This window comes from Molothrus ater, chromosome Z, assembly GCF_012460135.2.
Source record: "Molothrus ater isolate BHLD 08-10-18 breed brown headed cowbird chromosome Z, BPBGC_Mater_1.1, whole genome shotgun sequence".
NCBI classification, from domain to species: domain Eukaryota; kingdom Metazoa; phylum Chordata; class Aves; order Passeriformes; family Icteridae; genus Molothrus; species Molothrus ater.
Window position 1 is genome coordinate 25,347,367 of NC_050511.2, and position 144,179 is coordinate 25,491,545.

General features: G+C 35.7%; 2 protein-coding genes across 9 annotated transcripts in view; both read right to left on the bottom strand.

Annotated features, from left to right (window-relative positions):
* Positions 1-1,075: 1,075 nt before the first annotated feature.
* Positions 1,076-83,451, bottom strand: FCHO2 (FCH and mu domain containing endocytic adaptor 2). 6 transcript variants are annotated; one of them, XM_054517799.1, is made up of 27 exons: positions 83,348-83,451; positions 74,657-74,748; positions 69,037-69,111; positions 67,682-67,823; positions 67,444-67,596; positions 62,774-62,878; positions 60,746-60,844; positions 59,642-59,738; positions 45,684-45,728; positions 43,449-43,521; positions 40,461-40,485; positions 33,055-33,112; positions 30,431-30,606; positions 29,835-29,846; positions 29,400-29,424; positions 28,675-28,717; positions 27,649-27,743; positions 23,864-24,373; positions 23,149-23,252; positions 20,194-20,323; positions 14,777-14,888; positions 14,061-14,216; positions 13,020-13,152; positions 10,020-10,219; positions 7,889-7,953; positions 5,340-5,504; positions 1,076-5,134 (listed from the first exon to the last, which is right to left on the bottom strand). In XM_054517799.1, exons 1-27 carry the CDS (start codon positions 83,372-83,374, stop codon positions 5,112-5,114), a joined length of 2,940 nt encoding a protein of 979 aa, XP_054373774.1. In that variant the 5' UTR covers positions 83,375-83,451; the 3' UTR covers positions 1,076-5,111. The 6 variants fall into 6 exon arrangements, with proteins under 6 accessions (XP_054373774.1, XP_054373773.1, XP_054373775.1 ...); XM_054517798.1 differs by having other exon boundaries at positions 29,835-29,849; XM_054517800.1 differs by lacking the exon at positions 29,835-29,846.
* Positions 83,452-93,793: 10,342 nt separating this feature from the next.
* TNPO1 (transportin 1) overlaps positions 93,794-144,179 on the bottom strand; it is a 73,984-nt gene continuing 23,598 nt past the window's right edge. Inside the window, exons 5-26 of one of the 3 annotated variants that reach the window (XM_036402867.2) lie at positions 130,645-130,794; positions 127,173-127,279; positions 125,936-126,069; positions 123,546-123,627; positions 122,746-122,868; positions 122,155-122,273; positions 119,846-119,906; positions 119,039-119,207; positions 117,367-117,519; positions 115,897-116,122; positions 113,192-113,363; positions 111,863-111,949; positions 110,974-111,081; positions 110,640-110,798; positions 110,460-110,547; positions 109,473-109,571; positions 109,166-109,261; positions 106,315-106,390; positions 105,425-105,524; positions 103,980-104,054; positions 100,927-101,069; positions 93,794-99,425 (exon numbers count right to left, since the gene is read on the bottom strand). In XM_036402867.2, the coding sequence (XP_036258760.1) occupies positions 100,962-101,069; positions 103,980-104,054; positions 105,425-105,524; positions 106,315-106,390; positions 109,166-109,261; positions 109,473-109,571; positions 110,460-110,547; positions 110,640-110,798; positions 110,974-111,081; positions 111,863-111,949; positions 113,192-113,363; positions 115,897-116,122; positions 117,367-117,519; positions 119,039-119,207; positions 119,846-119,906; positions 122,155-122,273; positions 122,746-122,868; positions 123,546-123,627; positions 125,936-126,069; positions 127,173-127,279; positions 130,645-130,794 (2,492 nt within the window). In that variant the 3' untranslated portion in view covers positions 93,794-99,425; positions 100,927-100,961. Of the gene's footprint in view, positions 99,426-100,926; positions 101,070-103,979; positions 104,055-105,424; positions 105,525-106,152; positions 106,226-106,314; positions 106,391-109,165; positions 109,262-109,472; positions 109,572-110,459; positions 110,548-110,639; positions 110,799-110,973; positions 111,082-111,862; positions 111,950-113,191; positions 113,364-115,896; positions 116,123-117,366; positions 117,520-119,038; positions 119,208-119,845; positions 119,907-122,154; positions 122,274-122,745; positions 122,869-123,545; positions 123,628-125,935; positions 126,070-127,172; positions 127,280-130,644; positions 130,795-144,179 lie in introns of those variants that run through there. The other 2 variants (XR_004982034.2, XM_036402868.2) reach the window with 2 other exon arrangements.

A 144,179-nucleotide genomic window follows, 5' to 3' on the forward strand; every position in this document is an offset into this window, starting at 1 on the left:
TTGAGGAATCTTCTGCATTTTAGTACCCAAATAAAACTAAATTTATTCTGTCATCTCACTAGAAGCAGGGATCCAATCTACTGTTTTCAATCAGATGACTCAGAGCATGGAACTGTGATTTCAGCAGGGCAAAAGGCATGGCTGCACTTGGCCCACCCATGGGAACAGACTGGTGAGACTTCAGAGGGATGTCAGCTGCAGAGATGGCAGATCATAGACTGCAACAGTCCTCCTGCATTCACGTACCCGAGTGCTTGCAGTGTGCTGTCAACCTAGTGCTCACAAGTGAGAAGGGACTCATGCACACAGGCCAAGGGATTCTCACCTGAGAAGGAGGAACTTGCATTGAAGAATGCAGTTCAGGTGCTTAGGGGCTTATCATTCTGTCTGTTCTCTGTCTTTGATTCTCTGTCTAAATGCATGGTCCTGTAAGGCGCCAGAGAAAGAGAGTTCAACAGAGATGGAAGGTGAACAACAGTTTTTGAGCTTTTGAGTTGGGCTTTGGTTTTCTTCCACCCCTGCATTAGTGCATCTTACCTGGATGCAATTCTTTGGTACTAACATTGGGGCAGCCTTAACATTTCTGTTATGACTGTTTCATTTCAGTGATGACTGTTCATATAACCTACCAATGACAAGAGTGGGAAACAGAAGGGAAGCCTGTGGATATTATAAAGAGCTTATCAAATAGCAAAGCAGGAAGGGACATCTGGAGGGGAGAATCAACAATTATTATAAAAATGGGCTGCTTCCTTAACCAGGATGGAGTCATTTATTATATAATATTATTTGAGTCATTGCTGAACACATTACCACTGCTAACTTTCTGGAGTAGAAAACATGACTTAAGAGCTGAGAACTTGAAGAAAACAGATTAGGACATGATAAAAGGAAAAGTTGAATAATCAGAGTAGTGAAATTGGCATGATTTACAGCTTATGATTATTAACTTTTTTAAAAAACCTCCTGAATAATAGTAACTAAGTTACAGAACAAGATTGTTAGAAAGAAATTCAGCTGGAACAATGACAAACAAAGATAGTTTAGGTTACACTAATAAAGTAGCCATCGCAGATTGAAAAACAAAAAGAATTTATTCCAAAGGAAGTGAAAAAAAGCAGTTACAGAAAATGCAGAATTAGAGTTCTAAATGTTCAGTAAGTAATCCAGAAGAGGCCTCTTCTTTTAAGACTGTATGCCTTATGTTGGTTATTGAATGAACTAATGAAGAATCCAAAAATCAACATGTCAGTAAACATGGAGGTCAAAGTGAGCTGAGCAGAATACTTACTGGTGTAATAATATGTAGAATCAAAGATAAAAATTATGTTTTCACTTGAGAGACTTTTTAATCAGTCCAATCAATGGCAACTCAACTGTAGATGTGTTATCTGATGCTTTAGTACTTTGAACTGTTTTTAGCTTATGCTATGCTTGGAGGAATTCCTGATTTTTTTTCTTGCACGCTCTTAAGTATAATTTCCCTTTCATAACAACTGAAATGGAAACCAATTATGTATGAATTGCAAAACTTAAGATAGGCATCTTAACATCTGTGTATCTTAAGCTTTGCAAACATACAAGACTTGAAATGTAATACTTTTTGCCATGATGCAAGATCTTGTTTTTATGTTAGATAGCAAAACTTGCCACAGTTGTAACTCTCATGCTGTTCCAGTTCATAATCAAATATCTTAGCTCCTTCATATACCCTACATAAATGTTATTTGGCAGTGCTAGAGATAGGTTTCCCTGAAAAACTACCTGATTGTGTACTTAGATAATCACAAACCTGCTTGGACAGTAGAGATCCAGTTTGCAGCAGTTGTGACCAGTAGGTGGGTACAAGTCAAATGTTAACAGAAGTGCCAGAGCAGCCTCAGTCAGATCTGTTACACTTTTAAGTTCAATGAATAGTAGAAGAACTGAGCAGCACCTTTTTACATTTCTAACCAATAAATGAGGTGCTGGAGGATCAGAAAGCAAATGGCACATTAGCTCTCCAAGGCTTAGCCTGTTGTTTGGCCGGTGAAGACCAGACTAGTGTGTTAGATGGACCAGTCTGACCACTAAGTACTTGTGTTCTTCATTCCTGCCTGCCAGAAGATAAGAATCAAGCCCTTGGACTATTGCTTTCCTGCATGACAAGAATGGTACCTCTATTGCAGTGATATCCAGCTGAGAAAGTGAATTAAATAAGTCATTACTTACTAAGCCTCTGCAGGCCTTGGGATTAGTAGGAACCAAACAGATTCAAAAACATTTGTTCAGTTTCAGCTTCTGTTCTGTGCTCAAAGCTTAGAAGGACTAAATCATACAGACTGCTGGAGAAGTACTAAATTGTCTACTCTTTTTGACTGGTGAACATTAGAAATCAGAAGGAATTACTTTAATCTTGTCACTAATTCTTCTCCTGCACACACAACAAGATATAGGCTCATAAACGAAGACAATGTACAGCATTTGACAGCACTATTTACAGACAGCAGCTCATGTCCACGAGTCAAGATTTTTCTCATAAACATATCCAGTTTTGCCTAATCTAATTTATTAGTGAAGTGAATCAATTTAGTAAAGGCATAGGGCACTACAGACATCTCAGACATTACAGTTTAGTAAAGATGAAATGTTCTAGAGAAGTCATCTTTCCATCCACCTTCTCTGTGATGATTTTAAATATACAAAAGAGTTCATAATGATCTCTACCCTTTATCACTTAAAAATGAATATTTTCAAATGTTCAATGCAGGCATGGTTTTTCTCTATTACCTTATTGCTTAGAAGAACTTTACTGCAAAAGTACAGGCAATATAAATCAGTATTTAAATTATATATTACATGTTTATTATGGGTGCAAATTTTTAAAATTTACATTTTATGAAAATTCAGAGTATTTACAATTTTTGAAAGATAAACTTGTATGTTCTAATTTACAGTCTAATGTAGTAACAATTCATAAAAATTCAGATCCTTTAGAGTTGTGTTCACAAATTAATTTTCTTAGGAGGCAGCTACAAGGGATATTGCTGTATACACAAGCAAGAACCAGCTTGCTACATAAGTTTTTTTTATTTTAAATCAGATAGCTACACATACTTTTTACATTGCTTTTGAGTTTCTTTACAAAATGTCTATATAAACTTGTATGGCTTCAAAATTGTAACCTGCACCCAAAGCAAATGTATGAAAAACACCAGAATGAAGGCTAGCTTAAAAGTGCTGAAACATTAACTACTTCATTTATCTTAGAAATTAATGTAATACTTGATTAAAAATAGCAATAATAGATTTGGGTTTTCATTAATAAAATATTGTTGTGTTAATCAGTTTGATTGTAAAACAGGTTACAATTAAAATTCCAATAAAAAGACCACCATTTTATGAGTTGCAAATTTATCATCAATAAAATTAGCAAAATATAGGAGCCAAATATACTCTTCCAATCAAATCTACAGTACACTATGTTCTTAGCACTAACAATGAAACTCTCACCGGCGAAAGTGTCTAGAGTACACAACAATTTATGCAGCTTCTACAAAGGCATAATTTCTTGTAAAGCTTCAGCAGACCAATTCATTACTGGTTTTGCATGAATTAACTCAAACATGTTTTACTGTTTCAATAGAGAATTTGAAATACATACTGGTATGCTAAATGTTCATTTGAAATTGCCAAATGCAGGTTATTGAATTATTTTGCCCCAATGCTTACCATTTCAACATTACAAAAAAAGCTTGGTAATACAAATACATAGAAAATTTTCTAAATTAGTGACTTGCTTAAAAAATTGTTACTGATGTGTCAATTCCCTGTGCTTAGGCTGTAGCAAGCAGATTAGATTACAATACAAATATTAAAATTGGTAGCTATAAAAAAAAAAATGAACACACAACAGGATTTGTCATCCTGCAGCCATAAAATATTCTTTACAATGTCTCCTGAAGTACTATGTGTACATTCACATCACACATCCCCAAAACCACTCGAAGTCTGAAGACTTATAGGCAAAGCAAAGAGTAATGCTGTTTGCTTTTAGAAGTTTGTTTTTCCTATCCTCACTGATTTTTCAGATTCTCCTCTTTGGTGACATTAAAATTAGTTAATTAAAAAGTTTCCGAGTACTGCATGATGCAGCTCCCTTTACTAAAACCACATTTAATTGCAATTATTCATTGAGGAAATAATTCAGTGTTTTAAATTTCTTTTAAAACAAACTACAGTTTTTGCAAACCTGCCTTCTAAATAAATTGCAGTAAAAGGAATTTTTATAAAGTTCTGTGCATAATACAAACGCCATGCTTTCTTGATGAAGAGCCAAACTTTGAAAAAGGAAGTGAGGCACATGAATATCAAATTGGATAGGCACAGGCATTTTTAAAAGGCACAAAAGTTATGCAATTAATATAAAAATAAATTAAATCTACTGCATTAACTCAAACAATAACAAGGCCCAAAAAATTTTACTAACTGCAGAAGTAAATCTCTGCTGTGTTTTGCAATTTGTAACACATTGCACTTAGTTAAAAAAAACCCTATATGAAACAACTTACATTTTAATAATATATGATACATGGGCATCAAGTTATTTTTATACACCTCTAACTCAGCTGTTCTTGTGGTATGAATGGAAAGAAGAACTACACAAGACATAGCCTCTATCTTTATAAACTGTCAATTAAAAGCTGGTAATTAAAGAATCTGAAAAATGAGTATTACTTCTGAAAAGCTCAAATATTTCTTACTAGATCCCCTATATTTTAGGTTTATTGTTTACAGTACAACATAAAATTTCATACCTCCATTACAACTGTGGATTACTATTTTGACTTCATCTATATAAAGTTACTAATTTTTCAACAAATTTTCCCAACTATTGCAGTTGATCATTTACAGACAGTGTTGAAGTTAACTTCAGTGCTATTGTAAAGTAATAAAAGGTTTTCAAAATGACTCTTAAAAGTGCATTTACTTTCTGTAGTTTAGCCTCAAAGTAAGTCAATATTTTTAAAAATTAATGCATGTTAAAATAGTGTTTGAAAAATGGAGAGGGCAGAGTTCCTATCGTCACAAGTGTTTCTTGCACTCCTGATCAAATGACTTTCACAGGTACATCAACAGTCTGCCATATACCGTCCTGAAAAACAAAGGTAAATTTTTTGCAGTCAATATTTTCCTTGGAGCAGTCTGAATAACTGTGGAAAAACAAACTGACTTGTCCGAAGTGTTTCAATAAAGAGTAACTATTTATACATCACTCATTAAACAGTTTCATATTTTAGAATTTAACACTAGAGAATATATAACATTGATTTGAATATATAAGCATGTCAGTGTCTTACCAGTGGCAAATCTCTTCTTAAGAAGGGAAAGCCGATAGCCAGTGCCTACGAGTTCCACATCTGCTCCTGAAAGGGTGCTTCCTTCACTGATGAATTGCACTGCAAGTGTTGCTGGTTTACTGGGTCCTCCTGAGAGCTCAAATTTTGCCCTGAGGGATCCAGAACCTATAAAAACAACAAAACTGAGAAGCTGATTGTTTTGCAAAAACAAAAGGATCTCTCCAAATTTTTAGTAGTAAGAAGTGAAACTAATATGGTGACCTCTGACATCTATTCCCAGTGGCAGTCCTATATACACTTTCAAAAGAGGTAAGAGTACAAATCTGTTTTATCCAACAGTCTGCAAGATTATCCAAAATGTGGGTATCAGCCTGGTAATCACTTACTAATCTGATTGCTCCCTATAATAATTTATACTTGCTGGTCTCTAAGTACTTACTACCATCTATCTTGTGGTAGATAGTATCTGATTGATAGATAGGAGATACTATATGCCTTTCACTAGCAGAACATTTAAGAGTTGTCTTGATCAATCTGGATGAAAGTACATAAACAAAAACATTGGAAGAAATGCAGTTCTACAGTAATGCACCCAGAGGAAAGAAATTACTACGTTTCCAATAAAGACAAGGTCTGATTAAATACTTCTCACAAATTTCAGTTGATTTTTTCAGAGACAGTGGTGAAGTGGTATCACTTTGATAGTACTATAAAGCAATAATAGATTTAAATACATTTCTGTAGGCAATGAAAGGCATTTTTAAAATCCCCTCATTGCTACTACTTTTTAGTTTTAAACCAGGTCTTTTCTTGCTCTTGCAAAGTGTGCTGGGAAAATGAGATTTAAATAAAATTAATGGAATAATTTTACTTTAAAACAGCTTGCTATTCCTATCAATAAGAACTGCTAAATTACAAGGAAAGTTAGTAACAGAAATGGTACTGAGCTAAAAGCAGGAACTAAAAGATATTGTTTCACACAGTAGCTTGTTCTTCATAAATTTAGCTTAAGATCAATTTAATTTCTTCAGTAGGTCTGCCTTATTCAGAAAACTGGAGATTCTTTCTACTCCAGCTATGGAAACTCATATATTCAAGTGCTTTGACAGCGTGTTCTGTGTTTTATCTCTCTCCAGCTGACAGATCACGTAATGTGTGGGACCATAAAAAGCCTCCTTAAATTTTATCATGCTGTCCACCAGGAGAAAAGACTTGAATACACTTGTCCTGACATTGACAGTGTTTGTCCAACTGCTCCCTTTGCTTCTGTAAGTGCAAGATCAGCACAATATTGCTTCCTCCTGAACTGGGAGTACTATACATGTTTAAACTCAAAGAAAAGGGGAGGAAAAGATGGTGGGAAAAGAAGGAATACAGCAGAAGCAGTGGGATATGTGCAACTCTGCTGTCAACATATAAGATGCAAACTGGATCACTAGCAGTCAATTCTGTGCTGTTCTGCAGGTGTAAAATTCCTCTTCATTGGCTGCATTTGTGTTTCCATATGATTTTTTCCTTTTAAAAGAAGTCACAAAGTTCAGAAAAGAGAAGGGGAAAAGAAAAGGAATAGGGCTAATCCAATGTAGTGAAGACAAATGGCAAAGAACTGTGAGGTTAGTGAAAGACAAAGTACACTAGACTAGAGTAATCACCTGTGTTCAGTAAAATTCTCTCTGATTTTCTTTCAATGATAACCACAACTTTGGAGCCTTTGCAGGAATAGAAGTTGTCTTCTCCTTCCATGCTTGTGGTTTCTATATGAAACCAGTCACATTTACAGGCAAATCTGTGATTTCACAATCCTCTTTACTAAATTCTTAACAGGACTAAAGGCCTTTCCTTTACATTAGCAGTTCATTTCTCCACAGAGGCTTTGAGGACAAGATGTTTTAGCTGTTGTACTACTTCACAAAAATACTGCACCTGCAGAGACTGCAGGGGTTGTGACATCAACTACAGCTCAGAGAATGGCACTGGGCAGAGGACAACTATTGGTACCTTATGCAATATTGTATAAATTACCACTCTGAGCAGATGTGCATAGATTAAGTCTTTTCCTGGAGTCATTATGGTCAAAACCAAGACTCAAAATGTTGGTCAAGAATAATATATCTAAACTCAGGACTTTTGGATTTTTTTTTTTACCCCCAGTTCTTCCACTTACCTCCTTCTAATGTATTTTAATTATCTATGTGTGGAAAGACACAGATATTAAACTTATTTTCATTTGAGTAGCTGCTCACTTCCAAATTGCATGAACGCAAAAATTTCCTATCCTATCTAAACTGTATTTTAGAACTATTAACTGTTTTCAGGGTACTTCATTATTGTCCCTTATATAGCTAATAATTAAATTTATATTTTGACATCTCACTCATAACAGAATCTCTCAGGAGGCAATTAATTGAAAAGAAGGTGAACTAGTAAACAGGTTACAGCATAAGAAAATGTGTAAAAAGGAATGAAGAGAGCATAGAGGCTAAAATAATCACCTGTTTACTGATAAAAATTGTCTGTACAAGAAAGCAAAACAAAAGAGTTCAACTTGCCTCCATTCTCAGACTTCTCTGAAATGCTAGATATTTTCCAACATGCTTTCATCTGGTCTGCATTCCTGTAAGAGAATGGTAGGTTAGTTACAAACTACTGGGTTTAGAACTTTATTTCCCTTGATTTACACTGGTATATTACAAACATCTCTAAATGGAAGCCCATAAAAATATTTGCATATTTTAAGGTAAGTCTGTGGAAAACTACAGGAGGAAAAGAGGAAAAGAGAAGGGTGTATCTGCATCACTCCAGAGCAGTGAGCTCAGAAGAACACACTCCATTACACATTTTACACAGTAATTTTTTACACATTTAACACTGTCCTGTGTCCACACCTATGCCTCCAAAATTCAAACCCCTCTGCAGTCTTAAAGGGTAAGTTACTCTGGAAGCAGTCTGGAAGCTATGCCTTGATGCTTCATGATGAAGATAGAATGGGGAGCAATGTTGACTGTTCTCTCCTAAGTGAGAGTCCTGAGAGCATGAATTTTATTCCATTTCCATTCTAGTAAAACTAACTGGCATCAGTAACATTCTGTTCAAGCTAACTTCAGACACTGTAAAGGGCAGAAAGGGTACCAAGAGCTGACAGGGCATTTTAACTCCTGGAGGAGTTTCTAGCAGTTGCATTAAAGGAAAGTCAACAACTTAAAGCTGTGAGCAGCATGAAGTGCTGATAGGTTTGAAATTCCTCTTGCCACTGATGTAGCAGGACTGAAATGCTCAGATAAGTAGCACATATGGTAGCATTTACTCATAGGAAGTCAAGCTATAGAGACCTTTTTTCCTAAAAAAAAGACCAAAACCCCACCACCCAATCCACTAGATGGAACAAATACTATACCTGCCTGGGCCATAACTGAATTTTTTTCCTTTGGTCAGCTTGCCAGGTTCAAAATTCTGGGTCTTGAAAGTTGCCTACATGAATTTGCTAATGCAACTATCCCTAAGCCTTCCCAGGTAACACTGCGTGTTCTGGATGTGTGTTCCTGCTTTCACTCCAGCTTCATTACAGTGGGTTTGTGGAAGAAGCTTAGGCAGGGCGACTAGCTTCACCACAGTGTATTAGTGTGGTTCAGATAGGATACTAAACATGTTCTTGCTCAAAACAAGCTTACAATTTGGTTAGAAGTACTGTTTCCTTAAAATACCAGGTCAAGAAGGATTCAATCCTGTAAGGAATTTTTTCCACTTAAAACTATACTCTATTACTACATTGTCCAATAAACACCTGTAACTGTATTGCCTCCAGAAACATCAGAATCCACCCAAATAATTGCATCATGTTTATTTTTCTTTTAAACCTTGCTCTGTAAGGTAAACTGATCTATAAGAAATAAGGTTAACAAAGCCTAATGTGCTTTAACTTGGTGTTCTTTGCCCTCTTCACATTAAAAAGACCATTTTGGGAATAAACAGTCCAGGATTTATGTTACAGCTGGACAAGTATGTACATGCTGCACAGGCACAGTGATTAAATTCTGCTCACATTTGCTCCAGGGCTGTACTACTCTGTCTAGTCTCACTACCATCCGATTGTTTCCACAAACTTGTAACATAATTTCCTACTACTTATGTCTCACTTTGAAGTGCTACTGTAAATGCAGGCTCAGAAGGTGGTGGCAGGTAGCTGCTTGTCTAATAATCTGCATGACACTTAAATTGCGAGATAGTGCTACCTGGCTTATGGAGAGCTCCTCAGTTACTCAGATTTGTTTTAAACTTCTATTTCCATTAGAAGTTAATTTTTATGTTAGAACTATCAGGAAAGTTTTAAAAAACCTGTCTTTCTGCTACTTTTTCTATATAATCCCCTTATAAGAATACATCGTTACACACAGAGAGAAAATATTTTTTAACCACTTCGAATTACTGTATTAAAATTGTCTATCAGACAAAAGAAAGCAAACATTGGAAAATTCATAAAGGCTTGTATTATTACACAGTTGGGATGGGTACTCACTCAGTTTATGTGAAATGGAGGCACGTGTTCTCTGTTTTAGACCACAAAATACCTAGACGTTTGATACTACACATTTTGCTATTTCTTCCAGTGAAATTTTTCAGGCTATGACACTAAAGAATGCACTGAAATGTATCTGAAAAAATACTGAAAAGAATTAACATTACCATTTTGCAGGTGGAAGTGACTGCATGTTTATTACTCCTCCATCTACTGGTACCACAACTTGGACATTAGACAGCATACTAGGCACATTCATAGACTCTGGATTGTATTTATAATCCACTCTCACATCAGTAGTGCTAGCATCACATTTCCAGTAAGTTGCAAGATTCAGTGGAGTGGACTGTATGCCATTTGAAGATACCTGTAAAAGAATAAATCATTGAAAACAATTAAGATATCCACCTTTTGGGCAGAATTAGGGGATGATGGTAATTAAGAGAAGTCTCAGTGCTGACAAAATATCAAGAGAACAATTGACCTCTTAATCACAGAATTTGGAAGACTGTTGCCTAAAGGAATTCCTGTTATTTTAATTTTAAATTAAAATACTTGAAGAAAAGGTTTGAACTCCCTCTGGCCTATGTGGCTCCTTCCTGCTCTTTTATAACTTTTTGTAAGGTTTGTTTTTGTTGTGTTCTGCCTTATGCAAGATGCATGCTTACAGCAAAATGACTTCTTCCTTAGCAGTTGTGTGCTGTGCCAATTCAGCTGCCCAACCAGGCAGCACCAGAGAACAATCAATACCTGTCATTGTGGGGCAGGCAGCCAGCAGAATAGTTCTTACCTCTTCAAAGCATTATTTTCCTGCTGCAGGAGGGCTGAATGCTGCTTCTGTAGCTGAGCTCATTCTACTGTGCTGATGCATCTCAACCACCTTCTCAATCTGTTGGAGGAACCTCCTATGTCGTGATGCGCACTCTTGCCTTTTTTTGTCTGCCCAAAACTGTTTTTATTTGTCGGGGTTTCCACGTGCCAATGCCTCATTTTTACAAGAATACACCGTACTCATTTCAGCAAACCAAATGTTTTTTCCTCCCACCTTTCTCAAGAAATTTGTGTGCCTAACATGCTTTTTGCAGGTTCAGTATGTCAGGATTTTAAACCACACTAAGCAGATTTGGAAACAGGTATGAACAGCTGCACTATTTTCAGGGTTTTTTCAGAGTAGTTTTCAGGGTAATTTTCAGGGTTTTTTTGTTGTGCAGACAGTTGTCTCAGATGTTCAAACATTTCAAGGCAGGCCTAGAAAATCTCTGTTCTCCCTTTGAGGTGAATATATCTTGAATATATTTTAATAACATCATCTCACTGATGCACCAAATGGCAGAAGTTGACAGAGACCTCCTGGAGGCTGCCTGGTTCAGTCCTACAGCTCACGTAGGGCCACCTCTAGCAGGCTGCCTAAGCTCCGGACAACTTCTGAACACTTCTAAGAATGGAGACTCCACTACCCCTCAAGGCAACCTGTACCCAGTGCTCAGCCACTGTCACAAGAAAAATAGCGGTGCTGGCTGTTCAGAGGGAATTTCCTGTGATCCAGCATGTATCCATTGTCTCTGATTCTGACACTGGGCACCAGTGAAAACAGCTTAACTCTGTCCTCTCTGTGCCCTCTCTCAGGTATTTATACATAATTGGTGAGATTTCCCTGAATTTTCCCTTTTCCAGGCTCAGGAGTCCCAACACTCTTAGGTTTTCTTCATGGGACAGATACTCCAGTCCCACCATCATCTTAGTTGCCCTTTGCTGAACTCTATCCAGTCTCATTAGCAATGAACCCAGAACTGAACACAGCACCCCAGGTGTGGTGTTTCCAGTGTTGAGTGGAAGGATCCCCTCCCTTCACTCACTAGCAATACCTAGCCTAATGCAGCTCAGGAGACCATCCAGGAGAACATCTGCTGCCTTTGCACATGAGCAGCGAATTGTTTTGGCTCATGTTCAACATGGTCACCCACAGAACCCTCAGGTCCTTTTCTGCCATGATAATTTCCACTTGGTTTCCCCAAGTGTGCTTCTTGTTGAACTTCATGAGGTTCCTCTCAGCGCATTTCTGAAGCCTGTTGAGCCCCCTGAGGAGGGGAAAATAATCCTCTGCTTTATCCCGAGGGCCATCCCCATTTGGTATCATCAGCAAACTTGCCAAGGATTCATACACTCCATCCCATCATTCTGATCATGAATGAAGTTATTAAACTGTAAAATCAATATACCCCCTGGGGGTCAGTTCACCTCAGTGTCAGTTCATCCAGCCTGTTCTTCACCAGCTTCTCTATACGGATTCTGCAGTAGGTGGCGTGGAAGGGCATCCTGAAGGCTGAGCAGACAATATCTATCTACTGCTCTGCCCTCATCCACAGAGGAAGTCATGTCACCACAGCAGTTTGTCAGCTTGGTCAAGCCTGACTCACACTCAGTAAATCTATTCTGACTACTGTTCTATTTCTCATTGTGGGAAATCAGAATGTCATACTTCTCAGATAGAATCACAGAATGGTTTGGGTTGGGAGAGACCTTAAAGATCATACAGTTCCAACCCACCCTCATCATGGGCACAGACAACTTTCACTAGATAAGGCTGCTCATAGCCGTACCCAGTTTGGCCTTGAATACTGCCAGGGATAGATGGGGAATACAAAATGTCTCTGGGCAACTTGTGCCAGTGACTCACCACCCGCTGAGTAAAGACTTTTATCTTAATATCTAATCTAAACTGACTCTCTTACAACTGCAAATCAGAGCCATGCATTAAAATTTATCAGTGACAGCATCCAAAGTGTAGGCAATTGCAAAATCAAAGACAGTACTACAAATGATAAGAAGTTCCCATCAAATTTTTTAAAGGAGAATTTGACTTTGCTGAAAAATATCAAAAAAAGCAGTGTTCGAAGCTTGCTTGTAGGATTGACCTGAAGCATTAGTAAGCTGAAACAAGCCCTGTATCTTAGGGAATGACAAGAAACATAATGTGCTAAGCATGGGCAGAGTCTATGCATTTTAAGTAGAGATGAGGGATGACAGTTCACCTCCATGCTGGCAGACAAATAATAATTCTTTAAATTTCTGAGTATATATATATGAGTATATATATACTATATTTACTATATATGTATATATAAAAATATATATATTAAAATTTTCAAAAGGATAAAAGTGTTTACCTGATACTTTAGAACATCCACATTGTAATAGGATGCAGATGGATTCTGCTCTGATAATTTCTTGAGGTAGACAGTTATAGCTTGCATGTTCATCCAGAAGTCTTTAGTACTGGAGTCACTTTGTGACTGATCACTGCAAAGAAAGATCACTAATTAGGGGTGAAATATTACACCAGTCATTCAAGAATACCAGACATTTTAACCTTTTTTGGCAAAATATGCTTTTTCAGTATAATTCACTTTGTCAGATACATCTCTGATAACATTTCAGTTATAAACTGTCATGTCAAACAGTGATTAAATTTAATTTTGTATGAATTATTCATTACATTAAGTATGAACTAACAAAAGGAAATTAAATACAAAAGAATACGTGCATATGGTTTATTATTTTAGTAATTAAAAAAGTACAGCATTAAAAAACATTTAGCTTAGTGTTGAAGTAATTTCTCCAATAAATGAAACAGCAACTACTCAATTTAAGTGGTTTTCTGCTAAAAAAATTCCAGCTTTTCTATTTTTTAGGAATCAATATCTCCAAGTGCAATTTCAACAATTATTCTACTTTATCAGCAACGTTTTTTTCTACAAATTCTTCCAAGCATGCTGCTACACATCTGAGAGACAGTTAAGAATCTGATTAATTTAATGATTCAGCTTTAAAACACACTAGTAGATGGCAAATGAGATGACATGAATCTCCTACTATTTGTTTTCCATTTAAGCCTACTATTTCATAATTAAGTTTTACCATTATTACTACTGTGTAAAGAAATTATTTATTAAATACATATGAAAACACAGACACATTTACAAATTATTTTTTATGGCTCCTGTTATACTCAGCACAAATTTTAAGTCCAGTAGTCACTGAGATTTTTAATAGTGGCAGTGGAGAGAGAGAGAACTAAGCTGAACAAGATTAATTCAGAAAATTAAATTACATGTAATTCAATCAACCAGACTGCAAAGAATTCTGATTTACATACACAACAATTCTACAAATTATGTAGCTTACAATTATGTTAAAAAATACAAAACCTGTATACAAGTTGTGCATTTGGAAGAATCTGCTCTAGTTTGCTCGTGTTTTTCACCCTGAAGCAGAGCACAGCAGGAGATGGGTTGCTGGTGAATACTTTAATAATCCCACTTGGGAATGATATTGTCATATCACCAGTAATCTTCACAATACATCTAGAAAAGAATAAAAAATCAGCTTCATTGCAACTCATTAACTGCCTAATTTTAAAGCAACCACTGTAATTTCATGATCTTATGAACTGAATTTAAAACAGAAAATCAATCTCAAATGAGGCCAATGTGACTAGTACTGCCACTTTCAGCTTGGAAGTAAGATGAAATAAGAAATAAAAAAATTTAACTGCTTAAGCATACAGTAGTCTTGGATATTTTTCAAGCTTTGAAAACATGGCAATATGGCTCTGCCTAGGCAAGGCCTAAGTAGCACAGCAATGGATGTCACAGGGAAGGAAGTGCTTTCAGCTGCACAAAATTACATGTAATACCTACCTGACAATGATAAAAATCCTTGTCATTCTCTGTGCTGTCACTGAGCACATTTGTGTAAAGCAGGTATATATGAACTCCTGGCAGGATGCAGGCCATTACAGAGCAATAAGCCCCATTCATACCCAGAGAAAAAAAAACCCTTTTAATTCCCCTTCTCATTCCCCTCCCCCAGTCTTTTCTCATTGTAACTCAATACATTCAACACAATTCACTATTTAACTAACTTTGTGGGATCTGCTCCTTTAAAGTAGGCGTTAACAGATTCAGTAAGAGCTACTGCAACAGGCAAGGTGTCCTGGTTTCCAAGGCTGACGGGGCTGGGACCACGTGAAACACCTAGAATACATACAGTGTATAAATTTAATTTTCAAAAAGCTTAGTAGATTTCAGAATGGTTGACTACATCTGTAATTTTCACAAGAATTTACACCAACATCACAGTCTCAACAGAGGTATTACTTGTAAAGTGTGTAGAAATAGATAAACATAGCACAGTACAATAGTACCACCAAAATGCTGCTTAGCAGCATAAGAACATAGGTATGACTATTGGTATGACATTATGTAAACAGACAGAAAGGAGATAGAGGAACACTGCATTAAAATGGCTATTGGTGGGGGTGAAGTCAACAGACCCAAAGCAAACTGAACAGAATGCTTTAAAATAAAGATCCCTACTGTATGCTTTTTTATATGGAAAAATGCATGATAAAATGGTCACAGAAATACCAAGAATTCTCTTACAGTAAAAATGAACTTACATGCAAATTCATCAATATTACCCCACATAAGTGAACAGTTTAACATTCTTTTAACATTTTCAGCCAACAAACACTGCAATTCACAAGCACAAATTGTTGGAGAAGCCTTCACTTGTTGCTTGTGCCAACACAACACAATTCCAATATAGAGCTATATCAACCAAGACCTCATTTGAAGGCTTTTTGAAATGCGCATATACAGTTGATGAAACAGGTTGTCATGGGATTTCATTTTTCACAAATCATCTACATTTGTATGGAATATGAAATACAATACTGGAAGTTTCTTCTTTTTTTCTTAGTGCAGTACTGTAGTAGATAGCATCTTATATTTTTTGTACCATGAAAAAATGGTCTGTATCACATAGTATTACCTATCACAAAGGAGGCACAGTCTTTATCTTTTCATAAGCAAATTGAAAAATTTCTCTTTCATACCACAAAGAAGAGACAAAATGCTTCTATATAATATTGCCCATGGCAAATTAAACCTATTTACTCTAAGTGCCTGTCCTTTCCGAGCTCTTTCAGAAGTAAAAAGAAAGTTGGGGCCTTGCTCTTCACAGAGCACCTAATATCTCATATTAGACCTTAAATTAAGAGATAAGTGAATGAAGCAGTGACAGAAGACAGTCAAAGACAGGAGCTAGTCTAATTCTGCTACCTCAGACCTCTCTCTCCATTACAATTTCTCACATAAGGTAGTAAAATGTTCAGAGTGCTTCTCAGTGCCATAAAAACATTTGTGCAACACTTAGGCCTCGTTAGATCCAAAAGATCTAGTCAAAAGTGTTGAAAATCAAAAATTCTTAAACGAACTAATTAGTATGATTCTGGCTAAAAACCACTGATTTTTTTTTTCAGTAGGTTGTTTTTCTTTATTCTTTCAGACAATACATGGATCAAGATTCTGAAGTTTTTTCTGTCCCTGAAAACTACCAATAAAAAGCTGTGATTCTCAATAGTCTCAGGAATCCAGAAACCATTATTTCAAGAGGAAAATATACAATAAAATTATGAATTGTCAATTACTTGAAATTCTGTTTGGTGAAATATTGAACTCCAGAATTATTCTTCAGTAAAACCAAAGTGTACCTTCAATGAATGTGCCACTAGAGTTGCTGAGCTGTTTTGATGTCTTTTTCTGCCAATTCACTAAGGAACAACAAACAATTGTGGAGCAAAGGGATTACCTTGTATACAGGTATATCAATTATTTTAAATCTTTAACTTAATGGAATGGCCTTATGTACATTTTTATAGCAATATTTCAAAAATTATGCAGACTAATGCAAACGTATTCTTTATATTCATATTGGTAAAAGACAAACACTGTTTGCTTGACTGAAAAGTAAAATGTATTAGAAAAAATAACATGCTTTTAACTTTTTTTCAGGGAACATCAAAGCAAATATGTATGTATATATATTTCTCTGAGACCTATTTGGGGAACAACAAATAAGATCACTTCTCTCTTCTTTACTCTGCTCCCACTGTTCATCACCTTTTGACTCAAAAATCTATGCATTCTCTTAGAAACCAATAAACTGAAAAATAAATAAATTACTATTCGTTCAACAAGGCCCAGCGCTGGGTCCTGCCCTTGGGTCACAGCAAGCCCAGGCAGTGCCACAGGCTGGGGCAGAGTGGCTGCAAAGCTGCCACAGGAAAAGGCCCTGGGGGTGCTGGTGACAGCAGCTGAACATGAGCCAGCAGTGCCCAGGTGGCCAAGAAGGCCAATGGCATCCTGGCCTGTGCCAGCAATGCTGTGGCCAGCAGGAGCAGGGCAGGGATTGTCCCCCTGTACTCAGCACTGGTGAGGCCACACCTTGAGTACTGTGTCCAGTTTTGGGCCCCTCAATTCAAGGAAGACATTTTGGTGCTGGAGCACATCCAGAGAAGGGGAATGGAGCAAGGCAAGTGTCTGGAGAGTAAGTCATATGAGAAATAGCTAAAGGAGCTCAGTACATTTTCCCTGGACAAAAGGAGTGATAAGGGGAGGCCTTACCACTCTCTACAACTGCCTGAAAGAGGGTGTAGCAAGGTAGGGGACAGCCTCTTCTCCCACGTAATCAGCAACAGGAGAAGTCAAAATGGCCTCAAGCTGTGCCAGGGGAGATCCAGGCTGGACAACAGCAAGAATTTATTCATTTAGCATAGGCTACCAGGCAGGTGGTGGAGTCATGATCCCTGGAAGTGTTCAAGAAATGACTGGAGTGCTTAGTGCTTTTGTTTAATTGACAAGGTGGTGATCGTTCAATGACTGGACTTGATGATCTTGGCAGTCTTTTCCCATCCTTCATGATTCTGTCATTTTATCATATGATACAAACATAACTGCTTGTTCTGATGCTGAAGGTCAGCAGTTTTGAAAGTCAACAGTTTTGTTGCCTTGCTGCTGAGAGTATAATTCAATGCAGCAACATTCAGCTTCAGGGTTTTCTACACCTGTTGTGAGGTCTCAGACAGAAGGGAAGTGACAGAGATGCATGAAGGTATCCTAACTTCATCTCAGACTGCAGCCCTAATCAAGGCTCCAGGTCTATCACCTTTGGTATTGATGACAAACCTGGCTTAAATGCCCTGCTACCTGTCTCAGCCTGATCACCACTACTAGCTCCTGAGCTGTGCTGACACAAGAACTAGTAACATAACCATGCAAACGGTTGCATTGACACCTTCAAAGTGCAGACCAAAACTGCAGAACAAAAGACTCCATCATTGGTCATAAAAAGGACAGCTGAATAAGCTGATAAAATGGTTTTAGTTCAGTTTAGGAACAAAGATCCAGACAGTTTTAATACTGGCAAAAGAGCTGTCATGAAAATAAAATTTATTTGAAAAAGTACAGTCTTTATTATGTCTCTTCTAAGATCCATATTGTATGTAAATATAGAAACATTCTCCTAACATGTGTTAGGAGAATTAGGATTGTCAAAGTAAAAATATATTCACTTTACTTGAAAAAAAGTAGTAATGATAAACTGAAGAACCAGGGCCAAGTTTCACCTTGTTTATGGAACAGGAAATTGGATAGACAGAGGACAGCATTATATAAAAGTGTTTACATCACGTTTTGGTCATTTCAGCAACATACAACTTGTTACGTACTTGAGATGTCAAGCAACTTGTATGTGCCAGATACCAGAAATATCTGGAGAAACTTGTTTCAAAAAGAAATACAATTTTATTAGATGTAGTATATTAGGAAGATTAGTTAAGACGTAAATGTGCTTTGAGTACAATACCTGGCAGTGTCTCACAAAGCTTTTCAATTGCAGGAAGATTTCGAATCAAAAGACCATTGTCTATTACAGTTAAATGAAACAAAACATTGCAAGAAAAAAAAAATTCCAGCAAAAATAGATGCTAAAAATTAATATTAAAAATATTTTGCAAATTAAATTTAAGCAAAAGCATAAAAGAAGCACTAAATTACACATGCCTTAAAGTTCAACTTGGAAGAAGATAATCAGAGTCAATTCTCCATTATTCAGAACAAATGGGGTAAGGGGAACACTGGATTGCGCAAAAGTTAAAAGAATACAGAATGTATTGCAAGCTATAGTCTCATGCCCCAAAGTACTTCAGCTTTTTGTACTGCTCTTCCCATTTTCCCAGGACTATTTAATTCATACAGTCAGTGCAGATGGAACTGGCCTTACCTATTTTCCTAGGCCAGAATAATAACCAGATCAAGCTTCACTGTCAGCACACACCTCCTTACCTCCTGCCTCACCTCATGATTTCACTCTGCCACTGTTTCCAACAACACACATATATATCTCCCCAGAGCTGGGGGATATTGATGCTCTTGCCACCAATTTTTGGTTCCTTGACACCAGAGCTCAGACCTGAGAACGTGAGCCTGGATAGACTCTGGCAACCAAAATATTAGTTGTGTTTCTGCGATGCTTCTCAGCATTTGTGAAACTGGTGGATACTGAACTGTAAGAGCTAAGGTTGGGCAGAACTTAGTAGCCTTGCTTCTGCACAGGGTGGAAATGACTCCACTGCAGAACTCCCACTAGGTGCTGCACAGATGCTCTTCAGAGCTGCTGAGCCTGAGTGAGGAATCCTTGGCATCAGTAACATTTGCAGATAACTAAATGATAACCTGACAACTTGATTTAACTTGTGTCTAAAGGTGTAACTGTGTTCAGAAGTTAAATAGTTCAATACTGCTAAATAAATAAGTTAAAATGTCGTAAGCCCTGCCCTTCCCAAACTAACAAAAACCCCCAATTAACTAAAAAAGCCCCAATGTCTCCTTTTGATTTATGATAATCAAATATCAAACTGAAGCACCTTGCTTTAAAAACAAGAGAAAACCTTCTAAATTAGTGACAACACATGAAGACTTTCCTTTCCCTCTTGATCTTTGTTTAATTGTTTGTTTTGCTTTTACTGCTTAGCTTATATTCTTAACTAACTTGCAGAAAAATAAGCATTAGAACATAAAAGAACTCAGTTCTGTGAACATTTGTATTCATTGGAATTTTTAAGTATCCCTAAGTATTTCTGCACCTATACAATAACATCTTCTGAACAAATATATGATAACGTGTTGTACTTGATGGCTATACAAAAATAGCATACCAAATAAGATGCATGGCATACCAAATAAGAATTCATGGAATGTTAATTGTGTATAATATTTCCCTAAAGAACATGCCATAACTGGGTCTATGGTCTAATCTCATTTAATCTACTTTCCTGTGTCTCAGTGTCATTTAGAAGCAGACATTGCAAAGAATGCTTAAGTACCTGGACTTGCATATGAAAGAACTAACTCCAATAAATGTTTCTTGCAGCAGGTGCAGCCTAGTGGCTGAGTTATCCTATTTCTCCAGTAAGATAAAATGGTTAATTAAACTTACCAACTGTAGGTGTGTTTGCTGCACTGAGGGAAGCAGAAGAGGATATAGAAGAAATGCTCTCTGCACGTGCCAAAGGAGCTGCTGGAGGTGGACTTGAGTTAGCAGTCAATGGAGGGCTGAATGGCCTAGGCTGAACAGAAGATATCACAAGAATATAACACAAAGTGGTTTTAAAGACATGAACAAATATTGTAAACAGAAAAGTTCTTATTTCATGCTCCAATCAATTTCATAATGTTTCTCAACATAGTTCTTTAATGTTTTATCTACACTAGTTTTTCATGTAAAACAGAGAACCTGCATTTTCCATTGGAGTAAATACCATTATTTCATAGATTATAGGCTTTTTTTGACAGAGCAGTCAAGTCTAATATATTGGATTATACAACAGCCTGTCAATAATAATAACAGAAAACAGTATCAGAAACCAAGACTACAGGGCTGTGTGTGTGGCAAACATAGATTTGGAGAGCTAAAGCAGAGCTACTAATAAATTGGAAGCGAGAGCGGCAGAGGGTAAGTTAAATAGTTGGGACTGGAGTACAGGACCAAGAGAGGAACAGGCTGTAGGACCAGGGTTTTTCCAGCCCAGAGAACAGAAGCCTAAGAAGAGATTTATTAGCAGGCTCCTACTAGGTAAAAAGGGGCACACAAAGAAGTCAGAGACAGGCTCTTCTAAGAGATGCAAGAGCTACAGCGAAGAAATGCCAGCCAGAATTTGGTAAAAAGTCCTTCTTGCAACCTTTTGGTAAAATCCTGAGACAGGCTGCCAGATTGGCAGATTGTAAAATCTCCCACCCTGGAAATTTTCAAAACTCAGCATGGTTCTGAGCAACCTGATACAATTTTGAAGTCAGCACTTTTTTGAGCAGGCTGGCCTAGAGAACTTAAAAGTCTCTTCCATTCTAAATCTCTAGATGGTTTTAGGATACACTTAACTGTTATTTAACTAGTGATCATACTGGGGTTAACATATCTGAAAGGGACTGAAACCCCTGAAGCATCATTTTACAGGATAACTGTAGAATCACGAATGATAAGGGGCTAATGTGTATGTCTGAAACACTGATAGCTGCATGACTATGGAACCAACAGTTGGTTGTTTGGTAATAACAGACAAACTGTTGATAATGACCAAGGGCTGTTGAAACTGATCAAGGACTGTTGGTAATAACCAAGGATTGTTGGTACTAATAGACAAGGCTGGCTGGTAATAACAACAGAGGATTGTTAATAAGCAAGGACTGTTGGCACCAACTGAAGACATCTGCTGATAATAACCAAGGATTGTTGGTAAAAACAAAGTGAAAAAGAACAAGATGTGGATGAAGAAGGCACTATGCAGCGGTAGGCAGCATTTTTCTGTGACGTCTTGCTCTAGCTCCTGCAGATAAGCACAAGTGCAGGAATGAGGCAGAGAAATGGGTATGGACTGGAGGGGAAAAGACCACCCAGGACCTCCAAAGCCCTCTGACTGAATTTCAGAAAGGTCTGAAACAATTAACTGTGCATGATGACTAAATTGCATAGAAAGCAAGAAACTTAGCTCCAGGGTAGGAAAAACTGGTACTCCCAACAAGCTTAGGTGATACTTCCAGGATACTCCATCAGCTGAACTGACACTGGAACCAGGATTGGTGATCTCTCTTTCTCCCTTTCTCTTCCTGTTTATTTCATATGTTCCTTTTTCTCTTCCTTTTTTATTCTACCTCTTTATCCAGAACCCACTGTCATGCACATATATAGTAGGTCAGGGATTAACATACCAATTTCCATGTCAAGTGCATCATTTAATAATAAAACTTGGTGAGTTTTGTGGACCCTCTGACTTTAGTCATTCCTTTTGATCCCTAGCATTTGTGAATCTTGGGTATTTCCTTTCCCCTAAGGGCAGGATGTCACTGTAACTTTTTTTCCCCCATTTTATTGCACTTCTTGGCTTTGATAGAGACTATGAGAATTGTAAAAGGAGTTAACATATAATGAAGACAACTGACAACCTTCTACTTGTATCCAGATAGTAGTAAATTTCAAAAGCAACAGTATAAAATGAATGTAGCTTTGTTCAGGATCATACTTTATAGTAGAACAGATAAATTACATGAAGAACAGATTTCTTGAGCTAAGAGCAATTACTACAATTCTGCATTGGAAAGAGAAAAGAATTTCAAAATGAACTCTGTTCTGATCCTACAGAAAAGCAAAACAGTTTTAAAATATTCTCTCAGTTTTGTCAAAGCATAAGATGAGAATTTTGTTTGTACCAAGAATATGGTGAAAATATCTTGCTACTTTGAAAGACAATGAGAGGATTTTACCACAGGAGCATTTTTCCAAGTCAGGAAGTCAAGTGAAACCTGCAGAATACTAATATTTACAGAGGAAATTAGGCATGGCCTAGTCTGATAGGCTGTTTGGTTATTTGCATTCTTTAGCACATTCCTTATCAGCAGGCGAACCCACATTGCAGGTACATGCAGACAGTGTGCAAACTCTCACTATCCTTACGGGCAACTGCTGAGATCTACCACCTCCCTTCTCCACAAACCAGCACCAAGTGCAGGGAGAAGTCACAACAGGGCTACTTGTGTCAACATACAATTGAAAAAAACCCCACTCATTTCCCAGAGCTTTGGTGATATCCCTAAATCAAGGGAGGTTTGTTAATAACTTCAATAGTATTTTGTTTTTCATTATCAAATTACTGATTTGCTCAATTAAAAACATTCAGCTGATGCAAAAATTTTGGTTTGGACCTTAGGACTTGTGTTAATAATTATCTGTTGTAATGAGATATCATAAACTATTACCACGCCTATTTGGCAATGTTGAAAACCTGCTTATGTGATTCCTTGAACATTGGCTATAAAGTAACTCCACTGTAACAGAGTAAATGAATGGTGTATCTGAAATCAAGTCAAAATGGCAAATAAAAAAATAATAATCAATACGTACTATTTCATTAATCCCACTAAGTTTCCCGGTAGACAGCTTTGGTCTTGAAGCAGGCCTTGGCGGGGGTACAATGGTGCCCACAGAAAGAGGAGTGGTGGGCCTTGCTGAAATAAAGCAAAGTTAGGAAAATATTAGAAATATCACACTGAACATAAATAGTTATTTACTTGAGTAGAATATTAGAAGTGATGTTTCTACTAGAGGTTCCTATTGTACAAGTGCCATGTGTAAAGAGTTACCACAAATCGTAAGTGCTTTTAAAATAGCGCCATGTGATACCCTGAAAAGTGCATCTAAAAAACAGCATCATGGGCTTTCTCATTGCTCTCAAGTGATTTTATACCAACCACTCTTGGAAGCTTGTATGTAAAAAGAATTGTTTTTGCAAATGCAATTAATCTTAATCTTTGAGATCTCGTTACTGTCTGACATCCCACAAAAATACATTCCCATTTCTAGAAAAGCAACACTGCATAGTTAAGAAAAAGCAATGCCTTTAAATGAATAATTTGAATTTTCTTCTGATTTCAAGCTGAATATTTACTTCACTGTCCCAACTGGTATTAACAAGCAGTTTAGTACATTCTAAGTAAGAAGATTGAGTTAATTTTAGCATCAGTTGAGCAATAATAACAAAAAGAAAAAATGAATCCAAAGCTTGCTTTTTGGAGTCAGTTATTAGCAAAGAGCAGTACAGAATGCATGCTTCGCATACCCTTATTTGTATGAGCACAAGAAGACACTAAACTATAGTCCAGTAGTGCTGAAGATGATGCAGAAGATATTTCAGCAGCAGTGCCAGTTTCTTCAATGAATAATTGTTCATGGCATATAGAGTTATTGAAAAGGTCACTTTGATCCTCAGAAGCACAGCTGTTGGAAGAATTCCCAAGCAAAGCAGAAGAGGCAAGGCAGGCATTTTCAGTTTTAAAATGCAATCTTTGGGGCTCCTTCTTGTCTGTGCTTGTGTGTCTAATTGTAAGAAGTTCATCAGCAAAGGAAATCCACTGACTCTGAGACCGTGAAAAACAGGATAAAGTACTGGTACTCCCTGATGGCGCTGCTGTAACACCAGATTTGCACAAAGTGCTAATGGTAAAGCCTGGTGAGGATGGGCTTGTAGACCCAGAATCTGTCTGGTGTCCAAGCAAAGACTGAGATATTCTACACCCAGGCAAATCAGTGGTAGATGATGAGGAGCTCCTATTGTGCTCTGTTAGGGTAGCTGAAGGAAAAGGGAAGAATTGAAACTAGGACCAACAATGAAAAGATAAAATTTTCAATATTCAAAAAAGTATTCAATATCCACTGCACAAGACTACTAGCCAGCATGAAAAATAACTGCTCTACTAAAGTAACAGCTCACAAATAGAAGAAGGAAAAAAAGCCAGTCACATATCATATGTACTTCATTCATACTGCCAACCATGTCCCTCCCTTTCCATTTTTTAGTACATTAAAAAAAATTATTGTGTATGTCTCCACTTTAGGCTCTATTTCTCACAACTTTCCTTATTCCTTTGACTTCCTACCTGTTGTGATTTAATTTTTCTCATCTTTGTCTTTTCTTTCTTGCATCCTACTCCACCTTTGGTTCCTCTCCACAGCTTTCTGTTTTTAATTTCCTTCCTTATTTAATCAAACCTATCCTGCTCCTTCCAAAGACTTTGATCCTCTTAGTCCTACTATTTGTAATAGGAAGGTCCAACGGATTTGGCTTTCAGGTGAATGAATTAAGACAATGGAGCCACAAGATTCAGTCTGATAGTTATTCTGTCTGTATCAATCTGTGAGTAACAATATGGATGAGGCCTCATCCACCTCAGTTTTTTTCCCCTGTCTCATCCTATAATCTTCTGATTGCTGAAAAATGGAGTTTTCCACAAGTATTCCCTGCACTTGCTGTTGCCTGTTGCTCTAGATGACAATAGAAGCAGAAAATGCAAAGTTAGTCAATTCTCAACATCTTGCACATTGGCAGAGCTAGGAGCAACAGAAGTGACAACCGAAATAAAAAAAGGAAACATATTTAAAAGTTCAGATCAAAAGTACAGTTGTCCTTACTACAGTGGTCCTTTTGCCTTAAAAAAATACATTCTGTAAGTCCACCTAAAATTAAGAATTTTAACACACCTTTCCCTTTCAAGCAGATATTTTAACTATCATGCAAAAGCTTTAAAATACTACTATAAATCCTATTTAAAAACAATGTGGACATGTTAGGAACTATTTAAAAAATACATATGGATGAAAATAAGGAAGATAACTAATAGAAGCATTTTTTTAAATATCAAGAACTAGCTAAAAAATGTCTGTTGTGTTTGTTCAAGATAACAAAGTTAGCTTAAACTTATAATAAAATGGGATTATTCATGGATGACCAAAGATTACTTCTGCGCTGCATAAACCACTGTCTGCTCAAATACCAAGGTAGTTAAGGAGTTCAATGATTAACATGGTTATAAAACAATAGTTAAACAAATGTTTAAACCATAAGAGACATATACTGTATTCCACACAACTAATGTATGTAATTTAAATTTGGGATTGAGATTTTCAAAAATTTAAAGCACCAGCGTACTACTAACCTTCAAGTTGAAGATAAAACATTGATTTTGAGGAAAATACCATCTGATAAATATTTTTTAAAAACTTTAAAAACTTACTTGCAAGTTAGCAAGCATTAGAACTCAATTTAAACAACATGACTTACATTGATCCAATTTTTTTTTACCCCAAATGTATTAGAAATTTGTTATACTTTGACACACTTACTTTCTATTTAATTCTACAGATTATTTCACAAATGTAAATATCTTAGTTAACTTCTAGAACAACAGTCCTTGAAAGAATTATCAGATAAAGTTTGCCAAGGCACAGATGTATCTAAACTTGATTTATGCCCACAAGACCCTCCATTGCACCAATTTCAATGAACTGCAGGGCTTTATGTATAAGCCTAATGGGTATGACTAGAGTAGATGACTCCCTGCCAGATAGAGCTCCAGAGGATATTATGGATCTCTGTCATTACCCATCAGCGAGAGACTACTTTCTCCACAATTCTGCTGCCAGGAGGAACTGTATGATGACTTCCTAACCTGTTTTCACTTCTCATCCAGGCACAACAATAAACACCTGAATACAGCTACAACCACCAGCAAAACAAGTTCAGTATCTTCTGCCTTTCTCTGCAGACTCCAACACAAGACCAAAGTTATCAAAACAGAGTATCTTAAGAAAGCACCAATTTTTTCAGAGTATTCCAGTAATGTATCTCTCTAGAATTTATTCTTAAATGTGAATCCACCACACACATGGTGGATTCACTTGCCAATACTACTGACTGATTATGTAAGTCAGGATGAGAGAGTTATAATGAATTCTGTAAGCCAGATTTATTAAAACTGTAACCTTTAAGGAACATCAACTTGTTGTGAAAGACTAAGTTCTTAATATCTGAAGTGTTACAAAGCAGTGCTGATTGCTGCTAAAAGAACATTACTTAAGCCAAAAAATAACACCAGTTTTTCAGAATTCTCCTACTGATACATGTAAATCTTCCTTATTGTTCTTCAATCTGCATGATTATGCACAGAAGAAAACCACTAGAAAGCCATAACGAACAAGGAAATGAGGACTATTTTTGGAATACAAGTACTTAGTTAAAAAAATCAGCAAACACACTTCCTTTCTCAGGTGTGTGGGAGGAGGAAAGTGTCTACATTAAGAAAAAATTAAGATGTTGGAGTAAAGATACACAGTAGGTAGACTGAAAAGAAGTATGGAACTATTTTTTGCAAAGACCAGGTTTCAGAAAGCTTGCCAACTTGTCCTACCAACGCTAATATCCTGCAACCCAAAATTCCCAAGCAACATGTGCTCTCTCCCTCCACCTCCCATATGCCACACACCATCATTTTCCTTGCAATATCCCTGCTTTCAGGATCTCAGCTTAACTCATCTCTCAGTCCTGTCATTTTTATCCATCTCCCCTTGGATTATGCCTTCACAACTCCTGACAGAATCATGCCTTCCTACAGGAAACAAGTTCCTCAGAGCAAAGCTCTGCAATGCCTTTGTACTACATAGCCCAGCCGACTTTCCTGGAAAGAAGAAATCCATCCTGATTCATTGTGCAAGCTCAGTTTGTCTCACAGTTGCTGCAACAACCTCCTTTTAATCTCCCAGCCTTACTAGCTGAAAAAAAATTGATTGCATGCTAGATGGTGAGCAATTATTCAGTAAGTATGAGAAGGCAATAAAAAAGGCAGGAGCAAAACGGAATTTTCTTGGAAGTGTCTAGCACTCCCTCTTCCTTCTTGCTCTCTAGTTTGAAAGCCTTATATGCTGCCTTCTCAGTCATGTAATACTTGTAAGACAGAATACTACTTTATAAAATTCTATAATTTATGCATCAAAGCACACCCCTTTGCAATAACTGAAAAACCACAACATCCAGAAATATAGTGAACACCATCTCTACCATTAATATTTTACCTGAGGAAGATGAGGATGCCAAAGAAGCTGAAGAGGAAGATTCAAGAGAAGTGCTGAAGAGTGGATCCCATGCCAGGAAGTCACTGTTCCCCTTTCTATATTAAGAGTTAAAATTGGAATAGAAATGAAAGATTTATGCATTCATAAAAATGACAAACTTCAGTAGTAGTTTGATAATATAATAATTACAATAATTACAGAACACTTTGGCTTCAAAGGGATCTTTAAAAATTCTGTTCCAACCATGCTGACATCCACTAGACCAGGTTGTTTAAAGCCCCTTCCATACTGGCCTTGAACATTTCCAGAGACAGGGCATCCAGAACTTCTTTGGGCAGCCTGTTTCCACATATCACCAGATCTCACAGTAAAGAACTTCCTCCATATATTTAATATAAAACTACTCTCAGTTTAAAGCTACTCCTCCTAGTCCTATCACTACATAATTATTGTAAAAAGTCCCTCAATAATATGATAAAAACTTTTGACAAATTAGTCTATATTAGTCTTTGCATCTAAAAAGAAAAGAATTAGTCAAAATTTGGAGGTCAAAGAACTGATTTACACATAAGGAGACTGTCTTAGCCAAAACTTTGGTGAAAAAGTTTTGGAGTATGTGAACATACTCCATAATGTCAGTTAAATAACTGCAATATTTGAGACCTACATCTTCAAATTAATTCATTTCAGCATATATACACATAAGCAATGTATGCAGATCAGTGTAAATTTGGGTTTTGCAATCTTAAACACTGTACCATGGAACACTAAGTCTGTCTTATTTAAAAACATTGTGTAGCTATGTAATTATAAATACCAATTGAGATTGATCACAATAAATCAAATGTATTAGAAGGGGTAAACAAATGAATGGAAATACCCATTGATACACATAGGCTTATAATGCAATAGATGTACAACTTAAGATAGGACTCAGCTGTCATTTCCAATGAGTTTCTGAGTTTAGAAAAATAAGAACAAATTCCTGCAAAACAGCATTTGATAGAATTTTAAATTTTAACTTACTCAGTAGTTGGAGCAGAAAGTTTTGATTTTGTTAACTCTTCACCTAAGAAAAAGATACCATATTATAACTAAAAGTGTGAAATATAAAATAAAAAATTCATTTTCATTATAAAAAGATATTTAACATTCATGTAGGCAGTTCAAACAAATTACTATTAAAATGGAAAAAAGAAAATGTATGATTTCTGATAACTTAAGTTTCCTTAACTCTGAGAAGACTATATAGACCACTGCACTGCCTAAGGAAGTGTTGTTTGCTTGAAACTTCCTCCTTGAATTATACAGTTTACAACACTGTTCTTCAGCAAATCTGGTCTGGTTTCCCATTGGCCAAAAAAAACCCAAAAACCCCAACCCTCAGTAATAAGAGATAATGCTCTATCCTCTATGTCAGTATTTTATATCATAAACATGGTGTGCTTTGCTGGTTTGTGGATCATCCTAAACTTGAACTGGTGGAAGGGTTTCAGGAACTTGCACAGGAGTTTTTCTTATGGGGCAACCCCTTTGGCATCGGGATGTGCTCCTCATTACTGTCAGAGAGGTCCCCACAACAGGAACAGCCACGTACATAGATAAGGAACAGTTATATAAAACTAACAAGAGAAGCATTTTGTTCAATTTAAAATACAGATATTTAAGAAGTTTATGTCTCCAACAATTAAAAAAAGTTTTGTTTTCACTCTATGTTAAAAAAACTAACAGACTAAAAGATTCACACTTACTGGATGAATTTTGATTCATTTGTGCCTGAAACAGGAAAAAAAATAGGAATAAGTTCTTCTACTGTGAAATAAACCACTTAACAGTTCCAGAGTTCTTATTTCCACTCAACTTCCTATGTGATATTTTGTTTTCAGTGCCAGGTAAAAACATCATGAGCTAGCGGAAGACCATGGAACATGAGCCTGGACAGAGCAACCAGTGCACATCTGCCATACCAGTTTGAAAATGCAGGAATAAATATTGTAGAGCTGACAAAGGGAGCAGCATTTTTAAATCTCTTTACTGTCTGGGACAGAGAATTAAACAGCCAGTGTATCTATCACATGGTACAGATGAAACAAAACATTCCTCATGTTTTCCCAACAAGTCCCCTAACACACTACACTTACTTAGTTTTAATTACAAATGCAAATAAAAAGCCATTCTCTACTTACAGGACTGTGCCTCTGCTTTCAAAATGTGGTGAGAGAAAAAAGAGAAAAATTATTATTTTAATATGTTATGCACACTATTTTCCTTAAAATCAGAACCAGTCTCGCTCTGATCTGAGTACTGTCCTAGCATACCCTAATATTATTTATCATTTGGTGGTATAAAGGATTATTCCATGAACTGGCAGGATAAATCAATAAAGCTGCACTGCAAATGTTACATGTATCCTCATTATATGACCTGTTTTAAAAAACTTGTATGTTATTGAAAACTAATTTTCAAATTACATTAAAAGCCATGCTCAGTGACACTAAGATGTAATTGAATGTCTCATGGTGGCACAAGCACAAACACAAGAACTGAGCACTCTAAAGTCTAAAAGGAGACTTTAAATATGAGAAAAGTACTTAATGTTATATTGCAATATAAAAGTGCAATCTATATATATTGGAAAATGAAATGTACCAAAAATGACCTAGTGCACAAGAAAAAAGAATTACTGAACCTAGAAAAATTCTGAACATTATAATATATGTTTACACTACTGTTTCTTTACTGCTTTTCTACACATCAAAAATACAAGCAACAAAAGACTTACAGATATTGCTGGAGAAAGAGTGATGTTCCCTATGGATACTTTTAATTCATCCAAAGAAGGCATAGTGTACTGAGAGCTGTTATTTGGCTGGACAGGTTTTATTTCCACATGGAACCTCCTAGGTTCATCATCTTCAGAGTCAGACTCACTGGATGAATAGAAATGGTTCTCTTTGGTATGTTTGTCTCAGTTAAGGTGGAAATACCTCAAAGTCATCTGCTTACTCTACTTTATAATTTTGATCCACAAAATGCTCATATTAAGTGACCTCTTAGTGCATTTACATATATCCACAGTCCAAAATGCACAATTCAGAGTTAAAATTTAGGGGTTTATTCCATTTAACTTCAGAATGATGATTCTATTCAAAAAACATGATGTCATATAACTGAAGAATGGCAGTATCTGTCATAGAAATGAATAACTGCATATTTGAAGGCGTAAGTTTAATTTAAGATTCTAAAGCAGCAACACTTCTACATGTAAAATTATAATTTGCAAGACTCCAACAGGGATTCTAAGGGATGTATGAAAAATCTAGAAGTCTTTTAAATCAAATGAAGAAAAGCCTAGGTTTTTTAATGAGCAGTGAAATGCCCATGGTACCTGTACCTAACATAAACAGTGAAGGAAAGAGCAGGAGCCACCGTTACTTGTTCCTCTTACAGTGTGGCACTAAAATTTTTTTTAGTAAGGATGCCAGTTAAATAGAAGGCTGCACAGCAAACTGAACAATGTCAGCTGCTTAAAGTACTGTCATCTTTGGATAGAAAGAAATCACATGACATCTCAGACCTCAAAATAAGGAAAATAAACAGCACTTTATATGCACAGGAGCTGCACTGAAGAAAAACTCTGAAAGGCCCAAGCTAAGTCTTAAAACCTGCATTTGTTTTGACAAGAAAAATTTGAAAATTTCCCTCTACAGAAACACAAAGTTTTGTACCACCTGGAAGAAGTGTACATATTATCTAAGTCACTTCTGTTATTTTCACCTGAAAATATGACAGACTTTTGCATTAAATTCCTTCAAACTATCCCCTAACAAAGTTTTCAACCTGACATTCCAAATTCCTTTCAGCTGAAAGGATCTTAAAGTTGTGGTGAGGGAAAAGCCAAGTATCTTCATTTTACACCTCTCTTCCTTCAAAATGAAGCATTTAAAGAAAAGGTTTCAAAGAAAAGTAATTCTAATTTCATCAACATATTTCTTGTCTTGAACATTATCACTGACCTTCAAGATTCATTTCCTACAAATAAGACGGTTCTCGTAAAATGTTTGGCCAATACAGATTTAAGTCAGACTTATTACGATTGACTGTCATTATAACAAAACAATGTTCTCCAACAAATTATCTCATGAGATCCCAGTAACAAAATAAATTTCTAGAGGCTAAGGGAGGAAAAGAGAAAGTGAGCTGATAAATTCCTGAAGCTGGTCAAGATTTTCAGCAGCTGAAGTACTACCTTATGAGAGATTGCAAATCATGGATATTTTTCATTGAAAAGAGATAGTAAAAAATAAGATGTCCAAATGAATAAGCGAATAAGCATGAATTTTGTTCACTTATCATCATAAGCCTGAATGCTGTTAACTTATCTCTCACTTTCAGAAATACATGCAAAACATGAAACAATACTCCTCTTAGAACTGTATAAAAGTCTGTCACTTGTATATCAATTTTTTAAACAGAAGATTACATCAACTGCTTTTATTGTTACAGAACTCTTCCATGTGGATATAAGAGGAATATTCTGCAAGGCTGATGAAAACAAAGAAGTTATGATGATAACCTAGCCACTGCAATGAGCTGTTAACTGCAATTTAAGGTAATGGTACAGCCCAAATTCACCTTTTATCTGAAGTACCCAGAAAATTCAGTGAATACATTTCCAAAAATTAACTATCTTGCCAATATACTAATCTTGCTTAGATCTATTGTAACTATTCCCAGCTCTTAAGTAGAACTTTCCTCTGTGGTGGTAGGAAAAAAAGCAGACAAGAATTTTTCTCCAAAGCAACAGGGGAATGGCAGAGAAAAACCTTCAGCCTCAATAAAGGTGACAAAGAACAAAATCTGCTCTGTATATGAAAGCAATAAAGCTTTCAATATGAAGTTATTAAAAGACAGTAAAAGCTAAAAGCACCAATTGGAAACAGCATGTGGTATAATGACTTCATTAAGTAACAGAAATTCTATTTCTACACTGCTCTAGTGCTACAAAAAAAAAGTGAGGGTGCAAGTATAGAACAGATAACCATTCAATTCGCTTTAAAAAATTTGCAAACTTTATAAACTCTCTCAGAGCTTTTCATGGAGAGAGATCTGCGTGGAATTTTGGATCTGCAATGGATCTGGCAATTTTTTTGCTTTTTTACTGTCCTTTTAAAGTTCCCAAGAGATCTAATCAAACCTAATCTAACCTAATCTAATCTTTAACATTTGCATACACACATCCAAGAAAAAATTTGGTTCATTTTACAGAAACTATGAGTGTAAGAATACAAGGTTGCAACATAGACATAAATGTCATTCATCTTCCTTAACTTTTTAGTCAGTACTGCCTCTTTCCGAAGAATTATAGTAGCATCAAATAACTTGGCGCAATAATAGTAAAAAGGATATCCTGTGTTGCTTCTGGTTTAATGCTGTATCCTTCATCATCTACATCAGGAAAGTTCTAAAAACAACAACAAAAATTATGCTATTGATAAATAACTAAAAAAAACCAAGTCATTCTTACATCAGACCGAATTTTACATCATTGACATATTAAAATTGCAACAACTCATGCAAGTGATTTTTATTCAACATTATCACAATTATCTGAAGTTATGATCTGTCATTCAGAAGTTGTGTGACAAGGTATCTCACCACAAAATGTAACAAAACAAGCTCTAAATTTTCTGTGAAAACTGGCAAGTTTGAAATGCATCTGCTTTAAATAATCAATCACTACTTAATTACTAATTGTAATTACTAATTACTGATTAATTATTAATTACTTTATCAAAAAGCACAGAAATCAACATTATTTTAGCTTTAGTATTGAGTTAAATTAGGTTATAATTCTCTTGGCTCCAGAAAAATTTTCCAATTTTTACTGCTTTCAGCTAAGACACAAGGTGTTCTGATGGTGCAGAGGAAAAACCTTTCCTAAGCGCTAGTCAATATTTAAGTATGCTAGTCAAAGCGCTGCTTTGCAAATTCCACTTCCCCAAGCAAGGGCAGCATGCCTGCACTGTTACTTCAGAAAAGAATATCCACATCATAGGTGCTCAAAATTTTATTCCCAAGTTTTCCTTTACAAATCTCCAACACTATCCTGAATCTTCAAAGCCAATAAGCATCTGGGAACTTAAGTTCTGTTTGTCTGTTCTTGTGGGCAATTAAACAGAAATTGACAAGAATGATGTTAAAGTAACTTAGAATGCTCAGCTAAGCATATAGTTTCATTAAAATAACTTTGGGGCAGAGAGAAACAAGTCTCCAAGTTAATCTAAATTTTAAAAATGCACAAAACCCCTGCATCATGTGTTACATATACAGGAAAAACATGGATATGTAGATACTTTCCCCACTCAGAACCAAAATAATCCACTCACAACTTTGTATGCATAGACAGTGTATGTGAACTACTTAATGTCTCAGTAAGTTTATCACAAAAAACCACAACCAAGGTGTCTTCAAAATGCAGTGATTTCAGTAGTTACTAAAATGCTATAAAAATTAGAATATGTATACATATAAAAGTAATTTATTCTAGTGTACCATCAGTATATTCTATAAGAAAACAGGTACTGGGAACCAATTTGACCAACAGATATGTATACACAGTATGGCCAAAACATAATCTGTTAGAAGTCAAGAGATACAACAAAATGACTTATGCTGATGATTTCAAGTGGACAAGAAAAGAACCTCATGACTTCAGATAAAAGTTGAAGCCAAGTTTAAAGAGAATATCTCTGAATAGCTTTGCAAGTACAGAACATAAACATTAAAATTATTCAAATGTAGTTATTCTTCTGTATTTTTTACAGATACCACAAATGGGATGTCTGATAATTCACTAAGAGAGTCTCTTCTGTACAGTTCCCTAAATTTAGGACTTCTGAAATAAATGAAATTTACACATAGCTCAAACTTTCTGCTAAGAAAAGTATAAGAAATGCAGCCCTGTACAGATGTCAGACACACCAAATTAAATACTGCATCTAAATAAATAAATAAATAAATACAACAACAAAAAAGTAATAACAGTACAATCACATGGTCCAATACTTTAGCTCTACTTGCTCAAATCAAAGTTCTTAGCTACGCTTGACCTCAAGCTGACCTTGTTTATATACCAAAAACCACTAATGAAACTTGACATCAAAGTAAACAGAACAAAAACATACAGCTACAGAGTAAGTTTATTTTCTTGTAATACTATAAATTCTGAATTCTGAAATAATTTAGTTGTCACACCAGGTGATTTTCCATAGATCAGGGACATTCATGGTTAAGATGAATTGAAAATCAATAAAAATCTTTAAATATACAATATTTAATTTTTCTTAAAACTGGGCTATATATGTACAGGATATGATTACTGGGCTGACACAGCATGCACAATGTAGCTGGCAAAAACTCACTATTTTGATATAAAACTATGAGAGAACTTAAGTTTGTAGAAGTTATTTTCATTGTATTATTTTTAATTTACTGAATAATCTCTAGGATTAAGAAAGAACCAAAATCTTAAAATATTTAACTTTCTTTCTTAATACCTTCATGACAATTATTTCTGATCTTGATAATATACTTGAATCATCTATTCCTCAGAAACAGCCCTTCAGCATGCAGTCTGTTTGCACAACTTCATGTATATAACAGAGATGAATACTGTACATCTTAAATTCTGAACACAGGAGAAGAAAATTCCTTCCTTCCCTTTTAGCTAGTCTATGCTACCACTTCTTTTCAAACTCTGTGTAGAAAACTTAATTTGCAGTTTTTTCCTATATCTGGAATTTAAATTCATGGATTTAAATAATTTCAAACATTGGACATGAAACAGCATACACACACATAAATAATATGCCCTGTATTTCCAGCCTTGTCAGCAATTCAGATTGATTGGATCTTGTGCCAATTTATGATCATTAACACTTGCTATAATTAACTAGATACTGACTTTATATTTTTGTATAAACCAACGTAAAAAATGGGTGGAATAGATACTTGATATACTTTTGCATAGACAAAGGCAGATTGTGTCTGATTATAGATTACACAAGTAAAATGATACTTCACAATCTTACAAGCTGAGTAGTATTTCAAAATACTGTTCTCCATATTTTGAATGGTTGAACCAATGAATGTGCTTTCTGAAATACCAACATTTCATTTGCAAATCTACATTTAATAACAGTAGTAGATAACACAGCAACCTGAGAGAGACCCATACTCATGAATCTGATGTTAATGAAGGCATTTATATTTATTTGCCTAATGTTTACTCCCTTTTCCACACTCCTACAATTACAGAACTACATATTATGTCATGAATAACAGTGTATCTTAAATATCAGGCACACAACACAGGTAAAACCTGATTTGCCTACCATGCTGATCAGAGTTTAAGTTCACAACCTACATGTATAATTTTTGAACTTCAACACACAAAGATGATGATCTTTGCAAATTTCAGCCTTTGGTAAAAGTTATTATTAATAAAATGGGGATGGAGGTCTGCTTTAGCCCCCTACACAAATATGTGCAGTGTTCTTTGCAGTCAAAAAGCTCCCAACTACCTCATTATGCATGTGAACTGAACTCCGCCAAGCAACTAGAAAGAAAGCAACTGCAAAAGCAACTGGAACTGGTGGACTTCCAGGAAGCCTTTCAGAGGTTCTGTTAAGCAACTAAACATGTAGCTATAAAAGCCAGTTTCCCTGTGTTTGCAGATGTAATGCATTAATTGAGATCTTATATAGCTTTAAACATACGCCAGAAACTTAGGTCATATACCTTTGTCTTTGCTGTGGCATATGCTACAAGCTTTCTGGGGTTAATAAATTTTCAAAGAAATAAAACATCAGGCCTTGATAAATAAAATTAAATTTCCTGTATAAGAAGCTTGAGGACCAAGAATTCTATTAACAAAACACATTTTTTAGCTTTGGTGAATAATTTATTTCAGTTTGCTCTGTCCCATCTGTCATCTAAAAGTGATTGAAGAAGCCACACCATTACCATGTCATTAGTGTCTCTGGGCTACATACAGAGGACAAGGAAGGACCATACAGAGCATTGTAGTCTAGCTACTTCATTTGGCCCTTCCTCTGCAACACTAGCGCTGCTGACAGGCTGGTCATCAGTCCAGAAGCAAAGAACCCTCACCATGCCCCAGTTTGATTTCTTTATATTTTCTCTTCTCCTGGGATAACTACAGTGGTTATGAGAACTCTTTATCAAGTTTTCCTGAGGGTATGCTTCAAGATGCAATGCAGCTGAACAGCTCACTCTATTTTTTTCTGCCAGAACTCAATGGGCTTCCTGTAATCCAGATGAGGACTCAAAATAAGCAGCTGAAGCACATAGGCTTGAACAAGAGAACAAAAAGACTCCACTTTTGACGTATTTGAGGTGTAAATTTGATTCTGACATATACTTAGGATAAAACAGAGGCATAATATTGGCCTCCTCTCCTTAGGGTGCCTATTAACCCAAAAGACACAGAAGAAGAGAGCAGTCAGTTTCTCCTAGTCTTAGAAATGCAGAAAAAAAGAAAAATGGGAATTCAAAGTGCCCCTTTCTTGTGCTGTGACAGAAAGCCTTGTCCTCAATAGCAACTATTTGAAAAATGTCAGAACAAAATGCTGTAAAATGCAAATAAAGAAAAATACTTGAATTTCAATATTAGATTACACTTTTGTTCCCCTTTTAAGAAATTGATGGTTCCAAATTCAACTAGTCCCCAACAATAAAAAAATGGTCTATAATTCTATATAATCTCACACATGAAGAGGTTAATGAAAAGTTTTGGATGCCTTGATATGTGTTTGCATTTCAGTTTCCCATGAAAAAAAAAACTTCCAGCATTATGTTCTGTACATCCATGACTCCCTTCTTAATTACTTTTGAACTTACTGGGCAATTTCAAATGGATTTGACAGAAAGAACAGAGAACTCAAAGATAATTACATTACTACAGTCTTCATGAAAATAGGCAGTGAAGTAGAAGAAGGAGATCAGCAAGCATCCTAACCAAGGGAAGGATTGAAATCCCAATTCAGATATTACTGGACACAAGTGGAACCTTGTAAATGTTTCCCTGACACAAAAGCTTTTTTAGAGCTCATATCTCCCTAGAGAACATCTCTAGAGACATGGCAAACAAGACATTTCAGCCTTTAGAAAAATGTTCTAAGGCAAAACCCCCATACAAAGTCAGTCTTCTATCTCTTTCAAGTGATACTTTCTACTACAGGCTTTCCACTTTTCTTAATTATCAAGGTTTAGCTTAATGGAAGTTACACTATAAACTGACATATAAAAAACTCAGGAATTTTACATCTCATGAGATACTGTCACCTCTATTTAAACAGAGACTGCTTATTGAAGTGGTCAACTTTTTCAACAAATACCAGTTCTCAGTCCACAGCTGCCTACCAATGAGCACATGAAAACCTCTTACAGCCATTAAGAAAAAAAAATACTTACTGGAATTAATGTCTAATTAATTTATTTTCCAGTATATATAATCTGGCAGCTACAAAAAGGATGAGCATAAGCATATCTGTCTCACCACATATAAATGTGACAGGATTTTGGGAAAAAAGACATTTTTGACCCATCTCACCATTTTGCTTTTGGAAATAGAATAAAAGCTTGATAGACTGTGTTGCACATTTTGCACTAGTGAGAAGGCCTTCATGGTATTGACTACACAGTATGTTCAAAGATCCACAGTAGCACACAGAACTGGTAGATAATATACAGAAATCAGTTCTTGCTACATCCTTAACCTGAAAATTTGCAGTATTTTACCTTGGTCTTTATATATAATTGAAGACTGGTTATCTCTTCCATTCCTTTCACACAATTACAATTCTTGACAAATAAACAAAAGCCACCTTTTAAAAAATGATCAAGTTAATCGTATATATGCCAGACAGGCTTTCTGTGAGTGACCAAAATTGACAAAATAATAACTGGGACATCTAAAGTTGAATTTTCTGAGGTCTATTCCTCAGTATTTCTTAGCAATCAAACACTAATTAATATTGTTTTAATATTTTTTGTTTAATAATAGTTTTCCAAGTTCAATTTCTTGAAATGCATAATTTGTTGCAAATATCCATACAAAACAAATCTTTCTAGAGATGATAGAGACTGTTTAAAGTATTTAGATTAGGTTTGAAAAATTAAACAGAAAGGAAACCCATAAGTAAAAGCCAAGAAAAATTAAAAGCATTTGAAATGAGACCTTTCAGAAGAGGACTCCAACCTTAAAACATAAAAGCACTTTGGATTGCTTGTTTGTTAGGGGTGAAATGAATCTCTATAATTTTTTCACTACAATTACAGCAATGACTTCTGCTTTTAACATTCAGTCACTATACAGAATACTACTGTGGCTTGAAAAAAGCAAGCAGAAATCACAGACCAAATTTTAAATTCCAAATGCAGTCATAAAATGTTGAGCAGGCAAAAAAAACCAAACCAAACCAAAAATATCAACAATTAACCTTGATGATCATATGGTGTGCCTCATGTAGCCAGATAGAATGTCAAAACAATTTATACTTGAATTTTTTGAAATAATTGTTTTCCAAAAACGTGGAGACAAAATAAGCATAGAAAATAAACATTGCAAGTCAAATCCAGTTGTCGTTCACTCCAATGACTCAACCTGAACTGTCAAATGATTTTATTTCCATGAGAAGCCTGATAATTATAAGGATACTTCTATTGTTACTTTCTTTTAAATGCACCCAAGGAAAGAAACTTACTGTAAATCAAGATGACTGCACAATATAAAGTAACTGTCTTAGCAAGAACTACACATCTGTTCTTACACATATAGTTCTGTTATGTGGCAAAATTTAATTTTTTCCATTTAGAAGGATAGTTTTACTAGATGTTTTAAATCAAGTTTCTCAAAACAAATTTTAATATTAGGTACTAAAACCTCCTAGTTACCAAATAAAAATCAGAAAATTCACAAAATAAGTGGACTTGAAAACTTAAATTGTGTAATATAATTTGCACCTAAATGAATGCATGAAAAATAAATAAGCCTACAGAAAATCACTTAGATTACTCTGTAAATTTTTCCCAAACATAGCTACAGGGAGTTACAATCTTTGTTATATGTTAATTCAAGAGAACATACATGTTTGCATAAAAAGAAAAGACTAAATTAAGGAAATTAAAATCATTAATATATTTAATTTATTTGAAATGGTCACTTACCTGAATTGGCTAAAAAAAATTGTAAGACATACCACAGATCTAACAGTAATGAAAACCAGACCATTAATAAAGTGCATCTAGAAATGCTGCATTTAAGGCCATATTTTAAACAGTATATTCCTATACTCTATCGCCAGTGGTAAAGCAGAACCCAGTCAATATTAGAAGGACTTCTCAGAAGAAACAGCAGTAAGCAGAGGAATATGACAACACAAAGTTGAGTCCACAATAAAGTACATCTTTTTTCTTTCTTAGAATCTTTTAGCCAAGGAATTCAAACTATTAGCTGAAAAACAAAGTAACATATACTTGCAGTGAAAACCCCTTACTTAAAACATAATATTATTAGGAAACAAAAATGTATTACTGACACTTGTTTGTACATACCGCTGAAGATCATGTACTGCACAAAATTAACACTTTGAGTATGCAATGAAAATACTAAATCTTTTACCAGATAAATTATGTATTGCAGGGACTGTATGTAAGTTGAGTTTCATCAGATTGTAGGGCTTGGTAGTATAAGCATATGTATTTATTTTGGAAATAAGTCTACTTACGACTGAGTCTGCATCTGGACACTCCCTATTTAAAAAAAAAAAGAAAATTTAGAATTATAGAATGCACAGCTTATTTTATTCACACAAAATCTCCTTCAATATTTTCAATTAACTTAAAACAGTTCATTTGACCCTTTTGCCTCTCAGACTCTTGAAATTTTTACTTTAAATATTCCACATTCAACTGAATAAGATTTAAATAACAGCTGACAGTTTATGCTCAAAACACTGCAGAAAAAAAATCAGAAGAAATTATGAAAAATCAAACTCACATATTACTGGAAAGAATTAGAAATAATAACAAAAAAATCAAGGAAAGTGAGGACTACCACACTGTGTTCTGGATGAATGTACTTTAAGTTTCAGGTCTTCATGGGTGATGGGTGCAATAAGCAGAAGTCACCAATCCTAATAAAATAGTCTACCTGCAAGTGCAAAATGTGTTGGACAAAACCCAGTTCACAAAGAAATTAAGATTTTCTTCAGAGGAATTCAGAGCTTACTCTTTTAGAGTTTCATTCTTAGTTCGTGTTTGTCAAGCACAGTTGCAGTCAAGTACTAGAAGATGCTGAACAAAATAACTGAGTACCCTCCTAAAAAGCACTTAAAAAAAAAAAAAGTAAGTTGTCTGCAGGAAGGCAGTGGTTGCAAGCACATTATTCACAAGTGTTACACTTTTCCACTGCAACTTCAATTTGAGTAGTAGTACTTAAAATAATCAATGACACTGATTCTCTCTGATGTCTTCAAAAAGTAGAAGCAATTACATTTACAGAACGTGGGAATACTTGAGTAGCATACAAGTCCTCTCTAATTTGCACCCTGACAAATCATGATGGTGCAACTGAACAATAGTGGTTTTTTATCATTAGTCTGAATATCCTACACATGCATGTATAGAGAAAAGAACGTGGAAAAAATAAAATGCATTGTAATCTAAAACATCTTCTCTGAAAAAACAAATGAGTTAAAAGCAAAAAACGTAGCTTTTACTACAGTGTGTTAAAAAAAGGTGCAAAAAACTTGCTAACATGGAAGCATTAATACAAAATTCAGTACAGCTTGTTAAGGAAATGACAGTGAGATGAAGCACTCCATCTTCTCTGAAAGGCCTGACACAAAAGAAGACATATGTGATCAAATTTCTACTTGGTTTACATCTTTCATAGCAATAGAGCTGTTCTGAAAGATATTTTACTGCTTGAAAAGACAAAGCATATTCTTCTCTTGAGAGACATGGTTTCAAAAAGTGTCTTTATGCAAGCAAGATAGCCTGAGGTACATAACAGTTGAGAAATGTGAAATATGAGGCAAATGAATTAATATATTTCAGCCCACAATGAAGGTTTCCTAAATTAGTGACCTAAGAGATCTTAAACAGAAATGGCAGATCTAGACTCAGAGGAGTACTACCGACATCTCTCAGGATCTGTTCTATAGATGCAAGGAAAACAGCAGTTTACAAATGCTGATGAGGTGGAGAACAAGGACATCAAGCTGTAGATAAAAGTACTTTTAAATCACTAGATTTACTAGATCATTCTTTTTAAATTAAAGAACTGGGTCATGCTTCTGCTGTAAGGTAGCGTTTCAGAAAACAGATTTTATAAGGGAACTTAAGGATTGTAGATAAAAACTGAAACAACCAAATCATGCAAAGCAGTGGTTAGAAGTGTAATCCCTTGCTAAACTACAGCAATATATATGAGAATGCACCCTGTGTGGTATTTCCCTGAATTAAAACCATTACTAGACACACTGGTTCAGGCATCAACAGTTTAAAAACTATCTTGACAAACTGAAAAGCCTACTAACCATGAGAGTTTTTCTAGATTTAGAAAGCTTGCCCTATAGAAACGAAACAAGCTCACAGACTAATATACACAAGACCAAGGGAGGACTTGATTTCTCTGTGCAGAGAAGTTTCTGATGACAGTTTCATCATTTCCAGTCTGTAAGAGGATCATCAGCTGAAGATTAAATCAGACAAAATACAGACTAGCAATCTATATCTCTAAAGAGATCACAAAAGAAGTATTAAAATATATTATGTAAACACATAATGAAGCCTCTGTCATTTATTTGTGATGTTCTAGTTCATTTAGTAGTTATGGTTTAATGCAAGAATCTCTGTAAATGCCTATGGCACTTTTCTAGTGCATGTGAATATAGAAACAAAATACTATTAGCACCTGCTGTCCTCAGGCCATGAATTTTTCAGCAGTATGTTAAAAAAACTAACACTGGTAAAATACTTTAAAAATAAATTTTAAAAAGTATATATGCAGATGTTGCCTCTGGGAATATTTCTATATTTTCAAAGTTATCAAATTGTAAGCTGTCTTCTTGAGAAAATACATGTAGAAATATTAAAAAAATACACTGACCATAAATACTAATATAGATGCTGTGAATAATTCCTCTCAGAACTGTTATTCAAACTCACTTTTTGCACAGATTAACTCCTCAGAGACTGAGTACATGCAAAGAATATGGCATAGAGTATATCTGGGACGTCAGTCCTCATCTAGAATGATGGTGTTTGAGAAGGGAGTGTGCTCATGATATACTGCATTTTTCTGTCCTTCGACAGTATATGTAGAAGTTCCTCTAACAGAAGAATACCTGAAGTTTCAATTCTGCAAACACAGCCATCAAGTACTTTTACCACATACAGATATATTTTATTAGGATTAATGTGAATTACATTATCTACAAAGCTGACACGTAGAAGAATGGAAAACTACTTACCTATGCACAGGAAAGAATGAAACATGAGCTGACTACTATGAATACACTTGTTATTTGTTGTTATTTATGTTAAAATCCTTGGTCACAAAAATTGTAAATAACTGTGATGTTTTTGTATTCATTGTGTTCCTTCAAATGGCTGTTATAAACCAGTTTTTTTTGTTAAATATTGGCTATTTTTTATCCCCATTACTAGTTTTCATACAAAACAAGGCTTCAGGGTGGCAATATACTTACACAGATTCAGTATCTTTTTCTTTTTTCATTATTCCTGATAAACCAAAAGGCTTCCTTTTCCGTGGTTTTATTCCTACGGAACAAACACTTTTCATTCATAGATCAAAGAGATAAAGGCATATTTAGCAATGTCAAACATAGATGCATATGAATCCAATGTTTTAAATGCTGCCACAGGTATGCAGTGGAGATAGGTATGGAGCCAAACTAAGGGAACATTATTCCAATTTGCTTTAAGCGAAATACCAATTTTAAAAAAATCAAAATAGGGTTCAATGCATTAGTTACAAAATTCTTAAAAAACTGACTTGGATCTCCAAGTTGGGTATAAAGACTCTGTTTTCTTTAATAAACAGTTTTGAGGAAGAAGATTCTGCTCACAGAAACTCAACAGGAGCTGCTGCTCCTGGTGATCCTGAATAGTCATGGATGAGAAACTGAACATTGCCTTCCCCAACTATGGCAGTTCAACAGCTACCCTGCTGTTATTTCTTTTGCCCTGTGTGCTCTCAGGAGCTGCAAGCTCCTGTCTTTCCTCAAAAGTAGGATTTTGGTCCCATTAAAAATAAGAGTGTTTCTTGGCTTTCCAGCTGATGTGAGTTCATGACTTCCCAGTGCTGTATCCAGCTCCAATACAGCTTCTCACCGAGTTTGGAATTACACTTCTCCCCTTTTGTTTCTTCCCTGCTTTTTGCACTAGATACATATAGCTACGGTACTGAAAAAAGTACTTTCATTGCTTTCATATTGCTTTCATTCCCACTTAATGTACTAAAACTAAAATACACTTAAATATTCCCTCAGACTTACTGCCACATCTGCTTCTTCACAATGTTTGCTGAGGCAAAGCAGACTGCCAAACAAAATGACTAAGTGCAAGCATCTGATCCAACTAGTCTACAATTTGGTTTTGATGCATGATACTACTGGCAGCATGCTTTTGAGCAGAGTGGTAGAAATAATTTGGTTTCCAAAGTTAAACCACTGTTAATTCAAGCACTTTATTATATTTACCTTTACAAAAATATATTACACAGCGCATAAGAAACCTCTCCACTCCTAGAAATTTTCAGTAACTCCAAACTTCTCAAATCAGGGTAGCTATAGTCAGTAATATATACTGAGGAACATAATTTTCTCCAAGATTATTTTTAAATGTCTGGGCTTTGTTTTTCTTCTGTGTCTTATGCAGACCAAATAATGGCAAATGGAGTATGAGACTAATTTCTGAACATAGATTTTCTCTGCTTCAGTTAGAAGAGATTTTAAGTCTCAGCCAAAATCTTGGCAACTTAAAAAAGCTTTTGGATGCTATAAGTTATACTGCTGACTCCTCTGTCCCACAAGTAAAGACATAGCTTATGGACAGCTTAACCACTTTAAACAATCCCCTAAGTAAAAAAGGCTGCACCAACAAAGAAAGAATTTGCAACCATAACACTACATTAGGCTTAGTTTAACTGACATAGTAACAATGGGAAGAGCCCATTGTTTTGACACTTGCAAATGAAGCTACAACACATTCATAACTGAATCAAATCCAAACCTCTGCAAAGACCAAGTGTTAGCCAAAGTACACATGTAAGAAACACTCAAATTATCTGACCTTTACGCATTAGTCTTATAAAGGTTTTATAGGCCTTTTATAGGCCTTGATGCCTAGAAAGGCTGATCTGGAACAGAGACTAGACATAGCTAAATGAACGAAATAGGTATTTATTGAAAGCCCTTAAAAGGATACACCTTGGACACTGCAAGAGCCTGGTCAGGGCTACACCAAGGATGAATCCAAGATGGATTCTGGTCATGAGTTTTATACTTTTATAAGTTTTAGTTCAACTATATATGGGTTCAATTGTGCAATTACAGCTCCAAGTCATGAAGTCTCATGGCTTGCCCCCTTCTCTTTGCCGCTGTTTATGCATTTTGGGTAATGGTTGTCCATGATTCTCTACTTGGGAAGGGATTGTTTTGTCTAACTACCCTGTGAAGAGAACCTACTAATACCTAATATGAAGTTTCAGAGTTGCATACCAGGCAGCAGAGAATCCGAAAAATTCAAAAGCTAAAACCCGAGGCATCAGTCTTTTGTTTCTCAAAAGAAAAACTGCATTTTAGTCTACTGGAGGACTTTAAATTTATACAGACTCACCCATTGATGAGTACCCTTTGCTTCACAGTTCAAGTACTAATCCACAGAATTCTTGTGTAAATAACTATGTTATGGCAACTCACCTTCGGCTACACTGGATGTGTTACATTCTTCAAACTCAATAGGGCCTTAAAGAAATGACAATGAAGATAAACATTAGGTCAAATTTAATCTTTTCTAATGACAACTAATATTTCCTGAAAATATGAGATAATTGAATTAGAAATGTTGGTAGTAAATGAAAGGCACAATTACTCTGCCAATGGCCAAAGATACTGCAAAATCACACATGTGAAGCAGTTTTTTCACTCCTTCATATTGAAAAATTAAAATACTAGTCATCATCTAACTACAATTCAATTGCCTATATCTAATTGGTGTCTTCATTCAAAACTGCATTTATAATATCGCATCAGTGTAAGGTTTTAAATTTACCTTCTTTTAATGAACAAGAACTGTATAAGTAAAAATGAAAAAGGAGAAGTTTTAGCCCTAATTTTGAAAGTTACACTTTTTCTAACCCCGCATTGCTAGTTCTAGTGTTTCCTCTCCATAGCCAATTGCCTACACAATTAGAAGTCCCTTGTAAAATCTTAAACACAGAAATAAGTATTTTTTTTTCTAAAAAACCATTAAGACCCAACAGGACCAAACCAAAAGAGAGCACTAGCTAAGTTCTAGATCTAAAGAAATTCCTCACATTATATTTGCCACAAATTAACAGTCCAACAGCAGTCACTTGCCACTAACAACAGTCAGTTGCCATTGCAAATTGATGTCCTAAGCCTTATTTACTCATATATATTCCTAAACCTAGAATTTATTTAATCCCACTCTGAGACATTTCAGGAAGCATGTGTACAGAAAACAGCATGAGTTTCTGTAGGATCTTGTTCAGGGAATGATAGAATCATACCAGCACTTGTAGAAGTGCAATGAAAGCAAAGTGCACATGCAGGCAGGCACCTTTTCTTCCAGCCCATGTTGGATTACCTTGTATCTGTATCCACAGAAGAAAAAGTTTAGCATGCTATCACTGTGCCACAGGGGTTATTACTTACCTTTCTACAAATATTTTGATAGCATGCACACAAGTTTATGTACAGATATGTTACAGATAAGAGAGAGGGGAAAAAATACCTCTAATGACTTATTTTCTTTTTTAATTATGGCATGGTCAAGGTATTAATTTATATTTACTGTAATTAAGACTGAGTTTGCAAAATTTTTCTAATCAGTAAAAACAAATTTAAGTGTTTGTAAACAGCAGGATCAGAATTTTGCACTATCAATAGTGCACCATCAATATCTCACTTATCATAATGTAATTGTTTGGCCTCCAAATGATGCTCTGGCAAGCAGAATATTAAAAGACAAGTCTCAAATAGCAGTCTTAACAGACTTTAAATTTCAATTATCAAATTACTTCAAATGCAAGTCTAATTATTCAATACAGAAAGACAAGATGCAAATTCCTTACAGCTCTCTCATAAATATATGCGTATTTTACATTGGTCTTCCAATACTTTTTCCTTTGCTCTTCACTAAATCTACAGTAAAACAAAGTCAGCATGCTCCAAAATGAAGCAAACTTGGGTATCTTGTAAAACAAAAGAACAGAAAAAAAAAGACCAGGAAAACTGATTTTTAGAATAGTACATGTCTACATCTCCATAATGATTTAATCAACATTTTATTTTACAAAATTAAACTATTGTTCACAGGATATTAAGCAAGACATTCATAAAAATGCCATAAAATATAGAAGCTGAAGAACTCAACTGTTACTTCTTCAGAACTACACTTCAGACCGCATATTTTTCATCACTTTGCTAATGATTCAACTACTTCTATTTCTTGCTTCTATACATACTCTCATTTTGCTAGGAAAAATTTTTAAAAAGCCAAAACAACGACAAATACTCACCCCTAAAGCAAAAGAAAGGAACCTGTAAACACTGAGACTTAAATATATTTTCAGAGGAATAAAATACTCAGGCTTTTTCAGAATTCCACCATTTCTTTACCCTTTCTACTAAGAGTGATCCCCTTAATTTTAAAACTTTTACAGTAATGATTAAAATAAATAATGAAGGCTTAAATACAGTTTATCCATATTTCAGATCAGTATCTTAACTTCCACTTCTAAAATAAGCAGAAAGGAAAGATTTTCTTCAACAACACATCCAAGTTAGTCTATTTTTTTTCCATTATGCTTGCTTAAACAGTTGTCTTTAAAGGTAAGGTTTTTACACCTAATAAGAGTTTATATTTGAAGACATGTTCTTCCTTACTACAGAAACACACAGATATAATGTGAACCAGTTACAATTCAAAAACCTATTTTGGTAGAAACTTACCTTTCCTACTCAAATTTGTATAGGGCCCTTCTTCCTTCAGAATTTCAGAAATTCATGTCAGTGGCTGTCTCTAATTAGCTCAGTTGGTTAGGGCATGGTGCTATTAACACCAAGGTTGTGGGTTCAATCCCTATATGGGCTATTCACTTAAAGAGTTGGACTTGATGATCCTTGTGGACTCTTCCAACTAAGAATATTCTGTGCATCCAGCTTGCCCTTTTGAATAAAGGGAAATTTTTAACAGTTTTAAATTTTCTCACAAGTTTTGTTCTGTAACTTCAGACCTCCAACAGTTCTGCTTCCTATATGTCTGCCGAAAGAGTACCATATTTTGACTTGGGCATGGTATTTTTAATCAAAGTAACATTTCAGAAATAGACATTTCCTGTCTATTGTGGCACTCTATAGTGTACTAACTTAGAAAACAGGATAGCTGTGAGAAGCTTTCAACAGCCTGTATAACACCTGGAGTCTCCTTAGGACAGATGCCTTTGAGTCCAAAGAGCTGATAATACTGCTGTCCAGCCAGAACTGTGTGTTGTCACCACACTGTCCTCTGCTAGAACTAGCTGCAGTCTCCTAGTCAGCCAGAAGGCCTTAGGCACACATGCTGTTATAAGAGCATAGCATCAACAAGGAATTCAGACAGTTTCTTAAAAAGTTTTCCAGCATTGCCCACTGACTGTGTAGAACATGGAAATAAAAGCAGCTGCACTAGCACAGAAAAAAAAAATCCCCCAAACCTCTAAAAAAAGTCCCAATTCAGAAAGCTTTCTCCTCTGTGACACCATAATGCATATCTTTCTGATTCCTTAATCAGAAGTCAAGAAGTCAGAAGTTGCTATAGTCAAGAACTACCAGTGGTTTGGCATTAATGGAGATTGCCAGATAGATATAATATACAAAGGGAAGTCAAAGCATGCAAACTGATGTCCTGGTATCTCAATAACTCCTGTAACAACTACATTAAGTTTTTAAGGTGGATGCATTACCTCTAGGAGGCAAAAAGTTTTCAGAACAGGCTTGTGCCCAATGATTGTACTGTAGACAAAGACTTAACACCAACAAGTTGTCAGCTCAAAATGTGGATGATTACAATGGCTACAATTTTTGATGCAAGTAAACAGATTCACTGTCCATTGCAGCATTAAAAGAAAGAAAAGCAGTTGCTTCACATTTAAGAAGAAGTATTGATGTTGGGGACTGAAGTCGTTCCGGGAAGCAGTCACTAGAGTTCATGCCACATAGATAGCCTAAGGCACTGAAAGAACAATCTAAATGGTGCCATACTGCAGTGCAGGTGATAGTACTGGTAACACTGCAATTTGGCAGTACTGCAACCAAAGCACTAAAATTTCCTTTGTTCTTTTTCTTGAAACAAGACAATAATGTGAATTGAGAAGGAAGCCCATTCTCAACCATTCATATGAACACAAAACCAAATTCTAAAACTATGGCAGTAGTGTAAAAAACAAAAGAACATTTCAAGACTTTTTCCAGACTAAATAAAAAGTTATAGCTGAGATCTAGTTCAATCCTTGCAAAGGTCTCTGATTTAATGTTCTGTTGCAAGGAGACCACAACTTTCAAAAGTCTACTCTCCCTGCTGCTATATTAATCCAAACTTTGCTAACTCTGGTTTTAACACCTCAAATACCTCTATATACACTTGCATGTATTTGATACTGTAGACAGACAGAATAGAAAAAAATGAATAAATACAGTGCATAAATGAAGGTTAGTCTTTGTAATAGAAAGAGACACGAGTATCTAGTGGGATTTCTGTCACTTAAGTATATATACCTAGCTATCTGGATGCTAATGAGAAATAGTAGTATTCTACAAAGGAAGCAGACATTAAAAATCAGTAAGGTCCTCTAATTGTACATACAAATTCCTAGCAAGCATCACTGCAAGCTGCACTGAGTTTTTGAATGCTCACAGTATTCTACCAGTAGGGACAGAATAAGGACAAGAAGAGAAAACAAATGGAGTATGCTTTCACAAACACATGGAGGCAGACAGCTGCTAATTGACAAGAGACTAAAGCAAATACACCAGGATTGGATCAGTTCTTAGGCTCTTGCAAATAACGCAGCTTTTGTTTGCTGGAACAAAAAAAAGTAACTTGTATAAATATAATTTTTACAATAATATAATACAGTGTAATTTAAATTTTACCTAATTTCATAATTTACTGAATTCATAATTTAAGTTTATTAATTCATAATTTAAATTTACTAATTTCATAATTTAAGAAGTAACACTTGCATAAATTAAGCACCAGCAAGTAAGGGTGCATCTCAGGATGCATCTCCTAAACTGTTCAGTAACTACATGAAATGTTTCTCTTGTTAAAAGTGGCATGTGAGTATGTGAACTTTCATGCCCCTAAAGGTACAGTATATAGCTAGCAATAAGGAAATAATATTCTTGTTGACAGACAAATGAAGAATATATAATTGCACTGTACATTATCTAAGAGAATCTCCTATGTATTTAGCTCACATCTATGGCAGCAGTACTTTCAGAGTATATTCAAGGTAACTAAACAGAAACTATCTTTATAACCACTATCTTATACCTGCTACTTAAAAAAAAAAAGACAAAACCTCTCTCCACAAAATCTTAGATACAGATTTTCTAGCCTGTCTGTATAACTTTTACATAAAACCTCTATGAGGGAGAATGTTTTGCTAACGTCAAAACAATAAAATAACTTCCGCTTTCCTCAATTGAGAGGAAAAAAATATTTTACTGTTTGGATTCTTAAATAAACAAGTCAAATGCAAAAGTCAACCAATATTATTAGTAAGGAAAACATAATATTATGTCATACCCTGAAAAAGTGCCCCCAGTAAGTATATCAATGAACTGGAAAATCCCACAGAGCTAAAAAGTTAAACAAATCAAGAAGTCAACAAATCAAATAAGAACTGCCTTACATTTGCATCTGCTTTTGAAAACTGTGTCCTTTCCATCTTAAGGGGAGCATGTATGACAGAAAGAAACATTATACTGGTATTAACTTCACATAAATTCTCAGTAACTAGAAACAATCAGACCCTCAGAACACCCCCCAAAACTGCCTTTCCCTGCAGCCTGAGGATTCAGTTTACACACATGCATGCACACACATAAACATTAACATATCTGTTTCAAGCAAAATCTTCTAAAAATACTCCATATAAATCTGTATCTGTAGTTACAAATGCAGTAACAAACCATATTCTTGTTTTCAACAAAAACAAAAGTTTGTCTCTGAGTGTAAATCATGCATGAAAGGAGGACAATTTTTTTAAACTGCATATGCTTCACATGCTGCTTCAAATGGCAAAGCTTTGCGTGCCTGGCTCAGTGCCAGTTGACAGCTCAGCTGGATATCAATGCACATTCTGACCCCCCTTGCAGCGTGTCACTTCTGAATTGTTTCCGCAGTAGAAAGTTTATTCAACCTCTCTCTCAAATTCAGTGGACCGACCATCATTCTGCTATTTAATCATACCAGAACAGGTTATTTTTCTGACAGCACTAAAGCCAGACAGCAGTTCCTAATGAACAGCTTGATACAAGTGGAATTTCGACTGTTTTAGCCTCAATTAATTCTGCTGTCAAAACAAATGACTGTTTTTAGTGTTTAGATGTCAAGCTGCATCACAAAGGTCAATTTTGTACATACACAAACATATAAGCAATCTTTTTCTTGCTATCATCTGATCCTGTGACATGTTTAGCAAAAAATTTCAAATTCAGATGCCAGGAAGCCTAAATATATTCTGTCAACATCAGTGTTTCTAACACTAACTTCCCATTTTTATTGCCTGTCCATACATAAGAAATGATTTTATAAAATAATAAGAATGCTTTTTTCCTAGGAAAGGACCTTTTATTCTACATTAAAAAAAAGAAGGAAAAAACCAAATAAAAACATATCTTCTTTGGAGGAATGCAGAGTAAAGATGAGCAGCTGTTTTCTTTGAGCTAAATTTCATACATGTGATACAGTTATCATGCTAATACCAAACTGCAACAAGTAAATCTTTATTTATGGATTTGGACAGCTCTTCTTTGCTAAAAAAGAGCATAAGGGACAAACAAATAAAACTGGCCTGCTAACAGGTCAGTCTGAGGGAAAACACTGAAATAGTACTGGCAAAACCTTATCCTTTAATCTAATTCGATAAATACAGTCCCATCACACCAATCATTGAATTTCTGACTACTCGTTGTTATATCCTCAGAATGATATATCAGCCTAGCTGATACATAGCCTCTAGAGATGTTGAATGCCTCACCAAATCTTCCTTTAAAAAAAAAATTAAAAAAAGAAAACTATAGCACAGTAATAGTATTCAATTAAAGAAAAAAAAAGTGAAAGGCAGAGGTGATACTGGCACCAGAAATAATGACAATTATCAGTATCAACATGTAGCACTTCCTTGGGAAGAATTTTTTCAGATGAAAAATTTTAACTCTGATTCTGTTATTAGGCTTCCAGCCCTGCACTCAGTTACCAAATCAAAGGCAACATTATCCAGCTCAGGCTTTTCTGGTCCTCTGGCTGCAAACTACGTGAATACAGCAAGTACTCAAGGGGACACCTATATATTATTATTATTATTATTATTATACTCAAGAGACTATTTCTATGTGGCTTACAGACCAAAAACAAAGCAGAAAAGGATCATAATCTGAGTAGCCTTAAAATAATCATTATCAATTAAGATGTTTATCATCAGAAGGAAAGACCAGATTTTTTTTTCTCCAAAATAAAAAGATGGCAAACATCAGTTAAAAAGTATTTTTCCCTGTTCTGATAACACAAGAATTTTCAAAAGAGACAGGAAATGTACCAAAAGCAATGATTCAAGGTAGAAATCTGTCTAGGCTGCAACACCTGAGTATGACAACAAACACTGCTATGATCTGTGAAAGAAATGATCTATGAAAGTGTGAGGTCTGTTAGCAGCAAAATAATGTCAGCTTATACACCAATCTGCAGGGCATTACCACCCCTTTTCTCATCCTTTTCTACTCCTGCTTTTGCTTCAGCTTCACTCCATATTTTCTCTCTGCATAAACAACAGGATGTGAAATATGGCTGGTTTTAAGTACTCATAAGCTAAGTGGCAGGCCAACATACACTATATGTACAAATACATACTTAGCTATCTGCTGACTCTCTAAATGAGTAGTGGTTTGGAAGCTTCTTCTTCCTCTAGCAACCTCCTCATTTCTACACTCTCCTTTTCCATCAGATTGTGTAGAAAGTAGCAGTCTTGTGAAAATTGAAGGAGGTTTGTGGAAAAAGTACTAAACAACAGCATAACTCTAGTCTATAAGTATCCATAAGAAATGGCTCTGCCTGTCTACATGGTACATGATGCACCTGCTGTAGACGACCATGCAAGTATGTAGTGATGAAAGAATTGCACAGATACTTTTACTTTTAAGGAGATTCAGCTAAGATTCTGGAACACTAGACACTGTAAATACGTCAAATTATAGCCTACATATTCAAAGACAGTTTCAAAGAATCACATCTTTTTTAGAAGTCACACATTCTGTAAATGAAGAGAGGTATGGTTCCTTACTGAAGTTCTGAACTTAAGTTTATGAAATCATCAAAAGTTAAGATGTTTAATATGACTCTATGGAGAAAAAATAGGGTAATGTATTTTATATCATTCAGAACTTTCAGGCAAAAAGATCTTTTTTCCATTAGAAAACAAAGAACATTTCCTACCTTAAAAGAAAAATATACCCCAAATAAATAAGTTCAAAATATCAAACCTTTCCTAAATGTTAATTTATATATCAAGTTATGTTTTTATACAAGTAAAGTCCAGGTCTTATTTACTTTATCAACATAAAATACATCTCTGTGTTTTTTTTGTTTTCAGTTGTTTTCAAGCTATTTAACTTTTCTGGTCATAGGAGAATCCATCATATATCCTATTGCATTTTGAGATGACTATCACCTACTTAAAATATTCCTCCTATTTAAATTACTGAAATGGATGTTGCTTTGTTCCTGCAATCCCAAAAAACTCTTTTAAATGGCAGGCTGCAATTGAATTGTTTGCCTGTAGGAAAAAAAAATTGAGTGTGCCCAACAGTACTTTATCTTACTGCGTGTTCCCAGATCATTCACAATCTAGCTCTTGCCCTATTATGTCTACTGATGTTGTCCAAGATATTTTTATCAATGCTATGATTCTTCCACTTGAATTCAAATATTTCTTTCAATAAAACTTCCTCCTTTACAACTCTCCAGAACATTAAAAATCAATAAATTGCATTCTAAAACAAGTTTACAACTTAGATATGTGTAATTATTAAAAATCTATGCTGGCAGATCTTCAGACTAGAAGCCCACAGACACTTTGGCAGTTTCTTGAAAGGACAGAATCTTTTAGACAAAATAAAACAGACATCTAGGACAGCAGTTAAGATACATTTGTTGGTACAGCTTTTCAGCTTGTATCTCCTTCTCGAAATCAGTTCTACAGCATAAGACCCTTAAAGACGTTTCAACCTGCCTCAAGCCCAGCTTCTCGTCAATTACTCAAAAATATTCATACTTAATTTCTTTAATTAACTTCTGAAATAAAGCAGTAGTCTGCCCTCTTTTACAAAGAATACTTTGCTGAATCCCATGGACACTGTCAGTGTTGATAAACTAGGCTCATTCGTCAGTCAGTCTTCTGTGTAGACCTATATGTGGGCACAATCTTTGAGAAATTGTGACATTCCAAGCTATTTGTGCGTTTAACCACAAGCATCAGCAGCACTGAAGCATTCACAGTATTTAAAGAAAATACAAAGAAAATAATTTATAAGAACATAAAATAAATACTTGCTTTGTTACCCTTCCCTGTGGAAAAGAAGCTCAAAGATGTCCTGCAGAGCTGTTCAAAAGTCAGTATTAACCATTTGTAGTGTTTATTTACATCTACTTTGTAACTTATTTAGTGTCCTAGAACAGTATTTTTATATGTGCTGTAAACTACGTTATCAAACGAACCCACGGAAAAAAATAAATGCCACACCCAGCACTGTTTAAAGTCTGTCTTTCAAAACAGAGTTCATTATTTATCCACATAAAATGCTAGTAAGCTCTAATCAAAGCAAACTTCAGTATTCAGTGGCCCTTGTTTTGACTCTTAAAGTCTGGGAAAGGATTAACTTGTTTCTAAAAATTTTTAGGAGTAATACATTTATTCTTAGCCTTCTTTTTTTCCCCACTGCTTAATCTTGTTCATTTGGTACATTTCTTCATTAGATACAAAACATGCTGTTTAACACAACACTCTAACTTAATAGAAGCATTAACATGGAGTGAGCACAACTGTGCATTAACACGACTAGCACTACTTTTAAGCTGTGGTGCAGCTCACTCTGACACTCTCGTATTTGTTTTGGAAAAAACACATAAGCAGTACTTTTCATGGACATTTAGGACTAAAACATTCACAATAGGCAACTACAAAAGGCAAATACACATGTGATAAACTCACACCAAACTTTGCACTAATGCCACCGCCAACAGACAGCCACATAAAACATTATTCTAATCAAATAAGCAACAATTCAGTTAAGTTCACAGTATCAGAAATCAGTTCAATTAAAGGCTAGGTAAAATTTGGGGGTTAGATGTTTATATTTATGAAGCTTTAATGCTTCATGATCTCTGCTAACAGGCAGAGCTCCCAAATATGTTCTCTCAGAAGAGAAAAGGATCACCAGCACACTAAGAGAGGTGACAGGGTATTTTTTTCTAGTATGTGCTACCTTGCGAAAAAGTAGTGATCCTGACATTATAGCAGTCCTAACTCACTAAAAATTGTACAACTTAGTCTATTTTATACCATTTCCAGAAAGCAATTCAGGAATTTTTTTGTCATTTGGAAATTATGTCTCCACTTGACATGCATGACCTTACTCTGTTCCATGACTGGAGTTACTAGGAGCCTTGAGACTATTTCTTCTGCATGGGCAAATAAAGTGAAATAGGTCTTCAACAGCTCCAAAAATCAACAAACCCCACTTTTTTTAAATCTGCATTATAGATTACTAACCAAATTGTCAATTTTTGCATTTGGTGGCGGGAAGAAACAGAATGGGAATATTACATCTGTCCTTTCTGAATCTTGTTCTCTGTGGAACCACCATTTTATTAAAAATATTCATGCTATATTTCAGGTATCTAAAATGACAAGAGAAACAAAAGTCAAATACTTTACTACATGTACAAGAGCCAGTGATGGCTGACCAACAGCAACTGTTGGTAATATACATTGTGAACTACTGCTATCATTTAATCCAAAGAGTAGATTAATTGCAGACACAAATTTTCAAAATTTTTAAAAATGTAAATGTCTTTCAGGCCCTGTAAAAAGCTCAAATTTATTGAATGGATAATGAAAAAAAGACAAGAAGTATTTCTATGGGCTCTCAGATTCTGAAACATGGATTAAGCTAGCACAAAACCAATACCTAAAAAAAAAATTACTACAGCTGAAAATGACCCAATGCCTCTCTCACTCACACTAAATAACAGCACAGCATATGTAGTAACTGTCATCTGCACATCACTGCTATATTGCAGAGCAAGGGAGCAAACAAGATTATGGCTTTCCATTTTTCAATCCACACTACAGTTAAAGTTTTGATTACATCTTCAATTTTTTTATGAAAAAAGGGAAAAAACAGAGGAACAAAACTACCAACAACCACTAAAAACGATACCACAACAAATTAATGAAGACAAAGGCCTTCTACAATGGGATTACATCACTGGTGGCTTAGGGAAGAGCAAGTGATGTCATCTACCCAGAGTTCTACAAAGCATTTGACACTGTTTTGCATGATATCTTGGTCTGTAAACTGGAGAAAAACATAACTGACAGACGGACGACTTGGTGAATAAGGAATTGGCTGGATGGTTGCACTCTAAGAAGTTTTTGCAATCAAAAACTCCATGTCCAAGTGGAAAGCAGTGACAAGTGGTGTTCCCCAGGGGACAGTATTGGAAGTCAGAAAACAAAAACTATTACTTCTCGAAATATTGTATTATTAAAAACTCTAAATTCTAGGCTGAATTGATAAAGAAAAACTTAAAGCAAATTCAGTGAGAAGCAGATTAAAAAGCTGACTAGATAAGTTATTTAGGTAGCAGTGCAAAAAGAGCCATTGTAAAGAAGTTCCTGAGTGAATTAAAAAACTCACAAAGCATTACTGTTTGAAAGAAAACCTGTTATTTGTACAAGACAGACTTGAATTCTAGATATCCCTCTACATTCTGACTCCAGGTGACAAAAATTAGCCACCAGAGGGAGCCCATATAATCTGGTAAAACAGACATCACTGTACAGATACATTCCAGATATGCAATTAACTTTACTGTAAATGGCTTGTAATTCTCATCAGTTCTTCATTTCTGATTCATTCTTATTTTTACAGATATAAATAAAAGGAAGTTATCTCTGCCGTGAATAACTATAAATAGCTAGAATATACCAAAATAAACTAAAATCCTTTGTTATGCACTGCCTTTTTAGTTTATTTTATCTGAAAGTACCCACCATCTCACTTACCATAATAACCCACAAATAATATGAAAAAAGACTTACATAGTCCTGGGGGATTTGAAAATATTGCCTTTAAACAGATTGAAGTTACACCAACAGTGACAGTTAAAACCAACAGTGACAAACAACAAATGCAGTTTTTCTGCATTTGTTTTGTAAGCCAAGTCAGTATCATTTTTTACATTGAATATTTAGTTTTTCTGAGGAGCCATCTCCTTCTTCAAACTAATTAATAAATACATCCCACAGACTTTCACCATTTGTTCCATGAATTAGCTTTTCACCGTGAACAGTTCTCAGATGCAAAAAAGTGGGAGTTTAATCAAGAAAAAGCAGTCCTTAACAGTGGTTGTGTCCTTTTCATTCTCAGAAGACTGATATCTCACTTTGCCTTCCAAATCTTCTTAATTATCAAAGTTTTATGATTCTAAGTTAATAAAACAAATATATGAGAAGCAATAAGCATAATTAACGTCATTAGAAGTCTGTGTTGTTACTCTTTAACATTCCAAAACTTCTTGTGAATTTATATTCTTTTGCTGCTGAATTTGACTATGCTTTCTCCCTGCACTATGACTACTTGACAAAATTCATATCAATAAAATAATTTAATACTGTAAAAGAAAATTGAAGGTGCATATATTTACACACTAAATGTGCTATTGTTCCTTAAAATACTCAGCTTAACTTTCTTAGAATATATTTGGAGAAGTTTTTATTTGTCCTCAGAGAGCACAGATGGGATTTGAAGAACTGTAAAGCCGCAAGAATAAATGTGTGTAATTTCTCCATTAAATTAAAAAGTGAAGTATTACTTTTCTAAAAATTACAATGTTGTCTGGCAAAACCCATGCTAGATAGCATGACTTGAAGTGTGCAATGTTCTAGGACAAATTAGCAAGGGTCTTTGTAACCCAGGCAGTCAGCACCTTAAATGCAAGATGGAGATCCCTCCCATGACATCTTGGCAACAGCTAATCCAAGAGGTCTGAACACCAAATTGTTACCTGTCTTTGTCCTGTTTCAGACCAACTGAACTTGATACCCTAAAGTTCACCCATTTTCTTTTTTAACCTTTACTGAGAAATTGATAAATACACAGGAAATGTTCAAAAATCGTTCCATATGTAATCTTACCTCAGCCCACTTGGATATCAGCATTACAGCATCACAGAAAGAATATGAAACAATGTTACGTTAAAAACACCTCCCACACACATTGCAAGACACCTAAGAATATTTAACAATTCATTATAAATTTTCATTATCTACTCTGGTATGTACATTCTTGCTCTAGGAAAAAAACCCATCTTTGTGTGCCTCTACTAGAAGACAGAGATGCTTGTGAGGACTCCTAGCACTGAAGGAAACAGTACTACTAATTCCTTAGTGATTGTATATTCATGCCAATATTAAAGTGACACTATATAGGCAGTACTGTGAGAATGCCTTTTTATGCCAGTCCAGGAATGTCTTACCACACCCAATCAACAGTAGCTTCAAAAAGTACTATTCAATTTGCTTCTTACTAAAGAAGCAATACACATTATTGTATATTAAAATACATTTTATAAAAAAATAGATACTGTGTATCTATAAAATGATAATTTGGTAAGCTGAACAAACTGATGCAACCATTCCAATAGTTCAATAAGCAGCTTTATAGACATCTGCTCTTAATATGTTTATATTCAACAAAGTTCTGAAGTACAATTTATGTAGAATCAAAGTTTGTATAAGAAACACATAGCAGACAACACATAGTTTGTATAAGGAACTACAGCTTCTTGACCAATTTCCCTGATGTTCCAGGAAACTGCATAGTTTAGTTGTACAGACCAATAAACTACCAAGCATCATGAACACAAATACTACATGCATAAAATGAATTCTGCATTACCAATTTCTACATACCATTCAATATCAAAGTTAATGAATACTAAGAATTTGAACATATGTTACGTTAACACATAATTTTAACATATGTTAAAATACAGCACATTAACAAATACAGGTTTGACATTTCATGAATAGAAATTTCCAGTTTTAAAGCTAACATTTCCTTTTCTGTGAGTTTTAATTTCTTACCAGGTCTTTCCTTGCCAGTTCCTTTTGACTCAGCAAATTTCTGTATTAAACTCTCAACTGTGGTATTTGTCATGTTATTAATAAACTCTTCATGCACCTTCAAAGAAAAAAGTTATTAACTTTAAGAAGTAGCTTTTGCAGTAGTTAAAATTCATAATCCTTCCCCTAAAACACATTACAGGACTTAGAAAAATCAACAGATAATTTATCTAGGAAAACCTTCTCCTTTCTGTAGTATTAGCAAGCGTGGGTACACTACAGGCAAAAAATGAAATTACAGATCTAGCTTTTACTTCTATTTCTTCCATGTTTAACAACTTGTGTATATATATTTTTCTAAATTTGCTGGCAACATATCCCACTATAATGTCAGGAAGACAGGCAGTTTTTTCAGCCAGTACCAGTTTAGGGTGTGAACTGTTATTAGTGTATTATCACAACTCCCACCTGCTTGAGTAAAAAGCCTTACTCTTGTAATAGTTCTGGTCTAGCAACACATTGTTTTGCTCTAACAACATGCTGTTAATAGGTTTTTCCAACAAGGAAGGATGTGTATGTACTTTGGAAATAAGCAGCATCACCCTTGTGATGATCATTTATTAGCAGAGAACCTCAATACTAAAGTGTAAGCAAATAAAGTGACACTTCAAAAAATAAAAAGGCCTGCTTATAAAGATTATTAATTAACTCAATTTCCATCTAAACAAAAGATATGCTAAAAGCTTCTGTTACTAAATATCTTTTGCTCATAAAATCCAAGAGTATAAAATACTTGGAAACTTCTCAGACTGATATAATTTCTAGTTCTAATTTAAAAAGCAGTATCCTAAATCTGTGTGAAATGAGTGCTAAATTAATATCCGGGAAGCAGAATTGAGAAATACACTAAAAATTCTTCAACTTTTGAATTCTTCAAATTGTCCTAATATTTTTTTAATGACAAAATTTATCCAGTCTTATTTGGAAAACTTTGTGGCACTGAACTTAAAAATGCAACAGGAAGCCATGGAAATTTGACCTTATGTTGAATTTCACAAAGTAAGAAATATTCCATTTAACAGTTAAGAAAAAACAAAGCATGATCCAAATATAGTATAAAAATACCTCTCCTATTTGTAAATGAATTTCTTTTATGGTATTTGACAATGACTGTATAATCTCTTTCATTCGAAGAAGGTGCATTTCTTCGATGTCTTGAAATTTCTGCAAACAAATATAAGCAATTAATAATAATGAAAATATTTCCTGAAACAATAAATCTAAAATTTCAATAATTAAATACACTAAAATGAAAAAATAACAAATAAGCCTCTTTTTTTTCTCCACATCTTAAACCTGATAGTTACATTTAGGAAAGTAAGGTGCAGAATTCAGTTATGAAATAATGCACTTTAGAAAGCAAGCGATCATTTCAGAATTATTATTGAACTTTTTTACTTACTGTTTGAACTTTCATCTAGCCCTTTATAAAAATCTGATCTATTTCTACCAAAAGATGTTTAGAAGGTGTTAAAGTTTCCTCTTTTCTCCATAACTGAAGAGTCTTGTTTTTTCATCTAAACCAAGATATCTTATGTCTGGATCTATTTTGCACTTCCTTTTTAGAAGAATTGTAAACATACACACTTTTTCTCTAGTTAAATCTATGTTCTTAGCTTCTTTAAATATGATTTGTTTGATCTTTAAATTCATCATGCATAATTGTTACAGTTTGTTCCTTTTTACCCAGGCTGTCAGCTGACAGCCATTTTAAAATCACTTCCAAAGTTTTCAATGGCCTCTTCCTGGCCAAAAATCAGAACTAAAAATGTTCTCATCCTCCCCAACAGTAAACCAAAACAGTCTTGAAATCTTTGTTTACTTCTGCTCTTCCCTAGTTCTCTGCCTATTTCTGTAACTATTCTTTCAAGTGTGTCCAAACTTTGGTGCACCACTTAACCCTCTCTCCAATTAGCACAAGGCTCTGTGAAGATCCCAATCTTCAAAATCCTGCTACTCTGATTCACAAACTATGACTCCCTGCATACAAGACACATATCTCTAGCTTCTTAAACCCTCAGTCTTCTGCCATACTTATGTACCTCTGTAGTCATCACTTAGGGAGATTAAAATTATTTTCTTTTTCTTCAGCAGCCTTCATCTTAATTACAGAAGACACAGTCATCCTCTGTAGCCTAACCTATGATTTTACTTTTACTGGACATTGTAAGACAGATTTAATCTAAACCAACTGATTTTGCACTGTAAGAAATGAAAATACTCACTCTCCTCACTGATTTAGTTTTGAGAATTAATCAGCATCTTTTCAAATGAAATGTATGCTGAATTAAGACAATACAGGATGTGCTTCACATAGAAGTGGGCTTCCATATATTCATGGATGTCATTTTTCCTATCACATCATCTTTAAAGTAGCCATTGTGCAACCAAATTGTGAACGCAGCTACACCATTATACTTAAAATGAATTCCACACATACATCTTTAATTGGCAAAATGACAATTTCATTTCCAATATGGACAAATGTGGAAAGTTTACAAGTGTCCATAATAACATTAAGTGAAAATTACTTTCAATTTTAAGTAAAAGGACAGCTACAGTTAAGGAGCTAAGGACACTTAGGCAAATGAGGTTTAAAATGTAGCAAGAAATGGCATATGCATTGATACAAAGCACCTGAAATCTTCTAGAACCCAGAAACTTGAACAGCTGTAATGGCTTTTCATAACCTCAGGTAAATCCTGGGTAGGCATTTTAACAAACTGTAACTTGAGTGTTTCAGTGGAACAATAATGAAAAGCCACAATGGATCCCAATATTAAAATTCCTGTAAATAGGTCTTGAGTGCCCAGCAATTCAGATGTTTTTCCACATAAACACAATGCATATACAATACTTCCAGAAGTTCATTTTGCTTTCTGCCAAAAACTTCTTCAAAACACCTTCTAGAGTGCCAGCACAGTGTCATTGAAGGACAGTGCTATCACAACATACATAGTCAGTGTTTGCCTTTCAAACAAATCAATTTCCAAAGGGACTAGTTTTTTTAAATCTTTAATTTCAGATTGCTCTGGAAGTTAAATAGAATACATTAACCAACTTCAAAAGTAAGTCATTTAATGCAACACTTACCTGTGCTGTTTCTGTCATTTTCAGTTCAAAATCAGATTTAAATGCAGCATACTTCTCCACATACAGTTTATAGGTATCTGTTGCTTTTTTAGATTTAACTGCTGCCTATAGATCAATACAAATATGTGGCAATGTCACATACAGGTTTTTAAAGTTAATATTAAAAGAAAACCCAGGATGATCTCTAAAAATTATCAGGGGCATACCGAAACAGAGATGCATCATAAAAAAATTTCAACACCAAATATCTCAGATAAGAGCAACTGGAGATTTTACTATATATAAATCACATACAAGTGTAACAAATTAACTCAACTAAATCCCTTCCCTTATAAGCAATGAAAATTTTATTAAAATATTTATAACAATACTTACTTTGAAATCAAATTTTTATTGCTGAAGACAACTCATTAGCTCTTGTCAAAAAGGAACAACAAAGTTATATTGGCAACAGCAAAACAGGAAAAAAAGAAGGGTTAGAATATAGAGCAAACAGTTACAAGTGCAATTCTGAAAGGATCAATGGCAAAAATCCCAGGATGCTGAAGTTCTCTTAGAAATGAAGAAAGAAACTCAGAAGTATGGGAGTTACATCAATGGATTAGCAGATATTTGAAATTGAAGCTAGTGCAGAGTATAGTGAAGGTCACATTTAGGCAAGTCAGTGTTATTATTAATAGTACCTTGGAGATTTATACTTTTCATTATTTGTTGCTAATAAACCAAAATCATCTTTCTGAGAGTTAAGTAGAACATAAAAAAAAAATACAGGAAAATCTCAGTATTACATGGAGAACAAAACTAAATGAAGTGACTGATTGTGGTAGAGAAAAAGTTATTTTCAAAGTTTACAGCATGATGCATGAGATGAAGTCTTTCAAACCATTGATAATCTATTTCCAAATTAAATGCCAATGAAAATCATCTTGAGCACCATTTTCTTTCCAAGCTTCTTTATTCAATATGCTTACTATCTCTCAGAAATTTTCCATCATTTGTAACAGAAAGTATTCCTGAATTGTTAATAAGATCAGTAAAGAGAATTGTATATTTTCTATTTGTTCTAGTTGTAGCACTCCTCCCCCTTGCAAATCAATTTCATCTGTCTAACAGAAACTATTTTTTCCTTACAATGATTTGTAAAGCTGACTGCTATCTATAATTTCAAATGAGTTAATAGAAAGATGCCCTCTGGCAAGAGAGAGAGATTCTGCAATTTCCAAGAGAAAAATAACTGATAATCATGGGTAACAGTATACCATTAGCACTTCAAAGGAACAGGAATCAAAAGCAGTTGTCCAGTTACAAAGAAAGCCTAATCATATCTTAGTCACAAACTCTTCTAAACTCAGCATAACAGAATGTGAAAATACTTAAAATAACAAAAATATGGATTATTCAGAAAAGTTGTATCAAACCTATCAGTTTATTATCCTGAATTTTACTTCATGATTCTCACTCATACACATTTACAGAGGAAAATCACTGAGAAGCAGAGTGCTATCATATTTCTCAACTGCCATTTACTATGCTGAAAATACAACATGCTCCCTGAAATCTTGCTTTTAAAATTATGACTGCTTTGAAGTTGATTCCAAATTTAATCACTAAAAAGGAAAGTAATGTCAAGCTAAAAGATGTAAAAATGGGGGTTTTTTTGGTAAAGCATTTTTAATTGAACCCTATGTGCAAGGGAGTTTGGCAAAACAAGAACATTCTCCATTTCTCATCATGTTTAATGATGAGCAGAATGCCAGTATTACATGTTGAAGAGCAATTAAAAAACTAAGTACTCAGAAGGACAGAAAAAATGATAAAACACATGGACACTGTATGATTAACTAGTAATCTCTTCTGAAAATAGGATGTGACTATTCTCAGGTACAGCAATTGCTAGAACTGTATTTACAGTATGTGACCAGATTTACAGTATGTGAAAGAATAAGGATCAGTCAACTGATTTTTTGTTAAGTCACTATAAATAGAGAAGTTTACATGTCAGAGAACAACAGGAAATTATTATGCAAGCCAGTTTTAACTTCCAGCTGCAATGAGACTTGCAAGGTCTCAGATACTTCCTTAGATTCTTCAACAAAGTAGCTCTCCAAGTATTTCACTTTGTGATAAACTCTTAGTATACTGGTGCAGATCCCTTGTTTTCTGAGAAAGCAGTGAATCTGTGATTTTGCCCGCAAATAGTTTTCATGTTTCACTGAAAGTAATATGTCTATTTTCTACCAAAGGAAGAATAAATTAATACCATTTTTGGTCACTCTGTTTACAAAATTGCAAGTGTAAATTTAAATAGACGCATGACAGAAGAGATGTGACAGTGTCAGTTACCTACTCCCACTAGAAACATATTTTAAGTACTTGCATTCAAGTACTATTCAATGACATAATTGTATCTAAGGAAGATGCATAAAACAGTAAAAAAATTACCCTCCTCCTATAGTGCTTCCTCTTTCCCCCTTCTCATGCAGACATCTGTCATGCTGAATATTTTTTTGTTTCCAAATTAAGGATAATGCTACATCTTAAAAAGCCTTCCCTCAAGTCAACCTTTCCTACTGAAATACTATTTACAAGAATTTAGAAAAATTATACTTTGAACAGACTAGCAGGAAAACATCGGCCAACACACATCTGATTCATGTCTAGAATCCAACATGAACTCCCATTTGAGACAGAAGCTGGGGAGAAAAAAGCTAGATTTATACCAAGATAAAACAATTGAAACATAGTCAACAAAATAACTTTTGTCATCAGTGAAAAGACAATAACCAATGCTATCTTCTCCATCAAGATAGCAGGACTAAAAGCAAAAACATCATTCTATCAAGAACAAAGTCCTACACAGACCAGTTAATTGAAATGGAAATAGGCAGAGAATTCATGATTTAATAAGAGAAGTTATAACTAGAGACAAGGAAAGGTGATTTCTTTCCTCTACTAGTTAAGATTCCTGAAAATAAGAAAAAGTTACTATTTTCTCAGCAGGTCAAGGAAGGGGATCCTTCCCTTCTGCTCAGCACTGGTGAGGCCCCACCTGGAGTAGTGTCTAGTTCCAGAATTTTCATTGCAAGTGAGACAGACATACTGGAGAGAGTCCAGTAAAGTGGCATGAAGATGATGAAGGGACTGAAGCATCTGACCCATAAGAAAAAGCTGAGACTGCTGGAACTGTTCAGGGGCAGGGAAGCCTGAGGGCGAACCTTACCAAGAGATACAAACGCCTGAATGGAGACTACATAGAAGACAAAGTCTGTTTTTTTTCAGTGGTGCCCAGTGATCAAACCAGAGACAATGGGCACTAACAGAAAACACAAGAGGTTCCCTCCCTCTGAACAGCAGGAAGCACCTTTTTCCTGCAAAGGTGACTGAGCCCTGGCACAGGTTGCCTAGAGACACCATGGGATCTCCATCCTTGAAGATACTAGAAAGCTGTCTAGACAAGGTCTTGAGTAACTGGCTTTAGATGGCCCTGCCTGAGCATGAGGAATAGAGAGGACAACTTTCAGAGGTCCCTAACAACCCAAGACATTGAGTGATCTGTGAATGGATCAATCCCCCATCACAACCCAAGGAGAGTACTAAATACACCTCAAGATACTAATTGTATTGAATCATTGTCAAGATCCCTTCAATCTCTGGTCCATGAGATTGGAACCTTTTAAAACAGCAGTGAAAGCGTTGATAACATTTTCTTTATTGAACAGACTTCAAATACTCATGTACACAGCTACTTTATCTCTTTGCAGGGATAACACAATTATTCCTGAGTTCTGTTACAAGGGCATTGAGCATTCACGTAAGAAAATATATTCAAAAATGCAAGAGATGCTAAAACAATTGGGTACAATTTCTGTTAAAGACCCTACACAAAACTATCATTTGATGCAGGCATTTACAAAGTGAAGAATTAGAACTACAGTACAGTAAGAACAAACAAATAAATAAGTGTAAACAATACATATCTAGATAGTCACAATATCATGCATATTGCAAAACAGTCACAACTTTCAACTATGTTTAATCCTTTCTGAGCATTCCGCTTACTAATACAAGGTGAACGTGTATGACAATAAGTAGCACTGTGGGAAATGGAAAGATAGAAACTTCCACAGATACAGGGGGGGTTTGATCTGCAGCCTTGGAAGGAGCTTGGATTGATGTAAAAATAAAGTACATAGACATTAAGTAGAAAAATCATAAACTTATGTCTCTATAATTGTAAATAAGAATATACCTTAAGTAAGAAACTGTATTGGGTAAGATGGTGAAAGGTCTGTAGGAGAGTAATGTAATTGTATAGAGTAAGTTAAGAGTTTAAAAGTTATAATGGAAGTTTATGTCTATATGTGTCATAATATCCCACTGGGTTAAAGTATCTGCAGTGCAGTAGAAGTGAGTAAAGGTGATAGGTTAGAAAAGCAAAATAAACCTTGTGGCGACTGTCCATTGGTTTAAAAAGTTATATATTGTCTTGTAACAACGAACTTGTGACTACTTTGAGCTACGGTCAACAGCTTGCTCCTTTAAAATCTCATGACCTCTGAGACTGATGTTTATCTGAGCAATAAGTTGTTTCTTACCCAATGGTGGTCCCATTCCTTCATTAAAAGCAGTGATAATAATATAGCACAATTAAAGAAAGATGTGACAGCTACCTTTTCAATTTCTCTCTGTGTTGCTCCTTCCTTTTTCAAGCGTTCTTGTTCCACACACTTTGCATTGTAGTTTTCTTTTGATTTCTGCAAGGCCTGAGTGATACTTTGAATATTTTGTACTGCTTCCAAAGTTCCTGAAACATCTTCTTTAGTCTGCCAAATATCATATGGTTGTCAAAACCAAACCATTTTAATGTTAACAATTCATTGGGCATACATAAGAAAAAGAATTAATAACCTTTTTGTAAGCTTTGATCTGTTCATCTCCATACTTGTGAACTTCTTTTATTAGCTCTTGCAATCTCCGCACAAGATCCAAATGACAACTTGCTAGTTTTTCTGTTGAGGTTTTGAAAACATCCCAAACTGGTGCAAATGTCCTGGATTGAGGAAAATAATGTTAATCTGTTTTTATTTTCTTTAAGTTGGCAATTTTTTTAGTAGTGCTACAGAATAATCAGTAAGTTTACAGTTCACTTCTCCTCCTAAATTTGAACAAACAAAACATCCAATGTTTTACTTGTATTGGCTCTAATAAGTAAAACATCACAATTTCATTTAACACTATGATGAGCACACAACAATGCCAAGCATCAAGACGGTGCAAGAACAGCTTAAAATAATTTAACAGGTAGTAAATACTATTATGTTTATACTTGAACAGTGTGAACAAATCAGGAATTCCTTGGTTAGTGACATCTCTAGTTGTCTTACATCACTGCAGCCACAAGATGGAGAAAAAATATTGCAAAGATGGTCTGTCACTAAAAAGGATTTACTGATTAATGAAGATGAACAAAGAGGTGGGATCATTTCTCAGATTCAGATTTCTGTGCTGAATGGACTTTCTCCAAGCATTCCAAAGACATACTTCTGCCTTGCTATTCTGGTTAATGCTGGTAAAAATCAATACTAACCATAGGCTTTAAAGCTCTTATGTTCAAAGGTTCTGTATCTGCCTGTTAATTTAAAGAGCAAAAACAACTATTATAAAATTATTCACTGATGAAAGCTCCCCACATTTCTAGATTACACTACTATAAATAAAAAAAAAAATCTAGTTTTTCTCAGAAGTCTGAGTTTACATTGGCCTAATCTATCTAATGGAAAAGTATCCATTAATCATTCTAGTTTTTAAAAACATACCAGGAGTATAAAACTTCCATTTAACTGTGGAATAAATCTACGGAAAAGTTTCATTCTGAACATCTCTGAGAATAGGTAACACCCCAAAAACCAGAAATAAAAGAAATAAATAAATTCACTGCCATATTTGCAGGCCATATGTTCTCTCTTCAAAATAATTTCCAAAGGCTTGAGAGGACATAATAGAATTAACTATGTCTGAAAAGAACTCTGCTTTAAACACAGAAGACAGTTTATCTGTGTTTAGGCTTTGGTTTTTTTCTTCAGTTCAAAGAACTGTGCTGTCTTTGTCTGCATGAATTTTTGCATGGTTACTAAAGACCTAACAACCATTTTTAAAGGTAAAGTTATACTAACCTTCAACATCATCAGTAAAATATTCAGAATCAGACTTGATTCTTACCATGTATACAGTGACTTATTTCTCTCTTATGTACACTTACTTACCCAAGTTGTGTGTAATTGCTTGCTGATTTGGCTAGTTTTGTCATCGACCTTGAATATGTCTCCTCTATTGTTGCCCTGCCAAAGAAAGCCATCAAAAGTACAATCAAAAATTTGAAGGTAAGAAGACTGAATATGCATTCTAAAGGTAAAAAACAGAAGACTTTTTACGTGAGCTAAAAATTATTCCATTTACATGATCTCTTAAAAGCTGTACATACATTTTAAAATATACATTAGTATATTTTAAAAAATAATCTAAGAACCCTGCGACAAAACATTACAGGGAGAAGAACAAGTCAAACTCAGAAACAAAAAATATTTACAGAACAATCACACAAAACGAGATCTTGTTTAGTCTTATTGTTGGGGGTAGGCTGTTCTTTTCTTTATGTTCTTCACACAGTAATATTTGAGTTTAGAAACTACACAAAGTGTTCTAATATTTTCCTTCACTCGAACACACAATTTCACTCGTCTTTTAGAGATGCAAAATCCAAGGGCTGGTACAGATTCCCCCCTCAGAGCCTCTGCAGGGTCAATTGGCATGGAATCACCTACTACAGCAGTGACTCCCTGCAAGTCCTTCCCTATTAATCTTCCTCAACCTCCTATTATTAAAAATACACAGTATTTTAATTTTTCACCTAAAACAATATTCACTATATAGTGTCAACTTAGATTAGGAAGCATCCTAGATATGAGTAAATACTGTAATTGTCTTTTCTTGAAAAACTTGGAGCAATTTCTTTCCTGCTGTGTAATATGTTTACAAAGGACATGAGAGAAGAAAAGAAGGCAGATGAAGAATTCATCCCTCTCTCAAGTTATACCATGACTATAACCTGAGACAGAAGTTTTCTTTTCTTCTGCACAACAACAGTTTACAAGCAAAAAGAATTGTCTTGTGAAAATATGAAAACAAAGTAGGGGTATTCACCTGAAACAGAGGAGCATGTGTTAAAACCTACTGAACTTGCAAAATAACTATCCAGTTTGTTAGTTGGAAATTTATCTGGAGAAGGTGATTAAACTGCAACATGCAACAGATAAATTTAATTTTGAATATTATCTACTGCAAAGTTATTCACCATAAAAGAAAGTCAATTCACTTTATCCTTGTTCCACATATGATCATATCTTAGATGATAAGAAAAAGTTCAACTTTCCAAGGCTTGGAAATCTTGCACACTGCACAACGGCAAGCACACATGCACCAAGCATAAACAATGATTTTTTTTAATTGCCATGATGAACAATGTATTTTGACTAATCATTTGTATAGTCTATCCAAGTTTTCCAGATTTTATAACTCAGTGACTTATTTTTCCTGTTTAAACACAAGAATTTTGACCAAAATCCATATCCCTTTTCTTTGAACCAATTTACAACATACTTCCCTGAGCTATCTCCACAAAACTGGAGTTCTGCAATTCACTACAGAGTATTAACATACACCAGTAAAAAAGACTAAGAACCGAAAGATGACTAATTAGTACATTTGTCCTATCAACTGACTTTGCAGAGCACTCCGTTGTACAGTTAACAGACTATGATTTTCTTAGTAAATTAATTTTCACCCATTTGAATGTGTGTCTTTGCCTGGGATCTGCCAAACATTTAAAAGTTAAATGGAAACATATGCATTGTTAGTTTCATCTGATCAAGAAGATTTTTTCTATGATGCTTACAGGCAATCGCTGCAGAAAAACATTAGAAAGATTCCTGGAGAAAAAACAACACATTTCTGTACCTACATCTCTCCTAGGAAAGCAGCGTGATTTCTTAAATATAAAAAGTTTAGATTTTAAATGCATGCAAACACATGACAGTTCACCTACAAAATCTTCCACAAATATAAAGAAAAATAAAAACAACTATGCAGGCAGCTCAACCTTCTTATTTTGACTTCTTTAACAAACAAAAATGTCTACATGCTTTATAAGTGAAGCATGGCCAGGTAGGAAGGGGCACTGGGCAATCTGGTCTAGTGAAAGATGTTCCGGACCACAACAGGGGAGGTTGGAACTTGATCATGTTGAAGATCCTTTCTAATTCAAACCATTCTATGATTTGATGATTTTAAGAACTGGTGTCTAACCTTTCAGTAGATAGATAACCTGTTGCACTCATGATTTACCAACATTAAACAGACTGCCTGCCAGAAAACTCACTCCTTCAGATGACAAACTTCCAAACCACAGATCCAACTGCCTCTTGGTTCTTTTAATACGTGACCAGTAACAATACTGTGTCACTGAACACAGACAAGGAACAAAACTTCTGGTCCTTCTAGGATATCAGGCAGGAATGGCAGATACAGCATAGAAATATTATTACAAATTAATATGTTTCAAATGCTTGTTTTTCTCAACAAAAAAACTTCACAATCTCAGAAATTTTGAAATATTTTTTTAAAGAAATTGTTAAGATTACAATAATTTTAAAAGTTATTCCATATCTTACACATTTTTTCATTACCATTTCTAAGGCTGGAGAAAAGGAAACAATACTCTTCCCCAATTAGGCTACACAGAACTAAAACACCATTCTGAACAGCACAAGTAACAGAGAGGGGCTTCACAAACACATGTTTTTGTGCCCTAAGCAGTCTGTACATCCAAACATACTGACCCATCTCTTCTTTCCATGCAAAATCACTTCGTAAAAAGTATATTTTCTGACTAGTCTGGAGACTCCAGCAAACCCAGCTGACTAGATAACTGCTCTACCTAGAAGGGGTAAGTACTCCAACTTGTTAAAAGTATTACCACCAACTCATATCTGTCTCTGCCTATTCAACAGTTTTCACCCTCCTATGTATCCACTTCTGAAAAAAAAAAGACAGAAAACAGCCAATGTGTAAACGGAATGGAAAAACAGATTCGAAATTCAAATGCGTGTAAATTTAGTTTTCATAGGGAAGAGTTCAGAAATCAGGTACACAAAAGCCAAGGCATAAAAATACTAGATCTAGATGGCTCCTAATACATGTTGCCCATCCACTTAACATATTCCCAGCAGAAGACAGTACTGTAAAACAGTATTCAGACTATAATCTACAGAAGGAGGAGAACAGATAACTGTGTGCATCATCTCTTAACTTCTTTGCAATTAATAAATACGCAAAAGAGATCACGGACAAGACAACTGAGCCATTGTAAAATACTGCTCAAGTACTGTCTAATCCAATTTCTTTTTGAGACCAAGAATTTGGCCCATATCAAAAAATGTGTTCTACTGAACCATTTTTATTTCCCAGCAAATTGAATGACATCCCACAGTAACTTCACAACAGCCACAAAGGGCTTCACTGCACACACCTGGACTCTCAAATATTTTTATTAAAGGACACCAAATATTTGAAGTCTCTCTATTTCTTTGAATCTAACTATACGTCACAAACTACTGCTAGCTTAGGCTGTGATTGATCATTCATCTCTTATGGAAAAGGAGTATCAATTTGCTCTTCAACTGTTTTTTGTTAATTGCAGCCTGGATTATCAAGAGGCAGCAGAAAAACAGGGCTGAAGAATACACAAGGCAGGTTTAATATCCCAATGGAAACAAGTCACTAGAAAGGACTGAATTTAGTGCAGCTGATCTGCATCATCGACATGGGCAACTTACCCTTAAGGAAAAATAGTGCAGCTTTGTCAAGTAAATTGCAACATAGCACTCAGATTCTATCTTAGTGAGTTAATGAGAACAGAATTTTTTTCACAGATCTTACAAAAGATGCTGTAAGATGGCTGCATATCTCTTTGGCACATCCTGATCCATGCACAGAAAAAAGCATTTCTTGAACTCTCACTGAGGATAAAGTACCCATGGGGATCCTCATGTATTCATACACGGTCATTAATCTTTAAATGTTATTTAACACACTAGAAATAATTCACAGAAACCTGAGCTGAAACATTTTAACATGCGGAAAAAGGTTCAAAGATTTTCTTTACTAACTCCAAATGCTTATAACTTAGAAGTTATTTAAAAATAATTATTTAATTTCAAAAATATTGAAATTAAAAATTTAATTTGAAGAAGCTTATAGATAGAAAAAACCCAGAATGCCATATTCTTTTTACTAGGGATTTTGTGCAGAAAGAACTGTCAAGGTTTACTTATGTCAGTATTATAAAGCAAAGAAACCAAGTCAGATACAGCAGCAAGTTTATTTTTTACCTGTTTACGTAAGACCTTTCACCTTAGCACCAATATGAATAAAATGGAGCATGCCCAAAGAATACAACATACAGGAGACAAGAAGCAGAGAGAGTGAGATGGTTTCTCATCTAAATATGGAGGTAAATCTAAACACAAAGGTTGTAAAACCAATAAACTTAAATGTCTCCAGGTAAGGTACAGCTTAGGTCCATGATGTGCTGGTATAAAAACTAAATGATTCCAAAAATTAAAGAAGCTATCAAAGGAAAGATTCAAGAACTCAGATGATAAAAAGCAAATATTAAAAGTGCAAGTTTGTGAAGCATTAAGCATTTATACTAAATGTGAACAGTGTGATATCCCTCTGCTAAATCTAACTCAGGTTTTCACTAGAACCCTTTGTGGCTTCATAATTCATTCTCTGATACTGGGGATTTGAAAAACAGAAGATTCCTTGGTTGTGCAGTCTTTACAAAAGGAGATATCACCTTTGGACTCTGGAACTCACCTGTTTCTACTTAGTGAAATTTTTTTTTTGTCATTTTCTCCAATTCACTTTGAAATGACACTAATGGTAGTGCAATGGAGTATCTGTCAGATTTGTGGTGGTTATATTTTGTGGAAATTTGAAAGTACTTTTTAAACTGAAATATATTTGAGGCCAAAACTTAAATTTTGAAGAATTCCAGTTTGACAGCTTCTACTGCAAGAAGCCAGCAGTGAAACAGGTCCTCAATCAATTCCTTGCAACTATTTTCCATGTGTTATCTAGTGTCAGTAACTAAGGAAAGGCAAAATTCCAAAGTAGGCATACAAGTAATTTTGTTCAGAAGGGAAATCCCTATGTTCAAGAACTAAATGCAGCACTAGGTCACCTGTTTTGGAAGTTGTCCTACTTTCAGATTTCAGTCCTGTTCCTTCCATCCAATATAGAAGAACTTGTGTTATTTTCTGCGTATTATTTTCTTGTCCCTATGTATTATTCTCTTTCTTTAACAAACCTGTCTCAGCTTCTGAAAGTGTAATTTTTTAAAGTTTATACCAGCAGTTGCTAATAGCCTAATTCCAAATTTATAGTAACAACTTTGTAAGCCTAATAATTTTTGCAACTATAACTTATCATTTTTCTTCCTTTTTCTTCCAAATGAAAAATTTGGAATAATTTAAATGAAGTGCTGGACACCTAATATGACACTTCTAGATTTTTATTCTCATCTTTTAAATGAAACCTGAAAAATTAGAAGCTCGTTAGTAACTGATGCTTAAGAGTTCCTATTCAGTTCTAAACTAATGAAATAAGTATAGATATTCCTGTAGAATGTGAGAGGTATATTAAAATGATAATTGGGTTTTGATAATTGAATTTTGTTTACATATTTTGCACACTACTGTTAAACACAATGACAAACAATAAAATCTACAAATACTATATTAAAAATATAGGATGAATACTTACCTTTCTCTAATAAAATCTGCTAAGTCCTTTGTTGACAAATGTCCATGTTTCATATTGTGATAGAGGACATCAAAGCCATTGTTCCTTTCTCCCTAAAGATAAACAGAAAATAAAACTCTGAAACACAACATGCTGAACCTATGCATTTTCATAACTGCTTTTCATTTTAATCACTTCATCAGAAGTTGTTTCTTATGCTTCAGCTTTTTAGCAATTGCTGTTAGTTTCCATAAATCCCATATATGTAAACTAAACTAAGATCACCTCAGCTGCTACCACTACGATTCTATCTATATATTTCTAGGCTATAGTGAAAGACATTTCTGTTGTAGATTTCTAAGGGTCTTGTATTCTTTCACTTCCCATCATATTAAACACATCGTAAATAACGTACTCTCCATTTATCCTCTTTCATTATTTTACATGAACTAAAATTCAGTTAGGATTACTTGATATTCTACTTCCCCAATCCTTCACACTTCATTTCTCTTCCCCTGCTTTTCGTAAAACTGGTTAAAAAAAAATCACGAATATTTTCCTTCTCACTCATAGCTTCTCTATCTATTCTTAAGTTTTAAGACATTTTCCAGTGAGTGAGACACACCTCACTATTAAAACTGAGACACTGCTCTAAGCACTGACTAATAAACTCAGCCAGCTTATGACCTCTGGCACTATGATGAACTTCCTCCTTACAGAAAAAAGCAAAAACAGAAATAATGAAAGAAAGGCAAGGCACAGCATAGTAGCACCGCTACTATTAAAGTTTTCCTGTCAGACTATCCATTCCCCTTCTCTCTCACAAAAGCTTCAGATCCATAATGATGCTCCTATATAAGGTGTGAAGTGTGCCCTCAGGAAAACTGCATGCATGTTCAGAGTGGAAGGGAAAGAACAGGATGTATAGCACAGAATGGAATAGACTATTTCAGCTGGAAAGGATCTACAGCAATCATTTAGCCCAACTGATTGAGCACTTTGGGAATGACCAGAAGTTTAATCATGGTGTTGATGGCATTGTCCAAATATCCCTTAAATACTGGCAGGCTCAGGGCACTGATCACCGTCTCTAAGTACCCCATTCCGGTGTTTGACCATCCTCCCAGAATAAAGAAATTCCTCCTAGTGTCCAATCTGAATCTTCCTCGGTACAGTTTTCAACCATTTCTACATGTCCTATCCTTACCTCTCAGGGAGAGGAGATGGGCATCACACTCCCAATTTCCCATGCTCAGAAAGCTATGGAGAGCAATTAGGTCACACCTCAGTCTCCTTTTCTCCAAACTAGAAAAGCCCAAGGTCCTTAGTGGCTCCTCACAGGACATGTCTTCCAGCACTCTCACCAACCTTGTAGTCATCTTTTGGATGCATTCAAATAGTCCCACATCATTCTTAAAATCCTGAACTTTTAACAAAGGCAGGTCTATACTGTCAGTGAGAAAAGCCTGAGAATTTGGTCTTATACCCTTCCAAACATTTCTGCCTATTCAGTTCTGCAAAAATATGTTTATGCAGCCATAAAGCAAACCTTATCAGGAAAATTATACAGCTGAAAAATAAAGCTGGCAAATAAAACCAAGAACCACTGATCCAGATCACTGCAAGGAAACAAACAAGCTGTATTGCTCAGCAGAAGGGGGGGGGGCTAGGAGGAGAAGGCATTCAGGGATCTGCCATCTTAAATAAGGAGAAGTAGTCATGGGTGGATGGAAAAACTTCACCGCAGCCATGGTATTAAGACCACTTCCACTAAGTTTCAAGTTGCCTTAAAGGACACCATAGAGAGACACATAAATTTACAAATAAGAGATAACTGAAAGCAATTTTATACAGATTACTAGTCAGGATTATTTGCTTTACTTCTTCCAAGCATTGGGAAAAACAAAACCAAAGGAAAAAAAACACCTTAAAAAAGTCATAGTTTCCATGGTTGCAGTAAGCTGTAACCTGAAAAGGTGCACCAAAATTCAGATTAGTTTGGTATAAGTGCAATTACAGTCTATAAAAAGTACAAACAAAACTAAACAGCACACATGGAAATACAGCAAACTCTAAAAGGACTCTCCACAGAGCAAGGCTTTTACAAACTTGAAAAGTAAAAGAAATATTAGAACACCAATTAGTAGAAAATTCAACTTTATTCAAATGTTGTCCTACTCAAATACCAGTCTAAATAGTTTCTTTCCCCTTTCATGCCTATTTAAACATTTTTCTTTGTAGTTTAAAGCCCAATAACTCTGAATACTGGTGCACTAACTTATTAACTTTAGGTAGTTACTTAATATAAACCCGGAATGCCACTGCATTATAATTAAGACTTCATTGGTATTTTCAATTAGAATACAGAATATAATTCTTATTTAACTTCTCCAAAGTTGTTACTGTACCCAAATTTATAGATAAACATTTTCAGATAAACATTAGGCATTTCTCCTGAAAAACTAATAAAATTCTCCTTTGTGAAATATTCTTTGCTTTAAGGTGCTTCTTCCAGCTAAACCAACATTACCAAAATGTGCTGAACATAGGCCGCTTATAAACTTTTCATAATGGAAGCTTTTAAATGGGCCTTTTCTACACTGGAGTTCCCTAAATTTCCTGCCAATTTAGAAACGCAGGAAGGATAGCACAGCCATGACCCAGCCTCTGGCTGCAGCCTTCCTGATAAACCGTCAGAAATGTAACCACACAAATCTTTAGAGAATGAAATGAGCCTGAACAACCAACTGCCATCATTATCTTGTTCTCTAATTGTAACTGAAGGTTACTGCAAAGGAAATATTTTTTCCACTTAAATTAGGTTTTCTAATGAGTCCTACTATTTTTCCTGACTTCACAATGAATAGTAGAAAGCACAACAGAGAAACAGAACAGATACTTTCCTCAACTGAGTCCCCTGAAAGCCTCATCTCTTGTACACTATCAATGGTTATCGGAGGTTAAGAACCTATGTGCAAAAGACATTAAAGTTTAAACAAAGCAGTAAGTCAAAAGCAGGCTCACAGATTTGAGGGCCTATTTGATTTAAGTCTGGTACACCTAAAAGACATGTCTTCACTTGTAAATATAATGTGAAGTACAATGTAAAATGTATATTACCTGTATCAGGCTCTATCTAAAAGCACAAATATCCAGTCTTCAAAACTCTTCACATGACCAAAGACTAACCTGATGACGATTCTGTTCATGTTTGGAGACATACATGTAGCCAAACCAAATTAAGTACAGTGGCTCAATGCAGAAAGCAGATGTTCTGCTTTAGAAAAAGCTATACAGCCTTTCCACAACTTCTCCATTTCATAGTTATATTCATGAAGAGCAGCAATCAGAGTTAAGGCTCTGTATCTAGCATAACAAGACAGATGTATGTGGTGGGAAAAGGAGAACTTGCTCAATTTACAAAAGCTAAGTATTTATCCTCCTACATGCACATATGCCAGCAACACTGTGTGTGTTTTGGTTGTCTTTTCTCAACATTTCTCCTTCCTATACATACTGTATAGAATTCTGCACATGGAAATTTTGTGTCTTAGACACTTTTTCTTCATTAGGTGTTTTTACTTGCTCCTTTCTAGTAGCAGCAGTAATAGTTGTGACCATTACTGACCTACTTAAAAATAAATTAATGCAGCATATAGCAGAGGGAACTGATGAAGCCTTCCACTCCCATTAATAAGCAAATACCATTCACTGGTATAACAGACAGTTAAGTCAGATGCAGATTCTTCTTCCACAAGTTGCATAGTGGAGAAAGACAATCTTCTGCTGTCATGTATAACATCAGTCTCTGGGTAACAGACTTCCAGATCAGTTTAAAAGACCATTCTGAATGTCATTTTTTAGGTAAACCACTGTCTGTTGAGGGTGATCCTGTCATTACTCAATAAAAAACCAAATGTAAAGCTGTGTATAAGAGAGCAAAATGTAAGTGGTCCCCTCTCCATATAGGCACCATTTAATTACTCTGAAATCCATTAGCAGTTTTCTCCTTCTTACTCAGATCTAACAAAACTCTCTTCAGAAGATGGTGTTTGTTGTGAGATTTCCTATTCTACACTACTGTAAGAAATCTCTTCCATATCTGCAGCATAGATGCCTCCTGAGAGCAAGCCACTAGAGAATGCAAGACTTTAAATACAAGTAAACACTTAAATAAGCCTACAACGAAGCATTAGTGACCAACTTCATACACAAAACAAATTAAGTCATGGAAAGCAAGAGCAACCAGTTCTTCCATTTCCCTTCATCAAGAACTAGTTGCAAAGATTTCCTCATGGAAATGAAAGTAGCCCTATCAGCAAATGTGTAGTCAGAAATCAGTATTTCCATGACTTGTGCATAACAGGAAACACATTACAGGAACTCTGTGGGACTGAACTACTTAAAATACTTCACATTTTTAAGAATAAGTTTGTTTGTTGCAATAAAAATAATCCTGAATTTAAAATCCACATTTAGTAAAACACCCATAAATTTCTAGGCAATCTGCAGCTGCATTTATTTTCTGTATTTCAAATCAAATTGTTTGAGTGCAAGCTCTGTCTCCTTTGGATTAAAACCATTCAGTATTAACTTCTCTTAGTGTAAAGAAGTTGTACTCTCTTACACAATTTTCTATTTACCCAGTACAAATAAATGGTTACATTATGGTGACTCTGACTGGTCAGGTACTAAATTCAGGACTATGCAAACTCATTTTAGCTGCTTAGACAAACACAGTTGTCATGTTCTTTAAAATATTAATCCTTGCTGCAGTTTCAAATAAATAACATGTCTCCCATGCTTTCTACCTAGAAAATTATTTAATTTAATGGGCCCTGAATACATAAAAATACCCATGTGATTAATATTATGGTCTTACATTTTTGAAAGTTACCTATCTGTAAGTTTCAATTTGTGAGTGTCTGAAAGAGCTGTAGAAAATTGAGAGCACTGAAATGTGAAAGAAAGGCAGTCATCTGCTTACACAAGCAATGCATCTTCTTCAGTTCTGAGAAGACTGGACACAAAAATTACCTGTCAACTTCAATTTTCACCTTCCTCTTTCAACATATCAAATAAAGATCAACTCCAGAGAAGCTCTATGCATATGAGGAAGGACAGAGACTTCCCACCACATATAGGTAACTAAAAATATTTAAATATTTTTTAACTAACAGATGGAAGGCAGCCAACTCATGCTACATGCACACATACAGAGAGGATACGAAGTAAATATTGCACAACAGCTCTCCTGAAACAGAGCATCCCGCTGTATGCCCAGCAGAAGAGCAGTGCTGTACAGACATATGAATGTAACTCCAGATGTCAACATGGCAAGTCTTTGTGCCACTCATATACTCACAAGTTTGTAAGACAATACATTCTTACCCTTAATAGAGCAAGCTTCTTCACAAAGCTATAATTATTAAACCAGGATACTGCCAATTTTATGCTCCACAGAAGTATTTGGGGAAAAAAAAATAACAAATCTTCAACACAGCCATTCTCAAAAGCTACCAGTAAAGCAATCAATTAAAAAAAAATTTAAATTGTCAAAACCAATTTATACATTTGTTTTTATATGCCAGAACTTCCAGAGTTATAAAGCACAGAGTTACACAGAAATCAGCTTCAGCTATTCACAGAACTTCCAATAGTTTAATTAATTTGGTTGATTTTAAACAATTCATAAACAATCACTGACTGGTTTGGAAGGTGCTTATTTTTCTTGACTTGTCTTTAAACTGTCGTAAGAATCACCTGCACTGTTAAGAAAACTGTAAGTCAATGATAAACAACACTTTCCATACTCCTATACCAGTAACAGTGTACTCAGTGACAAAATGTAGCTATGGTTCACAGAAATGGTTTATGATAGTGTTACCTTTAAATTATGACCTGGTTTTGATGTAGCACATACACAGCAGCAAGCATGCAGTGTTTTATGACAACACTAATTAGGAGTTGGGAATACTTGGACATGTGACTTGAATGCATAAAACTCAAGTCATAAGAATCAAAGCCACTTACAGCCTGTACTACTAGTTCATAACTTTTGATACCCAAAAATATCCTCCTGGCTTGGAAAATAGCTCTAGAATGTCGTGCTGCATTAGCAGACCCTTACATTTTTGAAGTGATAGTAAATTTTTGAAGTGACAGTAGAGGTCTTTGCACTTCAGCTTTCCACATCCTGAAAACAGTTTTATTTATCTCTCATTGACCTCTTACAGAACACTGAAGACATAGCAGGCTCATCCAATTTTCTTACATCCTCTAACAACAACAAAACCAAAGTGTGCAATTATTTAAACACTTTGAAAAGCAGTGCAAGAGGAAAGCCTCAGGATAATTTTCAAGACTTACAACAAAGAAGGAAAGAGCAAATTACTAAATCAAGGGGGAGCATCATACAGCTTAAGATCCAGACTTTCATTTCCAACACACAATTTCAAATTTATGACAGCATTTATGTAAAATAATTGAATATTAATTATGTTTTGGATACATTTTTAAATCAGTGCTTTAAAAAGCATAACAAGCCTATTCCATATTTCCAAAAATATTTTGTCTGGGGTTACCTAGAAGGGCAAGAAGAAATGACAAGACAATCCTTCCAAAGTTTTACATACTACCACCTTCCTTTTCCTTACAAATTTCTATTCATTATTTTTAGCCATCATGCATTCAGTGCATTTTCATGTGTCTTCTAATTTCCATCTTAACTTTCTCACCACAATTCAGAGCCTACATGGATTGCTTCCCAAGTCTTCCAAAGCAGTAGCAATTCTGAACAATAACCTATTCTGAAATGTTAGTGCAAATGAAGATGACTAATGATTAAAAATGCACAAACTTATAATTTATGCCTAGTTCTGAGGATATACAGAAACTCAATACTTTCAGATTTTACAAATCCATCATTACAGTTAATCTTGGAAAATATTCACCCACAGCAGGAAACACAGAACATTCCCTATGCCTTTTAATTTTACTTCTATACAAAATAAAACCCTGTGTATGGTATCACAAAAATTTCTTGGTTAAATTTTGCAAGTTAAGACCCTGTCTAATGTCTTTGTCATCACTGCAAGACAAACACAAACAAACTTCTTGTCCTACATTGTGTCATTTCTGACATATGAGAAAAACCTGTACTAACAGAAGGAATCACCCATGTCTTGGCACTCATTGGTAAACCACACTAGGGGTTTTGCTAACAAAGCTATAGGTAGAGACTCTTTAAAGCAGAAAGAGAGAAATGGGAACTTGAGGTAGATATCTTCCACCTCATACTTGCTGGAAGCGTTTGTGAAGACACAGACGTGGAAACAGAACATACAGGAATGGCCCACTGCCTTCACCAATTTAACTGACTTACTGACAAAACGAAACAACTGATCAGACAGTCAAATTAACATACTACAGTACATAACGAAGCTTAATAGAAAAAACTCAATTTCAGTTGTGATAGCTGAATAAACAACTTCTGTTTTGTTTTAATGTTACGAGAAGATAGAAGATTTTCTAACCAAAATGCATCTTTTTATATTAATTTTAATCTTATCTTTATGAAAGATAAAATTCTTCCACATGTTAGTTTAATACTGATCTCCCACACTGAGGCTTCAAATTAAGCAGATTTGTACACCAAGAGAGCAAATCTAGTATCTTTGAGCATTAAATTTTAATAGTATGTTAAAAGCAAAGGAGTCAAAACTAAACAATATAGAGCTATGCCCTATATTCCATAATAGTGTAATTGTGAAATTAGTTTTTTCCTGAACTTTAAGCATAACTGCTGCTTACAACTGAAAACGCATGCGTCTGAAGATATTTTGTCTCTTTTTCACTTCAGGCTCAAACAACAACAATTTTTATGTTTCTGCTACTTCTTGGTAGAGAGGCACATAAAATAATTAAATAAGAAGCAACTTTGTAAGCAGTCCGGTGACTATGGGAACACTTATTTTAATGTTTCAAACTAGCAAAGGTCACAATGAAAACTAGTTGCATGTCACACGAAATTCAATCCATTTAACTTTTTTATCCATATATGTTTACCCACTTCAAAAACCAGATAACTGCGTAGAGATGACTTATAAGATCGCATGTTCAAAGGAAGCCGGAAAGCCTGTTGTTTCCCTAAGCCGACTGCTGCTCGGCTGTACCTCCTCACGGGCACATAGAGACGAGCTACCGGTACAAAAGCGCGGAGCGCCGAGGCGCGGTTTTCCCTTTGCCCGTGCTGTTCCCCGTACAGCAGCACGACTCACTGCAGCCCAAGTCACCCCCCGGCACCGTGCTGAGTGCGAGTGTCGGACCCCAGTGCACAGAGTGGCGTCCGCGCATCCCTCGGCCCAGCGCCCCCTGGCAATACCCACCCCATCCTATCCTGTCCCATACTATCCTATCCCATACCACCTCATCCCTCTTCCCGCCGTCTCTCCGCAGCGGTGCCCGAGCACGGCGGCGCGGGCAGGGCCGGCGGTCCCCTTGCCCTGCCGCGGGCTGCAGGTACCCCGCTCAACGCGGCCCAGCCCCGCCGTGGCGGGCGCAGCCGGCACGAACCTCCGGCCGCAAGGCCCCGGCCCAGTCCCGGCGGTGGCGTAAGAGCCGAGGCTGCTCTCGCAGGGGGGACTGCGGCTGCCCCGCGCCGCGCCCTGCCCGTCCCGCCCGCGGCGTCACCGGCCCGCGGCGCTGCCCTACCCAAAAGCTCTCCACGAAGTACGCCATCCTTCCTCCGCCGCCCGGCCGCGGCCGCCGCAGCCGCCGAGACGCGACGGAGGAAACGGGCGCCGCCGCCGCGTTCCGCCCTTCCCGTGACGGAGCAGCCGCAGCCGCCGCCGCCGCCGCCGCTCGCCCCCCAGCCCGGCCCCGCGCCTGCGCTCGGCCGACGCCGCTGCTGCGCAGGCCCGGCAGCGCTGGGGGCGGGGGGCGCCCTCTGGCGGGGGCGGCGGGAGGCGCGCGCGGAAAGCTCGGGCGAGCCCCGTGAGCGGCGGGGAGCGGCCGCGCCCAGCGGCGCCGCGCACCGCGGAGACGAGAGGCCTGCTGCTGGAAGGGTCTTCGCCCAGGGCGGCTGGGCACTGGTAGAGGCTCCCCAGGGAAACCGTCACAGCACCAAGCCTGACGCAGTTCAAGAAGGGTTTGGACAACGCGTGTCACGAGGACGCAATGCAATTCTTGAGGATGTCCTTTACAGGGCTAAGAGCTGGACTCGATGATCCTTCTGTCCCTTCCAACTCAGAATATTCTGTGATTCTGTGAAGTGGCTTCACAACCAAGTCTTATTCCAGCCAAGTAGGGTAAGGTCCTTGAAAACAAGGTCCTTGATGATGACTAGTTCTGCAGGGAATTTTGCTGATAAAGCATAGTTTGCCCTCCTAACAGTGTTGTCCTACAGGATTTTACAGTTCCAGTGGCATGCTCCTAACAAAGATGCACCTCATCTAAAGCCAAAGTGTCTGGAGAAACTGATTAATTCAGGTCTTCACCTTCTTCAGTGATGGTTCAGTCTGTAGACCCTTCCTTGACTCAATATAGAGTATTAGCCAGCGGGGATGATGCCAATTATTGGTCCAGAGCACAGGGCCACTCAAGTGCCACCTGTGGCCAGTCTGTACCTGGAGTGCTCGTTTTCCGTGTGTGTCTATACATATATATGTGTAGATAGATATAGATAGATAGATAGATAGATAGATAGATAGATAGATAGATAGATAGATAGATAGATAGATAGATAGTCAGTCTTTGTTGCAGAGTCAGCACCACTGGAGTCTTTGTGGAACTCTGGAGACTTCCTGTTCTACCTTAATAGGGCAATTCCTTGCCCAAGACAGCAGTTATGTTTTCATTATTGACTAAAATAGAGGGCCAGGTCTAACAGGAATGTGAGGGGCTGCAGCTCATTTCCCAATGCAAACATGTGGTAAGTGCTTTATCCCAACTCGACCTGTGGTTTTGTCAGCACAAAGTTTTATCCAAACCAGAAAAAGTAAGATGGTGATATTGTCAGATGGGTGTTCAAGGAGCTCCCCTCCCTTATGGAAACCCTGTTAGTTCTGGTGTGAAAAACCTCACCTTCTTTCACATTGACACTAACGGTTTTTGTACTTTGTTCTGTATGTTATTGGGTAAGGCATAGAGCAGAACTTCCAAGCCATCCCTCAGAACCTGATGAATTCATCAACTTGTATAAAATTTATGCTGATTAAAGACTTCCATGAAAGAAAATGGTTAGGAAAAATGTCGTTCAGAAGTTTACAAAGCTACAGAATTTCATCTACCTTTACTACAGATATTTTCATGGAGGATGAGCTGTATCATTCTGAAATGGTATTACAGTTATTGGTAAATGGCTGTACCTTTATTCTATCACTTCTGTAGCTCCATGGTGAGTTTAGAAGTTCCTTTCTTTCTAGCAATGTTCTCCCAAAGTTCCAGTGTATACCAAGTTGATAAGTTGTCAATACAGAGAAAACTCCTGTATCTTTCACACGACAAATTTCTTTAAAAGTCCCAAGACTTTTAGATCTGGATCTCACTCTTTTGATAAGAGGAGCATGTGTACTGTCATTTTAAACATTAATAACATGCTGTAGTGATGCAGATGGGTAAAACTTTACAGAAGGAAGCCTTGTGAAATCATGGCTCACTCCTGTTACTTTGGCTAAGTAGAAAAGACTGCTGGGAGTGACTCAACTGAATTAGAGATGGAAAAACAAGTTGTATAACCATTGTGTGTTCACATCGTTGTGTTTGGTGGTTGGTTGGATAATGTTTGCTGTATTTTAGATGTATGTAACTGATAAAAGGCTAACTGCTTAAAAATACCCGGTTTTTGCAATAGAGGAGCTCTCTTTTGCACCTGCCTAGGGACTCTGCATTGCTCTGCTTTGTAACACTATAGGACTACATTTGAAGAACACTTCTTTAGTTCTCTTTTTACTTAAGTAAGGAGTCTGCATTATGATCTGTTCCAACAAAAAAAAAAAAAAAACCAAACAGGTACATGATTATAGTACATTCTGCAGTGTGTATTGCAATCTGTAAGGATGTACACCAGGACAGACCAGATAAATGCCATATGAGCAGAGCTGAGGCTTTTCATTCCATAGCAGATAGACATACACCTTTCACAGGGACAGATACTATGCTATGATGGAAGGAGTCTCAGGTTCACTTCTACGTTTCACAGAAAAGTTCCTGTCTTCCATATTTTCAAAGCTATATAGTTCTCCCTTATGTGCTGCTATACTAGATGTGAAGCAACTGTTGCAGTTCTTCAGCAATCTGAATCCATGACAGAAATATCAAACCCGTCCTCAGGTTTTCAAACGCTTTCCACATAAATTTGAGTGAAATGCACAATCTTAATGTAAAGGCACACTCCAACATAGGTACAGTTATACAGAAAAACACTTTGATTTGTACCATGATCAGGATTGAGATTACATTTGGAGATTTTTCTACACAGAGAAATCCATAATGGATTACTAAATGTGGAGACAATGTCCTTTATTCTGGAAGTCTCTGATCTGCATGTTAATGAAGTCTTTGAGAATAGTGTCTTTGCAATAGTGTAATTTACAGTTCTTTAATCTTATCTCTTCCCTAGGTGTTGGCTGCCAAGGACTGGACACTAGGTTAGATAGACTTTTTGTCCCAGTACAGTCATTCTTTTGTTCTCCTTCTGTAATGGAGGCAGAGAGAAAGGGACATTATTTTGAAAGCCATAAATACACAGTGAGTCCTGTATAATAAAACAAGAATTCCTTGCATATTTTCAGCAGTGTTCACGGAAGATCAAAACAGTTTTCTGGATTGCTGATTTTTTAATTGTTTAAAAAAGCAGTTCTTCTCATCATCTACATGAGTGTAAGGTGAAAGGACCAACACAACAAACTTCCCTGGAAGGGTATGAAGAACTAAAGACACACCCTATTTAGACTAGTTTACTAGTTATATTTTATGTCTTGGTTTTACAAAATTTTAGAAGAAACACTCTGGAATGACTTGCTTCCCCTTATAGGCTTAACCAACTCTTTTCCACCAATGAGGAACGAATACAACTAGAAGTAAGTGAAAAAATTACACTTTACTGACAATCAGAACAACAGGCAAAGAATAACAGTAAACAATTGCTAGATACAACATTGCTTCATCTCACAGAGTACTTCTCCACCAAGGTGGCTCCCCCCAGCCGAGCATGTCTTATGGACAAAGGGAAAAAGAGTGCCAGTCCTCCCTCTGCTCACTGCTCTGCTTATCTCCCTGATGGCTGGAGCCCCTACTGGCATTCTCCAGATCACGGGGCTAGAACTCATGAAGAACTTCACTTTTCTCTTGCAGGAGACGGTAGGGCAGGCAAGGCAGGACAGCTGGGTTGGGGTGGCTTGTGGTCTTCTCTCCTCAGCCAGGTGCTGCTGGTAGAATTTGCCCTGAGGCAGACCAAGACCACTAACTGCAGCTTCTCTGAGATGAGAAAAAAACAAACCCCAAAGAGAACCCAAACCTGAAAAGCCTCTGTCCATAGAGCCTCAGCTCTATAGCAAGAAGCCAAGAGCCAAAAAAGCAACCAGAGTGAGAGCTCTGCCTCAGCAAAATGAAGAACCCAGCAAGGCAAAAATCAGGCAGTCAAAGAGGCTGAGCTGCCTGCAAAAACCGATTTTAAAAATGCTTACAGTACCACCCTCCCCAGTTCCATATTCCGGCTGCAGGGTCTTAAAGAGACAGTAACAAAATTTGGACACAGGTAAATCTGGAATACAGTAACATTCCGGGTTACCCATGGCAGAAAATAATGCTAGGCTTTTTAAAAAGTACAGCATTTGGCATTAATAGGGATTGAACACATGTTAAAGCAGGCATTTAGCTCAGTTCCTCTTACAGAACGAGTATCCCTGATTGTGCAGTTCGTTATCTGCATCTCCACATACCTATTCTCCCATATTTCCAGCTTCTAGTTTTGTAAGTGTTAATATTAACTTATTTTCAACAGAAATAAAGATTATATTTTGATTTTATTTATAGCAAGTAAGTTAATTTGTTTTATGTCTAAGCCATCTGAAAATAAATTACAAACTCTAGGTAAAATAACTGTATTCAATTACAGTAAAATCCTTAATACATGAATTGCACGTACTAATTTTAAGACTTAAAAAAAGAATAATCCAAACAACTACCAAAAATAACACTGATTATTATGTAACTTATTGCCATAATGAGTTGTCAATGAGCTAGTTGATATTTAAAGACCCTTATAAATTAAAAGAGTTAAGAAACAGATTCAGATAAAATGTATACTCTAACACTACACTTTCTCTTTAAAGAGGATCTGAAGAAGCAGATGGAGGTATTTTATATATCATATAAGTATTTCGTATACTACATTGAGAATACGCCCTGAAAAATGTATTTTCTCTCTTTATTGTCTCTGCTAAAATAACTCTTCCAAGTTGTATTTGGAAGACTGCAAGAAGCAGAAGGGGATATAAAAAGCCAGAGTTGTTTACCACTGTGGTGGAGAACAAAGATGAAGTGAAGACAGAGTGAATTGTTAGCAAAGTCCTTTTCAAGAGTTGTTTCAGTTTGGTCAGTACTGTCAGGCTACCTTGTAGGATTAAAAAGCCACCAGGATTATGTTCTAACCAAAAAATGGTGCCTGCATACCTGCAGACACCTACCGAGAAGTTTAATAATTCACTTGCTTATGACCTACACATTACCTTCATTATCAGACATTTACTGCAGCCTTTTCATACAGAAAGTGTAACAAAATCCCATAGGCGAAATGTTAGTGCTGGTAAAACTTAGGAAAAAAATCTGGAAAAAGAGATTATAAAGTTAGCAGCAAATACAGCTAACTTGAAATAATTTATTCAAAGGGAATTCTCCCAAATAATCTTGATACAGGCTAAGTCCTTTTCTGAAATACATGCATAAACTGAAAATGTAGTCTGATGAGAGAACACTGCTGGGATTATGGCCTACATCACACTTTTGGTAGGCTGGGCGTTTCTAATGTTATTTCTAAGTATTAGATGAACAAAAATATTTGTTGACAGAGTCATAGCCATGTTATTACAGTCAGAGATCAACAGAATTTCTTTAAACCTGGTGCAATATTTCATCAAAGTTATTTCAAAGTAAGGAATGATATACATGTTCTGTTGAAGATTTGCAGCAACTTTTAATGGCACCGTTTCCTACATCCCTGGAATTATGGATTCCATTCGGCTGCATCATCTGACTCACTGTATAGTTAACTGCAAGCTTCTATTGATCTGGACACCAAGCCTGATCTTATCCCATTCATTAACTCAATTACTTAAGACATGAAGCCAATAGCATTGTTTCACAATGAGTCACTTGGTGTTAATGGTCTGCCTTTATAACTCTTCTACCAAAAGCATGTCTCATTAAATCAACCACCAATCAAATGGAAGGCTCAGAAAGTGTTAGTAAACATTAGCAACAACAAACCAGAATAGCTGAGTGGTTGAAGATTCCATTTTGACTTCTTGTCCCATTTCAGTCCTGCATGAAATATTCTGGGACTAACATATTCAGGAGGTGCATTACTACAGTAACATCACACTGAAGTTTTAAATCTATATTCTATGTAAGATGGGTAATTAACAGGATAATTATTATGCAGCTGTACCCTAAGGAGTACATTCAGTGGTTAGTTGAACTCATATTCTGGACACCTTAATATTTTTAATATTATATACATGCTTACTTACCTGCCAATATGTCAATCAATTAACTTGGAGCAGCAGCTTATTTGCAGTCAACTAGTAATAATAACCTAAATGAGAAAAAGAAGACTGATGTATTTGATACACTGAAATTCAATGAAAAGTGAAGAAACATGAAGTGTTTAGAAGAGCAAGCTCTGACTGTAGAACTACTTAGCACCAAAGTGCTCCATAATACACCACCAACTGTGGTGGTGTTCTGATCACAAAGATCTTCTCCACTCTTCTTATAATACACAACAGAAAAGGTAATTGGTGGAAGGGTGTGAAGCCAAGCTAATAAGACTATGTGGTATCTCAAGAAAGCGCTCTTAGGACAACATATATAAGAATAGATGGTACTTGTGTTCTTAATAAACCAAAGACAGATTAAAAGTATTACTATACTAACAGAAGAGCAACTGCCTGGGATTCATGCAAGACAGTAAATGAAAAAATGAAAGATACTGGTCTGGACAGATATTTTAGCTGCTTAGGTAGGAAGTAGCCAATGAAATATTGTGAGAAAAGTGAAATTATTTGGCTATACAAATCCTTAACTAAGACTTAACATTAAAAATCAGAATGTCAGTATGAACAGGATGGTCAGTGAATGGCTTGTATTTGGGGAAAAGTAATGGTATATGAAAATGATTCTTACCTTTGATTCTTAACATCCATGACACACTGATGCCTACCTACTGGCAGCCACCAGCTTTAGCAAACAGAAAAAAAAAGTGAACTTCAGTGTCCTTGTCATTTCAATAAAACTCTTCAAGCCTAACTCCTTCTGAAGATGTGTAGTAACAATTTAGAAGGCTTCCTGTCTGCTCACACAGATGACATTGGAGGTTTATTTTTTGTTGGTTTTATATTTGTTCTTATTTTTTCTGTGGGTTTTTTGTGCTTGTTTTAAAGATACAAAAGTAGTCAAGATGCCTATGGGTCTTAATCAGAATAACTAAATTCTGAGTTATTACATCAGGCAATTGTCTGTGTTAAACACTGCCTTTTTTTCATGGAATGAGAAATTTATCTGACTGAGTGAATGCTAGCAACACAATTGAGAGCTATGGTCTAAGGTTCCAGCTGGCTTCCATCTGGTTTTGGCCCAATAATGAAAACAGGTTTTGTGTTCAAGGATAAGGAAGATGGAGATAAACAAAATTAAAATTGCCTACATACTCCTGTGGCAGAGTACTACTAAAGAAAGTGATGCAACTGTCTTACTGCCTTATGCTAAGGTATCTAAAGAATTTTAAAAAAATGAACACTTTAATTTTTAATTTGTCCTGTGATTAATGTGATTTTCCACAGCTACAAGGAAAAGGTGCATATATTTACACATATGATTCCAAAATGTTTATTTGAGCATGTATATTCCAGAATGAAAAACATATATGCGAGACAATGACCATCATTACATTAAGGAGGAAAAAACCCTACCATGTAAAATGACTCAAAACCTCCATTTGAGATATGATTTTATTAAAAGAAGACACTGAAAGATGTGTTTCTAGGAAGAAAAATACATTAAAATTTAGTTGTAAAACAGTTTTCCACTATTTTTTGTAGTCTACTTTATATGCAAAATACTTTTTAAAATGGTATCCTTCACTGTCTTGAGTTTTCAAACTACAGAACCCTTTAGTTTTTATACCTGTAAGTCACAGAAACTTCTCAGTAAGTCAACATAAATGTAAAGCTAAAAGATAGCTTGAGAAAACTGTAAACAAAATATACACTACCCTGTAAAGACATTACTTAATAATAATTCCAGAGTAAAAGGACAGGTAAATAAATCTCACTTCCCTTTGTGTAATTTATCAAAGAAATAAAATTCTATCTAGTATTTCTATTAAACAAAGAGGGTGCAGAGAGAAATAATGGAAATTTTAAAAATATTGGCATAAGTTACAGTAACACTGCAGTAGTTATGCATCCAAATTAACCTGTATGCTTTAAACACAGGAAGACTTTGAATTCCCCTGTATATTTAATACAGGAAATTGATAACCATTCACTTTGCCAAGAAGAAAAGGTAAAAATAGGTCAAACTGCCATATATAAAATGTGTGTGTATATATATATATATATATAGTATAACAAGATTTTTTCTATTTTTTAATATAATTTGAGGTATGGAAATACATATTTCCATATATTTCAAAATTATAAATGAATATTTGAAAAGTAATATTTATACCTGAAGACACCTATATCTATAGAAAAAGATAAATATATATCTATAAATACCTTTATTTTAATTTTCACAATTCAAATTGAAATATGGCAGACAAAGAGTTCGTGTCACCAAAAAAAAACCCCGAAAAACTGTGACTCAGAAAAAATTCCTTTTTTAGCTGAAGACACCTATATCTATAGAAAAAGATAAATATATATCTATAAATACCTCCATTTTAATTTTCCCAATTCAAATTGAAGTCTGGTAGACAAAGAGTTCGTGTCACCAAAAAAAAACCCCGAAAAACTGTGACACAGAAACAATTCCTTTTATGCCTTCACTTACACATACATCTATTTATTAGTACATGTGCTGTATAATTAGATCCGCTTTGCTTGAATTGGATGGATTATAAGAAACTACTTAATTTTAAGTCTGTCATTATTCAGATTAACATTTGGATGTCTTTTGAGCGGTTTTAATAGTCTAAACTGCTCATTTTATACGGAACAAGGGTAAATGCCTGTGAAAGATCAGTCCTTTCACTGTCTGTTTCACCGTGAATCATTCTGGGAAAAAAAAAGTTACCCACAACTAGTCTGTGAGCACTTAACATACATAAATTATTTTCTACACACTCTACGCCTATTGAAATGCCTCTGCACTCGAATACAAATTTAGATGTCTTTTTTTTAAAAATAAATACCATGACATAAAATTATGTTCAATCTTTTGCACCTTTCCACAAGCTTTGTAACATTAATTTCCTGTACTTAAAACATACTTCATCCTCTTAATGTTTTTAAATACAGGTAGTAATTAACCTCACACTCAAAATTAGAGGCCACAGCTTAAAATCAGGTGTTTAGCTGATAGCAGAAGTCTTGAACAAACTATTGACAGCAGTATGTTGAACATAAGGTGAGTGGGAATCCCTGTTTGAAAGTAAGCTAAACTTTTCCAATCCCCTCCTATGCAGCCACTTGTGTTCAGCCACCAGGAACTGGTATTTCTGCTAAGCAGCTTGGTCTCTACACTGCTATTCCATGCCCTTCTCTTATTTCAGGAAATGGAAGTCCTTCATTTAAACAGAGTTTCAGCCAAGCGTGCAAGTAATTAGTTAATTAGTAATAAATTTCATTATAGTATTTATATGTATGCACTTTATTGCTATATTAGTCAGTTGCTTATATAGTGTAATGACTAAGTTCAATAAAATTATTAACAGATAAGCAATCTGTGCTAGACACTCATTCTAGTTTTTCAAGATTTTCAAAGCCTTCTGATGTTGATATTCTTGTAGTGAGCTTTCTCACACACTTTTTGTAAATAACTCATTGTTTTGCATTCCTTTATGGAGGAAGAGAACGTTGATAGACTGTTAGTTTGACCAGTGTCATTGGAGAAGTGGCACTGTCACCCTCCAATCCGCTGTCACTTTTGGAAAACTATAAATGTTAGAGTTAGAAAATAAACTTCCCTTTTTTCTTCACATTGAGAACAGTGGTGTAAGCTTGTGTTCTTTCATGTCCTATACTGACAAGACACATGTCATGGTCTAAGTTGTCTACATGCTATTGACCAACTGTTAAATATTAAAAGTGAACATAAAATGTTCAACTCCACATGTGTGGATTGAAAGAAACCATTGTTTCATATTTTAGAGACTTCTAATCTATAGAACTGCCTAAAGTTCTGTAAGGACAACTCTTTAAATAGCTTGTATTACCATGATCCCATGAAAGCTAGATAAAATTAGATTAAGACCACTGCAAATTTTGGTTCAAGGTCTCGAATAATTTTAATTTATTTCTGGTTTACTCATTGTTTAATTATTCACATTATTGATAGCCCAGGAAATAAGTACAAAATTTTTCTCCACTTTCCCATTTCGTCAGGCTTAGCAAGTATCAATTGTTTCAAGACACATAGTTAATGTAACATTTCTCAATAGCAAAGCAGTTATAGTTATCACCCAACATGTTATAATTTCAATCCACCTAAGCCTCCTTTTTCATATATTGATCTACCCTCAAGCAGCGTGAAGTATCTAAACTAAGCTAACATCAAGTTATCCGAAGACTATTCTCTTTCAGATAAAACAAAAATCCTTAATTCAGAGATACTAGAATCTACACATGTGAATTAGAAGAGTGTACTACTGGGTCAGGCAAAACATAAATTGAACAATAAATTTCAATCATTCATCAAAAATTGGAATGCAACATCTATATTTCAACAACTTTATTAACATAGTCAAGCAGTGATTAACATTCACATCTATTATGTCACATCATACAAATGTAAATACAAAATTACTACAGTACAATATATATTCTCTGCATGATCCAAAATATTTGGTGGCCCCAAAAACTCTTTTAAAATTCAGCAGCTTATCAAAAATTAAAACCATATTCTATTAAAATGAAGTTCTGTTAGCACATAGGCAGACTTCAAGAAATATCACTCAATTTAGTAAGTACAGTTTGAGAGGTTGCAGGAGGATATGTTTGAAGGAAACATTCCAACATTGTGGCAGATACAGAAACATAAGATTTAAAGCTTTCAAGCAAAACTTACACAACCTAAGTTGTCAGCAGAAAGATCTGGTCTCCCTTCATTTAAAACTGTTTTGTGTAATTCACCCAATTAAAAATTTTAGAAGTCTCTAGTATCACTAAGTCAGACAATGTACAACATAACTATCTATTTACACAAAAAAAGATACTACACTGCAGATTTCAACAGCCAAATAAACCTCCTTATACGTTTTATTCTCATTGCTGTCCTCACAAAAAACACTCAAACCTTGTTAATTTTGTTGCTCACTCAAAATGAGGAAGTAGATACCTAAAGTGAAAGTAGCACAACATAACAAATTTATAGAAAAATGATACTATACTGTAAGTGCTGAATTCTTTGAGATATGGATTTGGCTTACTTAAAACATACTGTAACACCACACAGGGATTCATCCTATAGAGTCATCTCAAACTTCCCTCATTTACGTACATTCAAGCGAGTGAATATCACTATTTTAGCAGAATATACAAGGCAAGTAAGAAGAGTACTTGCCTCAGTTCCCCATTTAAAACTGGCCTGCTCCAACTGTTAAGTGCAAAGAGCAAGCATCAGTGGCAAATAAAATGTAGTTTCTACTGGAGAATACATAGAAGACTGATGGATACAAATAATCCTGGAGAACGCATAGGTGAGTGAAATACATTGCTAGTGAACAAGCTTTATTTATTTACGGTGAGGTTATGTAATCTTATACACAAATATGTGTGCAAACTACATCAGCATCTATCTGAGATTAACTGCAGGATGTTTTGCCATTTCACCACAGAGTTTAACCTTCATCTAAGATAAAAAGTCACACTTTAGACCCTATATAAAAGCTTTCTGTCATCCTCATGAAAGAGCTAGTATGGAAGCAGTTAGTGTTAAGTTACAACTTCTTTCTTTGAAAATATCTGAAAAAAAATTTTCCAATTTAATGTTGCATTTAAAGCATTTTTTAAAGTAATAATTCAGCTGTTTGAATATGGATGCATTCTCCTTAAGGGAAGAACGTTTTTACACCTTATCTGTTAATACATTCAATATGAATAATATAGGTGAAGCAAAAGTCATTATTGTCCCACAGTAGAAGATTAATTTAGAGTAAGTTTAAGACAAGAGGAGCTGCCTAAATGAAATACATAAACTGATAAAACTACAACACATTTTTATATGCATGTGTTCTGAACAAAAAGGGTACAAGAATATTCACCTGAGATAAAGCTAGTATTTGAATATTTCTAAGTAGCATTGAGTTTTGCTTGAGGAAAGCCACTTTAAGATTTAAAATATACATTTTACTATTATACAATATATGCAGTTTAAGTAATTAAGACTGATGCTAACATGAAAGTCCTAAAAAAAAATCACAGTGTGTATCAATATTATTAGTCACAAAATTTATGCTACTTCATATTTTAAAAATTATAATGATTACAAATTTTAACCTATTCTTCTAAAAGTGATCTTCTGAGTACAAGCTTCAAGAACCAATGAACTAAAGCATAAGAATTAGTTTCTTACAATTTAAATATATACATACTCACTGATTAAGAAAATAATCAAACTTTGGAAAAAAAATACAAAACTGATTACTTTTTGCTTGCGCTGGTTAAAATAATGAACTAGTCTGTTTTCCAAAATAAAATGAGCCGTTTCCTGACTGTGTTACGAAAAAAATTTATTATTGAACTTCACTTAAGACTAATTTAACAGCAATTTTGAACTGCCAAAAAGATGCATTTATAAGGATTTTAAATACACTTTCTGTTACCAACTTAGGTTGATCAGCAGCTTTTTTTCACTCTCAGAATCCTTCAAAAAGGGAAACTCAAAACAGGAAAAAGGCATATATAAAAACAGTAAACACTGACCTCCTGAGGTTCCTACAACAAAATTATTCAAGTAGAAAAATCTACACCATTACATAGCAGCGGCTATTTCTGTAGTTTAGCACACTAACAGCACTTTTTCAGTGTGTAAGGAGCAAATGAAGTAAGCCGTGCTTTTAGCATGCCAAGAGGCAGAAACACTGGAATGTAACAAAGACAAACTCACAATTCTACCAGAACATCCAGTCAACATTCAAGAACTGTCAAGACTACACAAGAATTAAGATGCTTTTTATATATCCCATGATGCAATAATTCAATTTTAAATATTAATGCTGTTTCAGAACTTCTCTTACCTCACATTACACCCTAAAAGGATTCTGCAAATCTCTGCACTATATTATGCATTAGGAATATGGTTTACTTGCTTTAAAATATACCATGAGAGAACTTATTGATACAAAACACTATTTTGTGTATTCCTGTACTAGTTATTCCTGCCCTTTTAAATTATTTTCCTTGTTGTCATAACAGATCAGTTCATATCTGTACAAGTATGTGTTAAAACAAATATGTACAAAAGTGGCATCCTAAGCTAATCCAAGGTGAGGTGGAGTGGTTTTATTTGGTTAAAGGGGCTTTCTGAAATTTAAGAAGTTTAGTTAAACCCAGATTTTAGTTGTTATGCTACTGTATGATTTGGGTAGGTTTTCTATTCTACAAACTTTTTAATGTCATTTCTCTGAAACTCTTCCTTAATGTTCAAACACACTTAAAATTAAAGCAAGTTTGGGTCTAAAATAATATAGCACCTTGCTAAATGTTGGGCAGGGATGTTCCCTTTCAAATTAATTTTTTTAAATTGAATTTTACTAATTTTTATCAGAAATATTAGTTGAGAAGGTATTTTTGGTTTGCTATCAAAGTAATGTAACTTGAAAGCAAGTTACCACATGCAATTTTGATCAAATTGAATGAATACTATGTACTGGCATTATCAAATATATTTCATACAATACATGTCCAAACTATGCTTCAGGCATAATCCACTAAAATTTGCAAAGCCAAAAAAAAAACGGGGGGCGGGGCGGTGGATGGGAACAGGACATAAAACATGCATGTGATCATGCACTGAAAAAGAAAAAAGTCTAAACTCCTTAAACAGCATTTTAAAGTTCACACTCACACAGCTCAAACTTCAGTGCAATAGCTAAATCATTCAACAGTCAAAGAACAGAACCATGCAAAGAAGAGCAAGTTCTTAAAAAAGCCCCAACCAAAAAAAACCTCAAACCAAACAAAACCAAAATTAAACCAAACAAAAAATAACAAAAAAACCACCCCAAAATCCCAAACCAAAACAAAGAATAAAAAAACCACAAGCCCCTCCAAGATCCCCCAAAATACACAAAAAAACCCCAATAAACCAACTAACCAACCAAAGAGAAAAACCCCACAAAAAATAAAAAATAAAAAAAAAAACAAAAACAAAAAAGAAAAACATCCCCCCCCCCCAAAAACAAACAAAAAAACCCAAAAAAACCCCCACAAAAAACCAGAAAACACCAACTAAACCGAAAACTGTTATCCAGTATCCATTCTGCAATGCAAAGGTGAGAAACTAAATCTACAAAAAGGCTGTTATGGCTTAATTTGTTTTGCAGATTAATAATGCAGCACTTGAAAAATGGAAAGGTGTGGCTTCACCTCTGACCAGCAGAGCTAAAAATCTCTCCATTTTCCTTTATCATCATGGGATACTCTTTAGGCAATCTAAATTAATAAAGACTTGCCACTTTCAGATGGACACAAGATCAAGTGTACCAGTTAGGATTTCACATTCACAGTACATAAGAAAATACACATGGAAGGAAAAGTAAAGCGTTAACTTAACAAGGATTTATTCACAGGAATACATGTAAGTAGAGAAAAAAAAAACACAACAGAAAAGCTAAACAAATGAAATGAAGAGGATCCAAACCAACTTTCACTCTGTAGCTTTAAACTTGCACCCTTGTGCATTTAACTACATCACAAAGGGCCACCAACATGCGCCGATACAGTGTAGATACCCTGCATTACATCCATTAACTTAAACATCTCTTAAGATCATGCTTTGAACAAAAAGAAAGCGTAGAAGATAATACGTTGAGTGGGAATAAACACAAATATAGCAATCTTGTCATCAACTTCTACAATTGTCTTTACGTGCCAACTAACACTTATGCAGCCTTTAACGGGTCTTACCATGTAACTCATTTTAGAGATTCTGATAAATCACTAGTATATAACCATGCAGAAAGCACATCACACTGACAGCACAGAGGCAAATATTTTGCACAGCTATATCAGCTTTCCACATTGTGCAGGTTACACACAATACAATATCAATCTTAATCTTAACAGATCCTAAAAAGGTATTTCAAGGCCTAATTGTTAACTACAGTACTTTATATCTATATTCTTAATAAAAATAAATTCCACTGAATCTTAAAAAGGAATTTTAAATGCAGGGCTATATTGAATTGGTAAACTGCAACACAAAACTGGCGCAACATAGGTAAATGTATACCAATTTCACTCTATGTGATGCAAGCATGCTACTTTCCCACTAATTAAAATTACTTCTGATCACTATGAGCCAGAACGCATGCCTGAACCTTAAACTGCAAGTTAGGAATAATGCCTTACTCTAGAAATCAAAACTAACAAAGTACAATAATAAAATCATATCCACTACCTTGGTTGTTTCTCTTAACGTAAAAATTAAGATGTCAATCTTTCCTTTGCAGTGTACCTCTCCTTACCCCAAAAATGAAAGGAGTGACTTATTTGGCAGCTAGCAGGTTGCTTCATTTTGTCCAAGTTAACCTTTATTATTTTATGATGGGGTTTCTATACTGTACACTGCAAGTGCCTGTTCCTAATACAGACACAAGCTGCATTTTAACTGACTAACTTCGTTTGTGTAGTTCTTCATTAACATGCAAATATCTAGGAATCCCCAAGCAGGATGAAATAATGTAGAAAACCCTTACTTAAAAAAACAGAAAACAAAAAAGAAAGCCTTTTACTGTTTGTGACCCCCATTCTTAGGTTTCCTTTATTGTGCGCAAAATATTTTTCCTCTTTACGTATCCCTATGGTTCAATTATATGGTTTCTTATTTTGGTACAAATCCCCACAATATTCCAGAATGTGCTGTTTTGTGACTAGATTCTTTTTTTTTTCTTCTTCACATCCAGTGCAGAGGTGTAATAGGAGACAGATTTCCACCCACAAAGGCTCCAGATGTTAAAACATTTCCCAACATCGACTTAATACAGTGACGGCAACACCTCCCTCCCGCCCCTCCCAGTAGGGTTGGGATTGTACTGTATTCCCTACTGGTTTACCCTTCCCCCCAGTAAAGGGTAACATTTTCCCTGGGTGCAGAGGCTCCCTCATAGTCTCCCAGACTGAAGGACCTGTAAAGGGAAAAGATAATGGTATAATTAAATCTTACCTGGAACCTCTGGCAGATAGATACATAAACAAGAGTCTTTTTCAAGCACTAAGTGCCAACCTCTAACTTAAAAATGAATTTATGCCTAATGATCCCTTTTAAGTCTGCTAAGAAACCAGCCCATCTGTATCAGATAAAATACTATTCATGAAACAACAATATATATGCTTTCAAACTACATTGACAATTCCACTATTATGTTAAATTTAGATTTAAGACAAAAGCACCCTACATATTCTAACCAGTTTTTCAATTTTTAGCACAAAATTATGAGGTAGTTATGACACTGAAAAAGAATATTAAACATATCTGCACCTGACCTAGCAGCTTCTCTTCTGAGTGGATTAAACAAGATAGCCATACCTTCTCTGCAGTTGAAACTGAGAACAATGGCAGATTTTATCACTTTTGTTTTCTTTTCATCAGGAAAACATCCTCATGTCAGAACTAAAACGCTCTCATTGATAAGTATGTAGCTGTTTAATTTTTAATCCAATGTTCCGATCAAACACGCAATTTTACGACACTGACTTTGAAAAAAATCTTAGGCTGAATTTTAAACAGTTGTCCATTCCAACACTAAACAGAACTGCATGACTCACTCTCATAATTTTAATACAAAAATTCTACTAAAAGTATCAAATTTGTATAGAGACTAAAAGAATAAACTTAATTCTCTCTTTTTTGGGGTAATATAATAATCTCTTCACAGTATCACACATGGGAAATTTGCTTTATACAGCATACACAGGTAGCATACAAAGCAAGGTGGTATAGTAATAGAGGTACTCTGGAATGCATTTTCACTATTCTTTGTCAAAGCTGAATCATTCTCCACACACAAGTGTCTAACACTTCTGAGCTGACACACAAAATGGAACATGGCAATAATAAACACATATCAGACTCCCCCAAGCATCAAGCTTTACAGGTACAGTAGTTATTAGCATAGCATTCTTTATTCAGTGGAAAGATCATTTAGTATGTAGGTAGGAGGCCATCAGACTTCCCATAGCTAGTGTGTTAACAAACTTGCTTTCTTATTCTAGGAGAGTATTCTCTCTTAGACCACATCTGCCATCTATTAATTCACAACATATAAGATAGCCTGTGTCTTTAGTACGATGACTTGAGGATCATATTCATCACTTTGCTTATTAAACTTGAACCAGCAGTTTGTCATACCTATACTTTCAACTTTCTTGATAAACTAATGTGTGTATCATAGACTCAGTTTTTTTTTCTTTCTTTCTTTCTTTCTCTCTCTGTAACAATAGAAAAAATGAGACAAATGCTTTTGCTACAATCCCCATCATTTAGGTATATTATCATCCCTTCTTTCTTTCCTTCATATACGAAGTAGTAGCTCAGCAATTCTAGACTGATGAAGTAATGATGTTTCATATGATGCAAACAGGGAGGAAGTCCCAGTTCTCTCTGGCAAGCAAGACTCATGTGCTTACCTCTAATTATGGGACTGCAGCTACAGTGCATGAGGTTAAACTCCATAGTAAGCTGCAAGGCGCTCTTTTAAGGGAAGAGGAAACTGGTCAGAGAAACGCCTCCAATTCTCATCCCCAACTTGATTTTTAAATCCATGAAGAATCTACAAATGAGAAAGGAGAAGTCAAAATAAGGAAAAAATAGAGGCTAAATTATTTAGTAGCCTCATATGCTGTAAGCCACAAACTGCTGAGTTGTACATGTGGCAATTCGAATTCTCCAATATCATATTGAAATGCTACAAAGAAGCAAAGAAGTAGAGCAAGGTCTTTCTAATGTGCTTCTTTAAAGGTGACATAAAGAATACAGTTACCCAAAGAAAGTAGTGTATGTATACGTATTTATATATATTTTTAATAGGTAACTTAAAACCTAGGGTTAAGCCATTTCAGAATGTTTAATTATAATTTTTTCAATTCGTTTTTCATCCATCCATCCATCCATCCATCCATCCATCCATCCATCCATCCATCCATCCATCCATCCATCCATCCATCCATCCATCCATCCATCCATCCATATCAATTGACATATATTTAAAGACTACTGTGTTCACATTTATTTTTTAACAGATGTGAAGTATGTTGTGGGAAGTTGAGTTAAATGGCAGCCAGCTTTTGATAGAATGAATACCTGTCAATTTCTAGCACAAATATAAAATGTTTGAGAACTCTGTTTTCTGCATGGAACCCCTAAGAAAACTTCACTAAAAATGAAGCTCTTAAAACCTTCTTTGTTTTGAAATAACAGGGATCCACAGTCAATGGCATTCAAAATCCAGTGAAAGAGGAAAACAAATAATCTACAGGTTTCTGTTTGGACTGTTTGATATAATAAACCACCTGAAAATGAAATTATGCTATTAAAAAAAAAATCTTAGTATGTTATCTCTCAAAACAGCAAGTAAAACCAAAACATTAAAAAGGACAAAAGCAGAAAGAATTACTGTTCCTCATAGAAAATTATACCAAGAAAATCTAAAGTTTTGTTTTCCCTTTTTACATTCAGTGTCAAAAATTGTGGAACAGTCTGTCATGAATACATCCTCAAATAAAAGGCAATGTCAAAATTCAGGCTCATGGTAACAAGTTCAACACAAGACTGTCAAGCAGATCTGTTTTTAAACTAATGTAGTGGTAATGACATGCAACCAGTTAACTTACTGCTTTTCTCCCTCCCACAAGCAGGCTTTCCTAAACCCAAATGGTTTCACATTAACCAGCTGAAAAATCTAAGAATGCTCAGTGATAGACAAAAGGTTATGAGTCAGATTTTAACACTGGCAGCTCATCTATCCATGCTCTTGAAAGTATCTTCTCTTGTAGTTCTAGTACTAAAGAATAAATAAGTTTTAAAGAAAATTTGAAAACTTGGACAAATCCAGTTTATTTCCCTTGTTCCTGAAGTCATAATTACTGTTTGAAAACATCTACTTGGACTACAGCAATCACATACTCATAAAGAAGTTGTCTAAAAGCCCTGTGGGTTATCACTGAAGAAAACTTTGTCTCCTTTTCTGTAAGGCAAATCCCACAAAACTACTTTAAAATTGCTTGCTTAAAAAAGCAAGGATCTCCTTTTGCCAAGTGACCAAGAACCACTCTGTTTAGATTTGAATGCATTGTTTCCCAAATGGATCACTTGAAAAGAATCAGAAAAAGAGGAGTTTAACCTGCTGAAGGATTGGTGCAAAAACATGCAGTGAGACTGCTTTGGGCAATCATCACAGACTCTATCCAGGACCCTCTTTTAAGTTGTAATTGCTGTTTCATTCTGCTGATGTTAGACTACTCATAGCTGCACCTTGTCTAGATCTAATGCTCCTTGGAAGGAAGACAGTTATCTGAGAGACTAACTAGGACAGCAAGATTTCTGCCTTTGATCTTAAAGATGGGATAGAGAAGTTCTAGCTTCTGATTTGATGCTCACACATGTCATTAATTGAAGAAGTGCCAATACCAATCCATGAGCCTAATAAGTACTTAAGAATATGCTCTGTTTTTTCTTTAAGAATATCATGAACCTTACTTTTGACATAGAACTTCCTGACAATGGGAATTTCACTTTAGAGCTTGTGAGGTAAACCACTGTCTCTCTCTTTCTTTTTTTTTTTTAATTTAAGACACTAGTGCCAAAATACAGTGTAGCACATTCTGGGTAAGGCTTTTTTTTTTTTTTTTTACTTTTTTGGTTTTTGTATTGAGTTTGTTTTTTACTAACTCAATACAAGGCAAACAGTCCTTTAGTTTAAATTTTTAAATTCTACTCTCTTTCTTTTTTTTTTTAATTTAAGACACTAGTGCCAAAATACAGTGTAGCACATTCTGGGTAAGGCTTTTTTGTTTTTTACTTTCTTGGTTTTTGTATTGAGTTTGTTTTTTACTAACTCAATACAAGGCAAACAGTCCTGTAGTTTAAATTTTTAAATTCTACTGATGCTTTGCCTAGGGATAAGCAAATTCACATACCTATTCTTGGGTATAACTGCATGTTAGTTTCTTGAAACTTACTCAACTAAGAGGGATTCTAAGGAGGATTAAGCAATCTCTTATTTTCAGCAGGAGTTATGAGAAACAAGATACGACTAGGATATTTTTAATTTGAAACTTATGTATGTCTCCAAAATAAAGTAGCCATCTTTGTGGCAAAAAACAGTCTTGAACCATAAAAATCTCATTTCCTCAAAAAAAAGTCTTACATGTAGCATAAACTTGCCTGTTCTTCCAAATGCAGGAAAAACATAGTAAGCTGGAAAGCTGTTTGAGGATCATTATCCCTTCAAAAAACACAAGTGAACTTTGCAACTATTTAAAAAAATTTGGAATAATCCAAATCGATATAAGAAGATACAGGTTAAAAAAAGAAGTCAGGATTTTCATGTTGCTTTGTCTCCATGACCACAAACACAGTAACTGCTAGAAAGCACTTTTACTTGAAAGTGAAACAGAAAGAAAGAAACCAGAGGATGTAAAACAGCCACCACTAGGATATACTATTATCTTAGCAACCTTACCTTACAGAACATGTCTCGAAGATCATCTTTTGGGCTAATCCATGATGCAACAGCATCACAAAAAAAAATAAAGTCCTACAAGTTTAAACAATCATATAGGTTAGAAACCTCAATTTATACATCTGAAAACAATGCTTGATGTTCATTCTGTGAAGTGGATGGTCTTTGATCCTAATTTACAACTGCTTTTGCTTTTATGTATTTATTTTCCACTTAATTCAGACAACAATAAATTACTGCATGCCTAAATGTTCAGCTACAGAAATTGCTGAGTATCTCAAATTAAACCACAGTGAAAACAACCATAACTCTCCCCTCTGCACCACACTAGTATAACTTTAATTCTTTCAGTACGCCTACAAATGCAATATCTACTTCCTTTACTCACATGCAACAAATGCATCTCTCACACATTTCCAGTTAGGGAAAAAAATCTGTTTTATTCCTTAAAGTAATTTTTTTCTGGGACACAGAGAACATTTATCATAGAGGTTCAAAACTAAAGCCACTTCAAAATCCCTATACCCCATTCATCTGCTGTCATGCATTACCTCCTCCTACACCAACAGAATACCAGTGTTTAAAAATAATGTTGCTAATGCAAGAAATAGGAACTGAGGATGATTAGAGAGAAAAGATGAGTTAATGAAATGGGTCCTTATTTAGCCCCTCTCTGTAAGCTACATGAATGAACAGACAATAGAAGTCTGAATTGTAAAGTACAGAATAAGGTCTAAATGAAATGAACCGCACATTTCAGAACAAGGCAAATGTTCAATTCTTATGTTTCAGGAAGAAGAATTCCAGGCAGAGAAAAGGGAAAGATCAATTTTGTTTTCCTCTTAAAAAGTATTACATTGATACAGCTTTACTTTAGAGATGTGGAGACTAAAGATCAAGTCATATTCTATTCTTCAATTTTACCATTTCTTTTAAAGAGATGCATGTTCATCGTTACATTGACTCCTGGAAAAATTGATCCAAAGTTGAAACAGAATATTCCCTACCCAAGTGTTAAGAACAAAGGGGTGGTTACTAGTTTTGTTCTCTTTCTTGTTCTAAAAACCTAGGTTACATGTGGAAAATGGGTCTAAGAATGTCAACTTTTACCTTATATTTGCATACAGATCCTGACCACAACCTGACAGAAGTATCAAAATACAATTATTTTAATTGAAGTTCATTATTTACATATTCATTGCAAGTAAAAGACAAAAATTCATTTTAACAGTACTTCTCCCCTTTTCTTTTTAGATGACAATTACTGAAGGATTATGACACACATCATTCACAATAGAAACATTTTGGGCTTCTTGACTTCAAAATAAAGCTACATCACGTACTGCAGGGAATCTCTTCAAAGCAAACTTTTTAATACTCCATATATAGCTTTCACTAAATTTCACATAAGTAAAGAAAAGTTAGCATCTATTAATGCATCTTACTTGGACTACTCCACTGGGGTTGACCGTAATCATGGTACATATCCCACGGAATGCCGAATCCTTTTCCTCATTGTCTCTTATGTTTCGCAGAGACGTGCACCTAACAAATTGGAAAGCAAAACTTAGATCACTCTTACTTTTCTTCAACCAAGTCAAAACTAGATGACAGTATCTGATGGAATAAGTCACACTGATAAGATGATCTGAAACACAATTTTTAACACTTAGAAAAACACTTGTTGCACAGTTTTTACTAGCATAATACCATTAGGCATCACCTCCAGAATCTGGCTTTTTGTTATACTGTAGTCAGAAAGTGTGACCTCTATTCCATTAAATACAAAAGAAACATGTATCTGAAATACTTAGAGAAACTATCATTATTAGAAGCGGAACATAAAATACTGTCACAGTATGAATTATGTCAGATACCACTTACAGAACAGTTATTGAACTTTTACAGCAGCAAGCAAGCTATTTTATACGTAACAAATCTATAAACATATATTCCTTACAGCATTTCAAGCCTCAGACTGAATTTTAGGTAATGCACAGTTTAAATTTTACAATATTTGCATGCATTGTATTGTCATTCTGGTGGATTTTAAAATGCTCTTTCATAGTCAAGCTTTAACACAGCAAGCATGTGACAATCTTATCCCATGCATAAATTAGTCGTTAGCCACAACATAAAGAATACATGACGGTGCTACTAAAAACTCACAAACCTGATAGGACAAGATTAGTCACATGGTTGGCAATGATTAAGGATTGAGATTTTGTAACCAACTGAAAATATATCTAAAAGTGAGATAGAGAGAAGAAAGAAAGAAAGAAAGAAAGAGAGTGAAGAAAAATGAATTAAAAAAAAAAGATTGAATAATACACACCAGGGTCTTATAAACTGCTGTAGCATGGGGGCCACCTCTTGAGGACAAACGTAACCAAGACGACCAATTGTTATTGCTAAGGTAACGCAATCACGGTTATACACCACCAAACGCCAACCAAGACATGAGCAAATGAGGGGGGAGGAGAAAAAATAAAGAAAAAACAACAAATAACTCAGAAACAGAAACCAACAGAATCTGTGTATGATAATAAACATAAGATTTCACCAGTGCTGTTTATTACCACCCCCTAAATAAGAGGCAGCAACATATATGGTATACTCTCCAAGGTAAAAGAAAAAATTAAAGAAGTATGAGAGAACACCAAAAACACAATTTTAAATTCAAAGGCTCTCTGGTGTAAGCAGTCATTCAGTCCCTCTTTAGAGTAATCATTTACGGTAAATTTACCTCTGCACATTTGAAGTTTTTATTGAAATGTACTATAATGGATATTTTTTTACAAAGGAAATTAATAATTTTCAGTATTAGTATCAAGTATTCTAAACATTTTATTTTATCCAATATTTAGAATTCAAGGTTTCTATAGACCTAATCTTTTAGTAAAAATACATTTCCAAATACTTTTATATAGAATATATTGTGGTCTGTCTGAAAATCCTAAGTGGATGGAACACTTCTCAAATGTTTATGTCTTCTTCATAATCTCACAAAGAATTTAATTAAAAATGGTTGCTAACTCAAAGCGACTGACTGCAGAACATTAATTCTTTAATCCTAGTACTTCTCCTGCTCACAAAAGTTTTCTTCATGAGATGTTCAAGAATCTGACGTCTGATACCAAAGCATGAGGACACACAAAAAGCAAAATTGCTTCACCACATGATCAGGTAGTTTGGTTCTTTGTTCCAAGGGACAGACCAAAGAAAGTATCATTATGCAAATGTGTTTTAATGGTGTTTGCTCAACTCACGAAAGATTAATCTTTAGAAAAAGGAGAGGGTGGGGAATAATGTATCAGAATTACTTGAAGCAAAATACATGAATAATACTAAAATCCAGCAGATTTGTATGAAGCGGAAAAAGGAAACCTATGTTCAAGGGACATACTATGCAACACTCTAACTAACAGGCATTTGTGAACAGTTTCATGAAACATGCAATAAAGCAGATGATGCTTTCTCAAATAAAAGTTTGGTGTAGGATATACTAGCAGCCTAAAACATGTTAATTTCATGTGATGCAGCTCACTGTTAATGTACTCAATTTTTTAGTATTACTCAATTTTCACAGTGTCTAGAATTTTTTAGCATTTTACAAAACTCCACTGAAGTTCAAATGAAAATACAATTTTAAGTTTTATCTGTAAATTCTTACAGCTACAGCCTGAACAAGGAACAAAAATCTCTGTTGAAGGGTGTTTTCACAATTGTTTTAAAAATTAATTACACAGTAAGCTACAGCAAAACCAGTACTATTCTTGCACATAGTAGTGGCACACAACAAAATATCCCACAACAAACTTATAATAAGTACACCACACTCAACATTTATTTGCAGTTATCCATCCACATTTAAAATAACTATTAGGATAATTGAAAAAAAAAAATTAATGTTCAGATGCTTCCAAAAATTCTCTTAATGATGGAAGCATACATACATTTAAAACTATTGGATGCCTCTCAGTTACAGGTATTACACATCCATCAGTTCAGAGGAGGGGAATCAGGGCAGGGTTAAGAAAATCTTATATGGTTATACTAGTACAGTATTATACTGTTACACTATTCCATGTGTATTTCACATCTAGGTATTTGATTCAAAATTTTCTTTTCAAAAATAGTCCCTATGATATGCCATAAAACTAGGTAAATTTTCCTTCAAGTTCACCTTCCATACTAAATGAGATAGAGGGGCAGAGAAAGTGCAGCTTTTATGTTTAGAGAATACAGAAAGAAAAAAATGCTTTGAAAAATCTCTCTCCAAATTATCTCTTACTCTGCTCAAAAATATAACTGAACCATTGTACTTGCATCATATTCAATCATGTCAGATATAGCAACTAAACTGTCATTTTCTTACAAGATGTTTTTCAAACAGAAGGAAAAAAAATCCTCAATTAGTAAAATAGTAAACAATAAACCCATTGCATTATCTATAATTTTTTTGATCAAGTATGGAAGGTGCTTTTCATACCAGAACAAGCCCTCTATGAATGCAGAAGAAACAAGCCTCAGAAACTCCAATTCAGTAAGGCATTTGGGAATTACTCCCAATTTGGAATGCAAAGTCAGAACATAAAATATGCATGCCATTATTTGAATTCTTTTCAGGAATTTGCTACTAAGTGACCAGGTAACAGAAATTAAACATTATTTCAGTTATGCTGTGGTAAAACTGCCATCACAGATCTAGATTTTTGTGTATGATATTGTAAGTTTATCCTGCAATAAAAATGCACTTTTTTGTAAATTCAAAGAGTTCATTGTTTTATATAGGCCAATTACATTTTTTCCAACACTAGACATATATATACAGTACACGTGTAAGGACATGCATACAACAAAATCAGTGAGAAATTAAGTTTTAAGTGTTACTGCATACATTTGTCATATTTCATACATAAATAAAACTGGAAGAATGATTAAATAGATGAGAAATAGATATAATAAATGTTATAAAAGGAGAAAGCAATTAGAATCTAGATATATGATTTGCTGCAAGACTGAGACTTGTAAGAGCTTGTGCAAAACAGAGTTGCTTTTGCTTACAAAAGCCAAGTACATAACAAAATCAGTTCTGGTGTGGTTCCCCTATGCAATTTCAAAAAATAATTTTTAAAAAAAATCTTTTAATTCCCTTCACCATGTACAGGTTATTTTTTGGGTACCTGTGTTCTCTAACAACGTCTTTGGTGTGTTGGGTCTGTTAATTATTTCTACAAGCTGGTGCAAGACCATTGGAATATAAGGCTGCATTTCTATACCTGAAAAAAACAATTAAAAAAAATCAGAAGAAAATGACCATTAATATACATAATGTAAACAGAACATGTACATGTAACTTACTAACAAGGACAAGGATCACAAATTTAATTTAAATAGTAATGTAAAGGTATCACTTAAAAAAAATTCACCCAAAACACCCAAACAAATAATTCCAAATGTGCGGAAATTTAAAAAAAAATTAAATCTTACCCATCTGGATAGAGATTTCTCCGATTGCCCAGGTGGCATTGTTACACACAGAAATGAACTCAGGGTTTAGGTTGGTTCCCAAAATTGGCATGAAATCAGCTAGAAAGAACAACAGTTTGAAAACTCATCATACAATACAACCATCTTGTCCCATTACTTTAGGATTGTGGGGGGCAGGGGAGGAAGGGATATTTAAGAAAAAGATAATGTAAGCTTATTTAAATACTTGGAAAGTGTTACATTCAGATTATTTAGAACCTAAGCAGATTGAAACTCAAATATTTTCAAATTATGCTTTTAGAATCTTCCTTAAAGAGTTTATCTTTATGTAACTTTTATGTAGAAATCTTCTCTCCTTCCCTTTCTCAGGTGAGAGGAGAGAGAGGAAGAGAAGAAAAAAAACACAGCTACAAGCACTAGTTTTATCATGACTGAACATCCCCCAAATCACTAGGATAACCATGTATTCAGCTACCCCTGAAAAAACAATGAAGACTAGAAGGCAATTACATCCTTGATTAAATTTTAAGAAAAGTGAGTCAAAAAGGTCACCATAACATCTGTCAAATAATTTTAAATTCCAAGCCTATCCAAACACTCATTTGGCAAGACCAAACATTGTGGAAGTGTATCACTGATGCTACTTTCCACAGAACTAAAAAAAAAAGCAGAAAAACAAAGTAAAACCTTATTCTCTACCCCATTTTTGGATTTATATTAGACATATTTTAACTTAAAAATAAATTCAAGTAGAACAAAAAGAGTATAAAAATAAAGAAGAAAAATGAACTTTTGCACTGTCCACAAAAATAGGAACATATTTTCTTAACATACAATTAAAGGGGCAAAAGACTACAGACTTTTGCAGAAAATTACCATGTATCACACCATAAAAAGGCAACCCACAGAACAGGGAGCATAACAATGGCTAATACAACCTCTTAGTCATTTGAAAAACAAGTTAATAAACATCTAAAAGAAACATACCGATGCAAGGTTTAACATGCTGAAAACATGCCTTTGTCAGGTCACCTAACAATGCAAAAGAACTCTGCCGTACCTCAGGCATTTTGTCCTAAAAAGAGGAAGAAAAAAGTTACAATTCTAGAAGAGTTTCTGATTCTCTGAATAAAGGAAATGTGTAGATCAGATAGCTTATCATCTCACCTGCATGCATTGATACATTAATGTCAGGATATTGCTGCGAGCCACTAGCTGTTCAATGTTGCCTCCAAGTCCTTCAGCTAAACCACTGAGTAAATCAAGAGCCACAATCATGAAATCTTTATCTGGAGCCTCATACTGGTCTGGCTGAGCATTATGCAACTGCAACAAATAAGTACACATTTTCAAAATTATCCTAGATTTTCTCAGGAGTACGATAAAAAAGCTGCAGAACTGCACCTTCATGCAGATATTCAATTCCCCAGCACATCTCTAATTTTACATAGTTAACACTTTGGTTTAGCAAAGTAACATTGGAATAGTTATAGCAAAATACCATGGCTTGTGCAAGTGTCTTCTGCACCAGATTTACACAGCGCTGGTACACAGGTTCACAGTATGGAAGAAAGCCAGATTGCAAGGCAGTAGCAACTGACGACAGGCACTGGAATTAAAAAAATGGAGAGAGAGAAAGCAGTCACTACTTTTCTTCACATGCTTGAAGAGTCTTTTACTTGGGAGAGGGAATTTGGAACTTAGTATTTTAAGTACACCAACATGTAACTGATTAAGCGAAGATGACCTAGAAAGGTGGTATTGATTTAGCTGAGCCAAGGCAACTATCAGCAAGTTGTTACTTGCTCCTGCATACACCTGTTGAGAAAATTTCTCAGCAGCAGCATCTTCTTAAGAGTTAGCGATGAAAATGCATACAAAACCAGTTACAAGAGTTCAGACAGCACTTACACTAAGATGCAGTATCTTGACCATAAACAAGCCCTAATATAACCTAAGAGTTACAAAACTAATTTTTCTAGAGGTGTTTTCCTCTAGAGGTGCTTCACACTCACCAAGTAGAGAGCATTAAACTACATGGCCTGGTTCATACCTTCAGCTTGTCTGACAATAGTTTTAATGAAGGGATGAAGGGAGAGCAAGGAGAGAGAAGACAAGAACAAAAGGAGGATAGAATCCTTTTTTTGTAAAAGAATCCTATCAAAGAAAACACCCCAAAATGGCAGAAAAAACCCCTACATTATTTCTGCTAAACCTAAGGATATTTATTCAGTCATAAAATTTTCTTACCATGGTCAGAATATTTTTTCCCTAATAGAAAATAGCTAAAAATGTCTGCTTTTACAGTCATATTTCCTAGGAGGAACACTTTATTTAAAAAAATAGTTTCTAGAAAACTTTATAAAAAATATTCACATTTTAACATTTACCTCTAATAAAGGGAAGAGATCTTTATCTTCATCCTTCAGCATGTTCCACTTCTGGATTAATGGAGGCATTAGCATCTGAATATATTCCTGTTTAGGATGAAAATGCTGCTAAAACACTTTACTGCATACTATTCTATTTCAAAGTTAAAAAAGAACTGAGATATATTCTACTTTTTCAAATAAAGGAACAAACAGGCATACTGTAATTCAATCACTGTTGCAATTCATAGAAATATTTTAATACTAGATTTTAAAATTTGCATTTGATATTTTTTCCTAAAGCACATAAGTACCTTTACAAAGTGAATCTTTTCCTCCAGGTTTGGTTTTAGCATACCTGCCCAGGTTATCTATCTGATTGCCACAAGGCGTGCAGAAAACATTTTTATATTTACATTGTGGCTCTACATGTGCCATCTGCTATTCTCAACCATCTTCTACTGCCCTGATGCTATAACCCTATATCCATGACCACAAGTTCAGAAACTTCTTCCTCAAACTAACAATCCACAAAGAAAGTAATTTCCTATCCCTGGAGAAGGAGGCACTTCTGGAGGGTGTAAAGCTGGATTCCTTGTCACTGCACAGCCACAGTCACAAGGACACTAAGCAAGGCATCTCTAAAGTGCTGTTGCTTGCAGAAGGTATCAAAGAGGCGACTGATTTTGCTATGTCTAAAGGTACAAAATTCTAACTGACTAAAGAAAGTCCCACCCTCATCAGGAGCTGCCATTTAGCTTCCTCCTGGTACTGTAAAATATCGAGATTGCCAGGCTCAGAGAGAGACTGAAAAACAGGTCCTTTGCTGGTGTGGGGTCCAGATGGCAAGTAAAATGGAAACAACAAAAAATAGTTTTTTTCTAGGGCATATATGTAATTTGAAGCACTATAGAGAAATAAAACAAGTCTCAATAACCATCATAAGATGCAAATACATGACATGTACATCTTCTACTAATTAATACATGTACACTAAAAAAAACCCCACCACATTTGCCTGTGTGTTATCTGTGCTTTGTCCAAATGGGGTATCTACAGTGTTATCTCCTCTAAGCTAAAAAAAACTTGAAGCATGTAGAAAACCATGATGAACAGCACATTTCACAACAAATCACACACTTTTGCCTGTTTACTCAAAATGGCAAATATTTGTGTAGTGGGAGAATTACGTGAAGTCTATGTATTTTATCTGTAAGCATGTAGTACTAATAAAAGGTACACGGAAATATCAGCATTTCTAGTTTATAACATCTAAAGCACACTACAAAAAACACTGAACAAGTTTTTAAAATATCCTAAGTCCTTCTACAGAACATAAGGTATACTCACTGGTTTATTTAGATGATGTCCTACAGAATCTGCTAGAGTTCCTATAGCATCATAAAGAATGAGCAGGTTTTTATGCTGGTATTTACTAAATGCGAAGACCAAAGTGTCAAGTATATATGCAAGATAAGGAACAAGCTCTGTACAAGCCTCCTCTTCTAGAGTAGCAAAGGCACTGAAGGACAATAAAACAGGTTAGTACCTTGGAAATAATGAAGCAAGACAACCCCCAAATGCCCTACTTAACCTCTATCTGTTTAAACATAAAGCTGTATTTAAGTCCTCAAATTCATGTAAAATATACTTCCAAAAAAAGGTAGTACTTAAATAACTTTGATATTTTTTAACAAAATCACCCATAAGGAACCAGCTCTTACATTGTCAAGAACAAAATTTTAAAGTATTGCCATAAAATTCCTTAGGGAGTCCCCCACTTAAAAGAAAAGCATTAGCCAAAAAGTTACAATATACTAACTAAAATAGAAGAACCACAACAAAAGCTGATTATTTAAGTTAAAAATGGACCACTATCTTTAATGTACACAGTAGTTGCACCTAGACATTTTGATGCTGCTGCGCCAGTACAATGCAAACATCACCTTGTACTGTCAGTTGTTCATGACATAGAAAATACATAGAAAGACATGGAAAACTAAACGACGATGAACAGTTTTAGCTGCCCTTGGTCAAAGTACACATCATGACATCATGGAAACTTTTCAGCTTGTCTATCTGTGTTTCAGCAGCAGCATTAAGGAAAACCATCCAAAATGAAACAAAATCAAAAAAAATCCCCCCACAGCAGACACACTGCTTCAGAGAAACATTAAGGAAAGGAAAGAATTATTTAGCTATTGAAGATACACTGGTCTAGCTCTCTCAACAAGATTATTATTAGCTAGTCTCTGCACTAAAATGCATGCACCACTGCATAAGATGAACACTCCACTGTGTGCTACCAAATACAGAAATGCAGTTTTTTTAACAAAAGAGAACTGTGAACTCTAAATAGCTAGTTTTCTTACTTTATTTATTGAATTTTTTATTTTTTATTTTTTTATTCTGAAGTATTCTTTCAGAAAGGCACACAACTTGAGCAGGAAAATAAATGTATTTCAGTAAAATATCATTCTGTGTGTCACCAACTAAAGAAGCAGTTTCTCGAAAGTACAGAAGTGAATGTTAGACGTCTGCTACCATACTGAATTTAGGAACAAAAAAATACAGTATCCTGTGTTCAGTCTTCAATTTGATAGACATAAACAATGTATGCAACTACTCAGTGCTGGGATGAAGCTCTTTGTTGTTGTCCAAGAAGGTTCACTGTATCCCCTTACAATTAAAAAAGCTAGTAAATACGTTTTGACTTGTGACAACTCTACATTTTCCTTACAGTGAAGTTTCCCAGTTTATTTTTAGTTGTAACAGTAATTTTAGTGAATTTCTGCTCTAAAGAAAGTATCTCAAAACACACTCCATGTCTGACAATGGACTTATAATAATAAAAAAAAAAATCAAGTGTACTGTAATTTTTAGTATTTCCATTCTAGATTTCTTGGTTTCCACGGCCCATTGCACATCTGTCATAAGCACCAGGCGAGGTTATTTAACTACACCACAACACAGCTGTGTTCAACTAAATGCAGATTTTCAGCCATGTTTTGGACAAGGAGAGTTTGAGGAGAAGTGGAAGATTTTCCTTTGGGGATTTTTTTTGTTCCTTGGTTGTTTGGTTTTTTGGGTTGTCCATTTGGGTGTTTTTAAATAGAATAAATACAGAAGACATTAAAGCTACCCAAACTTGCTAGCCAAATTTTTGCAGATGTTTGGAGACAAAATGGAAACAGTGTTTAATTCCTAAATCTTACTAAGTACATTCACAAAGTCATTGTATCTGTCCTCAGTCAAGGATATATTTTCCTTTTGAGCAAAGCTTAGTCCAAGAACTCTGAACTCATCACTCTCCTTAGGCACTACTGACATTTGGAGGTAGCTGTTATTATGATTTTTATTACTACTACTACTATTATTATGTTTCAGGTGTTCAGAGGCATATGTAACTGCTTCTTGAAGAAACATTGAAAGCTTGCTGTGTACACTCCAGTCTGACAAAAACTGACATGTAGTTTTTTTTGATGCATAAGGGGGTGCACACATTCCCATTCCATTAATGTTGCATCCATTAATTAAGCAATCAATTTTTTTTAAGAAGTAGACATGGGGGAGAAGGGCATTTTACCCCCCAACACCTCATTTCAAGAGAAAGATAATATCCCTTGAAATAATCATAAGCAAAATGTTTTGGTAATGCTAAGTACAAACACTTTAAGTTATCTAATGATAGGACAGCTTTCCACTGTATTCAGTTCTGACCCTGTTCACAGACATTTTTAAAAAAGACCAAATTTCTGGTCAATGAAACAACATATATTGAAAGTAAGTGTTGCAAACAGCTAATTTAATACAAGATATTTTTTAAACTGGTGTCTTAGATACTCTGCAAACAAACTGCATAAGAGAAATAGACATTCACTTTTTTCATGTTATTACAATCTGGGAGAAAGTCGCATCTACTCTAATTTAAGAGGAAGCATACATTAAGAGCTAGAAAGGGAGTCATGCATTGACTGATAAGGGTATGAGAATAGCTTCCCATGGGAAAAAAAGCAGTGTAATGGATAGTGATGTTTGCTTAAGCTTTGGCTTACCTGCAGGCAGCTTCTTGTACTCTCTTGTTGCTATCCAAGATACGCTTTAGCAACTCAGTCATTAATGGCTTCAAGTATGTGTCTGGGGGTTGACTAACTACCCAGTGTGCATAGCGACTAAGAGTCCAGCATGTAATGGAGCGCACAAGAGCCTTTTTGTCAGAGAGGCACTGAATAAGGTGAGGGATTAGCTCTGGAAGATATGGAATCATACCCTGCATGCAGCCTGGAAAGAAAAATACAGCTATTGCAGTACCAGAATTAATGAAAAACTCCACTGTTTTCTGTTCCCTATGAGAGACATATTTTCATTCTCTATCACATAGGAACACAACATGCAATTAAAAATACAAATATTTTAACAAAGCAAGTCTGTCTAATTTACATGATTTTATAATAAAATATTTTATATTTTTAGGGTTCTAAAAAAACCCCTCTTACATAAATAATAATTATAATTATTATAACACTGCATAATAATGAAAATATTAAAATTATTAGATAACAATTACATCATCAATTGAAGTTACATTATTTTCAATTACATTTCTACTTCAGTGCTTCCCCAGTCTCCAGAAATGCTTTATTGAATATAGTACAGCAAGTACATCCAAATAAAATTTCTAAAGCTTAAAGTTCCTACTTCAGTCTACTTAAGTAGGAAAAAGCAAGAAAATACCAAGAAGAGAAACTGTCTTGACAACAAATCATCACATGAGAAAGGATCCCTTAAGAAGTTCAAATTTCTTCATTTCTCCTAAAATCACACCAATATTGACCAGGAATAAAAGCTGCACCCTTCAAGTCAGCAAGGGCAATTAGACACTGAGATTTGCCAGAAGTACTAACTTCCACCTTGCTGGACTTCAAATCAAAACCAACTAAGACTTTTCTATTAACTGTAAAAAAAAATATGTTCAATAGACAGCGAGGAAAAAAAAGATAATCCAGACATGAACCCAAATCTACTTCTTCAGCTTGCAAAAGGGACAGAGATCAGAGATGCTGGAGCTTCAGGCAAAAGCCAAGCAAGACTGTGAGTAAGTAAATAAGAATGGAAGTTAGCCTGTTTTAATTGGAGGACCATCTACAAAAGGCATCTTAGTGTACTGAAGTCACAGGAATGGTCTTCTCCACTTCTGGAAACACTTAAAATCTAAAGATAAAATTTATTAAATACTTACCTTCTATGAAATCAAGCTAGTATTTTGAGAGATATCAACACCTCTATACTGTAATGTTTAGAAAATGAGAAATAAAATAAATTATGTAATCTATTTAGCCTCCCAAATACACATAAATTTGAAAATCAAAAATAAAATAACTGCAGTCACCTATCAGTAGATGGAAGAGATTAATCACCATGACCAAACCAGCTAAGGACATACACTTGTTTGCATTAGTACATTCACCCAAGCTACTTTAGAATCAATTTAAAAATCAGCAACCTGATATGAACTGTTGCCTTACCTTCAGCAATTGCACCAAGAACAAGGATACCGGATTCTTTAACTACCCACTCGGGGTGGAAGAGCAATTCCTTTAACAGTGGCAAGATGTGTGGTAGAAGTTCATCACGAAATACATTAGCTAGGACATCTAGAGCAGCAGCAGAACATTTTCCTGAAGGGAATTAACAATGTTAATCTCTGCTTATTATACAAACAGTTGTAGTTAGGCAATATAATCCCCTTTTTAACTCTGAGCTGCCAATGGATTCTCAGTGCACTAGGAAGGAACATACTTCCACTCCATTACACTACAGAGGGATCCACTGTGCTCCTGGGCAAAGCCACAGTTCTTAGAAAGCTATTTTAATATAAATTCTTTCTTAATCTGCCATAAAGAATTGCACTGGTCTCATTAGTCAGCAATAGTGGTAATTGTCAAGCTATGCTGGTGCTTCACCTCTGTTCAAACTGGAAGTCAAATATGGAACACTAGACACGAAATAGGGCATGCAATTCTGATTTTCAGATAATTCAAATTTTCTCAAATCCAGATAACATATGTTATTACAGACTTCTGAAGTGTTCTACTCTTTCTCTTTTAGGCCACCATTCCTGAACAACTTCAGCTTTCTCACTGTTTTAATCAAAACTGTGCATCACAGGGCACCGTATGTCATTTAAGCTCTTTCTCAGAAAATGCATATTTAATTCTGCAATCTCTACACACAGCAGTGACAAAAAGAATATTACTACACTTTTTTCCAAGATGCAGCTTTACAGAAACAAGCATATTTGCATGCATATTTTCAAGAGCAATAATTCTTCAGATATGTCTCAAAATTGTTCAACCATAAGCCCGAAGTTAAATTCACCTGTTGTGAAAACTTGTGTTCTTGGGAAGAAAGACCCTCTGTAGCTATGCCCACATCTCATAGCATTATTTCACAATGAGTTTGTTTGCAAAGCAAATTCAAATCAGATTTGTCAGAATTTCACTAGCTATTTTCTGTCACTGAACTTAAAAAAGAAGTTTGTGGTGTTTTCTTTCCTTATAACATAGCCTATTAACCTAAAGGTCCTATGACCCCCACAACAGGACATCTGAACTCTGGTTTCCTCAGAGCCATCTCCTACCTTCACAACTAAAGTACTGTATTGAGAAGCAAATTCCTCACTGAGAAAAGAAATACCTGTAAGGGCTATAGGCAATAGAATGTTCACATAGAAATAAAAAACGCAAACCAAATCAAACACAACCCAATTTTAGAGGGAAGACTGAATTTAAAGACAGCATTAATTAGGCTTGCTCCAGTTATCAATGTGCAAAGTTTTTTTTTTTCTCTTTTTAAACTGAATTTAGCCAAGTGATACAGGATTTATATTATTTCATAGAATTAAAATATTAGGCCTGAAAGCTCCATTGAATTGTATCAAATAAATATTTGTAACTTGATCTGCCATATTCAAAATAAAAGCTTACAGATAGCTTTTGCCAATATAGTTATAAAGTCGAAATGTCATCTCAAAGGCTCCCCCCTCCAACAAACCCACCAATTATGTCAGCAGGTTTTTTTTTGTAGTCAAAAAAAGAGCCTTGGTATTCCTTATATACAAACTTGTCTTTTTACTGTGGTTCTTGTATTATGTAAGTAGCTCTTGTTCAAAGCATTTCACACATTACTTTGACCTACTTAAATTCCAGTCAGAAATAGTATCATCATCATCAAGTTCATCATCATCATCGTCATCATCTTCAATACCATCTTCTTCATGTTGCTGAGCCACCGTCTTCGAACGATGGAAACGAGGCCTTATATCCTGCTCACTATCTGGAATAGCTTCATCTTCTTCAACATCCCCCTGTCACCAAATTGTTTTATTAGATAAACTAGTTCAACTGTATCGCTTAAGGAAGTTAACAATGTAGTTTTAGTTCAAGATTTTGTAAGTTTATAAAAGATTCGCATCCCACCTGAGCTGCTCAACTAAAAAGATGGGACTGTTTCTGTGTTCTACTGCTGCATTTGCCAGAAAAACAATAGAAAGATACAAGAAAGAGAGGTATGTTCACCCCCAAAGTAACCTTCTTGTTAATAAGTTACTCAATGGGAATGAAATAGAAAGAAGCGATTCAGAAATTTTGATACACAGACATAGGTAGTGATGGAAAAAGCTATGTATTCAACCTGGAAGGCATTAGAATTAGTTCTGAACATTTTTTTAATGCTGAATTCTTGAAGTAGTTCATGGTAATAGCATCCCAGCTCTGCCTAAGTTGTGTGAGAGGGGACTGGGACAAAGCAGGAGAGCCACAGATTATTTTCCAACATGGCATCAGTTGCATTTAGTATTTGGAACAGCCTACTTTGCCGCAGAAAGTTAATTCTCCACTGAAGAGATGGTAGGCTAGGTCTGCCCACTCTGACCTGAATCATTTCTGATTTATAGGTCAGAACCTAAGCAAGTATTCCAACAGAGTAAAAGAAACATATGCTCACCTTCAACAGAATAATATCAATCTCTGAATATTTCATACCATTTACTAGCACAGGTATCAGCCTACAAAGAAATAGTTACACATATTAAAGTAACACATATAAAAGCAAAACGGTTTGAATTTACACGGGCCATAATTTTGGTTGTAACTCTCACCTCCCAACTCATAAGAGAAATACCTTAGCCTGATAAAAAGGGCTATTACCTAAGCCAAGTTCTATGTCATAAGATTCATCAATACTTTGTAATGAGAAAAAGTGTTACTTCAAATGACAAACTTTTAAATAGAAGTAGCCCAATGGCACAACTGATGAATTTATTCAGAAGCACCCTTCAGAAATTGCACCTACAGGTTTTCAGTAAGAACTCAAACTCCCATAATATGTGTTAAGTTGACTCTTGCCAATAGTGCTTGTCACTTTATTTACTTCTTGATGAAGACTCTACCTCACTATTGTTAAAGACAGAGGCCTAACTACATTAATCTCTCCTATCAACCCATGATTACTTCAGTAAGACAAGCTTTCAACATTGCAGAAATCTTGACTAATCCATATTAAGATTTACTTAATTATTAAACAGGTTATGGCTATGGGGCTCCAACTGTACAGATGTACAGCTAAAAAAGTACTAAGGAAAAAAGTCAAATATTTCCCATTAAGACACGTTCACCACAACAAAAGAAAAAACAAGTAAGCATATATAAGCCAAATGAAACTAATAACCAAGGATGACACAGCAACAGTGACAGACTCAATCTTGCTATGTTTTGCACGTGAGTATTGTTTTTGAAGGTATCAAGCTTGCTCTAATATTCACACACTGCAGTGCCACATTATGTTCTAAAGCTTAAATGAAGGAATAGTAAGTATAAATATAATCATTGGCATTTCTGCAGCATACTTTGTGAAGTATACATTTTATAAAGAAGTTCACAGGCATAAAATGGAACAGATATTAGAAACCAGATGAAAAAGTTTTAAGAAGATCCTGTCCCACTTTTAATTTAACATACAAAATTTTAAGACTATCAAATACTGACAAGCTTATATAGCTTCATAGTCAAACAGGACTCACCAACAAATAAGTTGCCTTAAACACACATGACATTGAAAGATCATGGGAAAAACATGATGTGACTCTTAATAATTTATTTTTCTAGAAATTTAAAAGCTTTTTAAAAAAATGAGTATAATGCTGTTGCAGTGTCAAGGCTCATGTAGGCCAAAAGAGATTTAATACTAGTAGCTATTAACCATGTGGTGTGTGTAGAGACTTCTTTTGCCTTTTGAACTACAAAAGTAGGAATTAAATCAGACCATTTTGAAATTTAAAATAATTTCTTGTAACACTTATTCTCCTGGTTTTAACTCCTAGTCTTTCTCTGCAACAGTACATGTTTTAATCTCAAATTTCTACTTGTTAATTGGTTAGGAAAATCAAAATTTTACTTTCTATTTTAATTACTTCACACCTATAATGCTATTTTCTGCTGAAAAGGACGTGTCTCCTGTCACTCTGTTCTTCCACACAAAATTTTGAGAGAACTCTGTCCATATTTAAAAGTCTTCATAAATGAAAAGAAAGTATTCATTTGATGGCAACACTGAATAACTAATTTCCTGTTGTAAAAGATTTCAAATTAGTCTGGAGAAATTGCAAGCACTGTTGCAAAAAAAAAGACACTACTACACACATGGATATTTACTTCCATTCAATCAAAGATCTATCTCTTGAGGCAGAGGAAAACTTTTTGAAACTTTGAAGAAGTAGGTTTTGAAACTCAAACCATCACGCTGCAGAAGTATGAAGCAACAAATTGTACAGGCTTTCTTCAACTTGTAGGAGTAATTTATACAAAACTGATTTCTAAATCCAAGGTGTGTCATTTTATTTTATGCTCTTTTTAAAATGAAGAACCCTTTGCATGACAATGCACATTGAAGCACTGCATAGAGATGCCTACATAGCAGTAGTCAAGAAAACATATTCATACACCAGATATTGTGGGTAATGTCACCTAGATTTGTTCACTTAAGTGCATTTTACCATATCTTTGCATTCATGTGAAGTGTAACAGCTTGTTAAATTCGAGGTAAGCATGACAGTGGCACAGTTAAATTGTTTCTGGAGTTCATGGGGTCTGAAACCCACAGAAGTCTTTTCAATTTTACTAGGCACAAGAACTAGCTATGGAATTCTTCTACTGCAAGCCATATACACTGTCTCTAAGAGTATCCATGAACAAGTCAACTGAAATTTTAAGAGGACTGTCTGAAAATAAATATGAGCTGTAATACTTGATACTTACTTAGTAAGATGCCGACATAATACCTCTTTACAAATTGGCTGTTCAGCCAAAGTCAGCCAAAATTCACATGCCTCCAGAGCCACATTTTCATCTTGATCCTGGGTCCTTTGAAGCATGTACTACACAATATAAAAATAAATTACTTGTATAAAATAGAACATTTATGTTCAAACTTTTTCATTAGCAGCTCAAAGAGCACCTCAGCAATGTAAAATAACATGCTTTATCCTTGTTATGGTCAACACACCTGAAAAAGTGACAGCTCCAATGTGTAAACTTTAGCAGTTTCAATTCTAGTGCTAGACTTTTAACACAATCTTTGCACTTAGGGTCATGCAATGCCTGGCTGTGATCCTGGGCATTTTGGGATAATTGATTTAACGAAGAATAAACAACTGCCATATGCACTGCCTGTCAAACACAATGTCAATTTGCAATTATATAAGAATAATGTTTTGCAATCTCAGTCTTAAAGGGAAACAAAGAGCTAACAAGTGCAAGAGCAACAACATTCTGATGAATGTTTTTTATTCATTATTTCTGCAATGTCAAACAGGGGAATCTGCAGAACATCTAGGATATGAGACTCACCTCAACTATACTAATCATATGAGGAAGGAGGCGATCCATTCGAACTTCCAGCAACATTACAAGAGCACGGCAAACATTTTTGCGTACTTCAGGCTCCTCATCACCAGCCAGTGCAAAAAGATTCTGTTAGAAAGCAGTAACAGTTGAAAAACTTCAATTCATCGTGTTCAACTTTATTAGAATTTACATTACTGACTAAAGAAGATAGATGTATGTCTCTCTATAGTTGTCCAACGCACACTTTAGAATACTATTTTATTTTTTAAAGACATATGGGTTAGCAAATAAACTCTTCAGTCTCTCAGTGTATATTTTTATACATAAATATGACACTGTGTATAAACATCGGCACAAGAAAAGTACTTCTGGATTATATTTGGTCCTAATATAGATTGTGTCAGTACATAAGAGAAGCAAATAAAATACTCTAGAGAACCCAGAACCTTCTCAGGTTCAGTAACACTATTCAGACAGGCAGACAGGCCCAGTGACATGCACTTCTCAGGACAGGTATGGGACAGACTGCTGCCATTACTTTTGCACCTTTACACAACAAAAGCTTTCCTTACTTAGGAAATGGAAACATCTTTTGAAATACACCTACTTCTTTTGCTTACATTGTGGTTAGCTCTGAGCACAAGCATACAGAGTGAACTTCAATCCATGGAGGCTTAAGCTAAGATTGGGCAATAAGAAATGGAGAGTTTAGGGGTTGAGGTGGTTGTAAAACGTAGTTCAAACCGCTTGATAAATCAGATAGGTAGTTTGACTTAAACCTCCAACCAAGAATTTATACTCACCTCAATAAAAGAATCTATGTGTAACATAAGAGCTTGAGTTCTGCTGATGATAAATTGATTGACACATGCCACTGCATGAGACCTACAACAGAAACAGTTAAAATATATATGTTTCATGAGTTAGAACATTTTTTAATGTGTACTCAGGCATCAAAAGCATAAACCAAATATCTTCAAAGGCAAGAGAGAACAAATCTGTGCATCTGTAGCATTACCAAGAAAAATTACTAAACTACATTTTAAGTACTGCCTTATACTTTGATATACCTTATAAATATTTTAAAATAAAGTATTCAGTAAATAGGCTAGGATGACTACAGCTGGCATATTTTTTCTGAACCATATATATGTTCTTTTTGAGCATTTTAAGACTGTGATCTTCTCAGATAATAATAATTCCATACAAGTCAATATGGTGGTATCTTAGCTTGACCTTCTTTGTTGTTAAGTATGCAGCTATCTTTACAATATGTTTACAATTTACTGAGACCAGAATGTGTTTACAATATAGATGTAGCTTAGAAAAAAACCACACATGCAGTTGGATACATACTAAAACATTTGCGGAAGAAACATTTTTAGAAATGAAGCACTGTTATTCTATTTCATTTCATGCAAAGCCATTACTTACAGGTCTTTTTCATTCTCAGACACAAAAGTGAAATTCTCAAGTCAGAGGCATAAGGCAAAACTACCTGTAGAACCCTTTGTAGATTCATTACAGTATTTTTACTACTGTAACTTCAAATTTCTGTTCTGTTTAGACATTTCTTGGAAGACTGTGTCATAAAACATTGTTCAAAAATTGTATTTTAGTAGATTTAAAGTATTGCACTGACATTACTAGTCCTTTTCGTACCTCAGCACTATGTACTGAAACTAGGCTGTGGGCTGGCAGGTAGACTTTAAACTTGAAACTGGTTTAAGTGTCAAAGCCATGAACATAGCAACACAGGAAAAAAGTGAAAGACTGTACAGTGTGGTAAGGAAAAAAGCTTGTTTTTCTGCCTCTCTCCCAGCTCCAAATAATTATTAAGTTTATCTTTCCACAAAACCATGTTCACATTTTGTTTCATAATGTCTTTAGTGAGCATCTTTTATAGATGACTTCCTAAACTGTATTAGAGTCCTATCGTTAGTCCTGGTCTTCACTATCTACTACTCTTGGCAATAAAGAATTGCCACCTTAAAGCTGTCAAATATAATTTCAAAGAGAAGATAAAACACATTTCACAGAATTACAAAGACTCATAGAATGGTTGAGGTTGGAAAGCACCTCTGAAAGTCATCTGTTCAACGCCTGTGCTCAAGCAGGGCCACCTACAGCCAGTCGCCCATGACCATGTCCAGCTGGCTACTGAGTATCTCCAAGCATGGAGACTCCACCACCTCTCTGGGTAACCTTTGCCAGTGACTGGTCATCCTCCCAGTAATAAAGCTGTTCTCTGATATCCAGAAGAAACTTCTGAGTTTCTGTTTGTGGCCACTGCCTCTAGTTCTGCCACTGAGCACCAATGGAAAGAGCCTGTGCTTTTTTTTTTTTCTCACTCTCTTTAAGTATTTACATATGTTGGTGTGTCCCAACTCTTTTGACCCTTACTTATACAGCTCTTTGCTGGAGTCTTTCCAGTATATTCATGTGTTTCTTGCACTGAACAGTCCAGAACTGGACACAGTACTTCAGGTGTGTTCTCACCAGGAAGAATAAGGTAAGGATCACCTCCCTTAAACCGGCTGGCAATACTCAAGCCCAGGATACCATTAGCCTTCCTTGTGGCAGGGGCACTCCCTTGGCTCAATTCAGGGTAAAAGCTTTTTGTTCTTTGTAATGAATACTAGCAGTAACAATTTAATTCTGGAATTTTTCTTTTATACTGTTACTTTGGAGAGATTAATATGGTTTTACAGTGAAGGCTGATGAATCCATTTAATTTGATTCAGTTGGAAGTTCAGTTAAATGCAGAATTTTTTCTTCTGTCAGAATCAGAAACTTTTGTCAGCAAAAGAATTTTCACTCTCCCATTGCTGAAGCCATTACAAAAGGCATGTAAAATTGTTATTTCTAATGAGAATAATAAGTTCTAACCACAGTACTGAATTTTTTGTAATAATATGCAAAAACTTAAAAGAAGCTATTTGATTTTCAGAATCATTTACTGATTGTATGAAGAGGTGAGATTCTTGTATTAACTATGAAGATAAGCTTCATAGTTTAAGTTTAGTTTATTCAAAGATAAAATGAAAATTAATGATGCATGGAATCTCTGTGGGTTTCTGCAGGATCATTTAAAATAGCTAAGCAGGTTTTAAAGACATCTACAAAACAGCACCCTTGCTGCTAATGTAAAAGAATTTTAACAGGTAACTGTAAGTACAACTCATAAACCTACCGTATTTTTGGGCTGCTGTGCTTGAAAAACTGCAAGAACTTAGGTATCATGATATTGAGTGGCCGGTCCAACACATCACTATCTAAAATTTCAGCAGAATCTTCACATATCTTCTGAAGAGCGCCAAAAGCGCCCTGTTTAAAAATAAATAAACAAATAAGTATCTTTCGCATTCTGAAGAAAACAAAATTTAAGAAGACTTCATATAGAATGGGCGATTTCAGCACAACACAGTAAATGTAGCTAATTAATAGGGTAAATGCAGATAACTAATTAATGATTAAATTGAAATATTCTTAAAGGCATTTTATTTAAATCGGCATCTGAGCATCTGTCAGCTCTCAAGCTGGCAGAGTCGGCAATGACTAAGTGATAATTTTATTTTGATTTGATGCTTATGTATCCAAATATACTTCAAAGAACACTTAAAAGCTAATTTTTATTTGAGAAGTAAGTAGGATGAGCAGAAGTATCCAAATTAATTGCATATATAATTGTATTTCCTTTCATGATTCACTATGGGACAAAAGAGAGATATGGTCAAATTGAGTTTAATTTTCAAATGTGGGGTTATTTTCCAGAAAGAAAAAAGTACAAAACCCTACAAAACAATGTGGCATTTTGATCATTAGTTGTCTCTGAAGGTCACTTTATACTACATGTTTCACACTTTCATGGAGACATTATTAAGTAATTCAAATGCTGTGATCACAATCTTAATTATTTTACATCAGACACAGCCTTATATTTTTGTTAGTTTAAAACTGTTATTTACTTATTTCCCTTCATGCAGACTAAACAAAACAGTTCATTTCACCTTGATATAGCAATTGATCACTTTTCCAGGTTAAGTTACAAAAAGAATGAACAGTACTTTTATGTAAGACAAAATTCAACACTGCTAATGGGCTAATGATGCTAATGGGGCCTAAAAGATTAGGCATCACAGAGCAGTAATTTCAGGAGACTTCTGAGCTGAGATATGATGATCATCCATCTGCAACCTTATTCCACTTTTATGCAAAGGAAATCAATTTGTTTGAATGAACAGTAAGAACATGGACCACATTTAGAAGAAAAAGTATCAAATCTGAGCCGCTGTTCTGCAAGGAGAAGACATGGGCATGTATAAATACATACAGACATACACACAATACATATACATAGTGTCCCCAAAGAGAGAAAAAAATCATGACATTCAGATGGATTCTCTTCTGTTTTCTATAAATCTCCTTACCTCACAGGTATTGTAATCTTCAGAATCCAACAGGCTGCAGAGCTTTGGCAAGAGTTCAGGCCAATTCTGTAACTCCCCTTTTGAGGCGATGGTTGTTATCAGAATGCCTAAAAGAAACAGAAGAATTGAGAAAATGAGATCTCACATGCTTTCATTTCTTTCATATACATTTTTCTTATTTTTCTCCTCTCAATCTCTAAAGAGCTAAGAAAGTTATGGTTTTGTTAAGGACTGGCATGCATAAAAAGAGGAAGTGCAATTTAATTGCAAATGTTATTTGAAGGGCTTTCAACAGCAAAGGTGGGTTGCTCCTTCCTGCTGCTATGAAGGACTCAAGTATTAGAAATCAAGCACTAAGTAACCTCACTTAAGGAAACTGTAATTTATAACATTTATATATCTGTATAATTTATACCACAGCAGGACAGTTTTGGCTCTAAATTTACTAAACACTGTGCAACTCTGGACCTTTAATAAATACAGAGTATCCATCCTAAGTCACTTCTTTTTTACTATGATATGATATGAAAGCATGGATGTGGGAATCTGTCATTCAATAAACTTAAAACCTAGTGATAAATTACATGCTTACAACTTTACTACGTTCATGCAAAACATTAAGGACACATTCTAAGACCAAGATACCTACTAAGAGCTTAAACACTATGGCAGGTCAGCCGGTTAGGAGCTGTGAGAGCCAGCAAACACACAGGTCACCCCAAAGAATGACTAATTGTGTTTCCAGCACATATAGAAATCCTGGGAAAAACTAATTAGGTGACAGGGACTGAGAAAGCTGCTTATAAACTAGAACTGAATTTGTATGAGTCCATTTTGCCTCAATGCAAAATATAACAGCTAGCACAATCCTTAATGCTACTGGCAGTTACTACACAGAAGAGCTCAACACTACTACGACTAGTAATCTCCCAAGCAAAAAGTGATGGAAGAAGTTTCCCAAGTTTTTTCCTTGAGCTACTCACAATATATCATTTTTCTTTGGAATAAAATGCAAAAATTCTGGTTAAATACGAAAGAATAAAGGACAGCATTACAGAGCAAAGGACATCCTGGACAGGACTCACAATTACTAATAAATATTTCACATTATTCCTTTGATGCAATATGCTGGATCTTTTCAAGGTCCCAGAACTGGTTTCAGAGGATGAAATGGTCTGGCCTGCAATTCAGGCCATACATGCCATTATAAACTTTCTGTACACATGGTGCTTTGCCTCTGTAACTCCTGAAGCTGATTTCTGAACTTTTTAACTTTTAAAAGCTGAACTTTATAATGAATTTCCCCCTTAAAGGGCAATCGTTAGCTTTCAACTCTCCAGTTCCTCCACTACTTTAAAATACTTGAACTCTTTTCCCTCCTTGCTTTCAATCGGAATTATACTAAGGTCCTGGCCAGACTAGAGTCCCTAGAAAGTTTTAAGAACAGTTGCAGACACTTATCTTAAGAGATGTATTTACATCCTTGTGGATTTGTGGGTCCTCAACAAAGGCAGATTGAATCTATATTTCAAAATTAGCACATGGGGTTTTAAAAGCTATACAACTGGTTAACAGCACAGAGAAGATACACTGTGTTATTCATTTGGGAATTTGAATAAGGACAAGCTAAGTAAGGATAAAACAATGTGCAGTTATCATTTGGTCTCAAGTCATGTGCTCATTCTCCTCAGCAATGTGACTTCTGAAGATGGGATTGACCAGCTTGCCTCCATCTGGGCCAAAAGGTACCTTCTGTCTGATTAGCACTAGATGCTAGAGACCACAAAGGAGAGTGAATACTGCATTAAATCTTCTCTGATGCCATTATGATGTTCTTGCTCTCAGAATTCCTGAGATATTATTTCCAATTGACTCATTAAATTGATAGCGCTTGAACTGCAAAAACACGTACTCAGCAAAAGAGCAGCCCTAATCTCCACCTGCCAACTCATGCTAAGAAGGCTGTCTAGCTAGACAGTAACCTCTTTACACTTCACTAGTATCTAGAATCCAGTGGGTATTAGACCAAGCTCAGATAGCTACAAGGATCCAGCAATTCAAACAGAAAGGTGCCAAACACATGCAAAACAGCAACACTTATGCAAGCATGCAGTTCATCAGCTGTTACTCATCTTCAGAGTTCTTATATGCCTAATAATTCCTGCAAAGATCACTTAAAGCTGAACAATAATTAAGCTACTAATCCACAAGCATCTCCCATCAGGAAAAATTACAGAGTAACTGCTTGAAAACAAACAGCCCCTCCCTCCCTCCCTAACCCCACAGACCATCACCAAACAACCCTAAGATAGCAAAACAAATGGAGCTGGAATACGTTCCTTAGCTAGTTCTATTGTACTCCACTGAGAACTCATATGAACAAAGAAGTAAGCGTGACTTCTACAACCTGAAATTCAAAGAGTACCTGTCACTCAAAGACTTATTTCTACTCTCATTAGGAACATTGATCATTAATAGAATTCATAGTAAAGCAGCTTCACAACTGGTAAGACAGCAGGAAATTACTTAAAGAAATGAGTAGTTTCCTCTAGTCTTTAGTCCATAACCTGAATGCCTGGAGAAGGAATCCTATAGAAAAAGCAAATGATTCTAAATAGTAACTGATAGATTATTTTAAAAGATGAGCCATCTGAAAAAAGCTGAATTTCTTTCTGAACTGACACCCATACCCATTTTCAGTATTCAAATACATACTTTATGTTTTTCTAGTTTTTGATCAGACCAGGAAAATTACTATAACATTGAAGGAAATCATATTATCAAAGAACAGACAGAAAAGCAACTTCATCTTGAACTATAAAAAAAAAATAACAAATATACGTATTTTATGAGAGATGTGTATCAAGATAAGGTATTTACAAAATCAAAAATTCATGTAACAAATAAAACTTCTCACTGGAACTAGATAATCTTTAAGGCCTCTTATGAGATCATTTCAAGATTTTATGATACTATGAAGTTCTGTACACCACACCTACCTACTGTTTTCTGACAGAAGCTCTTTACGTGAATGCCTTATGCGTGGTATGATGATCCCTTGAGGGGATGTGCATATGTGGGCATATAGGGGGTGGGGTGCAGAAAATCAGCTAACAGAAGCATTTCATTGATGCAATTAGAGCACCGCAATAGCTCTTAAGTCAGGCTTTTACCGTGTTCCTGTTTTTAGGTATATAAGCTGGCAGCAAGCTCAATTTAGGAAGATTCAAATCTTACATTTCAAGAAATATGAACTGAATTGCTACATCACTTCTAAGATAACAAGAATCTAAAGTATGGCAACTTTATATTCACAATAAAGAAAAATTTCATTGAAACATGGTGAAGTTGTGACAATTATGAGAAACACAAAACTTTACTAATTTTGTAACTCTTTATGTCCCTACTACAACTTTCACCTATACCAGAAACATTTTCAGTATGCAGAGGACAGCATTAAGAACAAACTTACCTACAGTAGCTCTAATTAAGGGGGAGGAATCACCAATGTTGTTCAAACATTCACTTTTAATGAAGTCAGTTACCCCATTTGGAAAGTTGTGAAAATGTGCTTTTACATTATTCTTCAAGATAAGACCACTCAAGGAACGTGTTGGCTCATCTGCAACAGAAAGTAATTACAGTCAATCTTCAATCAGCTTACAGAAATAAAACATATTTTCAGAAAATGCCACAAGATCAAAGCTTATATATAGATATTAATCTTCATTTCCTTATCTCTCCTTCCAGCTACACCCATCAATTCACCTAACAAACCTTTTCAGGTTCAGAGTACACAAATCAATCACCAACCATATAAAGTTCAACAAGGGTAAGTGACAGCTGGGGATGGGGCAACCTTGAATGCACAGTCTGGGAACTGAGATGCTGGAAAGCAGTGCCACAGAGAGGGACCAGTGGGTCCTGGTCAACGGCAAGTTGAACATGGTCAGCAGTGCCCTGGCAGCCAGGAGGGCCACCCGTGTCCTGGGGGCATCAGGCCCAGCATGGCCAGCCGGGCAAGGGAGGGGATTGTCCTGCTGTTCTCTGCACTGGGGCAGCCTCACCTCCAGTGCTGGGGGCAGCTCTGGGTGCCACAATAGCCTCATGCAAGGCTAGAGAGTGTCCAAAGGAGCACCACGAGGATGCTGAAGAGCCTTGAGGGGAAGCCCTACGAGGAACAGCTGAGGTCACCTGGTCTGTTCAGCCTGGAGGACACTGAGGGGAGACCTCATTGCAGCCTACATCTTGTTCTGGTGAGGGGAAGAGGATGGACAGGCACTGATCTCTTCTCTGTGGTGACCAGTGACAGGACCCACAGGAATGGCCTGAAATTGTGTCAGGGGAGGTTTAGGTTGGATGTCAAGAAAAGGTTCTTCACCCAGAGGGTGGCTGTGCACTGGTAGAGGCTCCCCAGGAAGTGGTCACAGCACCAAGCCTGACAGAGTTCAAGAAGCGTTTGGACAATGCTCTGAGGCACATGGTGTGATTCTGCACATGGGTGTCCTGTGAAGGCCAGGAGCTGGACTTGGTGGTCCCTTCCAACTCAACATATTGTGTGATTCTGTGATACATTATTTTTGTTTATACAAAGTTAGAATATTGGATAACAAACTATATATTTTAAGAGAAAGTTTTGAATATTCATACAAGCAAGGAACAGATATGAAGTCATGCGATACAAGAAACTCTATTAAAGGTGTTTGTCAGCCAAAGACATTCAGACATTCTGATTATACTGACAGGCTTGCTGCAATACTCTTACTGTAAGAAACTGGTCACAAACCCGGTTTCACCACAGGAGGATATGGAAATGATGTAGTGACTGTGCAGTAAAACCTCTACCCCTATTCCCACATGAATATAGTGTTCCATTTTTCGAAGAAGTAAGGGACTTCAATCCCTTTGGAAATGCCAAATTCTGATATAATAAATTAATAATTAGAGGAAGTAGGAAAAAAAAATCTTTAGACAATGTTAACAGGAAAGTGTTACACAGTATGAGCTAAAAAATAAATGCAACCAGAACTGACCTGAATTGAGTAAGAATTTAAGTTCAGGCAACAGTTTCAGTTCTGTTCACTGAGCTTTCTCTAAGATACTGGGCCAAGTAGAGGAATGGAAAAAGAATGGTTTAGATTTTCCATTTCTAGTGGAGTAGATTCATGTTTCGTTCTTAACCAAGGACATGAGTAACTTGGTATTACATCTGACATATGCTGAAAGTGAAAGATCTGAATGTTCTATATAGAAGAGGTTAGTTTAAAATATAAACAAATTTAAATTTAGTTTACAGGAACCCTAATAACACTGGAAGCTAATTTTAATCAGCATTTTAGCCACTTGTTGAATTTTTGCTATGAAGTCCTGATTTGGACAAAATAAGGAATTCCTTTGTGCCAAGAACTAGTCCACACAGGGATCTCTTCCAGCCCTTCAAAACTATTATTAACCTAACAGAAATAAGAAAAATAAGATATGCAACTTTCAAATATAAAGTACTTTCAAACTAAAGCTACTGGGTCACAACACCAAGAGTCTCACAACACTGCAATGTCTGACTGACAGCTGACTGACAGACATTGGACACTTTATGCCAATTGGAAGAGAAACAGAGCTTTTCAGAAGATAGGGGATGCTTTTCAGAAGATAGGGGATTGTTTGGCTGATCAGAAATTAAAATTCATTTTTATCAACTGATTTTGAGTGCCAAAACCAGAGTGCCTTCATAGACTTTTTTATCTTGTCTTTTATGTACATATTTCAGTTATAAAGAAGCATTAGTTAGAATGCTCTGGAACTACAAAGGTATTGATATAGAAACAAACACGTCCTTTAGAATTCAATAACTTTATAAACCAGGAAGCCATCCAATGAATATATATTTGAGACAATTCTACAACTTTACCTACACTATATGATTTAAATACCAACTTCTAAACAACATAAAAAATAAAACTCACTTCACTTGCACAGCTCTACATTTGCCAGCACCTCTTCTGGGAGAAGGAGGGAAAAGAGGGTTTATTATTTTAAATAAAAAACTAAAGATTGTATGAGTGGACAAACTTCTCTCAACCTCACAACTTAGTTGTGAGCCATCACAAGTATTACTATAGTTACTTGGCAAGTCAATCAAGTAATTTTGAGATAGTCTTCAAATTCAAAGTAAAATCCTTACATCAATTCTTGCACCAGTAAAGTATATCAAGCTCTGATTGCTTTACATAACTGTCATCCATTGGTAGGTACACATATCTTAAAGAAATTCAGTCCCTCATAAATTGTTATGATGATTTAAAATTGTGCCTGGGGAGAAAAGAAGCCAAAGGAGTCCTCCTTTAATTTCCACGTTTTAAAACTTTTGCAAACCGCAAAAAAACCCATTATCATTAACAGCCACAGACACCAAACACAGTAGTTACTGTAACTCCTTATCATCCAGCACTATCTTCTTGGTGTGAAGGAAATCAGTGAGAATCAAAGTCTGATTAGAATACAGTAGGCTAGTCACTATTAGGATATATTCTAGAATGAAAATATTAAACACTGCATTATGAAAAAACATTAATCCATTAGAATGCCTGGCTACAGCTACAAAAGGGACAAAGCCACAGTTTCAATTTAATCAAGCAGAGATACACACATTATTAAGTTACTTTTGTCAAAACCACATGGATTAGTCAACCAGTTTAGATAAAAATAAAGATCACATGCAGGTGAAACTTCAGGACCATTTTTTTTCTTCACAAACTATTCTATGGTATGCAGAAGTATGATATATCTTTAATGCATTCTTTTAGCCAAGACAACAGAAAAACTATCCTTCATAGGAAGTGATTATTCCACATATCTGCAACAAAGATTCCATGGGATTCATAATGGAAGTGGTATCTCTGACAAATGAAAAAGAAGTAACAAAATGAGGAAGTGAAGAAAAATTTTAAAAAAAGCAAAACCTTTGATAAAGTTTTGATAAGTATCAAAAATTTGAGAGCTGACAAGCAGAAATCACAAAGGACTTTGTGCTAAACAAACACCAACCACTTGAGACAGAGAAGCAGCCCAGAATCTGATATCCAAGCATTAAAATAAAGAAAGACATAACACTGCATCTTAAAGTCTTAGTTTAAGAAAAAAAATTCAGATATGACTGGACAAGGTTATTCATGGAATACAGGCTGTTCAACAACTTAACAGCTACACTGTCAGAAGATAGTAATATAGGTCTGGATGGAATTCTTGCTGTAACACCAAAATTATAGGCAGATGGCTTAAGAGCTGAGTAAGACACCCCTCGGTCTTCATAAATTTTGTGATTAGTTCTGTCAGCCATATGCTTCTCCCATCAAAAAAGCTCACAGTCTTGTCTCCTTTTGTCTCAGTCAACTTGGAAGTATAGAGTTGACAAGAACATATAGTACAAGAAAAAGAAGGAATGTGAAGCAGACCTCTGGCATTTAGTATCATCTTTGGTGCCAAATCAGTTCATCAGTTGAAGATTCCTCTCCCACATTGCCTCACTTTAAAATAAAACCACATAACAATTTCATTTGTTTCTCAGGAAATATTCAATTCTGTTTTAAGATTCTCATACTTGCTCCGAATTTTAGTAACAGACAGAGCAAATGGATGCACAGTCACATTACACAGATTATTTTAGGGTTACTGCAGTGCTTTTAAGAAACAAAGTGTGTCCTCAAACAGCCACATTTCCTCTACCAAGGGTTTGTACAACAAAGATTGTGTATGTGGAAGCAACAAGCTTTTTGTAGCCCACCTGCAAGCCCAGGTAAGCACATGCATGCTTCACCGTGCCTTTTAGAATCATGGAACGATTTGGGTTGGGAGGTACCTTAAAAAGGTTATCTTATCCAACGTCCTCACCATGGGCAAGAACATCTTCAATTAAATCAGGTTGCTCATGGCACCATCCAATTTCACTTGGAATGTTTAAAGGGATAAGGCATTCACTACTTTCTAGGTAACCTGTTCCAGTGTTCTACCACCTGCACTGTAAAAAACGTCTTCCATAAATGTAGTCTAAACCATCCTTCTTTCTTAAAATCATTACACCTTGTCCTATCACAATAGGCCTGGCTTAGAAATTTGTCCCTGTCTTCCCTATAGGCCTTCTTTCCAGTATTGAAAAGCTGCAATAACACCTCTTCAAAGCCTTACTTTTTACATGCTGGATACACATGATTTACACACCAGCTCTCTCAGCCTTTCCTTATTACACAGGTGTTCCAACCCCCTGATGGTCTTTGTGGTCCTCCTCTAGACCTGTTCCACGTCTTTCCTGTGCTGTGCCCCTACTTCCACTGTCTGTGCATTTCCTTCCTGCCCTTTAGTTTAACAAGCAGGTCAAACATAACTTGCTAGGATTGCTAAAAGAACTGAGTGACTGGATTGAGAACATTTTTCCATTCACAAGCTGTGATATAATGATTTATGAGCATGGCTATTATTTTGCTCTGATATCTTGTGATATTGGCAACGTTAGATGTGAGGGTGAGACTTTTTCTAAGGCAGAACTGCCTGTCTGTCAATCTCCATCTTAAAGCTGTAAAGCCTTTTTTAGAAATAAGCTGTCATTCTGTGTTTTAACTATCAATATGGATTTATTATGTACAAATACAAAATGTGTATTGACAATGACTAGTGTCACGGCTGCACACGAAAATTTCTGATGTATTAATAAGACTGACTTAAAAGAGATAAAACTCAAAAAATAAGAATCCCACCAGAACTGTGTAATATGGGAAGCGGAAAATGAACAATTTCTTTTGTCCTAATATATAAGAATACAGCACAAAAACAGCTTCACAAGCTTCCTAGCAGAAAAAAAATCCTGGGTTTTTTTGATACTGGACTATGCCTTAAGTGTAACACTTCTGACATAAATGATTATGGGTACTATCACGTCAGGAGTGGAGTGATGGTATTTCAAAACATTCAGTAATGTCAACACATAAATGACCTTGAAATGTAGTGACTAGACTGAAGTTAATCAGTGTTCTCCATTGACTTATGTGAGTCATGGAAAATAATTTAACTAAATTGCCTAAGCTTAGGAATGTCTCTAAGAGACCAAAACAAACTCGGAAATGTTCTGCTGATACTGACTTTTGCATATTTATTTAATAGTAAGTTATGCTTCTTAAGATGATGGTGTAAATAAAATTGAACTGTGGACAATATGGGAGAAGTACTGAACTGCTTACCAAAAATAAACTTGTTAGTTATTACATTTGAGTCTATGTGGCAACGTTTTGGTAGCAGAGTAGGACCTGCAGAGGTGACTTCTCTGAGAAGCTTCAAGAAGTGTCCCCCAGGTTCCACAGAACAAGTGCCAAATGGTTTCAAGATGGACCTGGCTGCTGGCCAAGGCTGAGCGCATCAGCAATGGTGGGGAAACAGCAGAGGAGGAGATGGCCACCTCTTCACTCTCAAGATGGGACTTGAGGAAATGGCATGAATCTGAGTCAGGCAAGGTTTAGGTTGGATATCAGGAGAAGGATTTTCACCAAAAGGGTGGCTGAGCACTGGAAGAGGCTCCCCAGGGAAGTGGTCACAGCATCAAGCATGACAGAGTTCAAGAAGCATTTGGGTAACAGTTTCAGGTACACTGTGTGATTCTTGGGATGTCCTGTGCAGGGCTGGCTAGACTCTATGATCCTGACAAGTCCATTCCAATTCAGCATAGTCTATGATTCTCTAATTTAAGAAAGGAAACAAAAAATTACTATGCAAGAACAATTGTAGCCAGAGTAAAGAGAAGTATGAGAATATGTAAGAGAAATAGCCTGCAGACATTAAGGTAACTGAAGGAGAGGCAGGAGATGCAGCCCATGGAGGTTTCACGGTGGAGGAGATATCCACCTGCACCCAATGCAGGATCCCACACTAGAGCAGATGGATGTCCAAAGGAGGCTGTGACCCTGTGGGAAGCCTGCACTAGAGCAGTCTGCTCCTGAAGGACTGCACTCCATGAAAGAGATCCACACTGGAGCAGTTTGGCAAGAACTGCAACCTGTTGAAAGGATTCATGTTGTAAAAGCTTGTGGCAGACTTTCTTCTGTGGGAGGGAACCTCTCACTGGAACATGAGGAAAGTATGAGGAGTGCTCCCCCTGAGGTGGAATGAGTGGCAAGAGAGAACATGTGGTGAACTAATAACAACCCCCATTTCCTGTCCCCCTGCATCACTGGGGGAGAGGAGGTAGAGAAAAGTGGGAGTAAAGTTAGGCTCTGGTGGAAGGAAGGTGGTTTTAAGATTTGGCTTTATTTGTCAAAACCCTAATCTGATTTGACTGGTCAGAGAGAAAATTATTTCCCCAAGCCTGTGACAGTAATCAGCAAATGATCTCTCCCTGCCCTCATCTCAATCCAGGGACTTTTGTTATATTCTCTCTCCCATGTCCAGATGAGACGGGGAAATACAGAGCAGCTTTGGCAGGGATCTGGCATCCAGCCAGGTCAACCCACTACAATTAATTTTGGAAGGTTTTGTATTCTAACTAATATTTACCACATGTCAATCAAAATGCCAAATTCTGTATACCTCTACAGACTTACAAAACAAAAAAAAAAGGTTAAAGAACTAATCTTCTGGTTTCACTTCTACTTTCAGCTTGTCTATCAATAATCTCCACAACCTGGCTGAAGTCTCGTGTTGCCTCCTGATCCAGCAGCTAAACCACTCCCAGAATTCCATCAAGAGCACAATAATTATTATTAAAAAATTGGCATTTAGCATGGTGAGAACATGATTCACTGAAAGGTCCTAAACCATACAACAAATGCAAGACAATGCTGTAGTTTAAGAACATTACATTCAAAAGTAATGTCATGTCTCTGGCATTTACTTTTTGAGGGTGAGGAGGAAGATGACAACATGGACTTTTGTGCTTAGTCAAGTGCACAGGAAAAGGAAACTATGACATTCCCAATGGAACTTGCTTAGACAGCACCTGGCAGTGAATGAATACAGATTTAGAGTCATTAATCTATCTGAAGAAACTGCCTTGTCAGATGAGTAGAGGTTTTGGCACTCTCTGAATATATCAAAGGTGAATCTTTAAAGTATGTGCTAATCTGTTATTTGAATAGCTGTTGGTACACAAGGATTACCTGAATGAGTAAACTAAGACTGTGTTATCAAAAAGAGTAATTCAGAATTGTATTCAAACCGCTGAGTATTGGGAAACACAAAATACAGGATACAACATTGGTGTTGTACAGGGTGCCGCACAGTAGAAATTTTGATTAGTTTTCCTTCTGTCTATATCCTCTAGGTATAGTTTAAGAGAAAATTGTGTGGTAGCATACAAGTGTAAATGTTCTAAGGCCATACTGCTTTGTTTCTCTGATACCCTTACCAGCCAGTAAAGCTTCTTCCCCTAATGAAAGGATTTAATGAAAGGAAAACCTTCTCCTGTTTATTTACTAAGTCTGTACTCAATGTGCTTCCTTTTTTTTTTTTTTTTTTTTCTTCTTCCCTTCATTCTGGCTGACTTTTCTGAACATTATCATCAGACATTTAATTAGAAATACAAGGTTACACTCTGGTTAACATCAGAACATAGATTTGGCACAACTGGAGGTGTTCTTCCTAAGCAGATGTGTATCTAGCTAAAATAGGAAAATACACTTTCATACATTTAACATTTCATTATTGTTATGATTTTAGGACCTTAGATTTTTTTTTAATTTTGCTACACAAGAGTTCTTACCAGGAAGGTTAAGAATACAGTGAAAATGAGACTTATCTGAGATGCTTTGCTGGGTGACCATGCTGCTCTTCTGAGCAGTTATAAATCCATCTTTTCAGTTTTCAGTTTCCACCTATGACTTCATCAGTCATGCCTTCTTTATAGGGGAATGAACATGTGGAAAACTGGGAGCACTTATCATTTTGCAATGTTCAAAGCTCCTGAGACTTACAGCTTGCCAGTCAGAATTTTCTCTGATCAGTAGTATATCTACTGATTCAGAGAAAAACATCCATCACTTGAAGTTATGTGAATGCTTTTTCCTTGGAGATATCAAACTAAAAATTTGTCCTGTTGAATTTACACTTGCTTGAAGTGCCAGTGTGTGACAATTTAGATGAAGCAGACAACTGCTATAGCGCAAAGGAGTTATCAACCCCCTACACAGTCTAAGTGCAAACTACAGTCATTGTCACCTGGGATTGAGTGCTCCCTTAGCAGATTTGAAGATGACAAAGCTGAGCAGTGCAGCTGAACAGCGCAAAACAGAAGGAAGGGATGCCATTCAGAGGGACCTGGACAAGCTTGAGAAATGAGTCCATGAGAATCTCATGAAGTTCAACAAGTCCAAGGGGAGGTGCTGCCCCTAGGTCAGTGCAATCCTAGATGAGTACAGACTGGGAGAAGAAACCAGTGAGAGCACAGGACTAGAGGATGAAAAGCTGGACATGAGCCAATGTTTGCTTACAGGCCAGAAAGCCAACCACATCCTGGGCTGCATCTAAAGCAGTGTGGCCAGCAGGGTGAGGGAGGGGATTCTGCCTCTACTCTGTGCTGATGAGTCCCCCCCCTTCAGTGCTGCATCAGCTCTGCTGTCTCCAGCACAGGAAGGACAATAACCTGTTGGAGCAAGTCCAGAGGAGGGCCACAAAGATGAGCAGAGGGCTGGAACATCTCTCTTGTGAAGACAGCCTGAGACCTGGGGTTGTAAAGCCTGGAGGAGAGAACACGTTGGGGAGACCTCAATTGCTGCCTCTCAGCAGAGAGAGTGACTTTTTTCACTGACAGATAGTGGTAAGACAAGGGAGAATATTTTTGAACTAAAAGAGGAGAGATTTAGATTAGATGTTAGGAAGAAATGCTTTACTCAGTGGGTGATGAGGAAAAAGAACAGGTTGCCCAGAGAAGTAGTGGATGCCTCATCCCTGAAATTTTTCAAGGGTTAGATAGGGCCCTGAGTAATCTGACATAGTGGGTGGCATCCCTGCCCATGGCAGGGGAGATGTAATTAATCTTTACTGTCCCTTTCAACCAAAACTACTGTATCATTCTTTGATGATTATGTAGCTCTGTCAGGGCACAGTTGCTCCTGAATGCCCATTGAAAGCAGACGGCCTGAGTTCATGGGGGTTCTAAAGAATGTGTATTATATTATTACAGAAGGAGAAGAAAGGAGTTTAAAATGTTTTGCAAAAGCCGTAGAAATGCTTATCCTATTACTGGTATTAGCATGAAACTGTGGTGTCTAGATGTGCCCTTTCTATGGACAGTAAAGATACTCAATTCTGGAGCTGGTAAAACATACTGTGGATGCTATTATTTGTAGTATTAAAAGTATTTTGTTTTTTTTCTTCTAGGTTCCACTCTCTTGTGACATTAAAGGAAAGATGTTTAACTTGTACATGAACAGTGGTAATGGGCACTCCTTTACTAAAACAGATTTGGTATTATAAAATGGTTCACTATCCAACTGCATCTGGCCCAGCACTGCAAGACAACATACATGCTAGAAGCTTTATCATCCCAATGCTTAACAGTAAGTATGCTTTCTAAAAATCTAGAAAGAGGTGGTGATATTGCTTCCAAAGTGCCTAAATCAGACACCAGCATACAGCCTTTCAAATAGGAGGCACCTCTGAACTGCATTGAATCGAACACTGCTTGGTGTTGGTTTGAACAGAATTCTTTTAGAAATACCGGCAACACTTTGGCTTTCTACAGGAAAACAACCCATAGGAATGCTTGATACTGGCATTTTAAGTACATTTAGGCTTGATGTAAAAAACCAACCAAACATCACTGAGTATGAGAGTTTACTTTTTAAAATAGCATATAAAGAAATAATCATTGCAGCCTGTAAAGAAACATTAAGGTAAGGTTTGAAACAGCTGATTAAATACCTCCATCTTACACCTAAAGATTTATTTTAAGGCAAAAACAGATCTTATCCATGACTACTTGAACTTCAGACAATGACATAGCAATTCTTTCCTTCTATGGCCTTCGGGAACAAGGAAAGAAATAACAATGGAGATTTCATATTCTCGATTATGGATGTTTAAAGTAAAGAGCTCCAGGAAACTGTCCCTGAAGCACTGAATCACATAACAAATCCACAATCAAATTCAGTTTCTTTCAAAACTCAAAATAAATAATCTGTGAGGAGAAGACTTTACTTAAACCTGCACTACAAAATCCCTAAAGAAGCACGGAAAGGAATAATTAGTGAGCACATTGAGAAAAGCCATGGAATTTTTACTAACCTTACAAAATTAATTATATGATAGTACGTATACTAAGTAAGTCTGCTGATGATACTAAACTGGGAGGAGCTGCTGGCTTCTTCAAAGGCCGAAAGGCCCTGCAGAGACCTCAATAAACTGGAGGGCTGGACAATGACCAACAGTATGAAGTTCTAACGAGTTGCTGGATTCTGCAGCTGCAGATGGGGCAACCTTGGATGTGCAGGCAGACTGGGGAATGAGATGCTGGAAAGCAGTGCCACAGAGAGGGACCAGTGGGTCCTGGTCAATGGCAAGTTGAACATGGGCAGCAGTGCCCTGGCAGCCAGGAGGGCCACCCTGGGGGGCATCAGGGACAGCATGGCCAGCCGGGCAAGGGAGGGGATTGTCCTGCTGTGCTCTGCACTGGGGCAGCCTCACCTCCAGTGCTGGGGGCAGCTCTGGGTGCCACAATAGCCTCATGCAAGGCTAGAGAGTGTCCAAAGGAGCACCACGAGGATGCTGAAGAGCCTTGAGGGGAAGCCCTATGAGGAGCAGCTGAGGTCACCTGGTCTGTTCAGCCTGGAGGACACTGAGGGGAGATCTCATTGCAGCCTACATCTTGTTCTGGTGAGGGGAAGAGGATGGACAGGCACTGATCTCTTCTCTGTGGTGACCAGTGACAGGACCCACAGGAATGGCCTGAAGTTGTGTCAGGGGAGGTTTAGGTTGGATATCAGGAAAAGGTTCTTCACCCAGAGGGTGGCTGAGCACTGGTAGAGGCTCCCCAGAAAGTGGTCACAGCACCAAGCCTGACAGAGTTCAAGAAGCGTTTGGGCAATGCTCTGAGGCACATGGTGTGACTATTGGGGGTATTCTGTGCATAGGAGAATACAGGAGTTGGACTCGTGACTTTGTGAATGTGTCCCGTCCCACTCAGGATATTCCATGATTCTACTCTTTCCCTTTTAGGCAACTCAACTATTATATTTATGTACTCATTAGCAGAAATTAGTCTTTTCATAATTCTTCATATATCTGAACTTCAGAGAATACTTTGCTGTTTAGTATGACATCATACAGAGTATGCAGCATTTTAAACTGTAAAGGCAGATTAATCTGACTTGATTTCTGAATGGCAATGCAATCCGTTTCACTGCTTGACAATTATTTTTAATAGTGATATGTAGAGTGATTGTAATGGAGGGAAGTGGTAGGTGAAGGGAGCTTCTGTTTTAATTTAACAACTAAAACTCCTGAATCACTTTTCTGGATTAATCCTTCTCAAAGTTATCTTCTTGAAATGGGTAACTGGCAAATCTACATGTAATCTCACATCACAGTCTTTTTCTTGCTTAGCCACAATTACCTTTCAATATGCCAAGAAAGATCCTAATGGAATGGATTCATGAAAACTGCTCTCTGGATCAAGTTTAAATTTAAAGATTCAGCAGAAAACATTCACATCAAACTCACATGAACATTTCAGAGTTCAGTAATATCTGATAAAAAGCCATTTTGAATTATATGTGCAAAACTAGATTAATTATTAGTGTCATGATTACCAGAACATAAATTACTATCTGTAAAAGCTCTGTTGAAACAAAAACTAGGGGGAGGGAGGGGAGAGAGTAGGGTGGGGACAGGACCTGTCTCCATGGTAATGTTCCGGATCAAAGTACTCTGATTGACTAGATCATCACATGAACAAGACCAAGAACTGCAGAGACCATGTTCTCCTGTCTTCAACTGGTTTATAAAAATCTGAAGTATTTTGGAAATAAGCTCAAAAGACCATTCTTAAAGCCTGTGACAAAAACAGCACTAAAGCAGTGTTCTCAGTTTCAGCTCATTCACCTTCAGAGTAAAAGATCATTTTAAGGACTCTGATCCTTGACTGCAATAGCCATACACCACTGACTGTGACCAATCAATCCATGCAGATAACACTCTGCGGAGAATAAATACTAGAGTTCCCATGTTTGGATGGGGTGAAAAGTCAGTCACTAAAGCACCTTCACAAGATCACAGTTGTGCAACTGCAACAGAATAGACAACTGCAGTTTTACAAGCCAGCAGAAATTATCAGGACCATGATGCATTTCTCTCTATATTTTCCCATTACTGTAAGTACCTGCTGAGAGCCCAGCAGACAAGGAGGGGAGGTGAATGCAGAACTTTATAGAAATAATGCAAAACTAAACATGTTACATTAAATAACAGTGGACATCATCTTTTCATAGTTTAGTGCAAGCCACATCCATCTCCCATTCCCAAAGTTCAGAATGTTGTCTGAAATAAAATTGTGGTGTAATTCTGGACTGAAACTAAGCAAAAAACACCAGGAAACTGATGTAGTTGTCCTACAACAGGACAATGCAAATTAAGAAGGATGCTATTTCTGTCTATTTTGGAGTAGAAGGAGAAAGAAATATCTTACAGATCTTGATTTAGAAAAGGCATAAACAAAGCAAGTTTTCATATAGGCACCTTTGGAAATTTCATTGCAGTCAGCATCATTGCAGTCAGCAAGGTCTGAAACAAACTCAGTACTTCTGCTTGCAGCATGAATTGTCCATATTATGACATCTAGAGGTTCTGACCTGCCTCAGGCTTCATATATCTTGGAGAACTACCTCAGCACACCTTAGGCAGAGACTAGAACAGGCCTCAGCAAGACAGCAAAGAGGCTGAAATTAGGAAAATACATTCTCATACTTTCCTTCAAAGAAACATACCTGGACTAGGGATGCAATAATGCAAACAAGGAAAGGGGGATATAGGTGCATG

Coding starts and splice junctions, on each gene's coding strand:
- FCHO2 (XM_054517798.1), bottom strand. CDS start 83,374: ATGGCGTACTTCGTGGAGAGCTTTTGG. Junction 43,522..45,683: donor CACATCCAGTGTAGCCGAAG/GTGAGTTGCCAT, acceptor TTTGTTCCGTAG/GAATAAAACCACGGAAAAGG. Junction 5,505..7,888: donor AGAGAAGTCTGAGAATGGAG/GCAAGTTGAACT, acceptor TTGTTTTTATAG/GTTCTGGATCCCTCAGGGCA.